The sequence below is a fragment of the Strigops habroptila genome, chromosome 5, assembly GCF_004027225.2.
Source record: "Strigops habroptila isolate Jane chromosome 5, bStrHab1.2.pri, whole genome shotgun sequence".
Classification (NCBI taxonomy): Eukaryota; Metazoa; Chordata; class Aves; order Psittaciformes; family Psittacidae; genus Strigops; species Strigops habroptila.
In genome coordinates, this window is record NC_044281.2 from 79,029,869 (window position 1) to 79,151,163 (window position 121,295).

The 121,295-nt window shown below is 47.2% G+C and overlaps 4 protein-coding genes and 1 long non-coding RNA gene across 9 annotated transcripts; 2 read left to right on the forward strand and 3 right to left on the reverse strand.

Annotated features, from left to right (window-relative positions):
* Window positions 1-1,350: 1,350 nt before the first annotated feature.
* LOC115608789 lies at window positions 1,351-3,734 on the reverse strand. The gene is made up of 6 exons (XM_030488113.1): window positions 3,613-3,734; window positions 3,322-3,436; window positions 2,455-2,673; window positions 2,091-2,150; window positions 1,895-1,992; window positions 1,351-1,567 (listed from the first exon to the last, which is right to left on the reverse strand). Exons 1-6 carry the CDS (start codon window positions 3,732-3,734, stop codon window positions 1,366-1,368), a joined length of 816 nt encoding a protein of 271 aa, XP_030343973.1. The 3' UTR covers window positions 1,351-1,365.
* A 3,770-nt stretch (window positions 3,735-7,504) lies between these two features.
* OAT (ornithine aminotransferase) lies at window positions 7,505-24,012 on the reverse strand. 2 transcript variants are annotated; one of them, XM_030485741.1, is made up of 10 exons: window positions 23,900-24,012; window positions 20,798-21,024; window positions 19,570-19,794; window positions 19,347-19,442; window positions 16,421-16,548; window positions 14,655-14,777; window positions 13,849-13,977; window positions 12,635-12,748; window positions 11,680-11,824; window positions 7,505-10,762 (listed from the first exon to the last, which is right to left on the reverse strand). In XM_030485741.1, exons 2-10 carry the CDS (start codon window positions 20,994-20,996, stop codon window positions 10,602-10,604), a joined length of 1,320 nt encoding a protein of 439 aa, XP_030341601.1. In that variant the 5' UTR covers window positions 20,997-21,024; window positions 23,900-24,012; the 3' UTR covers window positions 7,505-10,601. The 2 variants fall into 2 exon arrangements, with proteins under 2 accessions (XP_030341601.1, XP_030341602.1); XM_030485742.1 differs by having other exon boundaries at window positions 9,777-10,762; window positions 20,798-21,030; window positions 23,900-23,998.
* A 190-nt stretch (window positions 24,013-24,202) lies between these two features.
* On the forward strand, window positions 24,203-29,164 carry LOC115607911. The gene is made up of 3 exons (XR_003991389.1): window positions 24,203-24,429; window positions 25,907-25,999; window positions 28,871-29,164. It is a non-coding gene; the product is annotated as an uncharacterized LOC115607911 (long non-coding RNA).
* A 4,674-nt stretch (window positions 29,165-33,838) lies between these two features.
* On the reverse strand, window positions 33,839-37,391 carry NKX1-2 (NK1 homeobox 2). Its single transcript, XM_030488114.1, has 2 exons — window positions 36,968-37,391; window positions 33,839-36,099 (listed from the first exon to the last, which is right to left on the reverse strand). The coding sequence occupies exons 1-2, from the start codon at window positions 37,389-37,391 to the stop codon at window positions 35,534-35,536; spliced, it is 990 nt and encodes a 329-aa protein (XP_030343974.1). The 3' UTR covers window positions 33,839-35,533.
* Window positions 37,392-40,950: 3,559 nt separating this feature from the next.
* On the forward strand, window positions 40,951-120,586 carry LHPP (phospholysine phosphohistidine inorganic pyrophosphate phosphatase). Of its 4 annotated transcripts, XM_030485744.1 has the most exons (8): window positions 40,951-41,177; window positions 53,057-53,244; window positions 53,924-54,077; window positions 57,598-57,661; window positions 58,798-58,890; window positions 66,799-66,890; window positions 118,665-118,749; window positions 120,414-120,586. In XM_030485744.1, the coding sequence occupies exons 1-8, from the start codon at window positions 41,059-41,061 to the stop codon at window positions 120,504-120,506; spliced, it is 888 nt and encodes a 295-aa protein (XP_030341604.1). In that variant the 5' UTR covers window positions 40,951-41,058; the 3' UTR covers window positions 120,507-120,586. The 4 variants fall into 4 exon arrangements, with proteins under 4 accessions (XP_030341604.1, XP_030341606.1, XP_030341607.1 ...); XM_030485746.1 differs by lacking the exons at window positions 118,665-118,749; window positions 120,414-120,586 and adding an exon at window positions 113,904-114,341; XM_030485747.1 differs by lacking the exons at window positions 118,665-118,749; window positions 120,414-120,586 and adding an exon at window positions 113,925-114,340.
* Window positions 120,587-121,295: the final 709 nt, after the last annotated feature.

The following is a 121,295-nucleotide window of genomic DNA, read 5'->3' on the forward strand; positions in this document are numbered from 1 at the left end:
AACTATGCTCTTTCATTAGCTCCTTTGCAGCAAGCAGCAGCTCTGCTTGTAGAGCCCACTCGCACTCACCCGATGTCTCTAATGATGTAGGTACTGTCTGCTACAAACACAGCGGCTGCACAGGAACGCCTGCCCGATTTGGCTTTAATCTTGTTTTCATTTTTGTGCTCTTGAAGGTTAACTTCAGAGGTGGCAGCTCAAACCCGAGCTCTTTTGCTTAGAGCCCATACCGCATACAAATACCAGTCCCTTCCCCTCACTGCCTGTAACCTTGATGTGAAGCAACTGCTCCTGCAGATGAGAGAGCGAGAGATCAAGGAGTCTATCAGCAAGTCTGTGGCTGTGTTTCTACTCCAACTGCCTCACATTTATTGTAGTCTAGACAATACAAAATGTCCTGATTACATGGCTCTGGTCCACACACATGCACAGCCCTCCCCAGGGACAGGCACTTGGGTGCAGGGACACAAAGCACTGTAATGATTTTCATACACCACCATCATTTTCCCTGCCTTTTTTTCTTTTCTCTTTACAATATTCTGCATTGTACGATGCAGGTTTGCAACCCTCCACGTGTATTGGCATCATTTATACGGAGAATACTTACAGGATGGTATTCCTTACATGCCAGAGAAGAAATCCTACAACCATGGAATGGTTTGGAATGGAAGGGACCTTACAGCTCATCTAGTTCCAATCTAGCAAGTAGCAGGGCTAGATTAAGGTCTTGCCCAGGAAGGGCAAACTGGTAGGCAAGAAGCTGCAGGATCCCATCTCAGAGCCCCCCAATGAAGAGGGTTTCCTGCAGAGAGCTGGGACCTGCTTATGCTGCAGCTGCTGGACTGGCTGGTGGCCACTGGCTGTGCCACACTGGCCTTCCAGAGCCTGGCCAGTCCCCAGCTGCAGAGGAGCTGGAGACAGGGTTGATGTTCTGAGTGTCCTGCAGACCCACTGCCCTGCCTGGAGAGGCTGCTCTCCCAAGACACAGCCACCTTGTGCTGCCTCGTCGCACGGGACAGTGACTCCGTGGTTGGCATCTTCACTGGCTCTTGGACCTCGCAGCTACCTGTGCTTGAGTCCAGCAGAGCCCCAAGCACTGGCTCTTTCCTACACCCTCACGATGAGCAAGGCCAAAGGTGCCCAAACAAGACTGCAGAGACCCCTCTGCCATGTGCATGGGTGTGCAGGGGCACAAGCTCCAGGCCTCCATCCAGGGACAGTGCCTGCCCTGCGGGTGTTTGGGGTGCTGGGGTGAGAGCGGGCCACAGCAGCCACTGCAGACTGCCCCGTTCACGGGACCCCCAAACTGAGAGGAGCTGGTTTGCATGTCACAGTCCCTGTGCTTTATTGGGGTGGGGGGGGATGTCAAGAAGGCAGCAGCCTCTCACTGACCACAGGGAAAATCCTTCCCAGTGCAGACACGAGGTTGCTGTAGGTCTGCTCAGGAAGCACATACATGAGCACACAGTAGAAGAACTCAGGGTTGAGACACAAGGTGTACACGACTGCAGCAGCCAGACAGAAGCCGATGGCCAGCTCCAGGCTGACCAAGATCAAGGAGAGCCTCCTGTGGGGCAGAAGACAGGGCAGGATGGATGATGCCAACCCCATGTCTCCTCTGGGCTGGCAGGGCCATCCTGGGAGCCCCGTGGGCTGTCCCCCAGCCGTTTCTCATTGCTCCCTTGGGCAGGCTGGGATATGAGACTTCTCAATCCCACATAACACCCCAGTGCAGGGAACACTGACCCTGGTCACTGCCCAGCTGCAGAGCCCAGAGCCGGGCAGCAGCTCACACCAGCAGCCTGGACTTGAGCCTGGCCAGATGGAGCAGGCGTCCAGCGCATCCCACCCGCTGCCTGGAGCGGGGCACAGGGCACCCCGAGGGGAAACTCACTGCAACCAGTAACAGAAACCACGTCTCCTGGCCAGCAAGTTCCTCTCCTCTTGCTGTGCCACAGCCTCTTCCAGCTTCTGCATTTGCTGATGCAGAACCTGGGAGAAAGAAGGGTCGGAGGGTCTGAGCCTGCTGAAGCCTCCTCCAACCTCACACTCCCCAAGGGCCTGTTTTGCACCAGCTCTTTCGACACTACCTTGTCCTTCTGCTGGTCCTCCCGCAGCCAGGCCCTCATGCAGGCAAGGTGGTTTTCCTCCTGCAAAGCAAAAGCAGTGTTGTGCACTCTCAGATCTCTCCAGCCCTCACTCACTACCCTATTGCCACAGGGCACTGGAAGCCTGGGCGACTCCAGGCCAGGCACAGGGAATGATGGGTGCCCCATCTCCTGGGCAATGTGTCCTCCCCAGTCACCCTTGTGCGCGCAGGCACTGGGCAATAAGCACCAGAGGACCCTCTTTCTGCAGGGGCTGGACAAGACAAGAGAAGCCCAAAGGTCTCTTCACACATTTCAGACCCAGCTGCCACAGCTCTGGGGCATGGCCAGAGGAGGGGACACCAACCTGGCTGCGGAGCTGCTGTGCAGCATCAGAGACATCCTCATGAGTCCCGTCCTGTGTGTGGAAAGGAGAGCACAGGCTCAGGGTCTGCAGCCCCAGACCGGGGGGACCAGGAGCCCCTCCACACCTCCATACCATGTGCTGCAGCAGCTCCTTGCTGCCAGCGCGCTGCGTGGAGCTCTGCGCAGCCAGCCTGATGGCTGCTCTGTCAGCCTTTGCTGCCTGCGGGAGAGGAGAGAGAACAGGAACATGGCCCAATCCCTCCATTACAGACACCAGACCCCAAAGTAAACGTAATAGAATTACAGAATCAACTGAGTTGAAAAGAACTGTAAGATCAAGTCTAACTATTACCCTGGACTGCCAAGCCCACCACTTAAACTAAATGCAAACTGATCTCCCCTCAAGAGCTCCCCTCATGGCTGCCTCTCATGATCTGCACTCACAGCCACCTCTCATCTGTTCTCCATAATGGCCCACACTATACAACTGCTGCCCCTACCCTTCATGGCCACCCCTCATCTCCATCGTGACCACCCCTCATGGATGCTTCTCACACCCCATGGCTGCCCTTGCTCCCCCCTCATGATCTTCCCTCATGTCCTCCCCAGCCATGCTGCTGCCCGGGTACATGGACCAGCACTGGCACCCCATTCCCTGTCCCTGTCCGGACCAGGAGCCCCTTCACACCTACCACAGGCTGCACCCCCTTCCCCTTCGCCTTCCCCATCCCTGTCAGCACATGGTTCTGAGTACCGAGCTCTGGGTGACCCTGTTTGAGCAGGGACATGGGACCAGACCAGACGATGTCCAGAGCTCGCTTCCCACCTCAGCCAGGCTGTGCCTGCACAGTGCCTTCTCCACACCTACCCAACACTGCAGCCGCTCCTTGCACCCCCTTGACTTTGCAGACTGCTCCTCCAGTTGCTCCTCGAGCACACGGACCACCTGCTTCACCTCTGCTGCCTCCATTGCAGCACAGTGGCTGCGAGGGGCAAGGGCACAGGCGCTGTCAGCACGGACCCTCCTCTCCTGTGTTCGCTGGAGCTGTTCCACAGCACAGCGACACAGGACAGGTGGTTGTTGTCACTCTCCAAGTCCTGCCCAGTAGCACCCAGGTTCTCCAGGTGCTCCCCACCTCTGGAAGCAGCCCGGCGTTACACCAGGGCGCCCATGTCACAGCCCCGCGGTGACAGCACAGTGACACAGCCACCGCTGCCCACTGTGACATGGCCACTGCCTCCGTGCGGCTGGCACCACGCGCTGAGCTGGGGACCAGCCATGGCAACCAGGGAAACAGGGCTCTGCTTTTGGTGCACGGGCAGCAGCAGTGGTGTCACCAAGGGAGTCCAACTCCATCATGGTCACTGCTGGTACCTCTGCTGCTGGTGCACACTGGGCACGACTGAGCTCAGCTCAGCTCGGGAGGGATATCCCAGGGGAAACTGGCTTACTGCATTGAAATGGAGGTGGTGTTATCCCCCAAACCCAGCGCCCAACGTGACAATGAAGCAGAACAGGAGTTGGACACTGATGCTTCGACATCAGCGACATGTAACAGGGCCGGAGCTCAGCTAAGGAGCTGGGAATCCCCCAAACAGTGCAGACACTCTCCTTGAAATCCCCTTGGCATTGCCCCGGGGCGGAGCAGGCTGCTCAGGGTAACTCAGGCTGCTCAAAGGTTTCCAAGCATAGAAATGGGGGGCTGGTCTAGTGCAGCACGGGGGTTGGAACTAGATGATGTTTAAGGTCTCTTCCAACCCAAACCACTGTGTGATTAGTCTGGTTTTCCCCCTGTGTCATTTCACAGCTATTCCAAATGACTGTATTAGCTTGAGGATTAGGTCTCCCATGTGTCAGACCCCAGGGAAGGGCTGGGAGTTCATCCAAGGTCCAGGCCTGAGTTTGGTTTTTGTGTTGTCAGTACTCTTGAGGGGGTTTTTATGCAGCCTAAATCGCAGCAGACTAATAGGATTTTACACAGGAACAAGTAGGAGTTGCTTTCTACCCTTGTTTGTTTGGACTAGGGCCAGTAACAGCCAAGGGGGTTTCCAGACAGCACAGTCTGTGCTCACATTGCTCCAGACAAGCTCAAGCAGACGGACAGAGAGCATCAAGGCAAACAGTAAGAGAAGAGGGTTTGTTATGGCCAGCTCTTATCTGCACTCAGCATGCTGGGCTGCAGGGGGAGAACAGGCTGCCTCAAGGATGGAAAAAGGACAGTAACTTGTATTGGAAAGACAAAACAAAAAACCATTTTAACCAGCAGCCCAAGCCAGCAGCACTTCCCTGACCCCATCTGACTGCACAGGCTCAGGTAGCTCCCTCCAGTCCCCCGTGTTTTACAGATAAAGCAGTATGAAAAGTTACCTCTCTCAAGTGTTCGCTGCAGAGGCCAAGACCCCTTCCAAGCCACGGTCCACACAGAATCCTAGAATAGTTAGGGGTGGGAAAGGACCTTAAGATCATCTAGTTCCAACCCCCAAAGTTTGGGGCAGCTTTCTACAAGGGCAGTACTAGGGATTTTTATTTAATGGTGTCACCATTTTGTTTCTTGTGTGCTTTTTGGGGTAAGGGCTGAGTGAGGCTTCAGCAAAACACCTCTTTTTACTGCACAAATACAGGAATTCCAACTGCTTAAGCCTCTCACTTTGGGCTAAAGCACCACAGGGATGCTCAGGGAAAGCACTTCCTGAGTTTAATGAAATATTTAAAAATCTGATATATAGAATCATATAATCCTGGTTTGTGTTGGAAGGAACCTTAAAGCTCATCCAGCTCCAACCCCCTGCCACAGGCAGGGACACCTTCCACTAGGGCAGGTTGCTCCAAGCCCCTGTGTCCAGCCTGGCCTTGAACACTGCCAGGGATGGGGCAGCCACAGCTTCTCTGGGCACCCTGTGCCAGCGCCTCAGCACCCTCACAGGGAAGAGCTTCTGCCCAAGAGCTCATCTCAATCTCCCCTCTGGCAGGTTAAAGCCATTCCCCTTGGCCTGTCCCTACAGGCCCTTGTCCAAAGCCCCTCTCCAGGTTTTTTGTACACCCATTTAGGTTTTGTCTCAAGCCTCCACCTTCTCATTTATTCTACTTCAGTGCTTTGAGAAAAGCCTTTTCTTCCTTCTGGAAAGCCACACTGGAGATACAGGAATACTTTTTACAGTCCCCTTCATGCAAGATCAGCCACAAGAGCGCACAGCACAAGTTAAGCTTTGAGATGGAGCCCTGAAACGAGCCTGAAGTTTATGTCACCTTTCGGTATTAGTAAAGACCAGAGGGAAATCCCCCCCCGGAGTCACAAGACACCCAAAACTCCACCCAGCAGAAAGCTCTTAGCTTAAAGCTGAGCTTCTGGCTCCACCTGATGGAAAAGAGGAGAAAGGAACAAGCAGCAGCTACTGCCAAAAGAAATAAAAGATGAAAGACGCAACTACAGCCTGCTTTTCTACTTCAGTAATCCACAGACATTGCTGTTGAAACACAAAAGAGAGATTGCTTCACCATGGAAACTTCTAACAGGGTCAAGATGTGCGGCTTTTTACCAGGTCATGACCAACAGGCATTTGGGGCCTATTAAGTAAGCTATTTTGGTAATTTTTAACTTTAGGAAATACTATTTGATGACATCAATACATGGGTTTGTAGCTGAAAAGAAGCCCAGATAAAGGACATGTCGTAAGCGTGGTTCCAAGATTGCCAGCAGGAAAGGAAAAAGGAAAACCTGTATTGTATGTTCTCCTGTCTCGCTGTTCACTATGCTGCTCTTGCCTCTCAGCATTCCACATGGTGCCTTTAAATCTCGGCTTACATTTATCCCTAAATAGCATGATTTATTTTTAATACCAGTATATATATTCCCTGCTTTCATGCCAGAAACCACGCACACTTCTCCTGCCAAAGTGCACAGGTGCCCAGCACAATTGGGCATTGTTCCTGCAAACAAAGCTTCCAGTGAAGCCAAGGGCTGCCCTGGGTGCCCCAGGAATGCTGGTTTGGCTCTGGGGTGCTTACATTACGTCCCAGTGTTTGCACAGCACTGAACGCAGAGTCACTATTCATTTGGGAAAGCATTTCATGTGCCTGATGCAAAGAAACATCAGAAGCTACTTCATCAAAATAGGTGCAGGCAATGTGATGGAGACAAATTAATCCTTTACAGCCACATGCTTAAAGCAGAGTTTTGTAGATGCATATATATACCTTTACAACATTTTATTGCTCTTGTTAAAGAAACTAAACCTTCTGGATAGGCAATGCAGGTCTCTGTCAAGTACCTCTTTAAATTTCAATTAAGTTTGTAATAAATTTCTAATATGAAGTAAGAAAAGTACTTGAGAAATACCAGAAAGGTACAGAAAGGGCATTCTCTGAGCTTGCTTCTCTGACTTCTTCACCTCCTATAAAGTTATGATGCAAAAAAAGCCCCCTCATTTTTATAAAATACTACAAGAAACCTGGAGAGGGGCTTTGGACAAGGGCCTGCAGGGACAGGACAAGGGGAATGGCTTTAACCTGCCAGAGGGGAGATTGAGATGAGCTCTGAGGCAGAAGCTCTTCCCTGTGAGGGTGCTGAGGCGCTGGCACAGGGTGCCCAGAGAAGCTGTGGCTGCCCCATCCCTGGCAGTGTTCAAGGCCAGGTTGGACACAGGGGCTTGGAGCAACCTGCTCTAGTGGAAGGTGTCCCTGCCCGTGGCAGGGGGTTGGGACTGGATGAGCTTTAAGCTCCCTTCCAACACAAACCAGTCTGTGAGACATCATGAGATGTCCTTCTTACATATTTTCTTTGCACATTCCAGTGTATAAACTACACTAATTTGTGAATTATTTGCAGTTCATCCTCCTTCAAATTCAGCTTTGTTCAGGACCAGCATTTGGCTGAGCTATAGACACTTGAGCAATAAGTGGAACAAGTACAAACCCGACAGCACTGGATTTCTGGCACGAAGCAGGTCAGGGCCCTTTGGTTGTTTACATTTTTTTGGTAATAAAAGCCCTGAGGACAATTTCTAAGGCTAATTAAGATCCCAGACAACAGAAGAGGCTGATTTCCAAGCAGTTAGTTATACAAGCAGCTATATTTGAGAGGTTTAAGTGGTGTCACAACCAGCCAAGTCCCAGTTTATGCTTGGTAGGAAACAGACAAGAAAACACTTTCCATGATGAAGCAAATTCTTCTTTGCTCCCTCTTTTTCTCACAACAGACACACATATCAAAGGCAGATGGTCTCTGATAGCTTGTAATTTTGCACACTAAAAGAGGGGGAGCTTTGACATTTCATTTGGCCATTCCAGCTCTTCCTGCTATCTCACAGCCAACTGCCAAGATGTTTTCTATTGTTGAAGCAGGGATTAACTGGTGACAGGCTCAAAGTCTGGGAAGAGAAGTTCTGGGTTCCTGTCTTCACTCCCGAAATAATACATATAATTCTGTACTTGTTCCAGCATTGAACTGTAATTAAATCAAAGACCAAAAAACCCCTTTGTCTGCTTTAGCTCCCAGGCTGCAGCCATACACCCTTGTCCTTGCTCTGGCCACCTGAAACATGTAATCAGGGTCTGAGGATGCCTATGAGCCCCAGGGACTGTCATTGTCTGTCCTGTTCCTGAATTTCTGAGCTGCTGAGGCAGGTAACATGCACCTACCTTCCTCACACAGGTAGCTCCCTATGGGAGCAACACAGGGTTGAGAGCAAGGCAGAGAACCTTCAGGTTAAAACAGCAAACTTCTCAATTACCCTGTCATTAAATAAGGGCAATTTAGGATGACAGTTTTTGACTTGTCTTCAGAAAGGCTTATACATACCTTGATGTTCATTAGCTGGCAGAGAAATTGGGTTCATGAAGCAAACATAAGACAAATAAAAAGCCCAGAGATCAGTCAGCAGTGGCCTGCTGTAGAAAAACTTCAAGTTTTAAGCTGTCTTGGCCTAGTAAATCTGCAACCAGAAAGTGGCTTGGACAAGATTAGAGCTCAAATTGAATACCAGAACCTAGAGAAATACTCTCAATAACAGAAAATGAACATCAGTACATCAGACCACAGAATTTTACATGCCCGTAATTCTTGCTTATTGCACAAATGAAAACTGGGGTGGGAAACAGCTTCAAACTGTTCTTCAGAACTGTTTGCACAAAAAGGGAGTCTGGGAACACAGTCAGAGATAAAAATATGCTACTGCAGGAAAACCCAAACCACAGTACTGGGGCATAAAGTACAGTACAGCATACAGGCCATGTGAACTTGTCCTGCTCTGCTCGGCATTAGTGAGGGCACGGCTGGAGCAGTGAATCACAGCAGGAGAACAGCCAGGGCTCTAGGAAACATTACTCCTCAGGAGAGAATTGTCATTTTAAGCAGAGAAGGAGCAATGACTGAAACAAGCTTTAGGTATGTAAAAGGCTGTTGCACAGAAGGAAGATAACCTGTTCTTTGGTGCCTGACGATGGAATCGATAAATGGGCAGCAAGAGAGACAGATGGAGAACATGGTAGGAGACTTGCTAACAATAAGGGCAGGGCAGCACTAAAACACAGACTGGGGTCTTCTGCCCTCCAGCCCTTTCAGGCCATTAAGCAAACAACGACAGAGCTGTAACTGGAACCTGGGGTTTACCTTTTGGTCTCTGAAAGGACTCCAGCAAATGCTGTTTACATTATGGTTTCCTTCAGTTATTTCACTCCTTTTCAATCGGAATACCTAAGCACAGCTTTCAGAAATGCCCACCTTCCTAAGCAACACCTCTTGGCAGTTTTTCCTTATTCCTAAGACTAACAGTCACAGTGACACATCACCCCTTGCAACAACAAGGCCTTTCCAAACTGAAATCAGTGTTACCTCATCCACAGCAGATGAGTGCTCATTTTCTCTCACTCAAAACCAGGTAGGGTAAACTCCTCTGTGCCCCGAACCAGCAGCTTGGTTCATTTCCACAAACCAAGGTGCCTTTAAAATACCAAGGGATTATTTACCACTTCCTATTACAAACATGTGACTGCATTTAATCCCTATGCTTGGCAAAGGGAACGTTTTGCATTAACAGTGATTAATCAGGGTTTAGTCTCAGCTAAACCCAACTCAGTTAAGAAATACAAGCGACCTAGGACAGGAATAGCAGCCAACTCCACAATTTCATATAGAATACCACATTGGCAGCATCCAAAGGCACAGAAGTGCAGAAGCATTCACCCTGTAAAAAAAGCACAGCAGAAGCTGCCGTATAGAGACTGATAGAAATTCATAGACTGCAAAGGCAGTGCTTGCTCTGGCTTTGGACAGAGGCAACTACAAGTTTCTGTAGAGCTTGCTTCTTTTTTGAACACACTGTGTATTTTAATTGCACATTAACTTTTTTAATAATGCAAGGCATGGTTTAATATAAACATTGAGATTATAGGAAGTTTTATAACAGTATAAACCCATCTATATGCTCAGGTTTATTTTACAAGATTGCAAAGCCAAACACTGAGGCCAGGCTTGAAAACAGCATCTCTTGTCAGACAATCAAAATATCGTACATACAGAACACAGCTTGATGCTTCTGAGGTTCACCAGCACAACACCCAGTTTGAGAGACCTTCAGTGTTAGAAGTTTTGTCTAGCTGTAAATGTGAAACAGAGATTCATCCATAATACAAGTGCTTCCATCCTATAGACACCTCACCAAGGGGCAGAAATGCCACATGTGACGTTTTGGAGAGTGATATAGGACCATAGAATGGTTTGGGTTGGAAGGGACCTTAAAGATCATCTAGTTCCAACCCCCTGCAACAGGCAGGGATGAGAGTGCAAGATCACCCTTAGTATGATATATATATATAAATTACACTTCAAACTTTGGCCAAGACTTTGAACAATTGAACAGATTTCTATAGATATCTCCCCTCAAACATTCTGACTTAACTCTTCAGTAGGTACAAAACTAGATGAACAGAACCTCACCAAGTTTGGGAACTCTTTAAACTGGAAACTCTTTAGAATCATTCTGTATTTTCTTCCGAGCTATTATAATTTAAGGGCATAGCTACGTTTTAAGAGTCAAGTCCTCTTGGATAAAAGGAACGAGAGATGCTTGCTTCAAGAACAGGCCTTCATCGCACTTATTTCCACGCACCACCTTGGGTCAGTCAGCAGATACACTTGCAAAGCCACGTGGTCAGAAAGACAGAATGGTCTTATGAATTATTTCGATGCACTCTCTGATTTCATCCTCCTTAATGACGAGGGGTGGTGCCAGCCGGATGATATCACCATGAGTAGGTTTGGCAAGAAGTCCGTTATCACGAAGCCGCAGACACACCTTCCAGGCATCGTAGTCTACAATCGAAGATAAAAAGAAGCAGAAGACACTTAAACACTACGGCACAAAAAGCAGCACAATTGCAGCACGTGCTATGTGGGGCCAGACTGTAAGCTGTCTGCCATCTGGCAGTGAACAGATTAAGTGTGTTCGCAAATGAAGCAGTCGCTTCTGAGCCATCCCCTACAATTTGCAGTGAATGTGCAAGACTGCTGCAGAACTGCAGTTAGTCTGCAGGGACTCACAAGTTTGTCTCCAGTACACTGAGTTTTGCTCATTCACAGCTGAGTGCTTGTCTTGTAGCAATCAATTTAAAACAGGGAACCATGCGAAGCCTTACATTTATGCCTGGATTTCAGTGCATCATGTGCATGTCTTCTACAACAGCTCCCTGCAGCACTTAGCATATATTCAGGACAAATACAATTGTCTGCTCTGGCTCCTAAGCAGTTTTCTGATATAACTCAAGGTGTTAATTCCTAGAAACCTGTTCTCAGTCGTCAGCTTTTTCCTTCTTTGTACTCTCCTGGATTCATTGTACTCTTCCAGCTATCCTGGAAACAACCAACCTCAGCCAAGCCTTCCATAATCTGACAGAAACTAGTGTTCCAGATGTGGCCAGTTTTATTCTGATGAGGAGACAAAAGGGAATTTGTTGGGAGCAAGATTCACCATCAGGTTTGAATATTATCAAAACATAAAAGAATTTAATTGATTAAAATAATTTTTGAGACATACTTAGTAAAAACCCCCTAATTTCAATAGCACACAGTCACTTGACTACATTTTCAGTAGCTACTACGGTATTATAGCCAAGATCTGAACCCAGACATGATGCCTATAAACCATCCCCCTGCTCCATTAAGATACTTCCAATTTAAGGTGAAAAATGTTTGTTCATGCTGTGATTGTGCAATTGATTTTATTTCCTTACCTTTGGTTTCCCGAATTACAATTGCATTTAATAGTCCTCTTCCTCGTACACAAGTGACAATATCAGATGGTGTCTTCATGAGCTCGTTTCTTAGTATGTTACCCATTATTTCTGCATTTTTAGCCAGGTTTTCCTCTTCAATTACCTAAAGGGAAGCCAGATCCCCAGTCAACTGCAGGGCACTGCATTTGGTTTATGTACCATGCTGCAATGGATGACTAATGACATTACAACTGCTGAGATACAAAAGCTGCTGCATCCAAAGTATCCCTGCAAAGCAGATTAGTATTAAGCCTTTACTCATTCATGTTTACAAGAGACAATAATCTCTTTGAAATTTTATTCTAAATTAACTGCTTTTCATTTGCTGTTATTTACAAGTAAATGATAGGTCTCTGAAGACTCTTAATCTGTCCAGGTCCACAGACTGGGTAATAATGAGGCTTTCGGAGTGACTTGCATTACATGTAGTCAATTATGCAGTCACAGACTAATTAAAATATGGACTCTGTATAAGGCATTTTGCTGGCTTCTGTCTGAGCTCCAGTAGCACATACGTTATCAATGTCACAGAGCAGCAGCCTCTGCAATATGGTATAGTAAAATAAGCCAATTTAAAATGTCTTTGTGAAATTAGTGAAACTGTTTTACTGAAATGACATAAGTGCCTTGAAACCTCCCCTAGATAAATTTTGTCATTGAAGACATTAAGACCGTAGAAACATAGAAATTAGGACACATTCCCAGTAAAGACTTTAGAATTTGTTTTGTGACCTATGCAAACAGTAAATCACCACCAATTTTCCATCCTTACTTAAAGCTAGATTTCTACTTGTGGCATAACAAATAATACCATTTATTTAAGCAAAGATTACGCCAGTGTGATTACGCCAAAATGCCAAAGATTATGACAGTGTTTCCTTTGGAACCCAAATCTCTATTACAACACACAAACCTCCAGTGCTGCCATTGCAACACGGCAAGCTAAAGGATTTCCTCCGTATGTAGATCCATGTTCACCAGGCTTAATGGTCAGCATAACTTCATCATCACATAGTACTGCTGAGACCTAGAATGGGAAGGTCAGCCAATTGATTTACATATATATTCAGAACTGTAAACTTAAATATCTCTGAAGCAAACTTTTCCCCAGGGCTCAGGAAAGGATAATTTTCAGCCTGTGGTGATAAATTACATTTACATTCCCAGCTCTGCGTAGAGGAGTGTATCTGACAATCACATAAGAGCTTAATCCCTTAAATACACTTAGCTATAGTGGTGACATTAACATCTAACTACACTTGAAGGGCATTTCTCCAAACGGAATATTATTTCAAGAGTTTTCAGCTTCAAATCCTCTGTGTAACAACTCAGAAATACCTCCAATCAGCCAAAATAGTTCAAGGCATATTGTAATTTCCAGCCTAATCAGCAGGAATTTCAATCACTCCAAGAGGATAAAATCAGTCATGCGGGCATGCCAAGCAAATGAAAGTTGTTCAGAAATAGCTTTATAATGTATGCTTTAACACACGTAAGTGTTTTTTTTTCCCTCTGCAGAATTCACCTAGAAATTAATCACAGCAAGACTGTGTTAAACTACTCTCCAGAGAGAGTACAACAGACTAACCAGTAATTCCAGAGTGAAAAGCTGACCACTGGACACTTATTTTCCTGACAGGATAATATCAAACTGAAGAAAACAGAGATTCATTTTTCAATTAGTTGACAAGGGCTAAAACACCTGAAAATCACCAGTGTAAGAAAGCGGCATCTAATAACTTGCCACCCTAACAAGTTGAGTATCAACCTAGGAAGTTCAGGATACTATAGAATCCTAGAATAGTTTGGGTTGGAAAGGACCTTAAGATCACCTAGTTCCAACCCCCCTGCCATGTGCAGGGACACCTCGCACTAAACCATGTCAATATATAGACATGTCAATTATATAGATATTTCAGCTATAAAAATAATATATATCCCATCGTTTTCTTAGGTATCTCTCACAGCTTGGACTATTTGGCTCATAAATCATAGTTAATCTTGCAAACACTGATTTCCAAGTACAGCAAACATCAGACTCAATTGTTCTTCCAACTAGCAGGCTTTCAGTGTTAATTATTACTTAGGAATCATTATTCAACAAATGGATACTTCTTTGTTACTCACGGGGTATAAGCCACCAGAAAGGGCTTTTCCAAGAAGAACTATATCAGGTCTCACATTTTCATGGTCAACAGCTAGCATTTTCCCTGTTCTGGCTAAACCAGTCTGTACTTCATCAACAATAAATAGAACCTTTATAGAGACAAAAAGGAGAAAAATCCACATATAAGAGAATGACTTTCACTCCCATTTCCAAACTCAGTTCAAATAATACAGCGTAATTGCACATAGTAAGTGAAAGACCTTCCAGCTTCTTAGTACAATCCAGACAGGACATAATATTGAGAATAGGAGTCAGGAATGTGGTATGAAAGAGAATCTGAGAAAATGCTGAAAAAAAAGGACAGTATTATGAGACCTCTGGTCTCCAGAGAATGTAAAAGAACATCCATAAGCATATTTTCTTCACTGGGTCATTCTGTGACCCATTAGTAACTCTTGGTAGCACTTAAGCACTCCAGCAACAAGGTCCCTTGACAGCCATGGTAGAACCACTGCAGGAATTGGCTTCTGGCCCAAGAAACTTATAATGTGAAAAAGAAATGAAAAGTTAAATTAACATAAAATAAATGCAATTTCAAGCACATTCATAAGAAACTTCAGTCAGTGACAGCAGCAAGAAAAAGGTGCACTGCTAAGAAGTACTTGCTGGTAAGGAAAGAAGTATCCCTACCCTCTCCCACTGAAAGAAAAGGAAATTATTAAATAGTACATGATGTCCTATACCTTGCATGAGGATGACCTTACAAGGCACACCAGTAAACACAGTGTGTAATATTTAAGCCACCTTGTTATAGAGAATTCCTTACATTGTGTTTTGTGCAGAGGTCCCGCACTCCTGTGAGATAACCTTTGTCAGGAACAACCACACCTGCTTCACCTTGAATGGGTTCAACCATGAAAGCTGCTACGTTGGGATCTTGAAGAGCCCGCTGTAAAAATGGGCATGTGGATAGAAAAAACAAGAAGAAAAAGCTTTTATTAGGTCAAATTTAGAAGACACAGAGAGGAATACATGTAGCAGAACCTAGCTCTAACCCTGGAGTTCTGCCTCAACTCATAATAGTATCCATCCCAGGAGTTATCCCCGAGTGCCATTCCGGTTCCAACACAAAAGCCTGTGTTATATTTGCTTTGAAAACTCAGCTGCTGTGCTTGCTTGGAAAGTTACAGAGCTTAAAAATTGCAAACTCAGACAAGCAGATTATCGGATCAGTTCATAAATTACCTCAGAAATACACCCAGCTCGGCGTTACCCCATGCAAGGCAAACAGTTGCCTAACGCTTCCCTCAAACAAAAAAGAACGGAGCCTCTCCAGAACAGTTTTGTCACCTTAAAGCAAAGTCCACAGCTATTTTCTTGCACCATCAAGTTCTAAAAGGTTTAGAAGTCCATGAGACTCAAAAGATATAACGATTCCAGCATGAATTTACTACATAATTTCTCAGTATGGCCCCATAAACAGAATGAATTCAGTTATCACTCTGACAGATGCAGATCTCAGTTTCAGGTCTCCAGAGCACGTTATTCAAAGCCTTGATAAAGTTGGCTGAAAGCCACTAAATACTTACAGGGCTTTCACAATGGGCAGCTTTATGTAGGTTCAAATCTGAGTAAGCTTTTCCACCCTGCAACTGTAATACACTGAGAGACCTTTGTTTCCCCCAACCAAACTCTAAGGAGGCAAGCATCTCTGTCCTAAACCCTCCGATCTCCACAGCCAATTCAGTTGTACTAAGCAGACCCAACAGGCACAGAGGACTAATCAACTCATCACTCATGGAGACAAGGGGGAATGGCATCAAGCTGAAAAATGGGTAGATTTAGATTAGATGTTAGGCAAAGAGTCTTCACTATGAGGGTGGTGGGACACTGGCACAGGGTGCCCAGAGAAGCTGTGGCTGCCCCATCCCTGGCAGTGTTCAAGGCCAGGTTGGACACAGGGGCTTGGAGCAACCTGCTCTAGTGGAAGGTGTCCCTGCCCGTGGCAGGGGGTTGGAACTGGATGAGCTTTAAGGTCCTTTCCAACACAAACCATACTGTGATTCTGTGATTCTATTACCCAGATGATGGAGAAGTGGCAATGCCAATGCTCCTAGTCCTTCAGGACTACCTGTGTTTGGCTGGAACCCTCTTGCCTCCCACATTCCAAGCCCAGCATCCTATGGCTGCCATCAAGCACCATTTACCCTTTAATACTTTAGCCTAAATTATGAGGGTGGGAAAGTAGGTAGGTAAAGAAAGATATTAGTTTCAGAATCCAAGTCCTGACTTTGGAATGTATGCTACTGATCTGAATTCCCCTAAGTTTTATCTGCTGTTGTTCATTTATACCTTGAACATCTTACAGGAAATGAAACAGGTTGTGTGGCTTTCCTTTTACATCCTAAAGCAAAACTGAAGGCAGAATTGACACACATTTCCTATACGTACATTTCTTATGTACATCTAGATACATATATCTTAGTGTCAAAGCACATTTCAAAGGATAAACTCCTGATTTTCCTGGCTTGCTATTCACCAATGAGATGCTGTAAAATGACTGCTTGCAAGAGAACAAAAATGATCAAATACCTCAAGAGCTGGTAGATCATTGTATGGGATCACTTCGAAACCTGGCATGAAGGGTCCAAATCCATCATAGCTGGATGGGTCAGTAGAACTAGAGATTGCAGACATTGTTCTGCCCCAGAAGTTGCCAGCTACAAAAGAATAAAAGGGGGGAATTGTTACAAAACTAAGAGCCAGAACAGTGTTTAGGACATCACACTTTCCATTTGGTAATGTGTTTTAAGAGTTGTCTAACATTAGTATATTAGCATCCTTCTGCTAATTGTCAGCATTTTACGTTGATGCCATACATTGTGTTGCTGTATCACAAGCACACATCAAAAACAAAAGTAAATTATACTAGAAGACTTGGCAATCAGACAAAATAATTTCCATAAGCTTTGTTAGTAGCCTGAAAAATTGAAAATAACTCAGGAAATAACATCTTTTTAAGGAAAATGTACAGCTTTTACATAAATATTCCTCATTAAATGCAGAAGACAAAAGTAACCACCCCCCAGAATTTAGGTACTAATAATAAAGCTGCCAATAAGCCTAAATCCAAAACTAGATTTCTGTGCATTTCAAAGTTCAAGGAGAACCCAATTATATTTATAATAATATTGTGATATTGTGCTATTTCATATAGAAACATGAGTTAAAATGTCTGGGAACTATCTATCACCAAGACTATGATATATCCATGTAATATTTCAGTTAAATCAACATACTCTCAGCTAATCAGTAAGAAGGTGCATAACAAGACTAAGATTAAGGGTTCAACACCTTCACAGCATTCCAAGTCTTTTCCTCCCCCCCTGGTTTCTCTGTAGCTGTGATCCCAGGGGCAGAGGATGTTCTCAACCTGCAGGAAATCCTGCATTCAGTTGTCACCGAAGCAGCCAGCTCTAGGCATCCCCTCTGTCTCATCGCCAGGGTAAACAGCATTACAGCATTCACCGCAGCAACGTCTCCTAAGGGAACAATCCCTGCCAAGTTTTGCTCAGTCACGTGCTTGTCACCTCAAGGTTATGTTAGTGCAACCCTCTGTATCCTGAAGCAAAGCCCTGAAGACTGCATTACTCAGAGCAGAGCAGGCTGGCTGCTGATGGCAGGCTCTCTCCACCTTAGCAGCACTCCAGCCTCTGTGTTGGCTCCCTATCAAGCACAGAATCTACATCAAGTTGCCTAAACTGATGTTTAAAGCTATATTTTGTTCTGATGTGAGCTACCCAAGAGAGCCTTTTTTCTGCCAAAATGCTGGCTTTGGCAAGAGGATTAGTGGGGTTTTTTTTCCTAGCTACTTGGCACATAACGACATATTGTGGTTAAGGGGATGGGATCATAAAAATGGAGAGCATATGCAGTTTATCAAGATGAGAAAGCACTTACTAAAAGTTAAGTGTCTGAAAAGCAAAATAACATACAAATGGAAGGGAAGGAGGGAGAAATATATTTGTTCAAAGAATTCCCAGAAGAAATAAAAGAATCATAAAATAGAATCATAGAACAACCTCATCTACTTGATCCTAAAAACCGTAATGTAATATATAAGTATGAATTGCAATTTAGAAGTGCTGCCTAATCACAGTTATGGTTCAGCTGCTATAGGTACCAAAAGTCAAAACCAGTATTTGCAGCTGGACCAAGTAAAAGAAGTCAATATTTAAGTAATAAGCTTTATTCTGGAAGGTTTTATAAAATGCAGAACCGCTGAACATCAGAATTGACAAAAATGCTTCACCTATAACCAGAAATACCAAATATAAGTTATTTGAATGAGACATTTATTTATTTCCCTAATAAAGCGCAACACTCTGTTCAGAGCAGGTAACTTCTCCCTCTTACAGAGCCAAGCAGAGCAGGCAGATAAAGGGAGGCAATGCACCAAATATATAATGAGGACTTTCCAGGGCCCCATATCTATTTTAGCAATATTGCTTTTACTCTCATTGTATGATCAAGACTACAATATGGCTTTACTGGGTTAATGCCAGCTTCTGGAAGACCTTAAGAATGCGGAAGAAAACTCCTGGTAGGGAAAGCCTAAGAAGGAAACAGGCTTAACCTTAATGTGGAATCTATGAGAGGGGTATCAGCAATTTGAAGAATGAATCCACCAATTAGGAATAAAAAGGTAGTGCACTGTGACACCCAGGCAGCAGTTAAAAGAGCATGGGGCAGTGAATGCACTTTCCATGTGATTTCCAGCAGGCATTCAACCTTTTTAGTTGTCAAAAATTGGTGAGTAGTACAAATAAGGTCCACTTTATATATTCAATTACTGTTTATAAAGCTTTATAAACCACCTTACTAACAACGGTTTCCTTCCTGGATTTGAGTTCACTGTTGTATTTCCCTTGCAAAACCAGACATTATCAGCAGTTCCTGACACAGCACAACTACCCTCATTGCCTCTTGAGGCATAAACCTCCACAAGGGAGAGGATCTGAAACTGATTTGTCATAGGAATTATACTCACATCTTCTGCTTTTACAGTCACTTCTGTTAAGATCACATTTCTTTAAGGACATTACATTAAAAACTCCAAAAAGTTTCTAACTCATTGTAACTATTTAAGGTTAAAATCAAATAGACAGAAGTTTAGGCAGAATGTTCTGTTAACAGAATATATTTAAGACTGAACTTCACAATTTAGAAGGAGGCACTTGCAGAACCCTAAGGTCCTGCAAAGACTGTTGTAACCACAACAGAATCACCAACTGTAGATATGTGAGTACAACACAACCTGTTAACAGGTTGAGAACTTTGATTACATTATCAAAAGGTTACAGAGACCTTCAACAGATGTGATTCAGTGACAAAACTGAAACATTAAGAATACCACAAAGTACTCACTACAGCTATAGGAGAAAAGAGAGTGCTATATGCAGTGGCTAGAGCTCTCTTCCTCCTCAATACCTCAACTCATAACACACACTTTACATACCTGCAAAAATAATTTTGGCTTTGTACTTTGGAACTCCTTTCACAATGTATGCCCACTTCCGAGCCAGCTTACAGGCAGTTTCTCCAGCTTCCACTCCTAAAACATAAAGCAGGACCATTATCACACTCATACATGAGACAGGCCATTGATGCAGTACTAAGCGTTACAAAACCATTGACTCTCACAGACAAGAAATACAATGGAAATAAAGTTATCCTTTTACCTGTGTTCATTGGAAGAACTTTGTTATAATTGAACATTTTGGTGACAAACTCCTCATATTCACCAAGCACATCATTGTAGAACGCTCTGGAGGTAAGGGTCAGTTTTTCAGACTGAGTTTTCAGAGCGTTCACGATCTTTGGGTGACAGTGGCCTTGATTAACAGCACTGTAAGCACTCAGAAAGTCAAAATACTTTCTACCTTCAACATCCCACACGTAAATACCTGGGAAAACAAAGGTATGGTCAATACACATAATAAAAGAAGACATGAGATAATACTAAATGGTATAAGCTAAGAGCTACAACACAACCTGGTCAAATACAAGTGGTATTCTTGCTGTTCCTTAGGGCATACCTGAAACACCCTCTAGAAAATAATCAATTGGCAATGAGAACTTGAGCACAAATTACCACAGTACAAATAAATGCCCATGGAGGAATCAAGAAAAGAAGCATTTTCCATGTAAATTTCACTATGTTAGTATTACTTACTAACTCTTAGTAATACTCTGATATTACTGTTAGTAAGAGTATTACGGTAATACCAGAGTATTAATTCCTCTCCAAGTCCCTGTTTTGGGTCCTAAAATGTAGATAAAGAATACTTTTATAAGAGAATTAATAAGAATTGGGGGTAATAAAAGAAAGAACAAAACCAGCAGAATCCCAAGAGTCTCAAAACTTGAGGGATGGTCAGCTCTGAGCTGTCAAAATGTGTACGGATAAAGAACTATTGGATCACTATGGCGATAGCATTTCAGTATAAACTCATAGAATTTAACCTGCAGAGCACAAAAGCCCCTTAAACATAATAAAAGATCAGATCAGGAACAGTACACAAGGTCTTACATAGGGTTGCAATGCACCTTTTCATGTTCATATGAACATTAAACCACTCCACACAAGGTAACAGAAGAAACGAAGTTGCTTGAAACTTCCTTGCTGGGTTATTGTGAATTATGAAGATCATCAGAACTTAGACCTCTATTTAGATAAGTCATTTTGGAGACTACAACTCCATCAGGCAGCTTTATGCATAATGATCCATTTCTCTAACCAGCAATTACCTGTCTTCATTTCATCAACTCTCTCAATCCCATCCCACCCCCCAAAAAACCCCAAAGGTTCAGAAATTGATTAGGTCAACATCATTATGCCATGATCCCATCCCACCTACACACACTCATCCCATCGACACCACCTAAGGAGGAGCTTAAATAAAATACCTTTTCCTTTTTCCAGAGCAACAGGTAGTGGGTGATAATTGTGGGCCCCATATTTAGCCTCACGTTCAAATATGAACTCAGAGGATGGAGGTCCTTGAATGGTTTTTTTAGTTGCAACTGAGGTGGCAGAACTGAGCGAAGCGTGAACACCTCGACAGAGAACAGCGATGCTCTGGGAGCGGGTTAGCTTGGAAAGCATTATTGACTTCAGGGATGCTGCTATAGATCTGGGGGGAAAGAAGAAAGAAAGTTAATTATTAGCACCAAGAGTACTTCAGAAGAAACATATGACACGATTGAAGTGGGTTTATTGCCAGGATTACAGGTTTTTCAACTCTTGTGCAGTTCAATCAAGCTTATATGAAGTATAAATGAATGTGCTAACTTGAAATAAGTATTGTTTTCTATTTTAACATACACTCACAAGAACATACACATAAAGCACTCAGTGAGCAGCATTTTAAGAACATCAAAAAACAGATAGTAAGTAACAGTATGTCAGATATTAATGATCATTATGGCGCCTTGTACTTTCTATAGTAGAACTGAGTGATTTCCCCTGAATCCATAACCTTGTACTGGTAACATCTAAGGATAATCTGAGAGTAGAATTTCATGGGACAAACACACTTGCATTTCTTGCTGTGTCTTCACCTCGATGTAAAGATATGACCCAGGGAAGGGAGGCTGAGTTGGCATCCTAAAAGCTGTTCAAGCAAGCCCTCCTCACAGCACCGAATACAAGGAGCAGCACAGCAAGAAAACCACAATTGCTTTAGCAAGCGCATGAGTTCTCAAAGCTCGAGTTTCTCGTCTTGCAGAGCATCACACTTATAAACTGGCAAAAGGTACAAGGCCCAAAGGAACATCACAGATTATAATGACAAGTACTCTGATTATCAAATACAGACTCTTTTATCACTTAACTCCATAGCAAACTGAAGACGTAAGTAGCCTTGGCACTGCTGCACCACCCAGCAATAAAAGCATACTGTAAAACTTAACCAAAATATGCTTATTAAATATCAAGTGGAGAATGTTATAATAAATATATTAAATATAACAGGAGAACAGGCAGAAGTTCTTCCCTGTGAGGGTGCTGAGGTGCTGGCACAGGGTGCCCAGAGAAGCTGTGGCTGCCCCATCCCTGGCAGTGTTCAAGGCCAGGTTGGACACAGGGGCTTGGAGCAACCTGCTCTAGTGGAAGGTGTCCCTGCCCCTGGCAGGGGTTGGAACTGGATGAGCTTTAAGGTCCCTTCCAACCCAAACCAGTCTGGGACTCTATGATTCTATGAATGCAAGGACGGTTTACTCCAGGCTGTTGTTATTTCAGGCTGCTTGCAGACACAAATATTAAGTCATGGATTTATTCTAAATTTATTTTGGAAAAGGTCTGCGCTCTGGATATATCATGTTAAACAGAGAGGCATTTCTTTCAGCAGACTCGTCAGATAGTACATTGCTGCTTCTCATGTCTAAGCAAAGCCAGGAGACCGTTTTCTGCATCTAGGAAAACCCAAGTCTTTAGGAAGAGTCAATAGTCTCCATTCCAGCAAGGGATGAACAGCAGCTTCAGAGCTCTGGGCATTTCACCAGCTATCATCAACGCTGTTACATTATTAGCCATTTGTGTTAATTCTCTTTAAGATTTTGTAAATAAAAGAGGCAAATACTTCTCTGTGCAAGAAAAAGAATTGACAGAAACTCAGTTCAACTGCACCATTCAAAATTACAACTTGCTTAACTCCCAAAATTTAACTGGTCTGTGACTCCTGGCCACTGGCACACCTGCATGGCACAGCAGCTAAATTCGGTCACAAGCTCCCACATTTTTGGAGGTTCTCCAGACATTCCTGAAATGAAAACTGTAAAGAAATGAAGCTCCCATCTGCCCTGTATCAGAGAGCTACTGTTCTGCATGAAGAATGACACACCACTAATGCGAGGTTCTTCTTTTAGGTTGGAAAATATTAATCAGAAGTTTTCCAAAGGTTTTTCCCCCTCCATGAGGAGAAACCCCCTGAAACTGTGCTAGTGAGGCCACATCATGTTAGCTGAGGAATGGGAGGTCACATGGAATAGGGCTGGGTGAAGCTGAGAATTATGGATGCGTTTGGAGTTAAACGGTGAAGACAAAACTGGTTTTGATGATCAGCATGAGAAGGTGAACAGAAGTATCAGGAAAGAGAAGAGGCACAATGAAGGCGGGGCAGAAGAAGGAAAAAACCCAAACTGTGAGGAAGTGAGAAACATGATCGTGCTCCGCAGCATGCAGTACCGGAATGAGAAGCCAGGGCGTTTCACCAAGTGGAAAAGGTCTTGCATCAGAATGGAACAGCTACAAGAAGCACAGCTGTAAAACACACTTGAACCACTTTGCTCAACTGTTGAACAAGAACATCCAGAGAAGAGCACTGTGCCTGCAGACCCCACTGGTACCCTGAACAGTTGTGTGCACCCCATCCCTGACATGCACTGAAATACACCCCAAGCTAAATGGCATGTATTATCAGATACACGAAAACCACTCGGATTCGTGTTGATACAGCATAGAGGCATCCGTGCCACGCTGCAGCCTTCACCAGCGCAATACAAAGGGGGTGAACGTTCAATAGGACAAGCTATAGGAGGAGTGCGACCAGCCTGGACATGCCAAACCACCTTTTCACACCACACCACATCAGAACAGCCCGGCAGCCAAGAGCGAGCAAGAAACCCAGCGCTGAAACACCGGAACCCTCTCGCCATCCCCCGGCCAAGGCCACGGCAAAGCCATCACGGACCGGACGGAGCAGCGCTGACAACAGCCACAAAGAGCAGGGTGGCTGTGGCGGTCCGGCCTGCCCACACCCCGGCCACATAGCGACAGCGGGTCCAGCCTCACTGCGGCCCCGCCGCGGGGCCCTGCCCCGGGAAGCCGCCGCCGCCCCCGCGGGGCGGCCCGACCGCTCCCGCCGCCTCAGTGGCGGGGCCTGCGCGGCCTCGCCCGCACAGCCGCGGTCCCGCCAGCGCCGCGGGGCGGAACCCGGGGCAAGGCGGCACCGCGGGAGGCAGGAATCGCTCCCCCCCGGCCCCGGGCCGGGTGCCCCCGCCGCGCTGTACCTGCTGCTGCCGCCGCTGCTGCTGCTCGGCCCGGAGCCCCCGGCGAAGAGGCGGAGCCGGCCCGCGGCAACTGTCACCGCTCCTCGCCCCGAGGCACACCCCGTGACATTCCCGCCTCTGATTGGCTACCGCGGGTGATTGGCAGCCTCCACCCCCCTGCCCGCTCTCCCATTCCCCGGCCCTCCCGCCCGCGACCGTCTCCCATTGGTGGGGCCGCGAGCACACCCCGCGGTCAGCCAATCAGGATGGGGCGCCGGCACACCCGAGCAGCACGGCCCCGCCCACTTGGCCGTTGGCCGCCTTCCCTCAGAGCCGCCGCCTCAGCCCTTCCCTCGGGCCGGGGCCTCGGGCTCCGCTCGGCTCTAACGGCGGCTTCGGGGCGATGGTTGCACCCACAGAACCCCCTCCCTGGCAATGTGGGGCGAACAGAGCGCCCTCCGGCCCGGTTTCACCTCACAGTCGGCTCCTCCGTTGTGCCAGTCGGCCCTTGGCCGCGCTTGCTCCCGTCTGGGAAGCTGCTGTAGGAAGGGGTGAGCACGGGAATAAAAACCTGAGAGGGAAAACATTCCTGGAAATGGGAAGTGTGTGGGATGACTGTGTGAGCTGGATGCTGCTCGTTGTCCTGGGGGCTCCCTGCATGGGCAGCACCGTCTGCAGGGCATAGGATCATGGAATGGTTTGGGTTGGAAGGGATCTTAAAGCTCATCCAGTTTCAACCCTCTGCCATGGGCAGGGACACCTCACGCTAGACCATGTCAACCTGGTCATAGCTCCCCTCTGATAAATATGAGGTATTTTATGAGATAAATTTTCACCAAAGCTGCATTTGAGCTTTTCCCTGATTTTCTTACACTTGTGGCTTACAAATAACTTAAAATAATAGGGAGTCACTAAGCTTTACTAATGATTTCCTCACAGAGCTCCTGTGCCAACTGTTCTCTGCCCACGTGTAGATTGCACCAACTTCCTCTGCAGTTCCTCAGCATGGTACCATGCCAGGAGCAGGCTGCTGGTCCCTGCTGGTGCTGTGGCACTGATGGAGCCCCAGCCTTCACACCCTGCTGCCTTTGGAGGGATGGCAGCATGTAGGCAGTGAGGTCCATTAGAGGAGAGGCCAGCTTAGAGCTTTCATTAGGGAGGCAGCAGGTGAGCAGGGGCAGGCTGTAACTAGCCAGCACAACCCTGACCTTTCCCCAGGCTATATTACACTTGGAGAGCATTTTGTAACACCCAGAAAATCTGGGTGTTTGCAAGGAGCTGTGAGATGTGTTTGATAAATACCTACTGATTGTAATCCAAAAGAAACACACTGAGAATATTTCACTTTTTATATTACAGACCTCACTGGGGGGACCCCAAAATCCATCAGTCTTACAGTGATAACTTCCAGCTGCTTCTTGCTTTTTGTTCTTCAATTATCCTGACAAGTTTATCACTGTTGGATAACAGTTTATTTTCTCCGCAAAGAAAACACGCTCTCCAAGGTTGATGTGCCATTTGCATGTCTTCCCTGCAACCCTACAACTGAAAATACTCCTGAATCTTCTTGTCTCTTCTAACCAAATTGCCCAAACCTCGGATGTCAGGGAGCAGCATTGCTCATGAGTTTGAAGAGCAATGCCCTCAGAGAAAACATTCCCAGCGTGCAGTCAGCTTGATGCAGCAAGGGTTGGGAGCAGAACAGATGATGCTGTGCTCTTTGTAAATACACATACACTTAGGCTCAATTTGCTAATGTAGTTATATCTCTCACTAGATATAAACTAGATAGAGTGCTCTACATCTGCTGCCAAAGCCGAATGCATAAAGCATTCAAAAGGTTGTGCCTTGGGTGCTAAATTGCAAAACACATTTCACAGTCATTATTGAATGAATACATGGTTGTACTGTGCCAAGTTTTTAAGTCCAGAAGCAGTTATTATCTATTATTATCTTTATGATTTTTTTTTTTTGGTGGAATGCCTAAAATTTTAAGGCTGAAAATGTGTTTATTGTTTTAATTTTAAGCACTCTCCTGGAGTCCTTCATCCAGCTCTGGAGCAACAGCACAAGAGGGACATGGAGCTGTTGGAGCGAGTTCAGAGGAGGCCACAGAGATGGGTAAGTTTTATATAGGATCAGTGTAGTCCTGTTGTGGCTCATTTTCTTTCCTCCCTTTTTTGGGGGGGCACTTATCAAGACACAAGAAATATCCACTGTTCTTCTTTAAATGCTATCAAGTTGGGATTTTAAGCTGTTCACATTGTGCACAGTGGCAGCTATTACTGTAGATCCTGAAGCAGCTGCTCCCAGCTACACGTACTCTTTCCTGTATCTTCAAAAATGAAAGCAGCAGTTCAATGGGTACTGATTAGTTACCTGTAGATACCTAAAAGACTCCACATGGCTGTAACCAAGCTATGATAAACAGAAGACATGAAAGTTCACATTTTACAGGAATTTGCCCTGCAGAAAAGAAGAAAATCTTGACCTACTTGAGGAAAGAGGGTTATTAAAGTCATTTTGCTTATCCAGAAAATACAATTTGACATATAAGTAAACCATAAAGTTATAAGAAGGAACAAGTTAAGTCATGCCAGTTGTTAGGAGTAACTCTGCAGCTCTGTCTCTGGCAGAGGTGCTCATTGAAGTCGTCAGGAATTAGGGGGGAGGGGAGACTGAGGAATCCATCCCAGTTACTGTGGTTATTTGGAGGTAGGGACAATACAAGGGAATTACAGCCTGGGCCTCCTGAGTTGGTTTGGCTGCACAAGCTCAGAGAGTGCCAGGGATTAACATTCTGCTCAGGGGAGCCACTGAAGGCACTAACACAGTGAGTTTAACACTCTCTTAGCTCTGCTGCAGTGAGTGTCCAAAGTGCCTCAGCAGCTGATGTTCAGGCACATGGCACTGGTGTTCAATTCTTCAATGGCACAGTGGTTTCTTACTCAGCTCAGAGGAGGAGTTCCTTACCTCAAAGCAAGGCCTACACCAGTCAGCAGGTTGGATATGGAGTTCATCCAAGTCCTGAGGCTCAAGGTGCAAGTTCATGATTAGCTAAAACCAATGCACGTCTATGGTGCTGGCAGCAAGACAGACCCACCCCTGTTCCCACCTCTGGGAAAGCCACAAGGGTAGTCTTCACCCTTTCTCCTCTTGCTGAAACTGTGCTGCCACTCTCTGAGCCAAAGGCAGATTTTAAGGCAAACCTGGTGGTTAGCGTATTGCCCCGTAATACCAAACCTACACAGGGGTAATACTTTTCTGTGGGAGATGTCTCCTATTTGACAACGTGTGTCTGGAAAAGATCTCAGGGGAAGATGAAGGTGATCAGATACCAGTGGATGGGTGGGTGATTTCAAGAAATTTCTACTTGTACACTTCAATCTTTCATCTTCGTCAGTGAGAGTTGAGAATTGGGCTTGTTCAGCCTGGAGAAGAAAAGGCTCCTGAAGGGGAGACCTCAGAGCAGCTCCAGTGCCTAAAGGGGCTACAGGAAGCCTGGAGTGGGGCTTCGGACGAGGGCCTGTAGGGACAGGACAAGGGGAATGGCTTTAACCTGCCAGAGGGGAGATTGAGATGAGCTCTTAGGCAGAAGCTCTTCCCTGTGAGGGTGCTGAGGCGCTGGCACAGGGTGCCCAGAGAAGCTGTGGCTGCCCCATCCCTGGCAGTGTTCAAGGCCAGGTTGGACACAGGGACTTGGAGCAACCTGCTCTAGTAGAAGGTGTCCCTGCCCGTGGCAGGGGGTTGGAACTGGATGAGCTTTAAGGTCCCTTCCAACACAAACCAGTCTGGGATTCTATGACTCTATGAAGTTGATGCACATTTTCAATAGTGCCTTATATAGAAAAATGCTTTCCATGGCCCATGTTTGCATTATTCGGGTTATTTGCTGACAGCAGAATTCTACATTAAGACATTTCTTGCGGGAGAAGAAACTTGAGTCTTCCCTGCAGCACAGCCAGAATATTTTAAAGCACGGTGTGTCAGAACACAGGAGCAAATTGTAATGTGTGCAAAGCACATCTGCCTCTCACATTCAGTTAGAGATTTCTTTTTCAGCTCATATCTTTAAAGATAGTTTGGCAAAGCTTAGCACAACCCCCTCAAAATCACGCTGTTCCATTGGATAGAGGCAAGTTAACCCAGCTTAAAGCACCACAACAACCCTTAGAGCTGATATTCCTATGGCAATGGAAACGTTGAGCTATAGTTAATACTTATCCTCCCCGATTTGTGTGTTGGCTTATTTTACAGAGATTTCAACAAGACTCTGTTCGTTAGATGACAGCGTGGATAACTGAATTAAAGAATCAAAACAGTTTAAGTTATTGTCTTCAGTTAGGCATTGTTTCCAGTTTTGAACTTAGATTGGGTTATTTTCGGTTGCAGCTTATGTCCAGAGCCTTCACAGATGAGATGAGACATTTTATTTGTATGAAAAACCTAGATTGAAAGGTAAATTATAGGCTCTTCTATTTCTTGCCCTTGTAGCTAATGGAATGAAAGCCTTTATATATACATCTCTGGAGAGCAGCACATTCTATGGGCATTACACTACCAAGAAAACACACAGTTGAGAGAGTTTGGGAAAAACAACTATCAGCTGTACCAAGCCAGGTTAAAAGAGCTGCGTATCTCCAGCTCACTAGTGATGAGTGTTAGGTTTTTCTATAGTTGTGACATGCACCTCTGACAGTATGTGCCTGCAGTTCCTGCAGCAGCATGATCCAAGTGTGAGATCCATGAGAGCAGAAAGTGGGCAGGAGCCTGAGAATCCCCAGGACAATAAATGGCATTTTCTAGCATAGAAATCAGAAATGGTAAGGTAAAAACCAAAGAAAACCTGAGTGAGGTTAAGTCAGTTTGAATTTCAGGCTTTCAAATGTCTCATACGTGAGCTTGCTTTTCCTTGTACAAATGTAGTTTGATTTGGATCCTGCAAGACCTTCTGCTTCCTGACCTCCATTCTTCATTCTTGGATTTTGTCAGGACAGTGATTTCTGGAAAAGACAACAACTTTACCTCCGGACTTTCAGAACCTGACCCAGATGGCAGCTATAATTGTGATGAGAGCACAGAAAAAATGAACATAAATACATCCAACTGTGTAATAAGAATAAATACCTTGTCAATTTGGTTAATGTCAGGATTGAGCACTGAACATCTGGATGTACTTTATCTCAGGAGCTGGGAAACTCTTCTCAGGATTGTACCAGGGCACATCCCCACCATGTCCTGCAGTTCAAGTGTTTGACGTTGCTGCAGCAGAGATTGCTGATCTTGCTAAGTGCAGAGCACTCGTGTGCTCAGGGCTGCTGGAGTCTCAACCTGAAGAACTTACATAATGCCTCGGCCAAGTCAGACTTTAACTTGGTGTCATTGCAGTAAAAGATTAGCAAGGGGACCTATTGCATCATCTGCCTCCTGTCATTCCCTCAGGATGACATGTGGCAAGTTCCTGAACTTCGCCATTCAGGACTTTAAATGAGCCTTAGATTTTGTAGAATAGCAGATAGTTCAGGAAACAACAGGCTTTCTTGATACATGTTTAGGACAAAAGACTTTGAAGTCCATTGTTTTAAAATAATTTCTTTCATAGAATCACAGAATGGTTGGGGTTGGAAAGGACCTTAAGATCATCCAGTTCCAACTCCCTCCCATGGGCAGGGACACCTCACCTAGACCTAGATCTATGTCACCCAAGATAATAATTGTTGTCAGAAATGACATAGCTTGAGGTACCAGAAGTATGGAAAGCATATGCCAAAAGGAAGTAAGACCTTCAGAAAGCAGAAAGACCTTGACAGAAATGACCTGCTCTTAAACTATCATATGGTGTTCCTTCGAAGGGACACACAAACTAGTAAAGCATTTAATCCACTCTTTGCTCTCTGGGGCTCATTGACTATTTCTCCAAACAAATGCTCTTCTGAGGCAGTTCCAGTGAAGTGCAGCATTTCTTGGATTCAGCAATACCTGGGACTTCCAGTGTGATTCAGTGGGAGGGACTGAACGATAAGAAAAGCTATCAGGCTAATGGCCACCAACAAACACTAAACAAGAGGTGTCAGCACAGGTATTGAGTGTTGGGACATCATCATAGGACTGACCTAACCTGAGAGGACAAGGTGCAACTCACCTGACTCTAATTCATCACATCAGGTTCTTAAAGATCTACAGATACAAAACCTGATATCTTTTAAGGTTCCCATTTTGCAATGTCTATGGATCTCTCTATATTCTCCTTTTAAAAAGATAAATGAGTGTTTAATCTAGGATTGTAGAATCTTGAAATGATTTGGGTTGGAATATCATAGAATCCTAGAATTCCAGACTGGTTTGGGTTGAAGGGACCTTAAAGCTCATCCAGTTCCAACCCCCTGCCATGGGCAGGGACACCTTCCACTAGAGCAGGTTGCTCCAAGCCCCTGTGTCCAGTCTGACCTTTAAGACTTCTTTCTTTAGAAAATAACAGTAGATGAACTTCCATGATCAAAGCTACTGTACCAAATCAGTATGTGTAGGAAGGAGTAACATCTTCTATTTGTACTGATTTATATCTTGTACACAGATCTGGTATCTGTAATTATTTTCAGTATGTCAGAGGCTGCTCAGTGGAAAAGCATGAATCTGGGATACTTGTGACATCCCTCTGCAGTGTTGCAATGTGCCTCAGCCCCATTGTTAATTACATTTTTCACATGGCATTACACAGAATGTAGAAAATGAGGTGATCAGCTTGAGAAAGAAGCTCGTTTAGGAGCTCTTCAGTGTTTGAAGGGGAAAATCGAAGAGAAATTGAGTTTAATACTTTGTGAAGCAAAGGCAGTGTTGCTAGAGGCTACATGAATCACAGCAACCACAAAACAGCTCCTGTGAATAAAACAGGAGAGGTGCCAACAGAGAGGGTAAAGCAAACCTGTAACATGCAGCTTGTAAAGTAGCTGAACACATCATTATCTTCCCAGAAACTTTTACTGAGCACACTGCCAGCAACAGGACCCAGAGCATGAGTTTCCCATGTCAAGAAAGTGCTTTTCAAGGTGACTTCAGCTGGTCCTGGAGTCATACTGGAAAACAAATAAATGCGGTCAGGTCTAGTGATGCAAGAACCCCACTATCAATTTTTCCTCAGGAGGATCTCACCCACCAAATATTTTGCTAGACGTCTGGTCTGCCTGTGAGCTGTAAAGCTGCTGGAGATCAGACTTTGATCTCATTCTGAACTGGTGGATGGGACCAATTCCATCATTCCTGAGTCACCTGACCACTTAGTGGGCTGATGAGGCATTTAATAGATCAGCTGTTGTATTTTGTGAGGCCTGTGATGAACACATGTGTACCTTGACTTTCATCGCTGCTCTGAACGTGGTATACAAGTGGCAGATTGCTAAAGAGATGGTGTTTATGAAATGAGGTGAACAAAACAAAGGGCCTAACTGCTGGCCTGAGCATACCACGACCAGGTTTGCACGTACCTGTTGTGATATGTGTCACAGAAAATGAGGAAGGATTAGATAGCAACGTGTCTAAAGGGGCCTCAACCTGCTTTGTGCCTATCCTACAGAGAAACTGCTGGCTGGAATCCAGCCCACAGTAACTGAGTTTGAAATGTTTGCCACGTTCCCTATGGCAGATCTTCCTAGTCAACACCTTCTGTAGTAAGAGCAAGGAGCTCCTTTAGTCCAGAGAGAGCTACCTGGAGCCCGTGAGGCAGGTGATAGAGAGAACAGCCACAGCAAACCTCCATGTTCACATCTCCTGCACGTCAGCCATTCCACACAGCACAGGAGCGTGTTTGTGGGTGAGGATGGCCAAAAGGACATTTGCCAGAAGACATCCCTATGCACCTCTGAACATAAATACAACCTGTGCTGCCATCAGGAGGTGAGACTTGCATGTTCCACAGTAACAACACAAATCAGTGGTCATGTCTCTTCGAAAGGAACTGTTCTCCCAGAGGAACAGCAGCAGAAGGCCTCTGAGGTCACTTTCTGCTTGCTCCTTGTCTTGAGTCTTCCCAGGCTCTCTCTACATGGTCCTACTCGATCTCAGTGAGGAGAAATACACAGGTGGATTCTATCCTCAGCTCAGGAACCTGTGTGTAGGTAGCACATGGCTTATTACAGATGTTTTAGCAAATAATAATGATGAGAGAGAGATAGTAAGAGAGAATAAGAGAGGGATTGCTAGGAAAGAAACAGACTTTAGTTTAATTCTCCAGTTACGTATTACACAACAAATCATGCTGGTTTTCTTCATGAGAAATGCTTATATATATTTTATCTGTCATTCCTCAGTGTATTTAATTGTTCAGTCTATTCTTCAGATTTGCAAACTCAACTGTATGAATTGTTTGGGGTTTTTTTCTCAACTACAGATCTGAAAGTCTGGTTAAATTGAGGTTTCTGACACTGTTAGATGTGATGTCATGGTGTGATGCACTTCTTTCATCAACAGAAATGAAGTTCATTTCCCCAGTGCTTTTGTGGTCCTCAGACCATTAATGTTGCCTGTGTAGAGAAAAGGTATGAAAGAAGAAGGTTTTTGTGCAGAGATGAACATCGTGAGCCAAGAGCTTTCCCTTCCTGCAGCTGAAGCACAGCACATGCTTCTTGCTGTCCTCTGATGCCCCAAGTATATGCCATTGCTGGAGGTGAGATTTCAGACCCAGTGCCCCAGCTGCTAAGTTATGTTCTGGAGTAGAAATGAAAGGGTCTAAGTAAAGCTTTACTCAAAGGTTACCAGTGGTTTGGGCAGTCTGAAACCCAGCAGTTGGTGCCTGCTCACTGCAGACACTTATTATGGACTATACAGTGCAATGAGGGAGGCAACAACTTTCCTGTTCCCTCTGGAGCAATTCTCTTTGAATTCAAAAACTCTTTTAATATAGATGCATTTTGGTTGCTTTTTATACATGGAACTTACTTGTGATTCCCTCTCACATCTCTGTTCAGCTGTAAGGAAAATCAATTTTTGTCTATGCCTGAAAATATTACACAAATCTGTGCTCAGAATGGTTAGAGATAATTGATACTCAGGGGGGCTTTCCCAAAAGTGTTACCAATGCAAATAGCATAATCTGGACAGTGTGGTGTTTAACAGCAATTGCTGTTTCCAGGGCTGCTTTGAATTGCTGCTGTAGTAAGTGGCCACTCAGCACATCCCCAATTAAAAGCTCAAAAGCTCACTCACCTGAGTGCCGCAAAGCAGGAGGACTTGGAAGCACTTAGCCAGAAAAGCTGTGGTGGCCTGGGATCAGCGCTATGCAGCACCCTTCCGACACTGTGCAGAGGTGTGAGTCGTGCAAAGTGGGAACCGTGACTGGTACCTTCTCTGGAATGAACCCTACAACATCTTTGTGAAGCTGGGCTGTAGAAGTGACCTGACGGAGTGATGGCGAAAAAGGCATTGCCTGCCTGGGAATCAAGTATTCCAATTTCCTATAAAGCGGATGGAGTTGGGCCAAAGGCAAAATTGCTGGTGAGCCAGAGGGCCTTGAGAGGTTTATGAACAGCAAAACTACAGCCTCACGGTGAAGAAGTTCCTAATATCTAATCTAAGTCTACCCTCTGTCAGTTGAAAGCCATTCCCCTTGTCCTGTCATATGACAAATGACCTGGCACAAGTCTGTTTTTTTCCACCAGAGATTACACATTAGGCAGAAGCTCTTCCCTGCGAGGGTGCTGAGGCGCTGGCACAGGGTGCCCAGAGGAGCTGTGGCTGCCCCATCCCTGGCAGTGTTCAAGGCCAGGTTGGACACAGGGGCTTGGAGCAACCTGCTCTAGTGGAAGGTGTCCCTGCTGCTGGCAGGGGGTTGGAGCTGGATGAGCTTTAAGATCCCTTCCAACCCAGACCAGGCTGGGATTCTGTGATTCTATGGGTACAGGCAGCCAGCAAGGGACAGCAGGTTGTTGGCAGCATTGCACCCCAATGGTGCAGACACCAGGACTGCTGGTTCAACAGCAGCTCCAGCGGTACAGAGTGGTTGTAATGACTCCACCTTTTATAACTCTAACTTAACCCAAATTACAGTTAAAAAGTTACTGTAATTAACCTGCAAGTAAATACATTCATACAGTAGTTACGACTTCCAAATCCATGACCTGAGGAGACTCATGTTTTGTTCATAGCTAGGCAAACAGTGGAGAAGAAACTGATACCTCCCCTGCGGCATGGAAAGCCCACTGCAGGCCATTCCGGTTCCCCAGGACTGGCCTTGTGGGTTCCACACCCCTGCTCCCGGCAAAGCTGGAAGTCAGGAAGACGATTTTGGGAAGAGAGGGGTGTCCCATGAAGCCCCCCTAACAGCCAGCCCAGAGGGGGTGAGGTGCCACCTGCATTCATGGACACAGGGCACTGTCAGTATCCGCACCCAGCAGCCCACGAAGCAAACACCACTTCATCCCGGTACAATTAAAACCAATTCAACATGGAATAATTTAAAAACCCTTTTTATTTAGACAGACACAAGAGCCAGATAGGATTTATGAACTCAGGTTTTTTGGTTGGAGAGCCAATGTGTACTTTAAAGCATCGCAACAGAGCGAGAGGACACAGTCTTGAACAGCATGTTGCAATAATGTGGAGAACTGCATGAGACAGACTTTTTTAAGCCAATTACTCCCCATCCACTCAGGGACAGATAACCCCCAGCTAGAATTCCTTTTCATCCCGGTGCTTGGAACGATGAAGATGAAATGTGATTTTCCCTTCTAACAACCACTCCAAACAGCAAAAGAAGAAAAAGCCTGTGTTTCTCTGTTATGGAAAATAGGTCTCGGCATGCTGGAACCTCTGTGTTTCACTTATTTTCTACCGCAAATGCCCTATTTTTAAAGGAATGAATAATGCAGTCGTGTTCTCTGAGTTATGGTTTCTTTCCCGCCTCATTTGACACTAATGCTGTGTTAGTACAAGAACAACTGTTCTCTGCAAAAAGAACGATCTTCAGACATCTCATCCGACACCTTTCAAGTCACTGGGAATGACCTGAAAGGAAGAGGTCCCACAGACCCATGGGCAGATTCCCTGCTCGTTGCCCAATGACATGGAGCTGCAGTTCCCTGCCTTCTCAGACAGGAAGGAAAACTCTCCTCCAGGTAGGAGACCAAGTGCACGGTGTGCAGTTTGCAGGTCACAAGTCAGGTAGGAGAATAAAACATGGGTCAAACAGGGCACAACTGAGTCGAAGGAGTGAATTCAGAGCAAATTCACAGCTAGGGGACATCTTCACTGGCAAGCATCCGTGGGATTTGAATTGTCCATGTCCACCATCACCTCATCAGCAGGATAACAGCAGTGGTAAGGAGTGCTCCCAAGCCCTTGGGGATTGAGACGTGTGCCGAGAAGCCAAACGTCAGCGAGGAGTGCTTTAAAAACCAACTCAGAGAAGAATCTGCAGGGAATTAGCACCGGGCATGTGTAAAGAGAGTCACAGTTCCCATCTCCAATACCTATAATTACATCTCGAGCGTGCTAATAAAATCCAGCGGTTACAGCGGGGCTTTTTCTCTTTCTCAATGTGCCTTAAACATGCTGCTGCGACGCTTAGAAAAGAAATGAACTTTCTTACACTTGAAATCGCCATGCAACCACCAGCAGGGAGGGCGCTGAGACCCGCACCCGGCCCCAGGCGGTCCCGCCGCCGCCTCAGAGGTGCGGGGCGTAGAAGGGGCCGAGGAACGCGGGGCCGAGGAAGGGCGTGAAGGTGCCGGCGCCCAGCGCGAAGGGGGCTGCCGGCGGCACCAGGACGTTGGCAGCGGCGTAGGAAGGGAAAGTCTGGAAGGGCAAAGCGCCGGGACCCGGCGGGCTGGGGCTGCCGCCGCCCGTCACCGCCGCCGTCGGGGATGAGGATGGGGCCGCCCCATCGGCGCCCGGGTGCTGCTTCTTCCACTTGGTGCGTCGGTTCTGGAACCAGATCTTCACCTGCGTCTCGGTGAGGCTGAGGGACAGCGCCAGGCTGAGGCGCTCGCACACCGACAGGTACCGCGTCGCACGGAACTTGTTCTCCAGGGCCACAAGCTGCTCGTAGGTGAAGGCCGTCCGCGCCCGCCGCGGCTTACCGCACCCCGGCTCGGCCCGCCGCCGCCTGCCGCCCCGCGGCGAGCCCGGCTCCTCCGCCGCGCCCGGGCGGGCTCCGCACCCGGACCCGCTGCCGTCCCCGGCCGGACCCTCCTCGTCGCGCTCGGTGCCGCTCTCCACCGCGGGGTGCGCATCTAGGCGAGATGGCGGCGCTGGTCAGGGGGGGCCGCGCACCCTCCTCCCGCACCGCCCCGCAGACACCCCTCGGGACCCGGGTCTGCTCCTCCGGCACCCCCCAGAGCCATAAAATAAGGGAAATCGTTAAAACAAGATAAAGGTGAGGAGAACCCCCCCGCGCTCCCCGCTGTGCCACCGCACCCGCGGTAGGGAGGGGGGAAGCGGCGGTATGGATTTCTTCCCAATTAAAAAAGAAGTTATTAAAGTCCCCCTTGTGAAGCGAAATAAATCCCCTCCTCCCTCCCACTCCTCCCCATCCCCGCGCTAATGGAGTTTCAGATTTGCGAGGGCCGGATCGATAGATGTCATCTATTAAAGGTAAGTTTTAATCGAACAATATTAGGATCAGGCCGGGGGAAGGAGGTTTGAAGTGGGCACCTGCAAGCTGCGGGCAGGAGATAGGCGGGAGTCGGTAATAGGATATCGATCAACGGGAGCTCAGGCATCCTCCGGTGGGGACGGGCTGAGCAATTACCCAGCCGGCCTGCCAGGGCAGCCCCTCCGTACCCCAGCGCCGGGCAACGGGGCCGCCGCCGCCGGGGGCAAGAGCCGGCGCCGGGATGGGGCGGACATGAGGATGCCTCAGGAGCCGGGGTGGACGGACACACACCGAAAACTTTTCCCTTCGCACCATCCAGGCTTCAAATCCAGCTCCAGCCCTCCCCTTCCCCCGCGCTGCCCATTCCATCCTCGTGCGGGAGCCCCGCACTGGGATCCCGCACCGGGAGCGCACCCCGAGGGACCGGGAATGGGGGTCCCGTCCGCCGGCGCCTCCACCTGCTCGCCCCGCCAGCGCCGGCCGGAGAAACTCGAGCGCGTTCCTACCATGTGCCTCTAGTTTATTCCTCTCGCTGCCGGGAGCAGCAGCGTCTTTTCCTACTTCAACTCTTCCCAAACTTTTCTCCCGCTCGCCCGAGCGGGGGGCGCTGCCCCAGCTCCCCGCGGCCGGTTCGCTTCTCCTGCTGAATTTCTGAGGATCCAGGATGTCTAAGATGGAGAAGGAGATTTTATGATGGATGGGGGCCGCCTTGCCCCCGCGGTCCGGGCATTCCGGCATTCCCCCCCACCCTCCGCGCTTCCCGGAGACCTGCTGGCTCCCAGCGCGGAGCCGGCGGAGGCTGCGCGGGGCCGGGCCGCCTCCCGAGCCGCACGGCGGGGCGCTGGGCGCGGAGTGAGCGCCGGGGAGGAGGGTCGGGAGGGGAGGGGAGGGCGGCGGCGGGGGGGGCAGAGGAGGGGGCAGCGCAGCCATTGGCACGCCGCCCCCGAGCCCCCTCCCCGCCGGCTCCGTTCTTCCGTCCCTCAACCCTTCCATCCCTCCATCCTCCCATCTCTCCATCCCTCCGTTACTCCATCCTTCCGTCCCTTCATCCCTCCTCCCTCCATCCGTTGGTTACTCCATCCCTCTGTCCCCCATCCCTCTGTCCCTCATCTCTCCGTCCTCCCATCCGGCTGTCCCCTTATCCCTCTGTCCCTCCGTCCTCCCATCCCTCCATCACTTCATCCCCCTGTCCGCCCCATCCCTCTGTCCCTCCATCCCTCCGTCCTTCCGTCCCTACATCCCTCCGTCCTTTATCCCTCTGTCGTTTATCCCTCCGTCCCCCATCCCTCCATCCTCTCATCCCTCCGTCCTTCCATTACTCCATCCCTCTGTCCCTTATCCCTTCCTCCTCCCATCCCTCTGACCCTTCATCCTTCCATCCGTTCTTCCCTCATCCCTCCATCCGTCTGTCCCTCTGTCCCTCCATTCCTCCTTCCCAGCCTCCCTGCAGCCAGGCTTTCCCATTCCCTGCCCCAGGCTGGGTGGAGGGATGCACTGGGGGCAGACGGGAGCCCTGGCTGAAGGGTGTCACTGTGCCTGGAGCTGCTGTCCCCTGGGGTCCTTCTCCACCCCCCCACTGACCCCTGTGCAGCCCCCGGCTCAGCAGTGGTCCTCAGCCTCGTGTCTCAAAGAGACAGAGAGAGGAGGGACAGCTCCTGCATCCCTCTGCTGCTCCAAGCAGGCTCCAGGATCAAAATGCTCTGCTCTTTCAGATGGGAAATGGTTTTTAACTGGCAGAGGGTATATTTAGATTAAATATTAGGGAAAGGATCTTCCCTGTGAGGGTGCTGAGGTGCTGGCACAGACTTTTCCCAGAGAAGCTGTGGCTGCCCCATCCCTGGCAGTGTTCAAGGCCAGGTTGGACACAGGGGCTTGGAGCAACCTGCTCTAGTGGAAGGTGTCCCTGCCCGTGGCAGGGGTTGGAACTGGATGAGCTTTGAGGTCTCTTCCAACACAAACCAGTCTGGGATTCTATGAAACTACAGGGAGAAATGAGCAACTCTTCATTTTGGGGCAGCTCAGGGCTGGTCTGGTTCAGACCCTGGGCCAAGGGCTGGCCTGAACCAAAGCTCACCCAGTGAGTAGGCAGAGAACCTGAGGCATGCGGTGCTGGACAAGCACTTGCCCCATGGATCAGCCTCCTGACAGACCCTCCTTGCTCTGAGTGGAGACACTTCATTGTCTGTTCAGCCTGTAATGGGACAGGGTGAGCAACAGCACGGCAAGCCTCTGCCCTGGGCCAGTCCATGGCCGCTGGTAGCCAGCTGTGCTTATTATAAACTTGCTGGTGTTGTATTTCTGCACATCTGTATCTGCTCAGGAGGAAGCCTTTCCTTCTCCTTAGTATCTCTGTTTGTTGGTGCTGTGAGTCCGGCTGTGGTGTGGATGAAGGAAGAGGCACTCTGCAGCTGGAGAAGGCAGCCCTCAGTGGGAATCTGCTGCTTCTGCTTTTATCCCTCCCTAGGAAGAGGTGCAGAGCACAACCCTCTTCCTATTATGGGTGTCTCAGCAGAGCTGGGCTTTCTGTTTGTTGTTGCAAAGGCACAGGCCTTAAGATAACAGGAAAAACAGAGGATGAGATGAAGATGTTCAGGGTGATGTAATTACAAGTAATTCATAGGATCCCAGCCTGGTTTGGGTTGGAAGGAACCTTAAAGCTCATCCAGTTCCAACCCCCTGCCACAGGCAGGGACACCTTCCACTAGAGCAGGTTGCTCCAAGCCCCTGTGTCCAACCTGGCCTTGAACACTGCCAGGGATGGGGCAGCCACAGCTTCTCTGGGCACCCTGTGCCAGCGCCTCAGCACCCTCACAGGGAAGAGCTTCTGCCTCAGAGCTCATCTCAGTCTCCCCTTTGGCAGGTTAAAGCCATTCCCCTTGTCCTGTCCCTACAGGCCCTTGCCCAAAGCCCCTCTCCAGGTTTCCTGGAGCCCCTTTAGGCACTGGAGCTGCTCTAAGGTCTCCCCTTCAGGAGCCTTCTCTTCTCCAGGCTGCCCCAGCCCAGCTCTCTCAGCCTGGCTCCAGAGCAGAGCTGCTCCAGCCCTGGGATCAGACTACAAATATTTCTAGTTGAGTTGTGTCTGCAGGAGCCAAGAAGGTAAATTGTCGCACTGGACTCATCTGAGACACATCCAAACATCACCGGTTTAACACGTGCACACACCCCAGCACACAAACACGTGTGTGCAACGGCACACATGGAATCCCTCACCCTCATGGATCAGTTTTAGCAGTCTGTTTGAAGTTGATCCGTTTCCCAGCTCCAGCATTAAAATTCCACCCGAGTGCTGTCTTTAAATTGCTTTGATGCTAGGTGGGTTTCAACCCTGACCTGTCCTGACGGCAAGTGATGGCTGTAACAAGCTGCGGATCAATATTCATAGCGGGTGTCCTGGGCTGATAACACCATCCAAGACAATGTTCGCTATCGGTGGAGACAGCTGAGATATTGCACCATTAGGAATGTTGTTTTAAATAACCTGCTCCATTTCTGGGTCTATTTAATGAATTTCACAGTTTAGATATTATCTTTATGGAGGAGCCAGAGGCTATTCCAGAAGCAGTGATGCAAATCTGTTGTGCTTGGATTTTCTTAACGTGGACTATAATTCCACCACAGATCCTTATATATTCTGGGAATCGTGGCATGCTATTGATAATATTAGCAATAAGAAAGCATTTGGACTTTATCGAGGGGGAAAACAATATTATCTGTAAAGCTGTATCACAATTGATAACATCTTATCTGTGACTCTGCAAGTCTTTATATGGCAAGACAGTGTTTTTTCCTCTGTTGTCTGTCTGTATGCAGTGCCGGGCAGGGATGAGAAGATGCCATCGAGGCAGGGCACAGCCCTGTCAGCTTTCTGGCTGAGCTGACACCGGTGTCCTCAGGCTTCTGCCGCCATGTGGTTGATGCCTTGCTCCCCAAATCCTGCCCTGCTGCAGCCCCCCCAGACCCGCTTATGTGAAGCTGTCACCGAGGGTCTGGAGCACCTCCAGGAGTGACAAAAGCAGGGTGGATTTTGAGGAAGACATCCTTGTTGCTTTCCACAGCCTCTGACCCAGGCAATGTCCTTCCTCCGGACATGATGTCTTCCCTGTGAGAGTGCTGAGGCGCTGGCACAGACTTTTCCCAGAGAAGCTGTGGCTGCCCCATCCCTGGCAGTGTTCAAGGCCAGGTTGGACACAGGGGCTTGGAGCAACCTGCTCTAGTGGAAGGTGTCCCTGCCCGTGGCAGGGGGCTGGGACTGGATGAGCTTTAAGCTCCCTTCGACCCAAACCAGTCTGATGCCTGAGGGAGTTTGTTGCAAAGCAGAAGACATCCCCCCCGCACTCGCTGCCTCGCCGGGTCCATGCAGCCACCCTCCTGAGGTGCTTTAATAAAATTAGCCCATTAATTGATAACCGGAGGCAGTTGCGCAGGGTGCGCAGTTTAACCGCGCTCTAGGCACCACCCTCCTCGGACTACATTTCCCAGCAGTGCCCGCGGCTCGGCTCCTCGGTTCCGTTCGGCCTCGGCTCGGTGCCTCGATTCGGCTCTGCTCGGCCGACTGGGTTTGGCTCTGCTGGGTTCGGCTCGTCCCGGCGGGCGGGCGATGGCGGCCTGGTCGCGGTCGGTGCGGGGCGTGCTGCTGGACATCAGCGGGGTCCTGTACGACAGCGGCGGGGACGGCGGCGGGACGCCCATCGCCGGCTCGGCCGAGGCCGTGCGCAGGTGGGTGACAGGCGGGGCCCGGCCCGGCACCGACCCCCTTCCCTGGAGCAGGGCGAAGCGGGGCCGGCGGCGTGCGGAGCTGCCCGGGCGGTGTGTGGGGACATGGCGGTGCGGACCGGGCGCCCCACAACAGCCACTGCGGGCCTGGCCCTGGCCTGTGGGGCTGCACCCAGAGGCGGCAGGATCAGGGTTAACCCCCCGGCTGCGCAGCCCTGCGGTTTAGCTGTGTGAAGGTGAGCGGGACAGCACAGCAAAGGGGAACGTGGTGCTTCACTTGGGTGTTTTTGAGGCTTATTTAAGGTGTAGGGGGTCTGCTGTCGCTGGGCTGATGGGGAAAGGAGCCTGGAGCAGCGCTGACAGATCATACCCTGATTGAGTTTCTGTTCACTGTCATCACCACACATGTAGCAGGAGCTGGTGGTACACAGGATGGCATGTTCCCCTGGTCATCACGTTTAACGTACTGCCCGCACTGGCATGGTGCTGCCCTAAATCAGTTAACTTTGCTCCAGGTTGGATACAGGGGCTTGGAGCAACCTGCTCTAGTGGAAGGTGTCCCTGCCCGTGGCAGGGGGTTGGAGCTGGATGAGCTTTAAGGTCCGCTCCAACACAAACCAGGCTGGGATTCTATGAAATTAGCTGGGACTTCCTGCAGAGAACTGACAACCCAGCAGACATGGAGAACTTCAGCGCTGCAGTTAATGATTGTAAGTGACTCGAAAGCAGAGTATTGTCGTGGTAAGTTACTCACCAGTGCCCACAGGTAGCAAACTCTTTAGTTTTTAGCTGGGTAATACAATCCAGTTAACAGAAGTGAAGTAACCACTTCTAGACAGACAGTGGTTTCACTCAGTGAACTTAACTAACTCTATTTAACTAGGTTGAAATGCCAGTGTGTCTGTATCAGCTTGACCGGAGGAGCAGGATGAGGCCAGAGGAGAGCAATGGCCACGGGGCCATCTTTGTTCAAAGACAGATATTGATTCGTGGGTCTGCTCTGCTGGAGGAGATCACGGGTTTCTGGAAGAGCCTTTGGCTCTCCATGGTGTTTAACTAACCCTCTGCAGAACATCCAGATCTGTTTCATGTAGTGAGTGCTGCTGTGTGTACCCCATTTGAAATGTGTGCATCTAAATGAGTTACTGATAGCCTTCTTGGTGAGCATCTCTGTGGCTTTTGTCTTCTGGGGCCACCCAGCACGGACACACTTGTGGCGAGTGCTTTATTAAGCAGGGAAATACGCAGCAAGAAATATTGAAATCAGTAAAATTAATCATATGAGTTTAGTTAAATATGTGCCTTAGTGTTGGTGGAGCTGCAATGGAAAAGGGAGAATGGGAGAAGATCAAATGTACAGACAATGTGCATTAATGTACGTTAATGTAGGGGGTGTTGGGTGAGGAGAAGCTCCCCATGACCTGGCTTCAGTGTGCGCTTGAGCCCAGAACCCCCCATGTGCTGGGCTGCACCCCCAGAGCGTGAGCAGCAGGTCAGGGAGGGGATTGTCCCCCTCTGCTGCGCTCTGGGGAGACCCCCCCTGCAGTCCTGATCCAGCTCTGGGGCAGCAGCACAAGAGGGACGCGAGTCCTCTGTCGTGCAGGACAGTGTTGAACGCTTTACACGTGTCCAGCTAGATGCCATCAGTTGCTTTGCCCCTTTTCAGCCTGTTTGCTGACTGCAAAGGGGCAGGCACTGCCTGTGCCAGCTGGTTTGTCAGTGAGGGAGAGTCCTCTCCTGCTCTCCATCTTCCAGAGGAGCACATCTTCCCGCCCTCCTCTCATTTCTTGCCAACAGGCACTTTCTGCTGGGACATGGCATATGCCGAGTATAGCATGGGATGGCCCAGATCATAGTTGGGACCTGAGGGCATGGCCAGCCCCAACATAAGTAACAACTACCTAATTACTGCTGGAGATAGATCATTCCTTTAAAACCCAAGACATATTCAACAATATCTGAACCACTTGTGACATTGTTTTTTTCTATAAGGTTTTTAAACTTTATTTTTCATTGCAGGCTGGTATTAGATAACTTTTGTCTCTGCATTTGCTGAAACCTCCTGTGTGGAGGCAACATTAACTGCAACTTATCTTACAGCAGTATTAGAAATACGGTGATGGAACAATGGTAAAACTTTGGCTTTGGGCTAAATGTAAGATATTCTTGGCTTTCTCTCGAAATCCTGGGAATGTGGCATTCATCTAAGTGGTTCATTATAATCATTTTGCTTGGGTATAGTCAAGGAGATGTATTTATCTGCCCTTAGGTTGGGTATAGTTCCAGCTCACACCATTTAAGATCTTTATTGACTCATTTTCCTATTGCCTGTTGGTCATTAAGAGTTGTGCCTATGTCATAGCACAGCTTGATGGTTTCAGGCAGATGGATTCAAGCTAAAAGCATCTCTTCTTTTAATGATTCATATCAATTACAAAGTCATAATTGCAAATAGCTGGGAACTTTAGAACTAACTCACATTGATATGTCTCTTAACAAAAGATCACGTCTTTAGTGCACATGTATAGGAGTCTTAAATACTGTTTTGGTAATTCATATTGCAGCTATGGACTCTGATAATATGACAGCTGACCTGTTCTCTTCAGCGTGTTCTTGCTACATCATCTCCCACACCATTTCAGCAATTAACTCAGTGTAAGAACATGTAATACACACCAATAAAGACCATAAATAAACACTTTGATTTGCAGTGAAGCCATTTCCACTTCTTTAAACTATACTTGCTGCATTATTTGCCTCGTTTTCAGCCAGATTCCGCAGTTACAGGAGTTAGTATTTGAGAGAGTAGCAATGTGATCTCTACCGGCAGAATTTGGCCAGTTTTATATTTATGATGCCTGCAGGGGGCTGGTTCTCTCTTGTTTCTTGGGTTTTAGGCAGCAGGATAGTCAGATGGAGCAGAAAAGGGACCAAAGGAGCTGATGGACACTGAAACATCCTAAGCAAGATGAGATCAGTTACACATTCCCCAGTGCTGTAGAGACCCTCTTGGGGAAAGCATCAGGAGTCACTGTTGAAGTTGGTACAACTTGTGATGAAACACACTGATACAACTGGGAAGGCTTTATTTATTGCTCACATATCTGCATCACCCAGAAATTTAAGTGTGAAGTATCTTAGGGTTCAGTCTGCACTGATGGGAATTGGTGAATCAGAGGCTGAAAGGATGAATCACAGAGTGTTTGTTGTACAGAGCTGACCGTCTGTGCTCAAGTAATGATAAAGTGAATCAGATCCTTTGTAACTCATCCAGACTATGGCAGACAGGCACCCATGTGCCTAAGGGCCCTGGCACCCCTGGTTTAACCCAGAACCAAGATGCCAGGAATGCCATTAAATCCACCAGGGACTGCTCATATTAACTTTAGGTGGGGATATTGGAGTGCTGGGTGACTGGAAAATCCAAGAGCAGCTTTATAAGATAAGGTGGCTCTTTAAAACTTCTAAACCCATGATATTTCTTGCTTGTTTAATTTACTGTAGCGTATGTTTTAATGAAGTTAAATAAAACACAGAGTTAAATAAAACCCACCTCTGAGTGTGTGCAGTTAACTGGCAGGCACCATGGAGCAGATTGGAAAGCCCATGGACAAGATCAGAAAGCCCATCGGTGACTTAAAGGCTTCTGCTGGAGTCAGCTTTAATAGTGCCTCTGCATGTGCTGTTATTGTCTTAACTGATTTACACAGCATTGACACGAGGTGAGCTATTCACTTTTTAGCTTACAAATAGCAGGGAGCTGGTCTCTTACAAGACAGAAGGTGGTTAAACAGCCATAAAAGATGTCAGGCTCTGCTCTGTTATTTGCATTTACAGCTGTGTGCTGATAGCGTTCCCATTAGCATATCCATATGAAAAGCACGCAGGAGTTGGACATTTACAACATCCTGTTGTTTGGCCAGGATAGTGCATCTGTTAGCACAACTTACTACAGGGTCCTTTAAAAGAGCAACGGAAATCTGGGGAGCAGGGAGGCTGGGGAGCAGCTGGACAGTCCTGTTGAAGTAAAATACCTGGAGAGTGTAACAAGGGGTGGGTTGGGAGGAGGACAAGCGGAACTGGAACTGTAAAGCAATTCAGCATGCAGGGGTTCGCCTGGGACAGTTGGGAGGTTACAAAGAGCCCTCTGGAAGTGTGCGTGTGACAAGGAGTAGGGAATCTTTGTTGTCACAGAAGATAAATGGAGCGTGGCTTAGCACGGTGTGTGCAGATGTTCAAAGTTTCAAGGCTCGCTGTGCCTTCAGGACATGCGGTAGCAAAGGAGTTGTTCCTCCTAGAAAGAGGCTTTCAAATAAACCATACAAACTCTTGTGCAAATATCCATTTGTTTGTCTTTGCACTTAACTCTTTGCCCTTTCTAGCCATGGATCCCAAAGAAGGGTAGTGTCACCTGCCCTTTCTGAAGCAGCAGAGACAGAAAGGTGAAGCACAGAGCCAGAAGGAGATCCAGGAGTTGATCCTCAGTGGCTGCAGTTATCACAGCTTCATTCCAATCTGTAACATTAACTATGGCCTCAGTTTTCAGTGGCCCTTCCTAACCCATGTTTGCTTTCCTAATCAGCAGTGGTCATTAGTTCTTTAAAAAGATCTCTGTCCCTGAAGTTGTGAGGACTCCAAGTGCTGTCTACACAAATTGTATGAGTAAGTGCTTATGCTTTTGGAATTTAATCATCATTAGGGTCTTGAGCTACACAATTATGTGCTGTACAAATATTGACCAGTAAAGGATAATAGAAGATACTACAGTGATACCTACTACCTGCCTACCTAAGTGCTTGTTTGTCCACTACCTTGTGTAAATACTGATTAATCCCTGAAGTGGATGAGCAGCACTCTGCCTCGTTCTGTGCTTTATTACTTGACACTTGTCTCCATCTACCACTGCAGGAGTAATTTTTTTCCCCACATCTTTCATGTTTGCTGAGCTCAGCCTGGGATCTTAGAATTGAGCCTGATTCTTTGCATATCTGCAGCAGCATCACCATTCAGATTCCGTGCTGTCTTGGCAAGTGATGCTTCCAGATCAAAATCACACTAAGTTTGTTGGGATGCAGCTTGGTCTTTGTGCTATTGCAATGAAATATGTGGCACTTCCTGAAGTAGATAAGCAGAGCACACAAGAGTGAATTCTTTTTCTATAATAGAGGTGAAATGAAACCTTTTGGCAGTTTATTTTCTGAGAAGCAGAATTCATCACTTACAAATAGATGCTGTTTGTATACAATGTAAGAATTCGACTGTGACAAAGGTAACTTGGTTTTGACTGAAGTTTTAATGGAATGAAAAAACTACAGAGGCAAAATAACCCAACTGCTTTTAGCACAGAATGGAAGCTATTGCAATGTGATTCATTATATTGCCTATAAAAATCTTTTGCTTAATGCAGACAAGCATATTCCAGACCTGTTCATCCTAACTGAATCCCCAAAGTTCACATTTTGTTTTTCTTGACACCTCCAAAGTGGGGAGTTACCAAGTATTTAACATCCCCCTGAGTTTACTTGGGTTACAAAATACACCCATATGTTTTGAGTCCACTCGGTTGTGTGTTGCTGTGATGGAACAGCCAGCCAGGCACTGCAAGATGAGATGGGAAGCCCTGATTCAGTTCCTGCAGCCTGGGTGAAGTCTGGCACTGATAGGGGTAATATTTTAAGCTATATTTTAACTTAATAACCTGCAGCAATGAAATGTGTCTTGTTACTGAATATAATGGACTATATTCCTTATATTCCTCTTTGTGCTTCCTTTCTGCAGATTCACTTCAAAAGCATGTGTTGTATTTATTAGAGAAGTAATTCTAGATTTCACCCTTGTGGCATATTGTCTACAAATCTGTTGTCTACCCTTCTATTCAGGCAGGTGGAATGTGATTTATGGTACCAGATGATTTGTTCAGTATTTCTGGTATCCAGAATGCTGGTATCCAGTATTTGGTGGTCAGAGAGAGGCAGCCCGTGTAGAGAATTCAGGACAACAAGCTCTGTGTTAGATTTGATGTACAACTTCCAGTATTAATTTCTACCTCTGCAAAATTCCGAATGATTGAAATACCTCAATAAAGTTTCCTGTGAACTACAATTTAGTGATTTTTCAGTTTTTGCTGTCAAGCAACGTCTCAAAGTGATGTTTCCAGAGTCTTTAGTTTTATAACAGTACCATTTCTTATTTCACTCTTGCCCACCCTTAAATAACATTGGCCTCTTTCCTTGTGGCTCCTTCATTTGTATCTATTAATCTGCCTTCGTTCGTGTTCAAAGGTACTGCCCTCCTATTTTTTAATGCCTTTTGGAATCCCTTCTTTGGATTCCCTCCAAATTATGCACTTCTGTATCTAGAAAGAGGTAAGCCATATGGGTCTGGGGAGGAAATTGTGCCTGTGAGATAGGAGATGTAGAGATGAGTTTCAGACACAGGAATGTAAGGGGGAGTGGGGGCAAAAAGTGCTATATGTAAGGATTTCTGAGGCCAGCCTTGCTATGTGGAGCAGAAAGCTGGAGTGGACCACCAGAGAACAGGAGATATAATGAGGTCGGCTGTACTTGGACATCAGGACATTAACGAATGGAGACACCAGATCAGGGCACAAAAGCAGCTTCAGAGATGCTCCAGCAAGATTTAAGTGGTTTGGACCTACTGTGTGGATGGCAGGAATCAGAGGAATGGAAAGGTTTTGCTTTCTGCCCATCTGCACAGGTCTATCAGCATTCTCCCTCTGCTCCCATGTTAGCAAAAACCTTTCCTGTAAAAGACAGCAACCAAAGATGGGAATTCTGAAGCTTACCCTTATACCATGTCCTTAGTTGCTTCTATGTGCAGGACAATGTGAATTTCACAAGGAGTGATGCCTTCCATCCTAGATTCCAGAGCCATTTCCTTTCCTATTGATGTCTTAACCTTTACATCATCTAAAAGAAGAGGTTTTGTGTTTTATGTGCCCAGAGGCTGCCCGTAAAGGTTGGCAAGGGCAGTTGGTGAAGTCTGCACAAGGTCAGCCAGGATGTCTAATAATTGTCTTACCACTTTACCTGTTATGGAACAATGATGAGAGTTTTTTCATTATTTTCGGGTGAGTGAACCTGGCAGATGCTGACAGGCAGCAGATGTGTAAAGTTCGAGGTGATTTGTAAGGGACCGGCTCATCTGACGCATGGTAATTGCATTGTGGGACATTGTCACTCAGCGTCGTGTCCTGCGCCAGCGCAACGAGGTAAAGGTCAGTTCAAAGAGCTGGTGTAGCATGAGGGGCAGCTTGGGGCTGGAGTGATAAAACTCATCTCTGTCTCCATACCTGTGCTCACGGCATGCCCTGAGCTGGGTGGGTGCCCCAGTTCATAGCATCACAGAATCCCAGCCTGGTTTGTGTTGGAAGGGACCTTAAAGCTCATCCAGTTCCAAGCCCCTGCCACGGGCAGGGACACCTTCCACTAGAGCAGGTTGCTCCAAGCCCCTGTGTCCAACCTGGCCTTGAACACTGCCAGGGATGGGGCAGCCACAGCTTCTCTGGGCACCCTGTGCCAGTACCTCAGCGCCCTCACAGGGAAGAACCTCCTTACATCTAACCTGAACTTCTCCTGTTTCAGTTTGAACCCATCACCCCTTGTCCTATCGCAACAGTCCCTGATGAAGAGTCCCTCTCCAGCATCCTTGAAAATTCTAGATTTAGGGATTGTTTGGGCCACAGAGTGATTGTTTTGGTCTGCAGTGGGCTTAAACCCCTCCTGTGGGAAGGCTAAGAAAAAGTCTTCTTACCCACCTGTTGGTTAGATTGGTGCTCATCTGTCTGCTTAGAATTTGGGGTTTGGAAGTTTCTTTAGTGACTTGTTCATAGGATCATAGAATCCCAGACTGGTTTGGGTTGGAAGGGACCTTAAAGCTCCTCCAGTTCCAACCCCATGCCACGGGCAGGGACACCTTCCACTAGAGCAGGTTGCTCCAAGCCCCCTCCAACCTGGCACTAGGAGTGGTATGAGCAGTCATGTTGGAAAGAGAGCTGGTTTGTCTGATGGTGAACCTGTTGATGTGGAGCAAGAGATGTCCTCAAGATGTCCACATCACCTGGACCACACAGAGTCCCTGCAGCATAGATCATGGTGCTGCCTGTCCATGTGCTCGGCTTGCTCTCTAATCAGGATTGATTGCTGGTGCTTTTGGAGGTTGAGTGGGATATTTATCAGGCTGTGATGTGTGGAAGCCCTGATTGACTAGGTTTTCTGGGTGTGCCTGTGCTTCTTTAATACAGGTGCTGATAAACCTGTAATACCCTGGAGATCTTGATAAACTGTGTGTTGTGTATTTCATCTGCTGTTGCCTCATTCTTCTGTACTTGCTGGTATCTAATCCCCTGCTCTTTATCTTACAGGGCATCATACTACAGATTTTGTCCTTTATTCTTCTCCTAAAAGCCCCACACTCACCAACAGTAGAAATTGCAGTAGCTCTGCATGTGCTTCTTGAAGTATGAACCTTGGGTTAGCTCAGTAGCTCAAGGTTTCCTGTTAAGCTGGCCAGCTTATGAGCAGTGCCCCCCATGCACTATAAACTCTCTGTACAAAGCATCTCGACTCTGTCAGACAGAGACCTTCAAGCCATGTTCTAGTTTTTCGCAGAATCCCGGCCTGGTTTGTGTTGGAAGGGACCTTAAAGCTCATCCAGTTCCAACCCCTGCCACGGGCAGGGACACCTTCCACTAGAGCAGGTTATTCCAAGCCCCTGTGTCCAACCTGGCCTTGAACACTGCCAGGGATGGGGCAGCCACAGCTTCTCTGGGCACCCTGTGCCAGTGCCTCAGCACCCTCACAGGGAAGAACTTCTGCCTCAGAGCTCATCTCAATCTCCCCTCTGGCAGGTTAAAGCCATTCCCCTTGGCCTGTCCCTACAGGCCCTTGTCCAAAGCCCCTCTCTCGGTTTCCTGGAGCCCCTTTAGGCACTGGAGCTGCTCTAAGGTGTCCCCTTCAGGAGCCTTCTCTTCTCCAGGCTGCCCCAGCCCAGCTCTCTCAGCCTGGCTCCAGAGCAGAGCTGCTCCAGCCCTCGCAGCAGCTCCGGGGCCTCCTCTGGCCTCGCTCCAGCAGCTCCACGTCCCTCTTGTGCTGTTGCCCCAGAGCTGGATCAGGACTGCAGGGGGGTTCTCCCCAGAGCGCAGCAGAGGGGGAGAATCCCCTCCCTTGACCTGCTGGTGCAAAACCTGACCATGCAAACTGGGGAGAGTTTTGCTGTAAACACAGGAGGAACCAGTTTTTCTCCTCTGTAGAGCTGTTGAAAGCTCTCCCTAATATTTAAGCTCCCACTTAATAGTGGGTTGCTGATGTGTGCTGCCCTGCAGGCTCTACTCATGGTCCCCATGCTGAGCATTGAGGGATGGGTTTGTTTTGGGGGTTGCATAATCATGCACGTGTGAGTGTGACTGTACAAGGATTTGGCAGAGACCTGGCAGAGGTTAGAGATACAACTTTGAAGGAAAGGGTGGGTTTTCAATGCAAAGGTATTTTCTTTTTGGTAGAAATAAATCTTCTCTGGAATTCTGTATGTGAAGGGGGCTACAACGATGCTGGAGAGGGACTCTTCATCAGGGAGTGTAGTGATAGGACAAGGGGTAATGAGTTTAAACTAAAAGAGGAGAAGTTCAGGATAGATATAAGGAAGAAGCTCTTCCCTGTGAGGGTGCTGAGGTGCTGGCACAGGGTGCCCAGAGAAGCTGTGGCTGCCCCATCCCTGGCAGTGTTCAAGGCCAGGTTGGACACAGGGGCTTGGAGCAACCTGCTCTAGTGGAAGGTGTCCCTGCCTGTGGCAGCGATTGGAACTGGTTGATCTTAAGGTCCTTTCCAACACAAACCAGGCTGGGATTCCTTGATTCTTGATGAATCTTTTCTTTTGTTTAGTGTTCCAGAATATTTTGGATATTTTCATGTTCCATCAGAGGAGTCCTGTTTTCTGGCCAGCTTGGCCTAACTCTTTGTAGACCTCTCCTGATCCTAAGCACTTACTGAGCTCATTTGCTGAGGAAGCAATTGCAGGTGGCCACCGAGGTGTGAAACAGTCCAGGATGTGTCCAGACTGCTTCTGCTTTCCGAAGTCTAACTCTGGTTTTCATCTAAATACTGAGAAGGGAGTTAAATCTGTAGTATAGGAAAACCGAGTCTTTGCTTTCACCAAGCTGACCTGTGAGGGTGTTTGGGCAAGTCAGTGGTTGGTGCTTTTCCTGGATTCATTCCATTGATCTTTAGGAAGGGAAAGAATAGATCCTTATTCAACAAATGTCTGCTTCCAGGCAGTTGTGAATCATAGGGGTTTTCTCCTAAGAGTGTGCAGAAAGGCTTTGTATTTAGAATAAGATTTTTCTAACCATGGCGTGCTCTATTATAAAGTTTGTTATGTATCCAGATTCCCCTGCTTTGCTTTTTAACTCCAGCTGAAACTGTGTTTGGAATAACAGATGTGGAATACCGTCATCCCACTGTCACACCGATTGCTCATTGTTCTGAGAAGGTCACATCATAATTCATTAACAATAATTATTCCCTGGGTACCCCCTGCACTTCTTCACTCAATTGCTTCATTAACTTGTGAGTGAATCTCACATTCACCGCTCCAATCAATGAAGATATATTTATAATGTACAAGTGGATGCTATTAGTTACAATATATTAACTGCCTAATTTAAAAGAGAAAAGCTATCTTTATGAAGGGCAATTAACCACTAAGTGTAATTGATAATTCGCATACCTCTGATTAGGAAAGACAAATAATAAGAAAGAAATGAATCACCAGTGTTATTGAAGAAGACACTGGCACGTGGTTCTAACAAGCAGGAGGGGCTTTCTGGGTCAGGACTGGATTTCTAAGGATCCTTTGATGGAGAGTTCATCATCGGATGCGTTACCTCATGGTGGTTTTGGTGTTTGATTAACCAACGGGGATCGTCTTCCCTGGAAAAGGAGCCCAGCGTGTTTTGTTGTCTTGAGAAGCCATGCAGGAGCTTTCCTAATAGAAAAGTCCTTTTTCATCCTAACACAAAGAAAACTAATAATATTTTAATAAGAATTGATAAGCCAAGCCCCAAACTTACCAAGGTACCTGAGTCTGCGTGAGCTCAGATCCTGAAAGATAACTACGTACAAATTCACAGTAAAACTGACCAAATTCAGGCATTTTAATATATTTGAGAAGCTGAGTGACAGTCCCTTTGGAAATTATATATATATTAAGAGTTGTAATACATTTTCAATGCTTCAGATTTTCCATGGCCGCTTAGAAATACGTTGGTTCTCCAAACAGCTGACAACTCATCCTTGGAGAAGAGGCCTTTTTGTGACATCCCCAGTAGATCACCTCAGTTTAGGTCAGGAAACAAATCTGCTCAGTGGCAGGACTTGAGTGAGATTGCAGAGTACCGATCCACTGAACCACGTCCTCACTCTGGGCACTTGGGGCCATGTTTTTTTCCCTTGAGAAGCCATTTACCAGCAAACATTTATTAATGAATCACTTGGAAGTACCGTGTTTTTCAGGATTACCCACCGAGTAACATCAGTGGTGTTTTATGAGAGATTAAATGATAACTGTAACTGAAGCCACCCCAATGTTGATATGTCCATCATTTGGAGAAGGGCTTTGGGCAAGGGCATGTAGTGTCAGGACAAGGGGGAATGGCTTTAACCTGCCAGAGGGGAGATTGAGATGAGCTCTGAGGCAGAAGTTCTTCCCTGAACATTTTAGGTGTGTCTTGGTCACAGTAAGAGATCCTGCTCCTGTTCTGGAATATCATCGCTGCATGTTCATTGTAATTACCCAAGTTAGGTGTGGGGCAGCAGAACTGATCCTCTGTGTGTAGTTAACCCTTCTCTGCTCCTTTTACTCAACAGGATCAAAGCATCTGGCCTGAAGCTGCGGTTCTGCACTAATGAAACCCAGGCGACCCGGGAGAAGTTTGTGAAGAAGCTCCAGGGCCTGGGCTTTGACATCTCCGTGGCTGAAGTCACTGCCCCAGCACCAGCAGCCTGCCGCATCTTGAAGGAGCGTGGCCTGAGGCCACACTTGCTCGTGCACAATGGTGGGACAACTCTGCAGCAGATGCTGGGACATGGAGGGGGACAGCTCAGAGAGATGTGGGTGTTTGTGATAGAGCAGTGAGTTCCCATAGCTCGTGTGGGGAAGAGCTCCTAGATGCTGTTTTCCTACAGGGAAAAGCTTTTTCCATAGTCATGGGACTGTGGAATGTACCTTAGTGGTCTGGTCTGTGCAGGATCTCCATTGTGGCAGTGGTAGGGTGAAGACAAGAGTTGTGCTGAGGGGCAGCAAGTACTCAGAGGAGTCTGCTGCTTAACCATAGTGACTGTGAGATAGGTGAGGTCTTTGTTACCATGACAGAGGGTTTAAGTTTAAAGTGTTTTCTGCTATAGAATGTGGGTATGGAGAAAGGAGGTGGATCCTGCCCTCACTGGTACACATTTTCATTGGGCTACCCAGACCTTGGGTCTGCTGAGACATGGGTGGTGGGAGCTAAAGCAAGAGTAGGAAGTGGTTTATTTTGCTCCTTGTTGTAGGACAGATGAATAGCAGGATCCAGTCAGGAATAGAGGGGTCTGAAGAACACTTGATTAAGACTTGGGTTTACCTATCTGTTTAAAGCATTGTGTCATGGACGAAGTGGAACACAAATCTGGGAGGAAACTGTCATTCCAATGGGATGTGAAATCGGGATTTGTGGTTTATTCTTTTGCTTCCTTTAGATCTTGTTCCTGAATTTGCTGAGCTTGATAAAGCACACCCAAACTGTGTGGTTATCGGAGATGCAGCAGAGAACTTCACCTATGCAAACCTTAACGAAGCTTTCCGAGTTCTCATTGGGATGGAGAAGCCTGTTTTGATCTCCCTTGGAAAAGGGTGAGTGAAGCACTGTTTCTTCCTCAAGTCTCTACAGTTTTTAGTTCCCCCAGTGTCTCTGTAGTTAATGGAGGCCAGATAATGGTGTGGGCATTCACAGTACCAACTTTTAAGCAGTTCACCTATGTGTCTGGACTGGGAGGCTGATCTGCTCAGGTATCTGTCACTAAACAGTCCTCAATAGGTAATTCAATCACTTAACCTGTCCCAAGTCACTTACTTGTGGTCTTTCTGGGAGTGTAAGGGAAAACTGAGCTGATCACATTGGAATAGGTCTCTAGAAGGTGGTATGGATGCTCCCCATGGCCCGCAGCTCAGCCCTGTGCTGATGCTGCTTGGGCACTGGAAGTCACTGAACTTGCCATGCCAGATCCTCCAGCTGATGTTGAGAACACTCATCAGCAGGGTCTGTGCTGCTACAGCACTGGGTGGGCATCTCTTGAATATCAGCTCTCAGTGGTCTTCTTTCTGTAGACAGTGCAGAGTAAGCAGCTGTGTGAATGTGTTTCATCCACTGCTTGAGGGTGAGGGATATAGCTGTTCTTCTAAGGAGGAATTACAGCAGCTTTTAGAGAACCTGGACGTGCTCTGGTGTATAAGCACAGCAAATGCCAGCCTCTGACCCTTCAAAGTCAGCATTCAAGAGTGAGCTAGACCTTGATGAAACAATCCACGTGTTTGCAGGTGGCGGTGGGGGGTTTAAGTAGAGTCATAGATACCAGGTTGGAAGGGACCTCAAGGATCATCTGGTCCAACATTTAAATAGCTGTAGTTTGTAAGCCACCAGGAAAAGGACTTTTCTTGCTTTAAGAGCAAATCTGAGAGCATCTTAAAATACACAGGCTAATGGCCTGTGTGACCTAAATGACTCCTTGCTATTTGGGTGGTACTTAAAGATGCCATCTCTGAAAGTTGCTCTTGGCACCTCTGCAGGTTGATTCATATGTATGAAAATATCATCCGTAAGGGAGCACTTTCATTGCATGTGTGAGGAATAAGAAGACAGGAAAGTTTTTATTTGCTAATACAGAAACCTTACCAATTTATGAAAGTAGCTGCAATGCACAAACTCCACCCAAACTACGTTGGAGATGGGGGTGGATGTTCCTCTGGCTGTGAGTAAAGTGTGGTGGCCAAGAAGACCTTGGGAGAGCCCAAGGATATGCTGAGAAGAGGCTGGGCTGGTGTGTATGGCAAAGACCTGCAAACACAACCGTGCTTTTGAAGAGACAGATCAACTGCTTTGAGAGTTTGAGTATCAAAAGACATATTTAGTTATTCTCTGACTATTAAAGGTACATTTTGATGTCCTGCTTCCACATGCAGGGAAAATCCAGTCAGGAAATTTGAATGTTCTCCTAAAACCAGCTCAGTTTTGTGAGATTTTAAACAGGAGGTTATTAATGCCAGCACTGGCTAATGACAAATCCCAGAGGCCTTCAAGGACTTATTCTTACCTGTTGTGCAATGTATGGGCTTAAAACCACTGTACATGTTTAGTCTGAGGAAGCTGTAGTGACAACTTGTTTTCTGTGGTTCAATAGACTGCAATGAGCATGAAACCCCTTCTTGGCTTGTGGGTTATTGATCCAGCTGAGTAGAACTTAGCAGAGGGAAGGAGTGTTGCCTTACTTGGTGTTCATGTTCTGATCCTACAACATGGACAAAAAATCCTTGCCGTTTCTCAGTTAGGAGCATGAGGAGAAGATGTTGAGCCAACGGCAGAATGGTTAATGTATGTAAAATAACCAAGCTTTGTGTTATTAAACAAATCTTTGTTTAAGATTTGCAGTGCGTTCAGTGCAAAAATGCCTTTGTACCCTGTGCATGTAACAGTATTTATTTGGCCGTTTGTGGATGTAGACAGCTCTAAAAGAAGTCTGCTGTTACTTGTTTGAAATGTTATTTTTCATCTCAAAACACACATTCGTGGATATTCTGAGCTCAGTTTTCGCCATGAGCATTTATTTTATTTGAATATTGGTAATTTTGTTTAAATATTGATAATTTTATTGAAATATTGATCATTTAGCTAATGTGAACGTGAGTTCTGCGTGAGTTGCCCTGGTTAGGTAAGTTCTCTGGCTCGAAGAAGGAAGATTAGAAGTTGGATGAGCAGTTTACCTAACTAGAAAAGCCTCATTGATGCAAAAGGCCATGTATAAAACCCAGCCACAAACCAGCTTCGTTTTTAAGGGGCACAATCAGTGTAATTGGGTGGACCTTAACAAGGTGCCTTCCTTGGGCAAGTCCATTCATTTTGGTTCAAGTTTGAGTTCATTCCATAGAAAACAAAAGTGTCAGAGCCACTGAAGCAGAATGCCCTCCTCCTGAAAATGGAGTGATTTACATTTAGCATCTGTTTTGGGCTGAGAGTGGGAATTGGCTTTGTAATTTCTTCTGTCATGCCACTGTCAGAAAATTAAGCTGTTTACGCTGGACTATAGAAGGTTAATGGCTGTTCTAGCAAAGGTCAAGTGGCCATTTGAAAGCAATAATCGAAAATGGCAGAAGGATAAGGCATAAAATCTTAACTGACTGCTCATCCTACCTTTTTGCGTGTCATATCGAAACCTGTCTTTGATCAGGAAAGCTTGGAAGATCTGCCTGAATGTCAATTGCTATTCCAGAAAAACACTGTAAAGATACTAATTTTATGAGTTCTGTGGCAATAGGAATATTTTGATAAGGAACAAAATTAGCTTGTAGGGCTTTCTTAGTCCCTGGTTTTACTCATGTGGGAGGCTGGTGACAAGCAATGATGGTCAACTGTTCAGAATGAATGAATGAATGAATCCCAGAGTGGTTTGTGTTGGAAGGGACCTTAAAGATCATCCAGTTCCAACCCCTGCCATGGGCAGGGACACCTTCCACTAGAGCAGGTTGCTCCAAGCCCCTGTGTCCAACCTGGCCTTGAACACTGCCAGGGATGGGGCAGCCACAGCTTCTCTGGGCACCCTGTGCCAGCGCCTCAGCACCCTCACAGGGAAGAATTCCTTCCTAATATCCAATCTAAATTTGGGGTCCCATTCCAAATATACCGAAAAAGGTGTTGCAGCTGCTGGTCAGTGCCAGCCATCACCTTTTATCTGCCAAGGGGTCTCTGTAACTGATTAAAGGAAGGGCAATATAACTGTTGTCCTTTGGGAGCAGCTAGTACCCTGTGCAATAAAATACAGGCCAAGTTCAGCCTTCATATAAGGTACTTGAAATCTTTGATATAAAGTAGTTCAAATCCTTGATATAAGCTAGTTCAAATCCCTTTGAACTAGTTGAGTTGTGTCCCAGGTGCCAGATGGGAATCTGATCTGAAATCTTTTTCCCAAGCATTGCACATTACTGAGCCTGTCCTTTGCTTTATTCCTGGTGTTAAATTAAAGCTGTAGAGTTTCTGATTACTTGACTTTTTGTTGCAGCCATATGGACATCTATATAGGCACAGAAATAATAAAATGTGGGGTTTTGTATTTTAATTGCCAGCCTTTTCATTTCATTGGAACTTTATCACTTTCATTTCCAGACGCTACTATAAAGAAACCGATGGTCTGAAACTTGATGTTGGAGCATATATGAAGGCATTAGAGGTATTTTATAGCTTGCATTATGCTTACTTGCACACCTTGTTAAAAGAGTAACTGGGATAAATATGGGTCATCTTCTGTAATTACTCACCTTGGTGGAGGAAAGGTTCCACAGATTGAAACTCATTTTCTGCATTCTAAAGACGGGTGGGTTCTAAAGATGGATTCATTTATTCTCTGGCTTTGCTCAGGTTTTTTACATTTTACTTTAAAATGTGAACTTTTATCATGTGGTACCTTTATTGGAAGCCAGGCCCTTGAAGGAAGGAGTCAGGGAAGAAAAACATGGAATATAGTCTGGAAGATACACTGAAGGTCCATTTTATGTTTGGTGTAGCATTAACACAGGCTTTGCCCTTAACAGTTGAGAGCAGAAGGCCCTTATTCAGCAAGATACTTAAGTGCAAACCTGGTTTTAAGCCTGATTAAGTCTGTGCAGAACTTTAACCCAATAGCTAAGCCAATCTGAGAGGAGAGAATCATTACTTTCCCTTTTATAGTCTTGCAGAGAGATGTAAAACAATACATAGTGAATGCAGAGAATAAAGCAAAGTAAGGTACCGGACAAGCACAAAGGATGGTGGATAGAACATATGCTTTGTATCTCCGAGAGTTTTGGAGAGAGTTTTTACCTCCCAGATAAGTTCAGGCTTCTAGTTGTCTAGGAACAAGCTAGAAACACCTATTTCAGCACAATACTGATACTTCTTTGCAGGAAAATAACTTCAAATCTGGCTGGTCACTTGAATCATTAAAAATATGTTGGGTGGTTGAAAAAACCCTCTACGTGTTTTGAGGCCCTCCAGCACTTTTGATCATTTCATATGAAGGATATTTGCTGTTTCTTTAAGAGTGATGCTCTTAAAACATGAGAGCTACTGGCACTGAGTCTGAAATCCTGCTCTCATGAGGGAGAATGTAAAAAGTTTGTAACTTGAAATGATTCAAGAGGACTTTCTGTCCTGCCAGAGCACACTTGTGTTATCCTAGTTCTCTGATACTCACCTTCACCCATTGTATTATTTAAGGGCAAAATCAATAATCACAGACTTTTTATACAATTGACTGGAGTTATGGAGTTGAAAATTGCTTTTCTGATCAGCACTTTGTGTGTGTCTTTTTCTCCTCTCTTTCTCCAGTACGCTTGTGATGTTGAAGCTGAGGTAGTGGGGAAACCAGCAAAACCATTTTTTGAGTCAGCCTTAGCAGAAATGGGAGTTTCACCACAGCAGGTGAGTTTCTGGTGCTCCGACCACTGGCCGTGCCATACAGTTATGCCCACTGATGCTTTTTCTCTGGTTTGCTGACCTTCACAGAAAGTTACCAAAGAGGTTGAAGGGAATGTGGCCAGAAGGACATGGTGAACTGTGGGGAAGATACGCAGATATTCGTTTCCAAACCCAGTGTATTACACGTGGTACACAGAAATATTAGTATACAGGATCTTCTATGAATTACTCCAAAAAATAGAAGGAAAAGAGAAGTGGTTGCAAAAATGCTTCAGAGGGAAAACCCCCCAAACATGTTTGTCCATTGTGTTAAATAATATGAAGTAGATGAAAGAGAACTGGCAGCCAAGAGGGTAGATGCTGTCAGGTGGGGACCTGTTGGATTTCTTCTGGCCTGTTCATGCTTCCCACCCTCCTGAAAGGAATGACATTAGTTTCTCTGCTCGTTTTGAGGGTTCTTTTTGTCTGCCTGTTATTTCCCTTTTCTTGGGAAATAACGTGTCTGTCTCTTTGCTCTGACTTGTGCCCTCCATCCCTCTACCCAGTTTAGAGTCTTGTATCCCTCCCTTCTCTACCGTGGCTTCTCCTATTTGTGCTCGTGTTGCACTTTCTGACTCACCTTCCTCCCAAACCGTATAGTTCAAAAGACCATGCACTTCTGTTGTGAAATGCCTTTATTTGGAGACTAAAGAAAACAATACAGAAGAATCAAAGTTAGTTTTCCCAAGGAATTATGGAAGATGATGATGAGAGGTGCCTCAATGCCTGACATTCCACTTGGCAACTGGAGGCTGCAGCATGATGGAATTGTACCCAAAATGTTATTTATTTCCTTTGGTGTCACACTGACTACCTAAAAGAGAAAGGCAGAAGTAAAATACTTTCTAATTTAGGTGAGTGGGAAGCACTGACTGACCCAAAATCCTCCCATGTTGATGGATTCATCCAGTGTGTGATGCTCCCTGCTTGCTTAGTACAGCTCATTTTCCCCCCGTCTTTGTAGCTGTGCCCAGGATCCTCTTTGTTGATTTGTTGTTATGTCACACAGGACATCAGGATGAGTATGAGATGACTCCCAGGCAGCAATGAATTACAACATAATAATTCCATCAGGGGGTTTTGGTGACATTATAAACAACAGGAGTGAAGTTTGGGTGGCTTGTAGGTCCCTAGAGCCTGGAGATGAAATTATGGCCCTGTAATTCAGTATGTGCTTGGGTTTTACTTTATTATAGAGTGGGGAGATGGAAAAGACCTAGTAGGCCATATAATCCATCTCCTTCTCTGTGCAAGAGTGTTCCCTGCTCCATGTTTATTAATGTTTTGTCCAGTTTGCAGTGAGCCAGACAATTGGGCTCCTGTCAGTACCTTAGGGACAGTGTTCACAGTGAGGTAGGTCTTGTGGGCAGGCAGCTCTTTCTGAGATCCATCAGGATACTTCCCTTTTAAACTGCATTTCCTCATTTCTAGTTTTACTCCAGGTAACAACCAGAATAACTGCTTGGCATCCTGGATATCTTCTCCCTCTGATTATCTCCGGACTTGTTACCATTATAGTAGTTGTCTTTTACTAAAACCATGTGTTTAGCTCTCAAAGCTTCCCCTGGGATTCGGGCCCTGTGCACCCCGTCCCCCTGCAGTGATCCCTTCAGTTTGTCAATATCTTCCCAGTAACAAGAGAGCTCAGCCTGAACATAATATCCCAGGTACAGCCACGGCAACTATTCAATCCATTCATCCAACCAACAAACCAAGAAATCCGTTTCAGACAGAGTGGCACTTGAAGAAGAAGTAGCTGGAGAAAAGAACAAAGGAAAAAAAAGCCCACGGAGCTCAGCCCTTGGATACTGTTTGTGTAAATCAGATGCATGAGGGTTTGTGTTTCCTTCCTGCTTGTATCACACATGAGCAGTATGCAGGAGTAGGAAGGAAGCTGTGGCTGCCCCATCCCTGGCAGTGTTCAAGGCCAGGTTGGACACAGGGGCTTGGAGCAACCTGCTCTAGTGGAAGGTGTCCCTGCCCATGGCAGGGTGGGGGATTAGAACCAGATAATCTTTAAGACCCATTCCAAAACAAACCAGTCTGGGATTCTATGTTATTTTTGAGTTTTCTATCCTTGTGACCCAGTGTAGTGGCATTCCTTGCCCTTTTCCATAGGCAGGATGGTGCTGTTGTCCTCAGACACTGTTTTCCCCAGCTCCAGGCACGCCGAGACTGTCAGCCCCTGGCACCAAGGGAGGGTATCATTATAGGGATGTGACAGGACACCGTAACTCCTGTCTCAAAAACTTTGCCCAGGAAACAGATTTGATTTCATGCATCAAAACTGGCAAAAATAGTCCCATAGGGTGAGCTTCAGTGAGTTGTTGCCATCATAGAATCACAGAATGGTTTGGGTTGGAAAGGACCTTAAGCTCATCCAGTTCCAACCCCCTGCCACAGGCAGGGATGGCTCACATTAGACCATGTCACCCAAGGCTCTGTCCAACCTGGCCTTGAACACTGCCAGGGATGGGGCATCGACTGCAGGAGGATTTGGGCACACGAAAGCAGTAATAGTCCCCAGCAGAGGTTATTGATTCATTCTCTTCTCTTTGCCAGCGCTACTAGTGACTAACTTTGTGTTTTGACAGAGATTTTTCTTTCCCCATATAGTTTCTAGTGTTAAATGCCATCACTTTGTTGTAATAATATGTCTAGTCTGTAGGTGTGATTTTTTATATTCAGAGAGGTTGGAGATGAAAGGAGTGTGTGCCTAACCAAAAGGAGCACAGCAGACACCACTGCATAATGGCACCAGTCACTCCATGCTTTGCCTAGGCAAAACATAGGAATTAAAACCTAGATCAGGATGCACATGTGTAGGAGGAACAAATTACAGCAAACTACCTTAATTCCAATATCTTTTCTTAACTTTGAGTTCTTGATCTTGTAACTTTAATGTTCTTTGAGAAGGATTTGCAGGTTGTTTTAGTTTGTCATACAGAATAATAGAAATTCAGTATATTCAGTTCAATAAGTTCCTTAGTAATGCACTGCATTAGGTTTTAATCTGTCTCCTGAATGAGCTCTCTGCTCCTCTGCATTTGCAATGACACGACAAGGACTGGTTTTACTTGCCTTTGCTTTCGGAAAATGTTTGCCAATAATTTATCCCACTCGTGGAATGCATTTAATCCATCCCATCATTAAACCATTTGAGATGGGCTGTGCTTTTGAAAACATTACAGTTTTCTTCCACAGCCTTTTAATGAAGAATACCTTTTTAATAAAGCTGCCTCACCACAGCCATTCCAGACAGTGGCAAATCTTACATTTCTGAAGCTGCTTTAATCAATAAAGTTATCACCAGTCATTTCCCTTGATAACTGCTTCTTTCCAAGACCCTGACTTTGCCTTCTGCTGCTGAGATGTTTTCGACCTGCACTTAGAATAGGAGGAAGTCCCCAAAGTCCAATTTTCATTTTAACCTTTCCTCAATGGCCTAGAAATAACAGATTGACAGTATTACTTTAATAGATTGGAAATTTAAACCTCTTAGAGGTAACCAGACCTATCTTATGCTTCGGTAATATGACAAAGAATAACACGTCTTAAAGGTTACTGAAATGCCTAATTCATATGTTTTAAGGCAGCTGTAACAGTGAATGATTTTTACAGCTTTATAATAAAAACTAAATAATGTTAAGGTTCTGGTAGTTTTATATAATCATAAAAAGTTCTCTCTGTAGCAAATGGTCCTGGTTTAATGGGAGTTACGGCAGGTCATGCTGGAGTGCATAAACTACAGGTAGTTAAGCAATTCCCATTCCTGCCACCTGCAAGTCTCGCATGGGAATTAGTGGGGCGTGAGAGCAGAGGGAGGTCACCCCGAGAGGAGCACCAGCATCTCCTCCTTGCTCCCTGGCCACCACAGGGGAAGGTTTTCCATCCCTAAAACAAATGGGAAGTGGCCAAGGGAAGTTTCAAGCTTGGAGTCCTGCTGAAAGCATATTGAAACCAGGCTGGTCCTGCAGCCTGTGGAAACCTGCCCCGGAGGGTTAATGTATTACTGTGTTTTAGCTGCCTTGTTGTATGCTTTCTCCCATCACAGGCATCAAGCCTTTGCATGTTTGATGTAGTTCCAAGGTAGAAACATAATTAACAGTAATACAGGATCCTGAAGCGTAGGAGATTACCAGTTGGACCAGGAATAGGGAGAAAAGTAAATGCGTTGTATTTCTTGTTTAAAGGAGTTTAATACATTCATCAAGATTTTGTGTGTAAGATTTATTTCCTTATGTCCCTGGCACATTTAGCTTAAGGTTGTTAAGTCTTTAGCAAAAATCTGTTTAGGTGTAAATATGTTTGACTCTAGAAGCATTCGCCATGTTAAATAGTCTGTTGAAGTTAGCCCACTTCTTTCTGTGCATCTCTCTGCATCCTCTGTAGCCTTCAGCATCCCAAGTACCATACCTGAGCCTGGCTGGGGAATACAGGATATCTTTATCTTTCTGCCTCACTCATTTTCTTACTGCATGATTCCTTTTCTGATCAGTCATTTTTCTGTGATTTAGTGAATACTAAAACTCTTGTTTGCAGACAAAAAATACCCAAGGTTCCCGTTCACCACCTTAAAAGCATCTCTAAGGGTTTATTAGTGTTGGCTTCTTGTGTGGGTGAGAGGAGTTAGTCCCCACCTCCACTGAGCTCTGGGTCTGTGGCCCAGACCACACCAGTAAGATTGATGTCTGGTGGTGATCTCTGTGCCACAGATGTTTGTCCCGTGGGGATTATATTGTGCCTTCCCACCCCCAAATTCTTGGAGGTCATGTTCATCTCCTCCATTAGCGCTGTCAATCGGGATTGAGTTTGATGGGGAGTCTTCAAGAGCAGTGGCTTCGCTCAGCTTTGGCACACGTGTGCTTTCTTTACTACATGTGTACAACCACACACACCACCTCTCACCAGCCATAGGGGTTAGGAAGGTATAAATGACTCTCATCCTAATTCTTTGAAGATTTGCCTTAAACCAGGGAGAATGTCTCACTGCATTTTTGCCCTTTGTTTTAGTCAAGTTTTAGCTGATCTAAAAGAAGTAACTTCCACGGAATAACTGAACAGCTTAATGCTGTGATTCCTGTATAAAATGTGAACACAAGCTGGGATCTTTTAATTCTTGCTTTCAGTGGCTATGTGACCTTTCAGTTTTATATCTTTCTCTCTCCTCTTACCATATTGCAGTCGGAGGGGAAGTTAAACCCAGGTTTGACAGGTAGAGTTTTTTTCATTTCCCTCGGCAGCACACCTTTTGACCTCTATCTTCTTGCCAATGATTTTTTAAATCCTAAATGATTTGGGAATAATTGCTCCTCCTTTAGTGATTATTGCCCTTCACCGATAGTAAATCTGTGAAGTCTCTGGGGGCTGGAGTACAGTTTTGTATGCGTATGCCACAAGCTGGCCTGGACAAGCATCGCTGCTCATCGCTGCTCACAGAGCTGCCAGGACTCTTGCAGGGAAACTTGGCCAGACAGGGGGAATTACAGCTCCAGTGAGGAAGTGAGAGCTTGGTGGGCTGCTCTGCCCCCCTATATTCAGAGGACATTTAGTTTTAGAGTATTGAGAACATAGGAGTGAAGTTGGCTTTGCTTCAGGAATCTCATCCTGAACGTGTGGGTTCAGGCTGAGGAAGGGCAGAGGGCAGCTCTGCTCCTGGGTGCTCTTCCCTGTCCTCCCTGGAGAGGTCTTGGGAGGAATTTTGTACGAAGAGGGGATTATAAACTGTTAAAGCCAGTGGTTGAGAATGATGATATATCTCAAAGCATCCTGGGGGGGAATTGGTAATGGGAATTGGAATCCCACTGCCTGGGAGCAGTTTTGCCAGGTTCATTGCAGCTCTGCACGTGACAGTGGGATTATTCTGTTTTCCTCATTTGTATGTACATGCTCTATTTACTAATTACTTAAAATTAACCCATCGTAGAATCATGGAATGGTTTGGGGCGGAAGCAACCTTAAAGCTCATCCAGTTCCAACCCCATGGGCAGGGACACCTTCCACTAGAGCAGGTTGCTCCAAGCCCCTGTGTCCAACCTGGCCTGACAAGACATGCCTCTTCTGGGCAGAATAAGCAAGGGTGGGCTTGAAGAAACTGTTTCAAAATAGACTATTTCAGACAAATAAGCCTTGACTTGAGAGGGCATCCATCCTGTTACATCCCATCACCTGAGAGATGATCATCATCCCTTACATGAGCAGAATTACAAAACAATGTGGAAGATAGATTGGGCTGGTGACTACTATATTTAATCTTGCACACTGCACCTGATGTGTTACTCAAGAGTAATTAGTCATTACCAGCTGAAGCTGTTCCAGATATACTTGTTCCTAGCTCATGGTTTATGAATGCTTTCAGAAAATCTTCTGTTCAGGTGCAGCTTTAGGTATATCCTGAGATTTCCTTTACATGCTGTATAATATGGGGGAGAAGATTATGGCGTAATTAGATGATGAATAAAAATAGCTCTGGAGCTTAAGTGTTCTTAGACTTGTTCAGTATGTATGATCTAGTCCTGCCCAGCAGACTGCTTGCAGAGTGGGGACTGAAGTGTGGGTGACACAGAAAATGAACTGGCTCTTGAAAGGTTCCATGGTATGTCAAAAGGAGTGTAGAAAAAGAGGACCTTAAAGCTCATCCAGTTCCAACCCCTGCCACAGGCAGGGACACCTTCCACTAGAGCAGGTTGCTCCAAGCAGTGTTAATTCTAATGACTTAAAGCCTCCTTCTTGCCTTCTTTTGGTTTGTTTGTTTAACAGTGTGGTGTGAAGCAACTTGGTGGGATAATAGATATTTCTGAGCCTGCTTGTGAAAGCTGTTTTTCACACCAAACAGCTAAAGCTGAAGATTTCCGACGCACCATCTAAGCACTGGTGCCTGTTATTACAAAATTAGGATAGGGGCTGTGTAAATATTCTTCCTTAGCAGATGAGAAGGGAAGAGCAAGAAAACAAGGGCAGCGTCATAGTGCACTTTGGGAGCTGTGGGGGGGGTTGCTCCAAGCCCCTGTGTCCAGCCTGGCCTTGAACACTGCCAGGGATGGGGCAGCCACAGCTTCTCTGGGCACCCTGTGCCAGCGCCTCAGCACCCTCACAGGGAACAACTTCTGCCTCAGAGCTCATCTCAATCTCCCCTCTGGCAGGTTAAAGCCATTCCCCTTGGCCTGTCCCTACAGGCCCTTGTCCAAAGCCCCTCTCCAGGTTTCCTGGAGCCCCTTTAGGCACTGGAGCTGCTCTGAGGTCTCCACTTAAGGAGCCTTCTCTTCTCCAGGCTGAACCAGTCCAGCTCTCTCAGCGGGGTTGGAACTAGATGGTCTTTAAGGTCCTTTCCAACCCAAACCATTCCATAAATAAATTATATTTTACAGTGATTTCCCAACTTTCTGCATCAACGTGAGAATGGGTTGGGATCAAGCTTAGCAACTTACACATCTCAGCGATCACAATCTTAAGCTTTTAACTAGCTTTTAGAATACCAGTTTTAGGAAATGTTTAAAAGGTTATGTTTAATTTAAACCACTTGGAGCATAAATATGGATAACATAAATGGATTGTTAGGACCAGCATAGGCCTAACTTCGCAAAATTCACCATCTCCTTTGAACTGTGTGCCAAATCACTTTGATTTATCTTACTGATTACAAATCGCACAGATCTGTGCTGCACTAGTGCATTGCTGGAGGAGCTATAGCATGAATTACATTCAAGGTAGGATGACTTTTAATCAATACGATGACAATATTATCTTGTTTAATTTGTCTGATGGCAGTATTAAACATCAAATCAAGCTGTTTGTTATGTCAGAGGAGCGTGACGTATGGCGGAAATAAACCCCACTTGATGCCACTTGTTCTGTATGTCATTGCTTTGACAGGCCATCATGATTGGAGATGATATTGTGAATGATGTAGGAGGTGCCCAGCAGTGCGGGATGAGAGGTGTGCAAGTGCGGACAGGGAAGTACAGGTCAGTGCACATCCTACACCCTGCACTCCACGGGGGAATCACGGAAAGAGGGGGAAGAACTGCAGGTAATGATTCTGCCAAACCACTCTGTGCTCTGATTGCCTTACAACGCATTCATTGCTGAAAGAAAATGAATTACACTTTGGAATGTGGTACGTGTTCAAAGTGAGTGCACACAATCAGATTTTCCCATGCCTTTTCCAGTGCTTTTCCCATTGGTGGCACAGATTTGCAGTCAATATACACTTGCATTTGTTGTCTGAATAAACAGCTCCTTGTGCAGCAGTTAGGCTTGGGTGGGTGATAGCGTTTTCAGTTGCAAAACACAGTTTGGGAAAACACTGAGTACAGAAGTGGCAGGAAAAGGAGGACACGTTGTCTTTGATCTCTTGATAAATGTTTGCAGTTAAATTACTGCTATAATTTTTCCATCGCAGGGCACAGAACTGGTGTGTTTCTTGGGGTTTTGCTTATTTCTTTTCCAGCAGCTGAAAGTGTTGTTCACTTGCTATAAGATGTGTCTGAAGCTTGTAGCAGGGTTAAGACCATAAAATTTGACTGTCGACTCAGTGCTCTCTGTAGGTCATCTCTCACAGCTTTCTGAAGGACTCCATATGTCAGTTATTTCCTCCAGACACGTATTCAGCTCTGAGATGTCTGAAGTGCGTGAGCTGCTTCTCCACTTCTCATCTAATCGAAGTGCAGGCTTCATCTCTTTCAAATGACCCTTCAAACCCTTCTCCATGCAATTGTCTCCATCATCCTGTGCTTTCATTGACCCAGGAGCTACCTCCCTGCAGCTGCCGATGGGAGACCTGACAGGGTGTGGTCCAGGGTTGGCTGGTGGAAAATGAAGCCATCATCTGATGGTCAGGCCAGGTTAGGTTTGAGGTCAGCTCAAGGTGATTCTCCAAATGCAGTGAAACATCAGTCCCTACATTTAGTGTCTGGATTCCATAACGCTCAAAATCTCCTCTTAATCTTCTCTTCTTAACCATAACCATGCCTCTTTGGGATAGGTTCAGCAGCACCCTCTGTCATTTGTTGGATTTTCAAATACTGAGACTGTAAAAGAAGGATACTCTTTTCGGGATGGACGCAGCACATGAGAATGATGCTTGCCGTATGCTATCTGAAAGGTTATTGTGTTAGTTTTCAAGTCAGTCTGTATCTCAACTTTCCTTTTAGTTTGTGTAAGGTGATAAAATAATACCCAGTGCCTTGGTTCTGATGGACCAGTAAGTGATGATTTCTGATGAAAAAGAGACAGATACAAGTGTATTGTATTTTGTGTTTCTCTAAGATAGTACATCTCAAAATCAGTTTTCTACCTGAATAAGGCTCCAAAAATCCCAAAGGTTAAAAAATTAAGCATAGAGTTTGTGCTGTTGGGATTATTTGTCTATAATCCATGTAATGCCATTAATTTCCTAAAGGAGAAAGAAGGATTCAACAGTTGATTTTATTCTGATACTAATGGGATCGCTTTGTGAATCCACATCTTGATGTCACCCAGATGTGGGTGTCAGTGAAGGAGGTATCTCTGCATATAGAGGTAAATTAGACCTTTGCTACTAAACAAATATCTCCTGTGATGTATTTTGTGCATCACAGAATAAGCCACAGGTGATGCTGCATCCAAACTGTTCAGGCAACAGACATAAACTGTATCTACACACACATACACATAAATATGTATAATCATATGCTGGAAAAACATTTTCTTATATCAAGTTTGAGTCATGATTTCGCAGCTGAAAGGGAATCGTCAGCTGTTCTAGATGGGGGAAAAGGATTGTTTTCTGCTGTTATGTTTCCTGTCTCAGTGTGTGGTTGCTGTTACCTGGGAGCGTGTACTGTTGTATGGCAGAGAACTACAGAGGAGTATCTCTCTAAATGTGGTGCCAGACCTGTTGTTAGCGACTGTGAGTAAAATGAAATAGCTTTCGTTTGCCAACAGAGGTCAGGGATGTATGTATTTACAGGAATGACTGATTTAGCATACATGGAAAATCAAAATACACAGTGAATATTGAGAAAGAGGGGGGAAAAAACCAAGAGAATGAAAGCTGATGGGCAACTTAAATTAAAAATAACAGAAAACGTTGTTATTTTATGGGCGGTTTAGTTTAAATTCTGATCTAGAAGATGATGCCCAAGTCCTCCCTTGCTTGTACGGCAGTCCTGGCAGAGAGCTGTGTGCTACACTCAAGTGCCTCTGGATGGCACCGTTAGTACGGCATTAGCCGCAGCTTCGGGACCTCGCCAGAATCTAAAGCTGGTTTAGCACAAGTGTAAAGCAGAAGACATCGGGGTTTGTAGCTGCTGAGTGCTGGGGGGGTGGGATTTCAGCTGTGAGAGTCTTTCAGCTCTGGACAGGGGTGATCACCCCAGTTGAGCTTCTCTTTCTGCTTTGTTCCCATTCCCACCGCAGTGATGGTGCCTCACTTCAGCAAAACAGATGCAGAGCTGATCTGAGAATAAAATATAAAATAACACAGGAACCAGCCCAAGGAATTGCTGCAGGTGCATTTACCACTGGATATGTGAAAATAACATCATTTGCACAAGTTATCCCAGTGAAGGCATTTTGGATGTTGTTCTGCAGGTCCAAAGGATCATGTTGTACTCCTCCACCTTCACCCAAATGCTCTCCCCGCCTGGCAGATGCTGTCACCTCCAGTGCACATGGGACAGCTCTCCTTATTTCAGGGGGTGGTGCAGTTCACATCAACATCTTTGAGGTCTGGTTTAGTCAATGCAGGGTAGAGGTGGTTGGCTTTGCATGGAGAGCTGGCATAGCCCCGGGCTGCCTCCCTCCATGGGCGCTCCTCTCCTGGCCTCTCCAAGGTCTTCTTCAGTGTTGGCTGCTCCCAGGCTGAGAAGCAAAGTGTGGATTAAGCTGCTGCAAAACTGTTTGGGTTTACACCACCTTGCATGGAGGTTCTGAAGGTTAGCTCCTTTGTCTTGCTTTTTTGGGTCTTTAAAGTTGAGTAATATTTGCGCAGATGCTTTCCTTTAGTATGACAAACTTCAGTCCTGCATCTGTACTTATCTACTCTAATGCACTTAATCCTCCATCAGGACTTAAGTGCTGAGCTCTCAGTAGCCAAACCAGTTATAGCATAAATTAGCAGTTATAGCATAAATTAGTCCATGAAATCATAGAATCCCAGCCTGGTTTGAGTTGAAAGGGACCTTAAAGCTCCTCCAGTTCCAACCCCCTGCCATGGGCAGGGACACCTTCCACTGGAGCAGGTTGCTCCAAGCCCTCGGACTTGTATATTGAAATGCAACATATCCTTGCGGCAACATATAATAAAGTTTCTGTTGGCACAAGTCAGGGCAATAGTGGGAAGGTGTAGGGATAAGATGGTGTTTGAGTTGACCTCTGCATGGTTCTTTGGCAGCTGGGTTGGCCAAGTGTAGCCTTTCTTAGGTGTAAAATCCAAATGCGAAGGGTCAGTCTGGTCTGCAGGTTTGTCCACCCTCAGCTTGCCCCATCTACAGATCAGGTCATTGCTGCAGACCCTTGTGTGCCAAGAAAAGAAGCTGGTGTTGGGTTGTTCATCATTGGGAAATCTGATGCTAATTCCAAAGCTTCTGTGCACACCTGCATGGAGGCCCTTCACGGTAACATCCTTCCCATCTAGGGAAGAACATGTGGTTGCCTCCCCTCACAGGGTATGTGCTAATTCCACTTGCAGCAAATTGGCCTTGGCATCAAACCAATCATTTCCCCCATAACTCTTGATTCTGCAATGCTGCGGAATATCCTCGTCCCTCTTTGTAGCGTGCAAGTTAGAGCAGAGAAAAATGACTTTGAGGCTCTTCCAGCTGTCTCCCTGCAACGTTGGAAATAGCTTCAGGTGTGTCAGTGCGTCCGATTGCAGGTGGTTCTTGGCAGGGTGGAAGAATGACTTACCCCCTTCTCCTTGTTGTCATTTACGGGTCTTGATTTAAGTAAAGAACTTACTATCGCTGGTGCATGGTGGTAGTCAGGAATACTCATGGCAGTGGTACCCACTGCCCCTGCTTTCCTCCGGGTTCCAGAATGGTTTCAGAGTCTGGCAATATGGGTTCATCCCCTCTCTGTACCCACATCAGGTTTTCTTTGTTTGATTAGAGATTTATCTGATGGCTATGGCTTGATATTGCCACATCCCTGTGCTGCCTCATTAGGGACATAAAGGATATGCCAGGGATGGAGAATGAAAGGATCAAGGTCCATGAGAGCTGTCATCTCTGTAGGAGCTCTGCTACTGTTCTTTGAGGCAACTGGGTCAAGTTACTTCATGTTGCTGTTCTTCAGTTTCCCCACTTTATAATTATCCTCTGAGAATAATTAGCCTGACTTTCTTAATAAAGTAGCTTGTGATCTGCTCCTCTCATCTGATTGAAGAAAGCAGGCAGAATTTGCACAGATTTATAGGGAATTGGCTTGCCAGGAGAAAAATCCAGACACAATAAAGACGAAAGTTGTGATAGAGTTAAAAATCCTTTAGGCTGCCATCACTAACTGATAAAGGATTGAGATAAACAGGGTGGGTTGTTATAATAACCTCCTAAATGAAGTTATAAAGTTATCCTTAAAGTATTTCCACTCATAAATAAATATACAGCTGTCCCTGTGTTAGTGAATGAAAGCTCATGACACCTGCTGCAAAGAAGTAGTCACAGCTTGGTGCTCTGCAGAGAAGCAGCATCCCTCCACCCTCATGTTCTTGCTCACTGCATTGCTAACCACAGTTTGTTGGTTTGTTCACATCTTCTGGGTCTTGATTACAAGAAGTGTGGAATGGGAACGAACAGGCATAGGCACTCCCTGTGTGCAGAAACAGAACCAGAGGCATTTTGGTGGCCTCACAGTCCTGGTAATTAAGCCTGTTTCAAGTATTAAATGGAAAGGCTTCCAACCTGTATTTGCACCATAAAAAGTTGTATTGTAATTCCTGTTAACCTCTTAAGCAATGTTTATTCAAACCTAGTGCCAGCAGGTTGGTTTTCATTTTAGCATGATAGCTGCAATCAATCCTAAGGCATAGTCTTAGGCACCATTTATTGCACATTCATAGTTTGCTCTGTCCACATGAGGATCTTCACATGCGTTTATCAGTTTCTGGACCGTGGTTTGTGTACCATAATCTGTGAATCAGCTCTGAAGAGGAAGTTCAGAGTAAATGCTGCAGTGCCTCAGCACACACACACTCATCTGATGACAGCCTTAACTTCTCCCGATGCATTCAAGTGTCCAGACACAGAAATTATAGTTTTAGTATCTGGTGCTTTAGGAATGAGTGGCCTATAAGAAGGTGAAACCAAGGTGTAAGTTCTTGATGCTGTAGTATGGTGTTACAATCCAACCACCCACTTTTCAGCAGAGGGTATAGCCAATTGCAATGCAAAATAACCAACGGCATTGGAAATATGTTATTGTTGAACTACAAGAGGTGAACTTGGGAAGCAGAAGATTTTACCCTCTGCCTCTGAAGAATCATCTTTTGTGTGTCTTGAGTGTTTCCTTAACTGAATGTAGCCAAGTGTTTACTTGCCAGTAAGTTACTACTTGATATTAGAAATACCAGTTGGACCAGATGATCGGTGTAGGCCCCTTTTAACTGAACTGTTCTAGTCTAGTCTAGTCTGTTCTGTTCTACCCTACTCTAAATGTAGGTCATACCTGAGCTAAAACATGCCTGAAAGGAGTGTTTGGGGGAACAGAGAGTTCTGCTGTGTTGTAGCTAATGTGTAAATTTGATTATTTTCAGTCTAAAAGAGAAATGAGAGTTTTGGTTGTGGGTTTTTTATTAGTGTTTGGTATTTTTTTATTAGGTTCTTTTTTTTGGTACAATAAAACACCTTGAGGATGCAGAGTGTGCTCAGGCCATAGCCATGCTCAGTGCTGTATGTGTGCTCATGTGCTCTTCTGAACAAATTAGTCTGAATATGAGAAGAAGGATCGGTCTGTGATGAGAGTAGGGACAAAGATACATAAGGGAGGAATGTATCAGGTCAGTGAGGAAAAGCAGTATTACTCAGCAGTCTCGACAGTTCTGCTCTCTACCTGTCTAACAACCGACTTTTCCTTAGCAGACCTACTCTAATCGACTGTCACATCTCAAACCCTTACACAAGGAAGCAATTTGCATTTTGCAGATCAAGGTGGTAGTGACCACATCAGCCTGTGCTGCAGCTTTTCTTCCCCTCTTGCTTCACATCTACACAAATAGCAGAGTCCTGAAGGTTTCCATTTCTCCTCTTCTGATCAGTAACGGGCTGAAAGAGGAGGAGGTGGTACCAGTGTCTGCGACTAAAAGCAAGAGGCAGTGGGAGCTGGGAGGGCACGTGGCTCAGGTGGGCTTGATGTGTGGGACTAAACCACTTCCAGACCCTCTCTGGAAAGCATGCAAAGGTAATGGCCATTTTGCTTTCACCTTCCTTTGCTCTGGTGCCTCAATGTCTTGGTAGTACATGCTCTTCGCTCTTTCAGCCTGGGTGGCAGCCGTCCTCCACCCAGCTCATACATCTACGTGGGTAACACCGGAGCCCTTGGCAGCGGCGTTTGTGTTTTTCTCCTCCCTGCAGATACATGATTCATGAGCTGAGGTGGGATGTGGAGCTGTTGGAGCAAGTCCAGAGGAGGCCATGGGGATGCTCCACATCCCTCTTGAGTTTGTTGCCCCAGAGCTGGACACAGGACTGCAGGGGGGGTCTCACCAGAGCAAAGTAGAGTAGAGAAGAGTGGAGTGGAAGGGGAGATTTAGGTGTCTTTTCTGAGCACCAGCATAAGGCTGCAATAGGAAGGTTCCACAGGGAAGCAGCCTGGGAGTGCAGCCGTGTTTCTCAACACTTGGCACTTGCAGAAGGCTGAGCTGTATGAGCTTGTTCAACATTTGACAGCCCTGATGAATACTATACCCATCACTAACTGCTTTATTTCCCTAAAACTGCTCATGGGCGTGTAGAAATGTGCTGCAGCAATGGCACAGCTGGGACAGCTGCACAGTCGTGGCTTCAACAGAGATTTCCTTCTTTTTACAACGCAGGTTCCTCTTCTCTGCATGTTTTCTTCCTGTAGTTAAATGTCATCCTGGCTCGTGTGGTTCATGGGGTCCCCTCATTGAGCATCACGACGAGTGTGGCAAAAAGGGAGACCGCTCTGATTGGTAAAACCAAAGCAGAGAGTTGTTTTCAAAGGCAGAGAGACACAAACAAGAGGGAGGCCAGCCAAGAGAGCTGCTGATGTAACTCCCTCGGAGCAAATGGTTCAGTATCTGGAATTTAATCTCCTGGCTTGGGCTCCTGCTCTCACTGTAAACAAGCTTAGGAGCCACAGTGCTGGAGCAGTACCTTGTGCTGGCACCCTGCATGCACAAAACAACTGAGAGCACCGTATGAAGACAGGCTGAGAAAGTTGGGGCTGTTCAGCCTGGAGAAGAGAAGCTGCGTGGAGACCTCAGAGCAGCTTCCAGTGTCTGAAGGGGCTACAAGGATGCTGGGGAGGGACTCTTCATCAGGGACTGTAGCGACAGGACAAGGGGTGATGGGTTTCAACTTAAACAGAGGAGATTTAGGTTTGATATAAGGCAGTTGTTCTTCCCTGTGAGGGTGCTGAGGCGCTGGCACAGGGTGCCCAGAGAAGCTGTGGCTGCCCCATCCCTGGCAGTGTTCAAGGCCAGGTTGGACACAGGGGCTTGGAGCAACCTGCTCTAGTGGAAGGTGTCCCTGCCCGTGGCAGGGGGTTGGAACTGGAGGACCTTTAAGGTCCCTTCAGCACAAACCCTATGATTCTATGAGTATTCATGCTTTAGTACTGGAGATGGGTGTTGTTAAGGTGGGGAGGCACATGCCGGTGATGGGATTAGCAGAACCAGTGTGTGTGTTAGCTCCCAGGCTGTGGGCTGCACAATACCCTGTGCTTTGCACACTGCAGCCACAGGGCTGTTATTCCCTGTCCCCTGGACAGCTCTCAGTTCCCCGTTTGTACTGGAGGGGACGTGTTTCTCACCATATGGGTTTCCAGAGGGCAGGATGCAGGCAGCAGTGCTCCGCAGTGCCAGATCACATTCAGACCCTGGCTCTGGATTTCCAGTTGCACTTTGTGGAGAGTGGGAGCTTGAAGTGATTTTCATCTCGGTGTGAGCAGCCAAGCACCGTGCTGAGCAGAGCAGCTGCCTTCCTGCCTTCCAAAGGGGCTCCTGTGCTGCAGAGCCCCTTCACTTGCCACAGAGCCAAGCTCTGTTACAGACCCCAGCAGGCGTTTGCAATGGAATAACGTGAAACGTTCGGCTCGGCTGTTGGCTGCGTGACACTGAAATCAGGCCTAAAAATAGGAGCATGTCTGACCCTGAAGTGAAGGATTTTCACTCGTAAACCAGCCTGGCGCCCGCCCAGGGTGACATCATCTGGAGGGGAAGTTGGAAAAGCTTCCAGATTTGCTGCTTTCCGTGCAAGAGCGCTAAATGTGTGTGTCAATGGATAAGCAGGCGGCACATTTGCTGTGGCTGTGAGTCAGGGGAAGGAGGGAATGGGGAAGAAAAGACCTGAAGATGGAGGAGAATGGTAGAATCCCAGACTGGTTTGTGTTGGAAGGGACCTTAAAGCTCATCCAGTTCCAGCCCCCTGCCACGGGCAGGGACACCTTCCACTAGAGCAGGTTGCTCCAAGCCCCTGTGTCCAACCTGGCCTTGAACACTGCCAGGGATGGGGCAGCCACAGCTTCTCTGGGCACCCTGTGCCAGCGCCTCAGCACCCTCACAGGGAAGAGCTTGTGCCTCAGAGCTCATCTCAATCTCCCCTCTGGCAGGTTAAAGCCATTCCCCTTGGCCTGTCCCTACAGGCCCTTGTCCAAAGCCCCTCTCCAGCTTATTCATCAGCCCAGTGATGTCTGGTGAGATTAGTCACGGCTGTGGTTAGAGTCTGCATGATTTAGACTTGCAAGTGCATGGATACTGCTCATGGTGGCCATGGAAGCATCCGACATGGCCATGTACTGAGTGACCTCCCTTGGTTTCAGCTCTCTGATATTAGAAAGCAGCTTTGCTCAGACTAACCCTCAGGGATTTGATCCAAGTCTGTGCTCAAGGAGAATGGATGGCCTTGCTGTTGTTCTAAATCCAAACTGCTTGAACCCAGTTCCTCGTATTTCTGTGCTAAGCTTCTTGTTCCTTAAAAATGATAGTCTAAAAAATGCTGTAGGCAGTTGTCCTCTGAAACTTGATGTCTTTTTCCCTCTGGATTCTGCCGGGCAACTCCTATGTTCATCCTCTAATGAGGACACCTTTACCTTGGTGTTGATGAGTGCACGTTGGAATCTGTAGCTCTTTTCACATGGCGAGAGCTAAGTGTGGTATTTACATGGAGAGTCTCTGTTATCTATTTCCCTTCTGTCTTTTAAATTCTCATTACATATTTATAACTCTGTTACAGCAAAGATGCCTGAAGCACAACCGTGGGCAGCGTTTGGTTTCTGAGTCCCAAATGAAGCTGAGAAAACTGCTGTTGCTGTGTAAACACCATGTCAAGAGCGGATTTCATGCATCCTGCTCAGCATTTTTGAACAATAATGAAAAGAGGGGGAAAGTTTTACCATATCAATGTCTAATCTAATATGGAACCAATTGATTTGGTTAGAGACTGAGGGAAGTTTTGAGGCATACCAGCCCTTCTTGGGGTTTTCATGCTTCTTAGATCATCACAGCACTGAAACTCTTCTTACAGACAGCCCGGTTTATAGATATCTGCCACAGCAACGGGTGCAGACGAGCTGCTTTTCACTTCTGCAGCCTTTGGGGAGGGTTTGTCTGACTAAGCATGAGTATATTTCTGGTTGTCTGCTGGGAAATGACCAGGCTGTGGTTGCGGAAGTGTTCCATTGGCATCAACCAAGCCCATGGAAGACAGATGATGGTGCAGGCAGGGTTAGGAATTGACTTCCTATACCAGGGTTAAGTGCATGGCCCAGAGAGGGGCTTGGGCAGCTTTTCCATGTTTTAGCCTCTGTAAAGCTTCTCTGACTGAGAGACAAATCTCTATTGGCAACTAGACTGTGAAAGTTCTTAGCGTTTGATCCCTGATACTTCTTATTAAGTACAACCTATTAAAGGTCTTTTCCAACCTAGTTGATTCTATGAAGTAACCATGTGAAAGGCAGGGACCTAAACCTAAGCAGCTGGGATAAATCCTGTGTATGCCAGCAGGGAATGCCAGTCCTGCTGTACATCAGCTGCTCCATTACAGACCCATTGTTTCACGGGGTGTTAGTGGAGCTGACATAAATGAAACGAAGCACACACTTGAAGAGCTGGCTTTTATTCTTGCAGACGGAGCTCTTTATTTTGCCTTGCTGCTTGAGATGTTCTAGCACTCGACTTCCTTGTCATCTTTAAACTATGTAGAGAGGTGGGGAGTTGGCTTTTACCAAAGCGAATGGACTTGTGCTTTGAAAAGTCCCTTCCTGCAGTTTTTGGCATGACTGATCGCTCTGCTCTCAGCAGTCCCCAGGCTTCATGATACAGTAGTTTTGTACAAAGCTGTATTTTTATGCACATATAAGCTTTTAAAGCTGTGTCTTTAAAAACACGTGCCTAGATAGCATTCCTGTAGCTTCACACACAGTTGGAGATGGGTGCGGAGGACTTGGGAAGAGGGCTCAGGGTCTGTGAGACAGTGGCCAGAGGTGCTGGCAGACACGTGGTGATGGCCAGCGCTGCTGCACGTAGCACAAGTTGGCAATCACATTCAGAGAAAACCAATACATGATAAAAGACTGTTACAGCACGAATTCAGCATATTGTGCACTCCTTAATGAATTAATGTCCTTAATGAAACACTCACATCCCCTTCCCCACACCGAATCCTCATCTCCTCATCACATAGAGCCTCATACGTAGGGACCTACAGAGCAACTCTTTTCCTCTTGGCAGTCACTGATTTCCATGTGTTTTTTTTCACCATGCCTTTCTAGCAGTTAAATACGAACACTAATGCATTTATTTCTGAAGCAGAGCTTTGAGATCCTGCCTTAACTGTGCTCACAGGGGCAAGAACAGAGGTTAAAACTAACACTGGCCACGGGATCAATTGCTCACACACTCAGTTTGAACGTACATGAGCATTCCATGTAAACGTGTGTTGGAAATGCCACTTGTAGCCGTGGTGGGGACATCTGTGTGGGCTCAGCTCTGCTGCAGATGGGCTTCTGGCTGGTCCCATGCAGGTGCTTGGAAAATCACAGTGCCCTGACAAATGCATGGGAATCATGATGGAATAGCGTGGCTGGGCAGAGTGATAATGTGTTCAGTCCTTACAGCACCAACAGCTAACGGTGCCTACGAAGGCCATGTACTTCTCACTTGCAAAGCAAGTGGAAGAGGAGTGTTCCAAGTGACTCCATCTGAGTTTTGGCCTGTGCTTCCCTGCATTCCCAGCTGCATTCCCGGTTCCCACGGCCTCCGAGTGGTGACAGTGAAAATAACCAGAGCAGCCAAGATGAACTCCTGAGTATTTCGATTTCTAAGCTGCACCTCCATAAATCTGGCTGATGCTCTGCCGCAGGAAAGGGTCTGGGGTGTTAAATAAATAGACAGTAAATTTCAGAGCTTTTGGTAAAATTAGGGTTGTCGTTACTTTCCCATTCCAGGAAGACTGATCTTGGTTATAATTATCCCAGCTCCATCCAAGTCTTTTCAATAGCTCGTACGCTGATAAATGAAGAGTTCACTCTCACAAATGCCTCTCCTTCCCCTGATGGATTCAATGTGTTCCAGATGCATGGAGAAACCATTTTTACTTCCTTTTACACTTGCTAAGCTATTTCCAGGCACCCAGTGGGCCACAGCACCAGCAGGTGCCTGGAAATGGAAACTCCTTATAGCAGGTGAGAATCCAGCCACCTATTTCTAAACTTAAAACAATGTGTTGCACATTGGTGGTATTCCCCAATTAATGTCCCATAAATGAGTTGGTAAGAAAAAACCCCACCAGACAAACACAAAAGAACCCGTTGAACAAATGAACCCATCCACCTAAAGGGGTTGACAGGAAACCTGGAGAGGGGCTTTGGACAAGGGCCTGTAGGGACAGGCCAAGGGGAATGGCTTTAACCTGCCAGAGGGGAGGCTGAGATGAGCTCCGAGGCAGAAGCTCTTCCCTGTGAGGGTGCTGAGGCGCTGGCACAGGGTGCCCAGAGAAGCTGTGGCTGCCCCATCCCTGGCAGTGTTCAAGGCCAAGTTGGACACAGGGGCTTGGAGCAACCTGCTCTAGTGGAAGGTGTCCCTGCCTGTGGCAGGGGGTTGGAACTGGGTGAGCTTTGAGGTCCTTTCCAACACAAACCAGTCTGGGATTCTATGATGAAGGCAAGGAGAGGAGCAGAGCTATGGCCTGGCAGCAGTTTTCATATCATCATTTAGTATTACAGGAAAATGCCTGGACTGGGGTTTAGTAACTGTTGCTGGTCTGTTTTTTGCAGCACATTGGTAATTGCTGGGCCTGTCTGCATTTGTGGGTTTATGAGCTGTGCTGTCTTTTGGCTGAATATTTACTCTTTTCTTACCACAAAAGTGGTAAGTGTCTTTTCCAGTCCGGCGTGCCTTGCAGGAGTTGAAATACATAGCCTTGATTTCCCGTTCAACATTAAAGCATTGTGGGATTTTGGAGTTGTTATAAGCACACATAAACCCCCAAACAACAAACCATGAAAGATGAAAATAATGGCCCAAAGAAGAGAGAAGGCAAATTTCCTTTGACTCCTTCTGAGGCAGGGTTTTAGTCCAAGGGCTTCAGTAGCGCTGTAAATCTTTGTGCTTCAAGACACAAGCCAAGTTCTCACTAATAAAATTCAAAGGGCAATTTTCCTTCAGGGCACAAATTCTAATAATATAAAATCTCCTACATTTTCCTAAGCCACTGTCAGAAACTGGCCACTGTTGAAAGCAGAGCACACGATTACACCGGGGCTGCCTGCCTGAACTGGTGCCGCGGCTCTCACGTGCTGTATCGTCCTATAGGAACATGCTGGAGGGGTGTGTTGTCACCAGTACCACTGCATTGTCACCGGGAAGGCCACAAGCTCCAGATGAGTTGGGTAATTGAGGAGACAAGAGGGCAAGAGGGGTCTGAATGTGTTTTTTGGGGTGTTTCAGGAAGCCTCAGTGCCCTGGTTGCTGAAGCAGTATCTGTAAAGTCCCATGATCCCATCTCCTGTCCTGCCACCCCTGCCTGCTCCTGACCTTGGTGGCTGACTCACATGGTAGAATCATAGAAGCATGGAATGGTTTGTGTTGGAAGGGACCTTAAAGCTCATCCAGTTCCAACCCCTGCCACGGGCAGGGACACCTTCCACTAGAGCAGGTTGCTCCAAGCCCCTGTGTCCAACCTGGCCTTGAACACTGCCAGGGATGGGGCAGCCACAGCTTCTGTGGGCACCCTGTGCCAGCGCCTCAGCACCCTCATAGGGAACAACTTCTGTCTAATGTCTATTAGGAATTTTTCCCTAATGTCAAAAATTTCTCCTTTTTCACGTACATCCAAGTCCTGAAGAGTTGGGCTGAGGTGTTGCATGGTGTGGGATTGGTGTTTTTTTAGGGAACATCAGCACATTTATCCTGATAGCTGTGAAATGCTTGGTCTGAGTAAAATGAAGGAAGAAATCTTTGAATGTGCTTGGGAAACAGGTTGAACAGCAGCATAAAATGTCCCCCCATCCTGTCCAGAACAGGGCTGGTACCCTCAGTGTCAGCTTTGCTCCGCATTCAACCCGTTTGTAGGCAGGTCATTGAATGTGAGAGCCAACAGATGCTCCAAGTGTTAGGAAATCAAAGCGACTTCCTGAGGTCTTTGTATCTCACTGGTCTTGCTGCAGCTTTGGCAGAACTTAAACTCGTGGGGTATCTGGGAGCAGGAGGTGGGTTTAGGAGTGGCTTCTGGCTTGTACTTCCAGCTGTGCACCAGCTGTGGTGTAGCCATGGATGAGGGAGCGTGCCGTCTGTCCATGGCAGCCTCCTCGTGCAGGTCTGGTCCTTCTCCATCCGAAACCGATGGGAGCCTTTCCCATCACTGCTGAAGAGCTGGAAAAGGTTTTGCAACTCCCACATGTCGCTTTCTTCCTGTATTTTCTATTACTTTTAAACCATTGCACACCCCAGTCACAAGAGGCAGAGCCTTTCTGGAAATCCTGACCTGGGATTGCTTTCAGCTACAAAAAACACTGACATTATTAATGCTGTGTCTTGGGGAGGGTGTTTTCATGTGAGAAGTTGCTCTACGAAGCTCTTGGAAGGTTTTGGGAAGCGCATTATGGAGATGTTGAATAGGATGGTCACAGAGGGGGGATGGAGTAACCCCTTTGCCTTCCATCAGAGCTTTGGACCCTCTGATCCAGCTGCAGTGTACATTCTTTAGCTCAGAATTGCCTCTTCTGGCACCCTCCTCCCACACCCTTGTGTACTAATCTGGCCATTCTCAAGGGCTTTGTCCCTGCCAAAGCACAGCCTGTTACCAAAAGCAAAACACAATTAGTAGGAAGCAGTGGAGTTTGCCATATAAACATTTAGGGTTTACCCACGCTGAATAATAATGCAGAGTGTCGTTTCATCCAGACAGATGCTTCCTGGATCAAAAGGAGCGACTGGATCTGATGGGAATGGATAAACAGCTTTGCAGCTCCCACTTCCTGCAGCTCAGGTCCCAGCGACTGTCCCTGCCTGGCCATGGGTCACTGCTGTCATGAAGGGTGACATGTCTTGGGGGGCACAAATCATCTCTGGGTCGCTCTGGGCAAACCAGGGCAATGGCAAACTTCCCTCAATCCCTTCTCTGGTGCTGGCATCGTGCCCCATGTGTGCACTTCTACTGCTCTCCTTCCCTTGAAGTTGCTGAGTAGAGACCTCCTTGCTGCTGGTGACTGAGCCATTCCCATGCAGTCCCCTTCGGATGCTGTGGGGACATCCCTTTCCAGGATGAAAGGCCAGGAAAAAGGAAAAAAGCCAGGCTCTTCTTACCAGGATGCTGTAATGTCCAGTGCCTCGGTGAGGAGTTGTTATTTCCCTCCTGACTTTGTCTGAGGAATGAGGCTGTGTTGCAAGCCTCATTGCAATGAATGCCTCATTGCAATGAATTCCTCATTCCTCTGAGGAATGAGGCTGTGTTAAGTGAAAGGTGGAGGGAGAGGTTTGGAGGAAAAGCAACCCAAACCATAAGTGGGCTCTGTAGGTGGAGAGGAATCTGGAAGCGGAGAGCCGAACCAGCCCAGCCTGTGCTCCATTATGCTCCCAGCACACACACAGCCAGATGGTTTATATCCAGGAATGTTTTCTGAATGGAGAAGTCCGGAGTCCTGTGAGAGTGGCTGGAGGGAAACCCCATCTCATATCCCTCAGCAAGGGCACTACAAGCAGTGTAGACAAGAAACAACTTACACGCAAGAGAAGTTGGCAGCATCCTTCCCACTTCTACTGTTCCTCTTCTCCAGGGCACCTTGTGAGGCAGCATTAGTGGGAACAGCCACTCAACTGGCAGGAGGTGGCAAGAAACAAAAAGCAACCACAAGTGTTAGTGTCTTGCCTGAGTATTCCTGCACTGGATGTGAGGGCTGCGATACAGTGTGTGGCTGACACTGGATAGAGCACAAACTGTGTCCGTATTCAGCGCTGCCTTGACTGGTTAGCAAACTAACTGGATCTCAAGTGGGCATCATCTAGGAAGTGGCTGATTGCCAGTAAATCCAGGAGCTGCTTCTTTATAGGAAACTCCTGGAAGAGAGACTAGTCAGTAGAACAGCAGTTTTCTATAGCAATCACTGTGTGGGGAATTTGGCCATGTCTCTGTATTGCAAATGTATAGGGTGTATGTCTATGGAAATCCTTGAGAGTGTGATAGAATTTAATGAATCCCATTTGCTGTGTGAAGAGTTGGTTCAGATCTCCATGGCAGATACCAAGGGAACGCTGGAGGGATCAAAGCCTATTTTCTGGCTCTTTTATACAGCAGAAGGAAAGGAACCTTCCCAAAGGCACAGCACTATGTAAAACAACAGGAGGACTCGGGGCAGGGTATATACTCCCTGGAGTAGTCAGACTCTTATGGAGAAGACAATCCACTGTCTTCAGAAAGCCACGTGGCTGTCGCTGTGTTCTCAAGCTCCTTTCACAAGACAGTGTGGGAGAAGTGTCTTGTATACCGAGATTGCTGTGCCTGCTTTCCAAGCCAATGCTGGCTCCACATCCAGAGCCAGCACATGCCATGGAGTTGGGACACTTGGCAGGGATTTCCTACCTTCAGATTGCAATTGCTGGGACAGGAAAAAACCCAAGCCTGGACTAGTCTGGGTCTTATCTGCTGGTGTACTTAAAGAAAAGGCACAAAGAAACACTGAATAAGAAACTTAAATGTGGTTTTTACACCTTCCTAAAATAGCAAGGGCTCGAAAAAGCCCCCCAGTGTTGTTTCTCTGTCATGCAGAGTGTTTGCATTAAGCATCCTCCAGTAGTTTGGGTACTGCAGACAGTGCCAGTGTTGCAGAGTGTGGCATTTGACAGCAGTGTTGACATCAGAGAAACTGCAATGTGAAATAAGCAGGTAAATGAGCCTGGCTTTTCCTGCCATGAGCCTGTCTGGTGCACTGAGAAGCACATCGGGAGGGAGGGAGGGAGGGAGGAAAACTTGGTGCTGTGGAGTGACTGGACAAAGTTTGGTCCATCCTCGTGGGAAAATGCCAGGGATTTCAGACATACCATCCAAATCTTGTTTCTCCTTCATTCATGGGCAACAGCCCAGCTTTGATTTCAGAGGCTGGTGCCCACACTGGGCTGTAGCTGGAAGTGAACGAGGTTCTTCCTCCCTTAACTGGTGGCTCTGTCCCTCCTCTCTCCTCCTAGGAGGGCCATAATCCCCTCTAGATTGAACCTTACAGCCAGGGACTCCCCCTTCCTTGCCCTCCTTTCCCATGGCAGTGCTTTTTCCTTGGGCTCTGCTTTCCTGCCTGGTTTTTCTGGGCTCACAGCACACCATGTTTCTGAAAACCTCACTGCACTGTCGCAAGTCCCACAGCATCTATGGATCCTGCAGAGCATCACTTTGCAGGATGCACTTTCTAAGCTTGTATCTTGCTTACAGCATCCAACTCCTCACCGGAGAAGGTCATAACTTAGTGGTCTCCAGCAAAGCAGCATGTCCCAAGTCGTGGAGTCACCTTTCCAGTAGATGGCATCAAAGACAGTGAATTCCTCTGCCTGACCTAGCTTCCATCTCCCCATCTCTCTTCCCCACCGTCCCATTTCCCAACAGTGCTAGAGCAGAGATTCCTTAAAAAAACCCAAGCTCCTTAAAGCAGCTGAAACTTAAAACCCCTCAAGCTGTGCATTGCTTTTCTTTTGCTTGGAGTTAAGTGACATGACCCATGTCATATGCCAATGTGGGGCCTGTTTTCCCACCCAGCAGTGAGACTGGGTGGCTGCTGCTCCCTGCCTTGTGCTCGCATTCGACCATTCAGCTGTGATCTCACCTGAAAAACACACTGATGAAAAATCGTTATGGAATAGTTCTGATGTCCTCAACACAAGAAGGACATGGAGCTGTTGGAGCAAGTCCAGAGAAGGCCACGAGGATGATCAGGGGCTGGAGCAGCTCCCGTATGGAGACAGGCTGAGAGAGTTGGGGCTGTTCAGCCTGGAGAAGAGAAGCTGCGTGGAGACCTCAGAGCAGCTTCCAGTGTCTGAAGGGGGCTACAAGGATGCTGGGGAGGGACCTTCATCAGGGACTGGAGTGACAGGACAAGGAGTGATGGGTTCAACCTGTAACAGGGGAAGTTCAGGTTGGATATAAGGAAGAAGCTCTTCCCTGGGAGGGTGCTGAGGCGCTGGCACAGACTTTTCCCAGAGAAGCTGTGGCTGCCCCATCCCTGGCAGTGTTCAAGGCCAGGTTGGACACAGGGGCTTGGAGCAACCTGCTCTAGTGGAAGGTGTCCCTGCCCGTGGCAGGGGGTTGGAGCTGGATGAGCTTTAAGGTCCCTTCCAACACAAACCAGTCTGGGAATCTATGATTCTCAACTCCCATGTGTAGGAATTCCCATGATCAGCAGGTTTATCACACCAGGACACTCCGCTGCACCGGAGTTGACACATTGCATTTAAAAATCTGATCATTGACTTACCATTATTTCTCTTCTTTTTGGGAATGTTTCCAAAATCGGATTCCCTGCATTACCAGAAGGAGGTCAGGAGCAGCAGGGGGGTTCCTGGTGAAGCTTAGGAACAGGGAATGTATGTGTAGTTTTGATTTTTAAACTTAGACCCCAGTGACTTTTAAATGTGATGATCGTAGCATACCCTGCCCTTGGGAAGCGCATTTAAGCTGCCTCCCAGTGCTTGCATTAGCCAATAGACTTAGCAAGATTTTATGGATCTATTTTCAACTGAAAGGAAAGGACTGGAATTTCTTCCTGCTGGGTTCATCTACTTGTAAGTTCAAAGGGGAAAAAAAAATGCCTTTCCTTCTTTCCAGGCCATAGATACAATTATATACACTGGGCCTGGCTCTTCTCGCCTTGCCTGCTCAAGGTAACCTTGGCTTCAGCCAGCAGCAGGCAGGATTTGACCTGTTGTAGTCTGGGAAGCAGTGCCAGGGCTTTGGGGCTTCTGTCCTGGAGCTGGAACTGAACCTTCAGTATTTGGACAACTGATTTGAGCCTGGACCGGAGTGAAAGCAATGAAATGCTTAATGGGTTTACTGGGTGAGAATAGCAGTTTTCCTTTTGGAAGCTAGGATTCCATGATTTGTAGCTTCAGCAAGGTTTATTTGCCCAATAAAACTTGACAGCACGTGGGGACTTCACCCTATAGACAGTCCATAGCCCTTAGCTCTCACATGCAGTCCCAGGAGACAGGCACAGTTTGGCTTTGCATGCACTGAGGAATGAAGGAATAAATAAATAACCCTTCCTGGCCCATGCAATTCACCATTTATAGTCATGCAACAAAATCCTGCATTCTGGCTTCCAGAGAGCCAAACGCTGGCTTGGGGCAGGGAGAGGGGGATCCTTTCCATCACTGGGGGGGAAGCCTTGTCCCAGGCATGGGGCAAAGTCTGTCTGATGGGAAGAGCTAAAAGGAGCCTGTGCTCTGCAAAAGCCACAGGGAAGCTGTCCAACAGCAGCTCCATTTTGAGTTATCCTTGCCTAGTTCCCACATTGTTCATACATATATCATAGAATCATGGAATCCCAGCCTGGTTTGGGTTGAAGGGACCTTAAAGCTCATCCAGTTCCAACCCCTGCCACGGGCAGGGACACCTTCCACTAGAGCAGGTTGCTCCAAGCCCCTGTGTCCAACCTGGCCTTGAACACTGCCAGGGAACAGAAAGGCCAGAAGGGATTGGTTTAGTGCTGAGGCCACATAAGGGTGGCAAGTGAGTCTGTTATTTGGCTCCCAAAAGGATTCAGCTGCTGTTCCATGCACTGACAGGGCTCACCTCTTGTGTTTCATAGGTTTGGCCATTGGTTTTGGGGAAGTCTGGAAGACTCACCTGCTTGTTTTAGTGAAGGCAGCACATTACCTGCCTGGAGCGCTGGGCCCTGGATGCTGCTTTACAACCAAGTTCAAGCAGCCTCGTTTGTGTTTCTGATTTGGCAGAGATTAACACCAAAATCTCCTATGTAGTTATGCCAGGGATCTACAGTGAGGGGCAGGCAGTGGTTCAGAGCCACATCGAGAGCACAAGGATGCATGAGGACGGAGCTGTGCGAGAGCTGTGCTCAGAGAGGTTCCACCTCCCTTCTTACGTGCATTAGGAAGTGGCAGAGGTTTGTTGGAATGGGGTGGGATTATCCTGCTCACTTTTCTTTACGCAAACTTACCCAAAATAACGTTGAATTCCAGCATTTTAGTAAAGGAAACATCAGCTCACATTCCTGTTTCACAGGTGATCATACTTGACACCTTTGGGAAAGAGGAGCCCATTTTAGCTTGTGAGATGCCGCCTCTTGCTTTTCGGGGTATATAAATGTGTAAATTCAGTTTATCTCAGCTAAAGTGGATTTCCCTTTCTTCGCTTTGTTTTTCCTTTTCCTTGTATTCAATCTCTAGTTTAAGGGGCTGTGAAAACAGCCATGCATGGTTGCTACCCTTCTGTTAAGCACTTCTAAGGTATTTTTCAGCTCATTTGTTTTCAGTGAAGCTCTTAAGCACTTGCTCAGCTTTAACAAAGCCTTAATCTTGTCCCTCACTGAATCTGTGTGGGATTTGGTGTTCACCGTAACTCCCTGAACCAGCCATAGCATGGAATAGATTTGCTCCTGCTTGGTCCTCAGCGTAACCCATTGCTAATGCAAGATGCAATTAGCAAGGAAGGGCTTCACTTGAAATCATTTTGTCCTGTTGTCTGCCCCAAAGCTGGAGCTGAGAAGGGTCTCAGGGAAGAGATTGAGTCCGGTAGCAGTTGTTGAACCCACTCCATGCTTTGCTCCTTGAGGATGTATGTTAAGGAATCAGGTGACTTTAGCCATGAGAGTGGTGTGTTATTGCCCTTTGAATAGCCTACATTGCTATTCTTACACAAAACCCAATGGAAGGCTCTTTGTCTAAAACCAGAATTGCATGAAAATTAGCTGGGGCTGTGAAGTAGCATCTGTGTTATCTTTTCCTTAACCCTGCTTTACCTCTCCTCATCTCAGCATGTTCAACATGTAAATCCCATCGCTAATGGGATTTATCACACAGAAACCTCTGGAGCAAAACCTATGGGTTTTGGAGGAATGTATCCTTAGTTTCCTCAGTAAATCATACCAGTTCTGTTCAGGTTGTTCAGCTGCAGCATGCTCCTGCGGTTGTGTGCCTGCTGCTTGCCTAGTTCTTGCCAGAGGATGTCTCATATGCACAGAAATATGCTGGATGCCGAGTAGAAACTCCTGGCAGTTTCCTCTCACTTCAAGTCTTTGGTCTTTTGAATCATCTTCTCCTTAACCTGCCCTTGTCTTTATTTCACAAGGAATTTGCAGGATGTTCAGTTGTTTGGACGTGGCTACTTCTGGGTGCAGGCTCCCTCCTTTCTTGGGCTGCCAGCATGAGTGATGTTCTCTTATGCTAATGTGCTCACCTTATAGCATCTTCTGTCCCTTCAGCTCTTGGCAACCTAATAGGCACGTAATTAGGTTTACTCGCTGCAGTATCCCCTCGGTGTTATGTCCTCTCTACTTGGCTGCTTGGGTATCTCTCTTCTCAGAGGTGATGGCTGCAATGCAGCTCTCACTGGGCTCAAACCATCGTATCGCGAACTTATACATCAGGCAAGCAGCATTTTTAAATCAACTTCCAAATTATAGCATAAAGCCTCCTCCCTGTATTAATGCACACCTGGGTGTGCACCATCAAGGACTTGCTATACTGGGTAAACACCAGTTGCTAACTGGGTGAACATGGCCAGTTAAGGCTGTCTAAAATGGGATTATCCTGGAACTGAAGAACTTACAGATGTTGTGACATTGCCATGGCAGGGCTCAGCAGTGGTTGAGTGGTGACAGGGGTTTGAGAAGGGCTCTGCTGACCCCAGCCTCCCCATCCAGGCGGTTATTTGGGATGAGAGAGGTGACCATACAAATACTAATAAGCTGCTGTAAAACACCATCAAAAAGGCTGTATCACGGTGTGGGGAAGCAGGATGGGCATGGTTGTGGGTGTGCCGTTGTAGGTGCTGTGGCACCGAGACCAGGATGGTTTAGCACCATCAGACTTGTTGCAGCAAGTCGCACATCCCCGTGGTGTGTTGGAGGAGAGGTGTTGCTGCGTGGCTGTGCTGAGCCTCCGGCGTGACTTGAATGAGGTATTTTGATGGCAGGAAGCCTTTGGTTCAGGCTGGTCGAAGTGTCACCTCTCAAGCTGCTTTGTGACACCCTGACTCATAACCACAAGCTCTTCCTGAGCTCACATTTTCCTCCCCAGCCCTGCCTTTGAGCAACTGCTGCTCTCATAGAGCCTCCCCACTGCTCCTCATGGCCCAGAGACCAGAAGAGAGCTGCACATTTCCAATGCTCCCATCAGTTCCAGCTGGGTGTCCAGGGGAAAACAGGTTAGAGGATGGATTCCTTCCACCAGCTGGAGCAAGTGGCTGGGTGTCCAGCCTGATGGTGCTGGGGGTACCTGGAGCAATGACACCAGCCGAGCTGTTCCTCACAACACAAACCCTGGCACCACGTTTAAATAGATGATGCACCAGCCTGGCAGTGCTTTAACTGTCCAAATCTGCCCAAAGGTTTTGGGACCTTTTTCCTCTCCAGAGGTAAGTTTGCATTTCCCCTGTGCCCATCCAAGCATCACCAGGTGGTTTAGAAACAGGAAGGGTTACTGAAGACAAGTGAGGGCTGGGGAAAAAGGGATCATAGTGACTTGAAAACACTTGTTTGGTGGTTGGAGAGCCCTCAGGAGTGGTGGCTTTTTGACTTTGCAAACGTGTCACTTCTGGTAGGAGCTGGGTGGAGACATCACCTACAGCAAATGGCTTTCTCCTGCCTCAGGCAGCATCCATTAAAAAAGAAAGGGCTGTGTGTTTTGTCTTAGAGAAGTGCAGAGACAGATGCTGCCAAAGGAGTGGAAGAAATTAAGTCCAGCTCTTTCCAGGGAGAACGTCCTGTTTCCAAATCCCCTCTTCACTTGGCATAAGGAGGTTGGATTAAAGTAGGTCAGTTCCTCCTCGGGCTGCAAAGGCGAGAAGCGGAGCTGCAGCACGGCGCAGGCAGGACATGCAAACCCTTCCCCTCTCTGTCCTCAGCTCCAGGGCTGCTGGCATTTCAACCCTGTGGTCTCTTGAGTTCTGCTGCTGTGATCAGAGCTTTGCTTTGCCACTACCTATGTACTAAATACCTTTTCCCCTTGGCTGCTGGCAGCAATATGTGTGGTTTCCTCTCTGTATCTATTGCAGGAGAATGATGACCTCCCTGCTCTACACCTTGTGCACAAGAGCAGGGTAGCAAATGGTGCAGCTCTTACTGCGGTGATGTGCAAAATACATTTGCACCGAGTGGTTCCAGCTTTCCTCAGCTCTTCCCCATGCCACAGGATTGGAGGGGACTGAGGAAGTCAGGATTTATGACTGGAGGGCGGAAGAGGTGTAGCATGGAAGTAAACGGTCCAGAGCTATATTCCAGCTATTTCCGGATGCATCGTTTGAAGTAACATGAATTCCACTCAGATGAAGAATCTAATTGAGCTGCAGGCTTTAGACAACACACTAATATTTTCAGCAATTTGACCCCACAGAGCCATTAAAACTCTTTCTGATGGCTAGGACGCCTTACACGCTTTTGTTTTAATTAGAACAAGAGTATAATCCATACTTCAGTTAAGTTTATTACACTGAGAAACTTAATACAATTAGAAGATCCATTGGTCAGTAGCTAAGTAAGTCCACTGTAATGAATATTTGCAGAAAACTTCTAATTGCATGTCCTTCACCGCAGGTGAGGAGGGATGTGAGGCCTTTCTCCCTTATGCTGCTGGTGTTTAAATTAGGTTGCAAGCTCCATATTATGTGTCCCTAACTCATGACCAGCTGCTGCTCATGCTCTGGGGGTGCAGCCCAGCACACGGGGGGGTTCTGAGCTCAAGCACACACTGAAGCCCGGTCATGGGGAGCTTCTCATTGACCAACACCCCCAAGTCCTTCTCCTAAGGGCTGCTCCATCCAGTCTCCCCCAGCCTGTGTTTGTGCCGGGGATTGCCCCAACCCATGTGCAGGACCTTGCACTTGGCCTTGTTGAACTCCATGGGGTTTGCATGGTCCCACCTCTCCAGCCTGTCCAGGTCCCTCTGGATCCCATCCCTTCCCTGCAGTGTGTCGACAGCACCACACAGCTTGGTTTCATCAGCAAGCTTGCTGAGGGTGCTCAATCCCACTGTCCATGGCACTGATGAAGATATTAAACAGCACCGGTCCCAGTACTGCCCCCTCAGGAATAGGAATTTTTTGGTGGAAAGTGGAGCTGTAGGGCCAGGTCTGCTCTCCCCATCTGCTGACAGCTTGCTTTGGCCTTCTGTTGTGCCTGGGCTCTTGTGGCACCCTTTGCCCTCATCATTACCCTGACCCAGTCGGGATTTCCATGCCCTGCTTCAGTGCAGCATCCTGGACTAGCACAGCCATGGCTAGACACTGAGCCGTGGGGAAGCCAGAGTGGTGGAGTTCACCACGGCTCTGAGTTAGTGCCATCAGCCAAATGGGATCCATCACAGGAATGTTGACAGAGAGGGAGCTCTCCGAGTGATTTCATCAGTTTGGGACCAGCCACATGGGGAAAGGAACATCAGAGGGAGGACAGCACAAGCATTGCTGTATCATAGGATGCACCAGCAGTGCCCCAGCGTTGGTGGTCCACATGTTGGGTGGCAGGACCATACACTGACACCGAGCAACGTGATGGAAGCCATTGAAGCCAGCGAGCACACTGGCTGTTGGATAAACTGGCAGCAAGCTGTGCCTTTTTGCACTGGTAGCCCCTAGATCTTCTCCAGAATCTCTTGTCTGCAGCTCCTGATGAATAGTCCCTTTATGCTTCATAACCAAGTAACGCTGGTTTCTCCTCCCTGAGAAAAAACCAGCATCCCTCCTCGAAGGAATGGAATTATGCTCCTTTTTCCATAGGAGGGCCGCATAATTCCCTGTAATTTCATTATCTCTGTGCACTCAGAAATCCACCACATGGCTCTTCTGTCAGTGGTGAAGGTAAGAGGCTGCACCAGCATGAGTTTTCTTTAATAAGATTACACTGTGATAATAGGCTGTGAGAATAATGTAGCTCCTGATGATTTTGTTCTTTCTTGCTTCCACATTATCAAGGGCAATACCCATTAAAGCTGCCCAGATTTTTAATTATGCATAGTAAGTATATATTCTATATAATAGCTTCGATATCCAAAAGGAATTTTTGGTTTTGTGGGCAATACTTCTTTGGTGTTGCCATTTTCAGGGCTCTGTGTGTGTGTGAGCACATGCAGGTGGATGGTCCAATTCCTGCAATACACCGGTGGTGTTTTTTGTGGGCAAAATCCAAGTGTTGAAACACAAAGCAGCCAACCAAGCTGTCTGGAAGGGGGTCAGCCTTGTAATGCTTTAATCTGATTTACGAAAAGAAAAGTAAAAACTGTAGATGATTTCTGCATGCGGATGCATTGCTTCACATCAGGCATTCAAGTTAGGAAACGTTGGCTCGACTCCTTCGGGGCCTCAGTTTCCCGTGCAGTAAAACAGATAAAGGAGTTGTTGGAACTTTTAAAGATGCCTCAGTGGATATCCCAGATGGTTTATGTGTACCCTGGGAATGCTGAGAGATTTAGTGTCTGGATGTTTGTAAAACTCTTGAAGATCTTTAAAGAAAGAGCACAAAGTCTGATTCTAACACCCCCAAAGGCAGCGCTGGGTAATGCTGAGCTATATCAAATCTTGGAGGAGCACAATGTTATCCACTATCCTACCTGGCACCAAAACCTCTGAGCCCTTCACAATGAAGCTGGCTGGGCCTTCAGTGGTGCCTGAACCTGCTCTGCTACATGGCAGCCTCCCTCAAATCACTGCTCCTATGGCCTAAATGTGTTGGGTGCACCCCCAGAGCGTGAGCAGCAGGTCAGGGAGGGGATCCTGCCGCTCTGCTGCGCTCTGGGGAGACCCCCCCTGCGGTCCTGATCCAGCTCTGGGGCAACAGCACAAGAGGGACGTGGAGCTGCTGGAGCGAGGCCAGAGGAGGCCCCGGAGCTGCTGCGAGGGCTGGAGCAGCTCTGCTCTGGAGCCAGGCTGAGAGAGCTGGGCTGGGGCAGCCTGGAGAAGAGAACGCTCCTGAAGGGGAGACCTGAGAGCAGCTCCAGTGCCTAAAGGGGCTCCAGGAAACCTGGAGAGGGGCTTTGGACAAGGGCCTGTAGGGACAGGCCAAGGGGAATGGCTTTAACCTGCCAGAGGGGAGCCTGAGATGAGCTCTTAGGCAGAAGCTCTTCCCTGTGAGGGTGCTGAGGCGCTGGCACAGGGTGCCCAGAGAAGCTGTGGCTGCCCCATCCCTGGCAGTGTTCAAGGCCAGGTTGGACACAGGGGCTTGGAGCAACCTGCTCTAGTGGAAGGAAGCAGAGCTGGGCAATGAAAGACTTTGCTCTGAAAAGTCTTGCCACTGAGGAATGACATGCTTCCCCACCCTATGGCTGTGTCTTTGTGGCTTATGTAGCATGACCAAGCAAGCAGAATTCACCCCAACTGGTGAGTCATAGTCAATATTTTTCCCTTCTTCAAGGATTCCTCTGGGTCCACATGGTGAAAAGGAGGGCAAGAGATGTCCATGGACCTTGCAAAGCTTTGGAAGTATGTAAAGGATGAGGGATTTGCAGCAGATGGTGTTTGCACTGGGGTTGTTTGCTCTAAGATGCTCACTGTTGCCACTTGGGCATGGTGGTGGAAAACTCAGTCAAGGTGGGACTTCAGGTTCAGGGTCAGAAGTAGGGCTCCAGTGTTTCAAGCGCTGCCTTGCTTTGCTGGCTAGAAGGAGGGTTGTGTAACCCAGCACTGGGAAACTCATCAGCTCCCTAAGCTCTGCCTGCACTGGGTCTCTCGCTGCTTTTCCAGGAGATGGGAAATAGTAGCAGAGATTTTCCAGCCAGATGAGGCAGTCAGGGTCTGGGAAATGGGGAAGCATTGGGTGAATTTTCCTTTGTGGTGGCAAAGGCCTTTCCCTGCTGCTGTTATCTGGGAGGTTTTCAGAGTGAGTTCTTCAGCTTCAGCCATCAGCCAGAAGCTGAACCCATGGGTGAGGAGTTGGCTTTTCATTTGGGATTTACAGGGCTCTATTCTGCAAGCTAAATCAGAGCCCAGATGGCTTAGAAAAACCAAGAGAGCTCCAACCTGAGAGCGGCTCTTGCCACGCACGTTCCCGTGCTTTTCCAACAGGCTGGGGCTGCTCTGCCAAGTGTGATTTCAGAGGAAGCTTGGAAAGAAAGTCCAGCCCCGTCTGTCAGCCTTCCTTCAGAGAACTTCTGGTGTGTTTGCGATGGGCAGAATAGCTGAGAGAAAGGGCTTTTCCAATGCTCAGAGCTGGGCTTCTGCATGTCCTGCTTCCCATCCTCCTAGGATGAGACCTCTTCCTCCATGGATGGGAATAAGAAACATTTTAGGGTGAAGAGGACAAAGCAGCAGAAGCTGGCTCTTCAGAGCTGTTGTGCTGTGGTCGTTTGTTTGTGGGTCTGCAAGCATCTGTCACCTGTAGCCTGGGGAGTTCAATCCCAAAGAGCTCTGGTGTAGTCCAAGCTCAATGACTTCAGTGTGTTTGTATGTGTCACTGTGTCGGTGGCTGTGGCCACCCCTCACCAAAGGTGGATGTGTTTCAGAAGAGGAGCAGTTTGCACATAGATGAATATTCAGTGCCTGTGGGTGCAGACTGTGCCAGCAGCATGTTAAAGTGTTTCCTGAACTGTGCTGGGAGCTGCAGGGCTGCAAGATTTGCCACCTCAGCAGTAAAACAGCATTTGAGGAGTCAAACCTCTCCTGCCATGGTAAGACCTCTGTGTCTGGCCACATCCTATGGAGCCAGGCTGAGAGAGCTGGGCTGGGGCAGCCTGGAGAAGAGAAGGCTCCTGAAGGGGAGACCTTAGAGCAGCTCCAGTGCCTAAAGGGGCTCCAGGAAACCTGGAGAGGGGCTTTGGACAAGGGCCTGTAGGGACAGGCCAAGGGGAATGGCTTTAACCTGCCAGAGGGGAGATTGAGATGAGCTCTGAGGCAGAAGCTCTTCCCTGTGAGGGTGCTGAGGCGCTGGCACAGGGTGCCCAGAGAAGCTGTGGCTGCCCCATCCCTGGCAGTGTTCAAGGCCAGGTTGGACACAGGGGCTTGGAGCAACCTGCTCTAGTGGAAGGTGTCCCTGCCCGTGGCAGGGGTTGGAACTGAATGAGCTTTAAGGTCCCTTCCTACACAAACCAGTCTGGGATTCTACAATCCCTGCAGACTGGGGAACTGTCTCTGCTTTGGGGCACTGCTCTGACATTGGCTTTGGAGCCCCCGTGGGCTGGGGAGGTGTTGGGGACCTGGGTGCTGCTCCCTGCTGTGTTTGCATGCCTGAATACTTCAAAGGTGGCTTTGCAGGTGTCCATCCAGCCTTCATCCTGACACCCGCTGCGTGCTCCAGGCAAGCATGCTTTGGCTCTGGCAAACACCCCACCACTGCTCCATCCTTCTGTGAGCTGGAAAACTTCTAATTAAAGCCAGATTATTAGTCTTGGCCCTTCTTGTTAGTGTTTTGCTTTGGGGTTTTCTTTTTTTAAGTCCCTTTAAGATGTCTGGATTGATGATATCGAGGTTCATTTGTTTGTGATAGAGGAAACGTTTGCACACAGTGGCTAAATGTTGTTGGAAAAGAGCAAAATTACTGGCTGCTCACTTAATCCTGATTAAACTGGCAGCTGGGAGATACTGATCAGTGTGTTCACAGCAAAATATCCCTGTCTTAATGTGCGGGGCAAACAAGCCTGAACTGCAGTTCCCTTAACCCTTCCCATGTTGGTGGCCTCACACACTGGGCAGGCACCTGAACCTGGATGTCACTGCAGAGCACAGGGACCCCTCGGTGGTCCCCACTCCCAGCTGCCGATACAGGCATCACATGGGATGCTTAATCATAGAATCAGAATCCCAGCCTGGTTTGTGTTGGAAGGGACCTTAAAGCTCATCCAGTTCCAACCCCCTGCCACGGGCAGGGACACCTTCCACTAGAGCAGGTTGCTCCAAGCCCCTGTGTCCAACCTGGCCTTGAACACTGCCAGGGATGGGGCAGCCACAGCTTCTCTGGGCACCCTGTGCCAGCGCCTCAGCACCCTCACAGGGAACAACTTCTGCTTAAGAGCTCATCTCAGTGCTAGAAGTGGGTCGGAGTGTTTCATATAATCCAAAAAAGCTGCCCTGAGAGAGCACACAGGGGGTAGCAGTGACTGATTTTAGGGGTTTAAGCCAAAAACAGCACTCGATCAGAACAAGCACCAGCTGGGATGGTCCCAGCTTTCCTGATGTTTCCAAATCCTGCTGGTTACATCACTATCACTCGTTTTCCCACCCATCCTTTTATTTGTGACGTGTACTTTCTGGGGACAGATGGCAGGATGAACCCCCCCCAACCTCCCAGCCAACCTGCTCGACCATGCTCTCACCCTCATCGTCATAAACCAGAAAGCAGTTTTGATGCTGCCAAGAGAGGGAAGAAGGCTCAACAGCCTCGACTTCCCTGCTCAGGTGCTTTATTATGCTCACCAAACACAGGCTCCATATTAGAGGCCACGCATACTTATTGCAGCCACTGCCAGGGTGTCTCCAAGTGAAACAAATGGCTCTAGATTGGGCCTGCCTTCAGTATTCCCAGCTTCTTTTTACCTCCAGTGCTTGTGTTAACAGAGGCCAGGTCTGGAAGCACATAGGACTGTGTTCAGCCTCCCAGGGAATGAGTGGGACTGCTGTTGGAATGCATGGGCACTAAAGCGACAAGGCAAAGGAACAGCTTACTGGAGGGCACCCAGAAATGTGCTTTTCCCTGAGGAGATCAGTGCTGCAGGGGCTTAGTTTTATCCTTGGCAAAGATTTCATTTAATGGAGCACAACTCCTGTTGGAGGTTCCATAACCAGTACCAGGTTCTGCACAGAATTACCTCACTGTGGTAGATCTTGGTGCTGATTCACCACTCAGTGCTCCTGGAAAAGGCCAGTGTTTATTTCTTGACTGTCAGATAACAAACTGTATTCCCATGGGGCGAGTGGGAAGCATGGAAAGGAAGTGACCTCCTGATACCTCAGGCAGCATCACTGTCAAAGCCAGCAGCTGGCTGTCCCCGTTCCCTCCCATCCTCACCCTTGCGCTGCTTCTCCATCCTGGTGCTCTTCCCACCTCACACTTCATGAGATAAGGGTTCCTCACCCTCCAAGTATCCCAAAGAAAGATATTTATCCAGGTGTTCCTCCTCATGGCACGTGACAGTCTTGCAGGAGCATCCGTTGTATGCTATAAAGACAGGCACTATTATAATCCCCGTCCTTGGGCAAACAGGCTCAGGCTTCCTGTTTTCTTCCTTACTCCTATTCCAGCAGATGTTCCTTTATAGGTGTATCCACACAATAGCTGACTTTCAGCCCACACTTGTATCCTCTGTTCTCTGCTCCGGGCGATGGATTGCTGTTGGATGGCATTCCTCCAGGATGCTGATGGTCCTTTCGGAAGCGTGCTGTTGCTGGCTACAGGGCCAGCTCCTCCTCCTTGCATCCAGGTTTATGAGATACAAAGCCATGGCGATAAAACCTATCTACCATAGGTGATGGAATTAGTTGACAGCTGAGGAGGCAGCATAAATCAAGATGGAAACAGTGATGGAGTTGTGGCTGTATTGCAGGGTGCTGCTGTTCTCTTTTCCACATGGTGGAGAGCGTTGTCGCCTCTTGACCTTGCAGTTCAGGTGTGCATTCAGGCTGTGCTGCCCTTACTGTGCTCCCTGGGGTTGGTGGCGTCACTCGGTTCTCCTTTGGGCATGTGTTTGACTCCCAGAAAGCACCACTGTGTTGGCAAACGTTCATCCTGCCGCTCCCCAGGGGCCTTGACTTCTGCAAGCAATACTTCAGCGTATTTGTGTTTGAATGTTCTTCATTCCAGCCTGGGCACGCAGGGTTTCCTTTGCTTGCTGCTCAGTCATCGAGCCCACTCAGGGCTGACTGCAGCATTTCTTTGCATTGCAGAATTCTTTCAAGTCCCAAGGAGATGCCAGAGTGAACAGTGGGAGTGTTTGTGGGCATCCAGAGAGCTTTCATGCCTCGTGCTCTTCTGTACCTCTAAGAGATGAACAAAAGACTGCATTTTTTCCATAACCCTTGCCAAATCTTGGTTCTTTCTTCCTCCTTATTGGACTTATTGGCCTGAGCAGCCATCTCTTACTTCTTAGTCTTAGGAGAACCAGCAGTTAGCAAAACACTCTCATAGAATCACAGACTGGTTTGGGTTGGAAGGGACCTTAAAGCTTATCCAGTTCCAACCCCCTGCCATGGGCCCTTCTCTTGGGGTTACCTTGCCCAAACAGGTTCTCTGTGGGTATCCTGGTCCTTTTTCTCTCCTCCATGTTTGGGATAGAAATAGAGATGGGACGAAGGAGGGTTTGGCCTGGTGGACATGACTGGGGCGTGTAGGAGCTCTGCAGAGTCAGAAGGAAGGATCATGAGTTGCCTCCATCAGGGATCCTTTACTCTTGTTCTTCACCTACACTGAGAGAGGAGAGAGTTTTGACCATGAAAGACAATTTAAGCCATGGCATGGAGCAGTCTCCTCCCCTATGTTGCCCTTCAAAGTAGAGAGTGTATTTAGAAGCACAACCAAGACTTTGATCATCATGTCCTGGAGTATCATCATAGTCATTGTCCATGCTATAGGCACATGGGCAATTTGGGCATCACAGGCGCTGAACTGATGACACATTCTCCTATGTGTTGTGCTCAAATCTGCTTCCCTTTAGTTGCTTGTAAAGGTGTTTGGTTACATTAGTTTTCTGCATGTGTATGTGATTTGGATAAATCGTAGAATCACAGAATGGTTTGGGTTGGAAAGGACCTTAAGATCATCCAGTTCCAACCCCTTGCCATGGGCAGGGACACCTCACCCTAGATACATGATTATGTGTGTCAGTGAGCAGATTGGTGATTGTTTTGACATCTGGGACAAAGAGAAGTGCTCCCTTCTTTTATTATTATTCCTAGAGACATGCAGCAGAAGACTTGTTTCGTTACTATCCATGCAACCTTGATGGTAGGCCCTGATTTCAGCTTATCTCTGCAAAAAGCTGGTGGAGTCACAGTGTGGATTCATTCACAGTAAATGAGACCTAAGACTGTGGAAGGTGTTGGATGAATTATCCATTGGGCAGGACAGTGGTTTTGAGGGAAAAGTAAGCAGTTCCTGCAATTCCTGAGGTCAGGATGTTTGTTTTACTCCTCTACAACATAACTGACACCACTGATCTCTCCTCTGCCTTGGGCAGGATGTGTTTGATGGCCGCTAACTGGAAGCAGCTCAGACTTCCACGTTCTATAGTGTGCTTGTTCCCCCTTCTTCGTCTCGCAGCCTTGGTATCACTGATAGGATGACAGAACGTGCTCAGCTCACAGAACTATTATAAATGTAGCTCAGATGGTGCTGATGGGAGGGTGACATATTCTCCTGAATAATTTATTTTAACAGAAAAGATTTGTGATGCTTAAGTGTTAGGAGAACTCTTCATTTTAACTCTTTGTGAGGTGGCTGCTTATTGGGATTCACTTGTTTGGGCAAGAAGAGGCTTGGCTTGTTCGAGCATGAGTTGGACATCTCTTGTCAGCCAAAGCCACCACCTCCCTCAGGGACTCTCAAACTGTTGGTCATGGTCCTTTGGAGGCTGGAGGAAGGGGATTCCCAGGAGGATACCAAAGGGAAGTGTTGAAGAAGCAGTCACTGGCAGTTTGATCGGCCCTGCCTTAGGAACAGCGAGCTTTTTCCAGGGTGGAGGATTGAAATAGGCTGTAATTACTGCCTGCAAAATATTTATGGTAAGCAAGGAACGGTTGGCTACCTTTAATTCCTGGCAGCAGCTCAGTTCCCCGGAGGCAAAGACTGTAAGTACTTGCTCTCAGGAGTAGCTACTCCCATCCCCGTGTCCAGGGGGAACCAACCGATCTGATGCTAGTCCAGGGGTTTGCACAGGAGTAGGTGAACCAGATGGAAGGAGAGTGGTTTATGTTTGTAATCCTGGCACTTCAGACATCTCTAAAGCATGTTGGAGCCTGGAGAGTACAGCCAAAGGATGTCTAGGTGGGAAAAGGGGACTTGGAGTGTGCTTAGGTGATGCTCAGAGAGTGCTTTTGTCAGCACACTGTGTCAGGGAAAGACAGAAACCCCTCTATTTCTGCTTTACAGATAAGGCCCCACAATGTAAAAGGTGAAGCTCTGATGTTCTTGAAGTCGATGCCAAAACCAGTTTGTGCCTCCCACCTGGCCAGGGCATCATCCCAAACAGTTTGTGACTGATGCATCCTCCAACCCCTGCTTTAGAGCTTGGCCACAGATTCATCCATCACTCTGAACCTTATCCTTGGTTAATCTTGAAGAGACTGGAAACACCTCACTCCTCTACCTGGCTTTTACATAATGAAGTATCAATGTATTCACATAAATGAGATAAGCATTTTTATTCTCATGTTTCAGCTGGAGAACCAGTACATGGAAGGCAAAGTGATGTGCCAGTGTCAGAGGCAAGAGTGGGTTCTCCATGTCCTCCATTCCTCTCTCGTAAACCCAAACAGCAATAAAATGAAACAGAGGTTCACACCAGGAAAAATGAGATTTTAGGTCAACCGTGGACTCACTGTGGCTCAGTGCAAAGTTAATGGCCTTTGCAAAATGGATATATTTTTGCATAGCTAAATTCCAAGAAATAATTAAATCCCTCTTAATTATTGAGACAGGAACTAGTAGGAGAGAAGATCCAGAGTCTTTAGGTCGGATTCATCTTAATCCATCACCAGGCCTAGGAAAAATTTGTCTTCTGAACAAATATACCCTACAAATTAGACCCATAAATTTTTCCTATTGAAACAAGTTGTCTTCCTGCTTCATCTGTCGTTTTAAAGGAAGATAACTGAATATGAATTTTCTTCATCTACAGAGATACAGACATTCAGAATGAGTAACATAAATGCTAATGCATATATATGTGCGTGTATCTGTGTTTTGGGGATGGTGCTGACATGTTTGACTAAGATTAACTACTGAATAGTTGTTGGAGACTAACACTGCTCTCCAACCTGGGGACAATTCTCCTCCATTCCAGTTTCTTTGTGCATTAGCAATTACTTTCAAATGTTTAAAACTCAGTTGCCAAAGTCTGTGTTGCCTCCCAAGGAAATGCTCATAATTTCTTTGGGTTTATGTTCCAAGTATGTGGCTAAACTCAGCTCGATGATAGCTAAGGTTTGGTTTTAGGCAGATCGTGAGTCCACGCACAGATTTAGTGCCTGGAACATGCACGCAGCTGTGACCACGCTGGGGCTGTGTCTGTGGACATGTAAAAATATTAGTGTTAAAAGAGATTAATCTTTTCCACATTTCCTGCTGTGGTTGGAGGTGATTTTCACATTGTTTGTTCTTGGCTGTCTCAGTGCTCTGAGTCCTCCCGCCTGAGAACCTCCTCCTTGCAGTGATTTTATAGCTTTGTGTATGATGTACACATGAAAAATGGTTGGTTGATAAGAGGTTTCTTGGTTCCAACCAGAAAGGAAAGACATAAAGTCACTAGAAAATGGCTTTTATGCTGAAAGGCTCATATATACCATAAAAGCAACCAGAACACTCTCCGAATGAGGTATAAAGGGACTTGTTGTGCACAGAAATAAGCTAAAACTGGGTATTCCTCTTTGCTTTTAGGACTTCATGTTTTAATACCTGTGAAATACAAGTGCCCGTATGCACCTCACTGGCTCTGCCAGCTTCCCACTCCCTTTAGTACAATACAAGATGCAGTCTTGGGGTCGCATAAAGTTGTCAGAGGATGCTTCTTGCAGCCCTTTCCCTGCAGCAGCAATGAAACATCGCTTAGTCTTGGAAAGTGAGGCAGAATCATAGGATCAGCTAGGTTGGAAAAGGATATTGCATTGCTTCAAAACTGCAAGGAGAGGGTTATAAAATTATCATGCCTGTAAGTTCCAGATGTGAACCATATGACTGCAAAGCCTTTCTCTCTGTCCTTGTTTAAATCGACTCCTGCTTAAGCCTCCTCAACATCTGTCTGCTCTGAAAGCAGTTTTCCCTGTGCACAGTCACGTGCACAGCGCACACCTTGTGCAGGGGCTAAAAGGTCTATGGAAAAAAACCCCAGCATTATGCAACTGATGAAGTGTTTGCTTAGGATTAGGTGTCGTGGTTAATAAAAGCATTAAAAAGTGTCTCTGGCCACTGTCACAATGACCTGGTATTTCCTCTCTTAATACGGATGTTCATCTGGTTGGAGTGGCTTTTGTCCTATTCCCTGGGCACAAAAGAAAGAGGAAAACTGGCCTTTAAAAGATGGAAAGTTATGCAGCAGTGCTAAATATATCGGTGTTATTGGACCTGCACTTACCAGGATATGCTGTTCCAGGAGCACTTCCAGCACAAATGCGAGAGGCAAGTCTGCTTGTGAGCACTTGGGGGGTTTATTGGGAAATAGGGAGTTATATTCACATGGAAGGGCGGTGGCTTTGGGAAAGCTGGAGCACGGGGATCCTGCCTCTCCGCTGCTGGGTCCATGTGAGGCATTGGGATGTGCGTCCTCTTCCCGGGAACGATCAAGTTACACACGCCTTGAGCTTTGCCATAGTAGCAGAGGAAGGGAGAGTACAAAGGTTATGGAAAACAAAACATTAATTCTCTCGACCAGCTGTGTTACAGCAAAGCACAGCTTATTTATACCCAGGGCAGGCTGTTCGTAAACCAGGCCTGCTCTCCAGCAATGCATTCAATGACAACTATTAAATGATTCCATGATGGACTCATCGTTACCAGCTGATAAAAACCAGCGCTCCCTCCGAGGACCAGGACTTCTCAATCACAGCTTTTTATGCCTGGGGAAAGAGGTATGGGAGAAACAAAGCCTTCAGCAGCGTCAGGCATGTTCTGCAGACGTCTCTGTGGGCACATTGTGTGGGGAGGATTGATCGCTCTCTCAGAGCTCGGAGTCTTGCAGCTTTTAATTAGGGAGATGGGCTGGTGATATGAATAGCCCTTTGGTTTTATGGGGTACCATGGAGAAAATACCCTGATCTCGCCTCCATCCACCAGCATAAATCACAGCTGAGGTGGGTGATGCTCCCTGGGGAGCTTGGATCCCGGCCCACGGTGCACGTGGAAGCCAGGGAGCTCCAGGACATCCACGCATGGGCCCTGTGCGTCTCCCATGCTTGCAAAACCGGGATGCATTTCCTATTTGTATAAGTGAATTCAAGCCAAAGGGATAGAACCCGATGCAATGTGGCATCCATGAGGCTCTCCAGACCATTGGGGCTGCACAGTGACCCCAAGGGCTTGTCCCATGGGAGGGCACGTGCACGGCAAGGGGGGATGCATAGATCAATCTCCAGCCCTCTGGATTCCTGCCAGCCTTCCAAGCAGGCAGGGCTTGGAGCTGATGGCTGCACAGAGCCCTGTGAGGGCTCCTTTGTCAAGGGTATACCCAAGCATTGAAACCACAGGGATAGCTAATTTATGTGAGAAGGTTTTCAGTGAATCAATGAGAAGGGCACTGCTGCCCAGAGGCTTGCTCCTCTCAAAGTGTTTAATTGCTAATCAGAGGCTGGCTTCAGCTGCTCCCATTCTCTGGCACTTTCTGTCTGTCAATAAAAGTGGAGAGGTTCATGCTTTATAACCAAGGTGTTTATCTCACCCAAATGTGGGAAGCGCTGGGAGGCTGTCGTTTCTTACTTACTGCATGGCTTTGATGGGGTGAAACAGTTGCTGTTACTTAAGTTACCAGCCAGAGTTTCAGAATAGGGGCTGGGACGATGCCTTAGTTAATCTTTTGGGAAAGCACTTGGGATTCTGGCTTGTTGGTTTGGGTTTGTAGCTACATAGCATCTCCCTGATTCAGAGTAGTGAAGCTCAGGTCCAAATGTCGCCTTGCATTTCTGCGGCTCTCCAGTGGGTAATATTCCTTCCTCCTTCAGGCAACCTGTCCCATTATCCCAAGTGAAGTTGTTGTTGCCAGACTCTGAAGCCTGCCAGTCTACAAATATCTGTGGGCCAGCTTAAATAGTGTTTTATTCCTCTTGTGAAGTAATAGGTGGTGATGGCTACTGGGTAGTTAGTCTGAATGTCTCAAGAGATTGTAGTCAACTGGAAAGAGAAGGTCTCTGTACATGTATTGTCTGCTTTTGGCAGGGGCTATTGAATATGGGTTAGGAAGGTACCAAACATTCCTTTTTCTACCTGTTGAATGGCAGCATGGATTAGAATTGACTTCTTTTCATCAGCAAATAGTTTTCAGTAGAGCATGATTTCATCCTAGCATTTACTATAATCTGCTGATACTTACCTGAGAACCCCAATTTATCTGCATAATTGTTAATTAAACATTTTTTCAGGCCCTTTTTCATATTATCCGGTTTCTTGGAATTTCCAGACCTTCTGTATTCTCTGAGTGGTATTTGCTGGCTTAGCTGCAAAAGCACAAAGAGGCTTTGTCTGGAGTCAGCACGCTGCCATGTGAAAGACTGCCATGGGATGCAAGCTACCATTAGCCATAGAGGCTAATGAGTTAAAATCAGATTACAGCGATGCAGTCTGAGTTAGCTTCAGAAGCTGTAAGAGGTCACAGGCTGGATGGAAAGCTTTCCTGAAGCCCTTAGTCCTAGTCAGAAGATAAATGTCTTCCAGCAAACCCGGCTGGAGCATCACTAACACATCACTTTTACTTCTAAAAGCTGAACAAGTGACTTCCAGGGTTAGGAAATATATTGAAGGCCCTGGAGCCAGGACTTGGGCAGATGCTATTCAAAGTCAGAGTGTGTGGATTGTCTCTAGAAATGGTTATTTAGAGGAGAAGAGAGAAGTTATTTACAGGAGAAAATATTTGGTGGCTGGCAACCAGGTTATGATCCCATGGGTCCCATCAGGTGGGAAACAGCAGGCACCTGCCCCAGTGTCCTTGCCCGTGGTGCCTCAGGAGCTTGTCTCATCTTGCTTAATATTAGTGAATAATCAAGTATAGGAAGCTACCAAGCAAATAGTATCAGAGTCCATATCAAAAGCAGGGCGCTGAGTACAGGCATGTGGCAAACACACACCCATGGGGCACCCAGGAACGGTAACCCAGTACTGCCCAAGGGAGAAGTGTCGAGTGAATATCACTAAAAGCAACGTACTTGTGGAAGCCTGAAGTCCACATCAGCCTAGAGTTGGTTTTAGTAATGTTCAGTTACTAAAATGCTCCATCCCTGGTGGTGTTCAAGGCCAGGTTGGACACAGGGGCTTGGAGCAACCTGCTCTAGTGGAAGGTGTCTCTGCCCATGGCAGGGGGTTGGAACTGGATGAGCTTTAAGGTCCCTTCCCACACAAACCAGTCTGGGATTCTACGATTCTAAATTGGGCGAAAAAGTAGAGTGTAGAAAAGGGGGTTCTTAGCAAAAGAATGAAGGCTGATGCAGAGCACAGGAAAACATTCCTACACCAGAATACCCAAAGTAACCGAGAGACCTCCTAAGTGTTGGAGAAAACCCAGCCTATCCTGCTGACTTCAGAGGGCTATTTTAAGACATAGATGTTTTTACTTTGTTTTCACTCCGGCGTTGTAGATCTCCATAAGGGAAGATTGGAAAACGACTTCTCGACGCGCAACCAAAGCGAAGGGTCATGCAGGTGGCATGGCCAGACCTGTGGGTTTGAGGATTTGCACAGCCTGTGGGTTTTAGCCTCCTCTTTGGAACCTGAATCAATATTTTGTTAGGTTGTGCAGCAGGAGAATGCCTGAGGAGCTTTATTCTCAGTGCTTTTCCTTCCTGATGGGATTCTTCAGCCTGGGCTGGAGTTAGGACTCTTGCTCGGGGTTTCACACCTGACTTTACCAAGCAGCAAGGCTGTAGCTGGATACTACAGGACATCTTTAACCTGTACGAGCTTATTATTCAATATAGATATATGCACTCATAAAACCTGCAGAGTATTGCCTGTGTAGTGAGCTACTCAAATAGTTTATGCCAAACATGTGTGATATACTTAAATGTTCACTGCTTTCTCAAGACATGCCCATTTCTATGGACTTGGGACAACTCTAGGCTGCCTGGCTGTTTCCATCCAGAGTGAATGTATGGAATGGGAGTAAGGTGCATAAACAGGTCTGGAGGAAGGTTTTCCATTAACTGCAGGTAGTAATTTATGGTGGGAAAGCAACAGGCAATTAAACCCCTTACATTGCTGAGCATTAATGTATAGTGCTGTAAGTTAGAACCTTTCCTTTAATGTTTTACTTAATGAAGATGAAGTCTCTCTCGTTATGGTCTAGTAAAGTCCTTTCCACACAAGTGTTTGTTTCAGAACTGTCTATATTATATACCCACATAGCACACACTCCCCAAGCCTACATTTCAAGGTAGTGCTTCATTGTAGGCTGGGGAAAAGCCAGCAGAAAGGATTGATTAGCCCTCCACAGATTGCTCTGTGCGGTCTTGAATGCAATTTGAAAGGGATTGGCTTTGGTGGGTTGTTTTTAACTTCAGAGGCAGATCTCCGCCCTAAGATGCCTTGCAAGAAGTTAGCAATCTGTGCAGAGAATAGAGTCCTCTTGGCTGTTCCACCTCCAGCACAAAGTGATCCTTTGAAGCATTTTGAATAATAGATTTTCCCAAAGGTATCAAGCATGCTATGTAAATAAACTTCATTTCAAGCTAGGCTGGGTTACAGAAGCAGCCAGTCCACAGCTAAAACCAGTATGATGGGCCTTTCATTCTCCAAGGGATTACTCTTCACTTGAAAACTGATGCAAAGGGAGGAAACCATTCTCAACAGAAATACTCAGATAAAAGCAAATACTATAGGTACCAAGAAGGTAAAGCAGTGTCCATGCTGTTCTTGTTTATTTGTGCTTTCCCCTCCTCTGTTCTAAAACTTTAAACCTTTTTTATCGATTTAATATGTAAGAAATGTACCAAGTTCAGTCTGATCCTGATAAATACTAAGTACCATCCCTAAGCAGCAGAGGAAACTGAGCTGCAATAGCCTTACTGATGCTCTGAGGCCATCATTAGAAATGCAGTTCTGTGCTCTCCTATGGCTTGCAGACCTTCAGTTTTCCCTTGGGAGAGGTCATACACCTGCAATGGAAAGATCTTGCACAGGAGGTACCATTTCCTATGGGCCCCCCTTTCATCCACAGCTTTTCTGGGCACCTTGCACAACCTCATCATTGGCTTCTAGGTCTTGGAGCCCATGAAGAACTGACTCTGAAACCATCTTAACCTTATGAGGATGAATGTGGCAGGGTCTGAAAACAAAGTGATGGTGGTGGTGGTGCCTGGTGCCGTTGCTCAGAGCAAGCTAGGTGTGGTGTAAAACTAGTAATGATGGAGTCCTGATGATCTTGTGGTTTCAGGCTGTGAGTAACAGCCAGCAATAAACTGCCACGGGAAGTATCTAGTCAGTCCCACACAACCTGATTTAAAGAAGCTATTTAGAGGACACGGTATTCATTAGACATCACATTTATGAAAGTGCTGGATGGGGACCGATGGAGAAGATGGTGCTGGAGGCTGTGCAAGTTCAGCACAGCGGGCAGACCTTACCTGTGCAGAGCTGATGGGCTGCAGCACCCTGAGCTAAAACCAAGTGTCCCAGGCTGAGAGAACGGGGGCTGTTCAGCCTGGAGAAGAGAAGCTGCATGGAGACCTCAGAGCAGCTTCCAGTGTCTGAAGGATGCCAGAGAGGGACTCTTCATTAGAGACAAGCAATAGGACAAGGGGCAGTGATTCTATGAAATGCTTTACTGCTCAAACCCAAGTATTCATCATGCAGTTGTTTCAAATTTGGGATTATTTAATTGGCCAGGCAGAGCAAAATCCCTGTTGCCTTGGCTGGGATTAGGTATTTGACAAAACTCTTGGAAGGCTTCAGTGGGGCCAGGGGTTTGTGCTGACTCTGCACTAAGCATGTGCTGTAGCCCACAGCAAGCTGGACACACCAGCAACCTTCATGTGAGGAGCTGTAACTCAAAGGTGGAAGGAAGTGGGTATAAACCTTGGGCTGTTCTCCCGGTGCAAGCAGAGGGCTGAGTACCAGGAGCGCCGGGGATTTAATCCTTACCCTAACAATGTTAGCTTAGCATACTTTCCATAATCCATTCTTAAGCACAAACGTAGATGTGGTTTGACACCTTGGAAAATGTGCTAGTTTGCTTTCCCCAGCCCACTGCTCCCTCCCATGTCCTGCCTGATGTGAGGACCATGTGGAAGTGAGCCAGGAGGAGAAGGAAGACCCCGTGGCCATCCCTGCTGCCCCTGCATGGATGCAGTAAGCGTGTTTCCAGGGCAGTGGTGCTGCATGTTTCCTGCTATGCTTCCAAAGAGCTTGAGATACTTGGCTGAAGCGTGGTCTATAAATGCAGCATGTCATCATTCTTTGAACAGCTTCCCATCTTTGTGACTGGAATCAACAGAGGACATCCTGCATTTCTCTGGAGGGAGGTAGTCTAGCCTAAGATCTCCATTGCCAATTGAAAAGGGATTCAGTGTGGGCTTCCTAATGCTGGTTTATAAAGAACTGTGCTGTTTTCTATTGGATTTAGGAGCTTTGCTCCCCAGCAGCCCCATAGAGTAGCTCAGAGGCTGCAGGCTCATGGCATAAGGCATCACTTCATTACCTGCTCAGCTGCCAGGGGGGCCTGGTTTTCTCATCACTGAAACAAAGCTAAAAGCAAAGCTGCTGATCAGCTCCATCACGTTGAGCAGCTGAAGCAGTCTCTGAAAAGTAAACAGCTCTGTGGGCTGCCACCTTTGAGCTGTCATATGCCAGAGGACCAGAAGGAGCTGCTGTCTGAGTGATGTGCATGGGGCTGTTTTCCCTGCTCATGCAGTCCCCTGCCACTGGCAGAGGTTGGAAAGAGTTCAGAATAATCCATGGAAATGTGCTATAAAAGAAAAAAATTATGTTGCAGTAGAAGTTCAAGCTCACCAGGTGAAGGTTGCATTGCTGTAGGCACCATCCGGGTGGGAAAGGATACTCCCTTGTGCAAAAGCTCATTGTCTTTAATGCAAACAGTGCTGTATGGATACATCAGAGACAGGATGGAGCCAGGCTGAGAGAGCTGGGCTGGGGCAGCCTGGAGAAGAGAAGGCTCCTGGAGGGGAGACCTTAGAGCAGCTCCAGTGCCTAAAGGGGCTCCAGGAAACCTGGAGAGGGGCTTTGGACAAGGGCCTGTAGGGACAGGCCAAGGGGAATGGCTTTAACCTGCCAGAGGGGAGATTGAGATGAGCTCTGAGGCAGAAGCTCTTCCCTGTGAGGGTGCTGAGGCGCTGGCACAGACTTTTCCCAGAGAAGCTGTGGCTGCCCCATCCCTGGCAGTGTTCAAGGCCAGGTTGGACACAGGGGCTTGGAGCAACCTGCTCTAGTGGAAGGTGTCCCTGCCCGTGGCAGGGGTTGGAGCTGGATGAGCTTTGAGGTCCCTTCCAACGCAAACCATTCTGTGATTCTGTGATCTGTTGTCACTGTGGACATGGAAGTGAAGGTAGGCAGATTATGGAGATCTCATTTACGGTGTGGCTTAAGCAAATGAGCCATAATTTGGGATAGCTGTAGCAAAGCTTCTGCTTTGGAAGGGGGCAGGAGTTCCTGAGGAGCATGTCCAAGTTATTTGGGTGGGCTCTGCATGCTCAGGTGGTTCTGAGTCCTTTCAGAAGGCATAAATAATGCACTGACTCCAAGCTTAGGCTAAACGCTTGCTCGCTAGTCCAAGCATGTATTTCCTTTCATTATACCAGTTAATAGCATGAGCATGTTTAAAAACAGGTGCGTTCCTGCCATCCTTCAGTGTAGTGAGGTTGGATGTAATATTCCTATCTGCTCTGGGAGGAGAAGTCAGACAGAGACCCCATGGAGACATCCTGCTGTGCTGCAGTCGTGTGTGACCCTCTCATTTCCCCATCCAAGCCAAGCAACCTTGCAGCCAAAGATGCAGAACATGCCTTAATTTTCCAGTGGAGGTGCTCTTTTGGCTTCCCACATGAGGAAGGTTTGGGAGCAGGGAGGCACCGGTTCCCAACACGTGTGTGAATTGGCTGTTCCTGCCCTTTGGAAGGCGAGCTGGCTCTGTGCATGTCCGTCTCCTTGGGTTTCCTGGGAGTGGCACAGATATCTCATAGTTTCATTCTTACTTTAAATTAAGACTGACTTAGTGAGCACCATCTGAAGACAAATGTTATTCTCCTTGGGGTAGCTCAAATTCTTGTTCGGTGAGAAACAGTCTTTTAATGCTGTATCTTTGTTAGAGGTTACATTATTACAAATTTGGCCTAATACTTTTTAAATTAAATTTCTCCAAACAGCATTTGAAATCTTAAATGAAGACCTCTTTCTTTTATAGCAAAGCTCCTTTCTTTCTGGTCTCTGGATCTACCAGAGTTCTGCAGCTTAAATCTCCATGTGATGCTTTGCAAATGCAGAAGTCAGCATTCATTTTACACGTTTCATATGGATTTTGTAAGCAATGTATTAAAGGAAAGCAATGGAATATTCTCTTAGGTGAAGGTCTTTAAAGTGCCAAAAAGAGTAAGATGCCTGAGCACCACCAAGCTTCACATTCAGCCCTTCAAATTAATCTTTCCCACTCTTGTACTGTTAAGTCCCATTAATAGCTAATACATTAGTTGCATTTAAGATGCACATCTGTTCGTGTATATGCACAAAGGAAATATTGATGTCCAAATTCTTTCTCGGGGGCATTTAAAATGATTTTCTACTGAATTGAGTAAGGTCATTTGGCAAAGCCATGCAGGTCATCAATAATTAATCCAAGCAGGCTGAGCCGAGTCTCACGGTGCTTGCAAACACCCTGTTAGACAGGAGAGTTTGGCAGAGCACAGCTAGCCCTCAGACTTGCTCTGCAAACAGTGAATGTGCCTTTAACTTTTAAGGGGGAGAGGGAGACTTGCTTTTATTGAAACCAGCTGTGCTGTGCTTGCATTGCAGCACTAGGTGCATCCATATATACTGTGCAGAGCTTCTGATCTTGCAGTTCATCCCTGTTCAACCTGGGGGACACTTAAACACTCCTGGCATATACAGTTTGTTTCCACCACGTGCTTGCAGGCTGCAGGAGTGCAAGAGATAGGATTTATCTCAGTTAACTTTAAACTGAAAGAAGGTAGATGAGCTCTGAGGCAGAAGCTCTTCCCTGTGAGGGTGCTGAGGCGCTGGCACAGAGTGCCCAGAGAAGCTGTGGCTGCCCCATCCCTGGCAGTGTTCAAGGCCAGGTTGGACACAGGGGCTTGGAGCAACCTGCTCTAGTGGAAGGTGTCCCTGCCCGTGGCAGGGGGTTGGAGCTGGGTGAGCTTTAAAGTCTTTTAATTATCTGATCAATGTATATAAGTATCTGAAGGGAGGGTGTCAAGAGGATGGTGTTTCCTCTAGTTGTATCGGTTGGCCTAACAAGAGTATGCTGCACAAATAATACCTGTACATGCCCCCACTAGATGAGGTGAGGATGCAGTCACAAATACAGTAGCTCCCTTCCACCTGAGTCTTCTATGAGGAGTCCAATCCAGTATCCATTATGCCAAACACAGAACCAGGCTGGCTTTTGAGCTGTGACAGCTTAACCTTTGGATTCAGAGTTGGATGGGACCACAGCAGGTCCTAGCTCAGGGCCCATGAAATGCATTCAGCATGGGCAGAGAAGGGACCAGAGGCCTGTGTTGCAGAAGGGGTGGGTTGAATGTCCCTCCATCCTGATGGCCACCAAGTTCCAGCTCTTCCTGCAACACCAGCTGTCTCCAGGCCATGGACAAGAAGGCTGGGGAACCAGTCCCAAACCAGAACAGGCATGCGTGCTGCTCCCTCTCCTCCGCTGTAACACTGGTATGCACACTTTTAATACCTGCCCCCTGCTAAACTGCTTTTGCTTTATGAGATGGGAGTGCTCTGCAGTTGTGTCAAGGAAAACTGCTGCCCAGCTGCCTGAATACCAGTGCTCTGCTTGTTTAAATGTTTGTTCAAACCAGCTTGACTTTCCAGTGCGTTTTTGCAGGAGGGATTTTGGAGGTGGGGGAAAGAAGAGAGTTCTAATAGAATCTCATGCTCTGGTGTGATCATATGAGAGCATTTAACCAACAGTATCCTCTGTCCCAATGGCAGCGCTTCGCATCATGTCTCCCCATCACTGTCCTGCCTTTCTTCATGCCTCTTTCTTACTTAAGCAAGTATTTGGATGAACAATATGTCCATAGACCCCATACAAAGACTTTCAGGACTTTTAATCTCCATAGCTCTTAATCTGTTGTGTTCACATGTGCTGTATTTCCTGAGAGAGAAAATAAATAGGGATGGGTGGAGGAAAAGAGCTCCCTGCGTCATCCACTTCCTCAGTGTTGTGTGTTCAATGGCCTGTCAGTGCGCTGTGGCTTGCAGAAATGGCAGTAATTGGGATTATTCAAGGGATAATTGCTCCCTTGGATGGGACCTCCATCCCTGGCAGTGTTCAAGGCCAGGCTGGACAGAGCCTTGGGCGACATGGTCTGGTGTGAGGCGTCCCTGCCCATGGCAGAGGGTTGGAACTGGACGAGCTTAAGTTCCTTTCCAACCCAAACCATTCCATGATTCATGGACGTTTGCCACTGCCGACCTCCAGCTTGTGCTGTCCCATTCACCTCTGCTCCTTTTACTTCTTTGTTTAGACAAAGCCCCACTTGTTCTCCCTGAACCACTTCAGATCTGCAGTTCTAATCACCATTTCCAACCTCCTCCTTGCTCCCTGATGTGGTGTCCTCCACCACATCTTGCCAAGTGCCAGCTTTAAAAGACCTGGTGGAGGACCAGGTAGCTCAAAGCGCAGCAGGGACACCAAGCGCTCCCCCGTGCACCTATTGTGGCTCTACCAGTACTTGCAGCATCCTCTTCTAAGCAGTTATTTCTGGAGTTGTGTATCTGAGCTCATTAGTTAGAACATCACCAGCAGCCAACTGATTAGAAACAAACAAATTACTACAACACTCCAAATTAAATCTTCATGTACATTTGAAAAGCACAAGTGTTCACCTCAGGAAATGCCTTGAAATTCAGGAACGCAGAGATCTGGGGAATGGTTGCTGGCATTTGCCAAGCTTTGGGTAATTCATGAAGGAAAATAACTCCCTATCCCCTCAATCTCAGTGTTGTCCTGCATATTGAGGGGTATTGCCTGGAGAAATGGTTGTACCTAAGCTGGTTTATTCTGCTCAGTCAAAGCTGTAGCAGTTTAAATGGGAAGGATTAAGCAGCAAGCGCACAGACTTCCTTCAGATGTTAGCAGACAGTTTGGCTGTTAATTTCTACCTGTTTGTGGATGCTTGACTTTAAATGAGTTGCAATTAAACACAATTAGCTGTGTGTGCAGTTCTGGGAGGCAAGAGAAGAACAGTGGAGGGTGCTGGTTTGCTTGACAGTGGGTTGCTTTCCTGGAGCTCTTGCAGGTGTATTGGCCAGGAGGAGATGGCATGGCAAGGTCACCTCTAGAGATCACCTGCTTTGTGGGTTCCATCTGGGTCTGTAGGGATAGGACAAGAGGTGATGGGTTCAAACTGAAACAGAGGAAGTTCAGCTTAGATCTTAGGCAGTTCTTCCCTGTGAGGGTGCTGAGGCGCTGGCACAGACTTTTCCCAGAGAAGCTGTGGCTGCCCCATCCCTGGCAGTGTTCAAGGCCAGGTTGGACACAGGGGCTTGGAGCAACCTGCTCTAGTGGAAGGTGTCCCTGCCCGTGGCAGGGGTTGGAACTGGATGAGCTTTAAGCTCCCTTCAACCCAAACCAGTCTGGGATTGTGTTATTCTGTAGCAACCTAGAAGGCATCCTCAGCTGCATGGCTTGTGGTTAGAAGTTTCTGTTGATGGCGCCCACCTCTCAGAGCAAAAGCATCTTCCCAAGAGACAGGAGGAAAGTAAAGGAAGGTGCTAGCTGCCTTGTGAGGACAAACCTTCAGCTCTGGGTCGCACACACAGCATCACAGCAACTCTCCAAAATCTAGTGTTTCAATCACACAAGCCTCTCTTCTTGTTCCAGGGAGATCTGTCTGTGACATGAGAAATGGGGTCCAGGTATAGAATCAAGGAATCAACTAGGCTGGAAAAGACCTTTAAGATCATCAAGTCCAACCGTTACCCCAGGACTGCCAAGTCCACCACTAACCCACGTCACTAATCATAGAATCATAGAATCAACTAGGTTGGAAAAGATCTTTAAGATCATCAAGGAATGGGCTTCTCTGAAGTTCTGGGCCCTGCTCCAACGTTGGGTGCATTTAGTAGCTTTGGTGCAGGTTTGTTTCTCATCATAACAGCAGGAAACGTGCTCTGCAGCCATTCATCAAGTGCCCATCAGCGTGCTGTCAGTCCCTGTGATTTATTTGGGTTCTCGGTGCCAAACATTAAACTGCACATTTCACAAGAAAGGGAGCTTCACACGTGGCACCAAGGAAAATTACTGCATCTGTCCAAAGAAACTAGCAATGGTTACAGTGTCTGTTTGCATTCCCCATGAAGAGAATCTTGTTAAACCCTGTCTCATATTTTACAGCCATGGTAAGAGCCCCTGAAGAATACGCTGTTGGGAGAAATGGTTTCAAGCTTTTTCATCTCACTTCGTGCAGCAGGAGTGTGTGCTCATTAGTTGGGAGTTAGTGGCAAGTTGTGTGGTGACATAGAGAGATCCCTTGTACCAACAGGGACTGTAGTGATAGGACAAGGGGTGATGGGTTCAAACTGGAAAAGGGAAGTTCAGGTTAGATCTTAGGCAGAAGCTCTTCCCTGTGAGGGTGCTGAGGCGCTGGCACAGGGTGCCCAGAGAAGCTGTGGCTGCCCCATCCCTGGCAGTGTTCAAGGCCAGGTTGGACACAGGGGCTTGGAGCAACCTGCTCTAGTGGAAGGTGTCCCTGCCCGTGGCAGGGGATGGAACTGGATGAGCTTGAAGGTCCCTTCCAACACAAACCAGTCTGGGATTCTGTGATTCTAACAGAGGGGGAGTTTGTGGGCTGGGGTTTGCTGTCCCACAGAAGGCTGTGCTCCTACAAAGGCCAGTGATTTTGGGACGCACAGTGTTACAGACCAGGTTTGCCAAATGACTGCAGCTCTGTGCACTGGAATGTGAGATCATTTGTCTTCTTCACTTTGGTGCCTTGCTTTGGGCTCTGGCCCTGTGAGGTGTTTTTGCTTCTCACCCCCATTTGTAAAGCACTATGTAAAACCTAATTTTAACCTGTGGGACTAATCACGTGTTGATCAATCCCCATCTGCTCATGTTCTCTGAAGTCAAGTTGCGGCAGGTCTCGGATTGAGCTGGATTCTGGAGCTGTTTCCATCCCTGTGGCCATGACTATCCATGTCAGCTGCCTCCATTTAGACTTTTATCTACTAAATACTTTGTCCACACAGTAATCCAGCTGTTTCCTTTTTGTTCTCCATATGTTTTGTTGGAAATGAGCGCAACGTGCTCAGAAAGTCATTCCAACTGGTATGTGAAGTGTCCTAGGACAGCATGAAGTGAGGGTTTGGTGCTCAGACAAACCCTCCTTGCTCCTGTGGGATGGTTGGCTCCCAGCTTGGCAAGACTGGGCTGCATCAAAAGGAGCCATATGTGGCTTAGCACAGGAGCCCTCTGAAATCTGGGATGGTCCTTCTTGGTCCCTGCAGAGACACACGATCTGTACCTGTCCTTCTGCACACAGTGCAATGTTAGGAGAAGGAAAAGCCAGCCAAAATGATCAGTGCATTACAGCACGTTAAAGATATGAAGCATCTTTAGCATAATGCAACATGGACGGAGGTCTGGAGGCTCTGTAGCTACTGACGTCCATCGAATCCTCCTCAGGAGATGACTAAACATCCTCTTCTCCCAGGGACCATTGATCACTGTCAGTGCTGCAGCAACCGAGCAGCTATCTATAGCCCCGTGTGCTCTGAGGCAGCTCCTCCGCCCATACTAAACTGGTTAGTTCAGATCAATCCTTCAGTCTGAGACATCCAGGAAGCAGCAGGGTGCTGCGGAAACAGTTTTAACTCTTCACTCGGTTACTTGGTAAGAGAAGATCCAGCGCGGTGCCAGAGCTGACTAAGAGATGGCTTCCTCATGGTGAAGCGTAATATCGAATCTCAGATCATAAGGGGCAGTGAAAAGTCAGCTTCTGCGGGAATAAAAAGGGTCACTTACTGTCTGGGTCAGATTTCCACTTGGATAGGTCTGTTCCAACAAGCTAAATTCACTACCTAGACTCAGCTATCGGGAATGGTCTTGAATTGTCCCGACCTCCAATGTGATTTGCTGTGATGGTTCACCCAGATGCAGCTGAGTATCTGTGAGGGATGAAGGGATCTATGCTGCTTGCAAAGACCTTGGCAGGAGTTAATAGGAGTCCTTAAAGTGAATGAAGCGAATGCATGCAGAATAGAGCACTGCCAGGGACAGTGTAAAAACATGCCCTGAAAAACACAGGCTTTGAGTTAACCCTTTTCTTTCCCACATCAGTCGGGGTTCCAGGGTTAGTCTGTGGGTGGAGGTGCTGCTGCTCCGAATGGCGCTCTCATGAGAGTGCAGAGGGAATCATTCTGCAAAGGGAATTGGAACTGCAGAAGGTTTGCAAAGCACGTGGCAGGGTGCTGGAGGTGTCCTAGAATCCCAGCCTGGTTTGTGTTGGAAGGAACCTTAAAGCTCATCCAGTTCCAACCCCCTGCCACGGGCAGGGACACCTTCCACTAGAGCAGGTTGCTCCAAGCCCCTGTGTCCAACCTGGCCTTGAACACTGCCAGGGATGGGGCAGCCACAGCTTCTCTGGGCACCCTGTGCCAGCGCCTCAGCACCCTCACAGGGAAGAGCTTCTGCCTCAGAGCTCATCTCAATCTCCCATCTCAGTCGGTGACCATGACCCTTTCTGCACTGCACCATGGCAGACATCCCAACAGCAGGGCACAGAACTGACAGTGCAGGTTACTTGTTTTGTACTTTTCTCTTTTGTATTCCAGAAATAAAAGCCCCTAAAAATATCTTTCATTTGCCAGGTCAGGTGAAGGATAAACTTGCACTGAGCTAACTTCAAAATAAACTTTCGATTATTCTCTTTTCCACATGGGAATCTGGTTGCAGAGAAGAACATAAATCAAAATGACAGAAAATTCTATTCTGCAGCTGAATATGGAGCTGTCAGCAGCCCTGGCCAGCGCTCAGACTCGCTCATCAAACATCAACCACTGCCTTGGGAAACACTCTCTTCAGTAAAGCAGGAGTCCTTGGAGCAGCTGAGCACCACAGCCCGGATGTGTGCACAAGGAACATCTTCCAGCCCAAGCTGGCCAAGGGCCTGGAGGGACAGGCCAAGGGGAATGGCTTTAACCTGCCAGAGGGGAGACTGAGATGAGCTCTGAGGCAGAAGTTCTTCCCTGTGAGGGTGCTGAGGCGCTGGCACAGGGTGCCCAGAGAAGCTGTGGCTGCCCCATCCCTGGCAGTGTTCAAGGCCAGGTTGGACACAGGGGCTTGGAGCACACAAGGAAAAGTGAATATCAGCATCTTCTATTTTTCCTGGCTGCATATTCTAACTTGCAGGAAGTACAGTCTCGAGCAGCGTGAGCTCCCGAAGGAGGCCACGCATGTACTTGGACATGAAGAGTGAGGCTGAAAAATGAGTAGAAAGGAACTAGCTCTGGGGAGCCTCAGTGCCGGAGCTGAAGAGAGAATCTGGTGCTTGTACAGACAAGTGCTCACCAAATTCTGCACATCATAAATAATAATAACGATCAGCTCTCTGCCTCCCCTGCATCCGATGGGAAATGCGTCTTCCCCACTGGGAATATGGCCCGGGCTAAATAAAGGGTTGCCCTTTACAGGGAGCAATACGGGGGGTGGACATCAGGGCTCTCATCTCTTTCCAAAGGGAAGTCAGTAAGTGTATAAAATACAGATGTTTTCTCTCCAGCAGCTGGTGGGTTTCTCAGCCCAGGAGCCATAACGGGACCACGAGGTTTGGAAAATTCCTGCCTCCCACATCTGTCCCGCTCCTCACCAGCAATGCTGCTGAGTCAGTGGAATGGGAGGGAGCATCTGCGCCTCGTTAGGCCACTACCCCTAATTAAATCAGTGGCAAAAAATGGCTTCAAGCTGCTCTGCTTTGGGGTGGTGGAGGGAGAATCTGCTCCTTTCATGGTGATGTCTGACACCATCACTTGTTAAGATGTACAAGAAGATGGTGGCCTTGCAAAATGAAACCCTGATGGAGCCTTCCCATTCACTGAAGTGATGTACAGACCTTTCATGGCTCTAGCTTGGAAGTGAGTTCTTTACCCATTTGTAGAGAAAAAACATGGGAGAGTAATTATTTGCATAGTTTTGTAGGATCTTAGGGTCGCAGTGAAGTGTCCTCCAGTCCTCGTGCTATTGCCTGAATGAAGAAGAGCCATGTACAATGCAGTACATTAATTTGGGTTAGTAAATAGAATCACAGGATCCCAGACTGGTTTGGGTTAATGGCACCTTAAAGCTCCTCCAGTTCCAAGCCCCTGCCACGGGCAGGGACACCTTCCACTAGAGCAGGTTGCTCCAAGCCCCTGTGTCCAACCTGGCCTTGGACACTGCCAGGGATGGGGCAGCCACAGCTTCTCTGGGAAAAGTCTGTGCCAGCGCCTCAGCACCCTCACAGGGAAGAGCTTCTGCCTCAGAGCTCATCTCAATCTCCCCTCTGGCAGTTTAAAGCCATTCCCCTTGGCCTGTCCCTACAGGCCCTTGTCCAAAGCCCCTCTCCAGGTTTCCTGGAGCCCATTTAGGTATTACCTAAATTACTAGTGCCTTTTGGTATTAGTTAATGATGTAGATTGTCTTCCATGTGAGGCTTTGCGAAGTTGTGCCCACCTCTATTGCACAAGGACATGGGATCTACTGGAATGTGCTGGGAAGACCTGGCTATGGGGAGGTGGGGAGTGAAGGGGGAACCTCAGCGCTGCCCTGGGCTCTGTGAGCACTGCAGCAGCAAGACAGAGGGACATGGGACCCGATTGGGATCCTGTCAATGCTCAGCTGTGTCCTTCTGTGTCCTCTGCAGGCCCTGTGATGAAAACCACCCCCAGGTGAAGCCCGATGCGTATGTGAACAACCTGGCTGAAGCGGTTGACATCATCCTCCAGCAGGTCTGAACCTGACGGCACCACGGCTGGTGGGAAGGAACAGGGATGAGGCCACACATGCAGCCCCTCCATGAGGCCGCCTCCTCCTCTCCCACCTCCATCTGACACTAACAGACCCAGCCCCAGCCTTGCCCGGGGTGGTGAATGCCTGAATGTTCCATGTGATGGTACTGAAATCATCTACTGAGCTCATGGAAGGGAACACCAAACCTGTCCTCCTGCACATCTTCAGTGTCTTCTCCTTGGTACCATGCCCCTGCCAGCTCTCCCACAGTGCCAGGCTCTTCCCTGGCTGGAGCTGAGCCTTGTCTGCCCAAGGGGAGCTCTGAGCGTGATGCTGGGGAGGCTGAACCCCCTTTAACTCTTTGCTCACACCAGGGACCCAGCCTGAGGGTGCCTGGATGGGAAATGGGGTCCCAGCACCCTTCACAAACAGCTTTTCCTGTTTCTCTCACCCATACTGTGCCTTTTGGTGTGCTTGGATGGGATTGGGGTGTCCTTGAGGGGTGATGGAGGCCACCAAGCCCTGGGTTGGGGTGCACCAGCCCAGCCCCTCTCTGCGGGTCCTATGTGTGCCTCTGCTATGGGTGGCACAAACACCCTGGGAAAGGGGACATCCCTGATCCCTTGGCAAGCTGCTAACTGTGTGTGTACCACGATTAGCCCCTGTCCGGCACCACACTGGGATAGGAAATGGGAATCTGGTAACACTGCGGCACTTTATTGGAATAACAGTCAGGAATAAACCCCATCCTGTGCATCTGGCATGGTGGTCGTCATGTTCAGTCGTATCAGTGCTAATAGGGATGTTTAGAGGAATCTGAAATGCTTTTTCCCACCTGGAATAATCAGGTGAGGGCCATGGAATTGATGGGCTTTTCCTTCCCTCCTTGAGGGGGGTCTCGCAGGCAGACGTGGCTCTGTGGGTTTCCTACCTCTTCCCGTTAAAACCCCAGCCCTGTGCCAGGGCGCTGCTGGTGCTGAGTCCCGCACAGCTCCAGCTCATCTGCCAGTGGGTGCTCCTGCGGGAAACATCATGGCACAGCGCGGCACGGCCTGGCCCTGCCGTGGAGGCCAGGGCAGGCAGCTCGGCTCCAGCCAGTGCTGGTGCTCCCGGCTTTGAGTTTCCAGTCCCAACAGGGAACCAGTCTGTGTAAAGCACCAGCCCCATCAGTCCTGCCATGGCTATAAACGCTGCTCTATACATACAACGTGGACATCAACCACTTTCTTTCCTTCTCAGAGGCACACAGGCAAACACCACTCCCCCATGGCTATAGCTGCCTGAACCTGGTCTACATCCCCATGCACTAATCCTGCTGCAGCACCCACTGCATCAGGTCAGCCCCAGCTCAGCGCCATCCTGCTGCCAGGGAGTGCTCAGCGTGGTCAGGCTGCCAATGATGCTCCATTGAGCAAGGACAGACATGAGATTGGGTTTTGGGCAAGGCTTTGTGCTTTAGAGTGCAGTGGAATGAGACCACTGGGGCTTTAACCTGCTTCAAACCTCCCATGGGACCATGGAAAGGTGTGCAATTATACATGTGTTCTATGTATTTATGCATACATACACTCAGGGATCGTGCTCTGGCCACTGTCTGCATTCAGCTACTGCTTCTCTGCATGTGAAAGCAGGAGGTACACGATAATTCCAGCTATTTTTGCAGCATTCCCAACAGCTGAAGATGACCCTGGTCACTGCAGGACACCGAAGGGATGATCCTCCTGGAGCAGACCGTGAGTGTTGGAGGTACCGCTGAGCTGCAGGGCACCCCTTGGGGACAGCAGGCTAAGGAATTAAATCAGGATAAAATAAACCACATGTGGGAAAATGACCTTAGTGCATGTTTGAGGTCTGGTTTTGTATCTATCTCCTACCCTCTGGGTAGTGGTTCAGCCAAAGGGGACGATACCGTCCGCATCCGCGCACGCAAAGGATGCCGTGAACCCTGGACCGGTGTTAGGGCTGTGATGGACCACGGAGGGTTTCTTCTTTATCCTCTAATTCTTCCTTTGTGTTCTGTTACACTCAGCCTGTGGCTTCAATCTGATTAAGTTTTGGCAGATAAACATCCTGCCATCTGTCATGAAACTTTGTGAACTGTTTGCTGGCTCAAGGAAACGCGGCAGTTTTCCTTTCAGGTTTACAAAGGCTGTAGGGAGATCATCACCCTGTTTCCCCATGGATTTAGTTAACATCCTCCATGTGCCTTTGCTCCGCTGGGAGCTCCTGCCAAGCTTGAGCTTAGGCTTGATTTTAAGGGGTAGAACATTATCTCTGTCCTTAAACAGAAAGTATAATGTGCTACCTGGGGCTTAAATATTGATTTGGATTTTGCTGTTGCCTCTTTGGCTGCGTTACAGCTACAGAACAGCCAGTGTCAGGCTGGGAGAGCACCAAAAGGATCGTGAGCAGCAGGTCAGGGAGGAGATTCTCCCCCTCTGCTGTGCTCTGGGGAGACCCCCCCTGCAGTCCTGATCCAGCTCTGGGGCAACAGCACAAGAGGGACGTGGAGCTGCTGGAGCGAGGCCAGAGGAGGCCCCGGAGC

Coding starts and splice junctions, on each gene's coding strand:
- LOC115608789 (XM_030488113.1), bottom strand. CDS start 3,734: ATGGCTGGTCCCCAGCTCAGCGCGTGGTGCCAGCCGCACGGAGGCAGT. Junction 1,993..2,090: donor AGGACCAGCAGAAGGACAAG/GTAGTGTCGAAA, acceptor TCTTTCTCCCAG/GTTCTGCATCAGCAAATGCA. Junction 1,568..1,894: donor GGTTTCTGTTACTGGTTGCA/GTGAGTTTCCCC, acceptor TCTGCCCCACAG/GAGGCTCTCCTTGATCTTGG.
- OAT (XM_030485741.1), bottom strand. CDS start 20,996: ATGCTTTCCAAGCTAACCCGCTCCCAGAGCATCGCTGTTCTCTGTCGA. Junction 19,443..19,569: donor AGTTCTTCCAATGAACACAG/GTAAAAGGATAA, acceptor TTTATGTTTTAG/GAGTGGAAGCTGGAGAAACT. Junction 13,978..14,654: donor ACCTCTGCACAAAACACAAT/GTAAGGAATTCT, acceptor GTCTCTATAAAG/GTTCTATTTATTGTTGATGA.
- NKX1-2 (XM_030488114.1), bottom strand. CDS start 37,391: ATGGCTGCGCTGCCCCCTCCTCTGCCCCCCCCGCCGCCGCCCTCCCCT. Junction 36,100..36,967: donor GAATAAACTAGAGGCACATG/GTAGGAACGCGC, acceptor CATCTCGCCTAG/ATGCGCACCCCGCGGTGGAG.
- LHPP (XM_030485744.1), top strand. CDS start 41,059: ATGGCGGCCTGGTCGCGGTCGGTGCGGGGCGTGCTGCTGGACATCAGC. Junction 57,662..58,797: donor CATATATGAAGGCATTAGAG/GTATTTTATAGC, acceptor CTCTTTCTCCAG/TACGCTTGTGATGTTGAAGC. Junction 66,891..118,664: donor GTGCGGACAGGGAAGTACAG/GTCAGTGCACAT, acceptor TGTCCTCTGCAG/GCCCTGTGATGAAAACCACC.